The 121,896-nt window shown below is 37.2% G+C and overlaps 1 protein-coding gene, 2 long non-coding RNA genes and 1 other non-coding gene across 5 annotated transcripts; 2 read left to right on the top strand and 2 right to left on the bottom strand.

The window, feature by feature from the left end:
- Positions 1-4,855: 4,855 nt before the first annotated feature.
- TNIP3 (TNFAIP3 interacting protein 3) lies at positions 4,856-112,151 on the bottom strand. 2 transcript variants are annotated; one of them, XM_012473073.2, is made up of 14 exons: positions 112,055-112,151; positions 99,578-99,663; positions 65,094-65,214; positions 39,905-39,991; positions 35,773-35,853; positions 33,382-33,447; positions 31,839-31,970; positions 29,251-29,379; positions 24,871-24,987; positions 21,300-21,425; positions 16,945-16,995; positions 16,000-16,098; positions 12,799-12,859; positions 4,856-5,273 (listed from the first exon to the last, which is right to left on the bottom strand). In XM_012473073.2, exons 1-14 carry the CDS (start codon positions 112,055-112,057, stop codon positions 5,242-5,244), a joined length of 1,191 nt encoding a protein of 396 aa, XP_012328496.2. In that variant the 5' UTR covers positions 112,058-112,151; the 3' UTR covers positions 4,856-5,241. The 2 variants fall into 2 exon arrangements, with proteins under 2 accessions (XP_012328496.2, XP_064239980.1); XM_064383910.1 differs by lacking the exon at positions 21,300-21,425 and having other exon boundaries at positions 112,055-112,133.
- Positions 35,403-41,252, top strand: LOC105731370 (uncharacterized). Its single transcript, XR_001110700.2, has 4 exons — positions 35,403-36,737; positions 39,626-39,721; positions 40,221-40,287; positions 40,770-41,252. It is a non-coding gene; the product is annotated as an uncharacterized LOC105731370 (long non-coding RNA).
- Positions 66,142-85,716, top strand: LOC105731369 (uncharacterized). Its single transcript, XR_001110699.3, has 5 exons — positions 66,142-66,314; positions 72,582-72,713; positions 73,015-73,093; positions 76,760-76,841; positions 83,311-85,716. It is a non-coding gene; the product is annotated as an uncharacterized LOC105731369 (long non-coding RNA).
- Positions 75,357-75,463, bottom strand: LOC135277847 (U6 spliceosomal RNA). Its single transcript, XR_010345427.1, has one exon. It is a non-coding gene; the product is annotated as a U6 spliceosomal RNA (small nuclear RNA).
- Positions 112,152-121,896: the final 9,745 nt, after the last annotated feature.

Raw genomic sequence — 121,896 nt, 5'->3', positions numbered from 1 at the left:
GGGACACTTAATTCTCTCTTAGGAATCACGAGAGGTCTGGATTGAGAAATGGGAATCTGGAGATCTCAAATAAGTTACCACATCTCCTGAGATAATTTTGAGATTATACTGTCTACATCCATTCTAACATCCATCTTGCCTTTTTGAACCTTCGATTACCTGAAAGGAATATGAGGACAGTATGAACAAAGAAATAAAGGTTAAAGGAAAAGACATGTGGTTTCAGTCTAAAGAATTCAGGAGAGTTCAGGAAGTGAGAGGACATTAGGTCCTCCCTTCCAAGAACAGAGGAAAAGAAACTATATGGATTTAAACAGCATCAAAGGAGGATGAGGGTCCATTCTCATTCTTTACCTGCCACATCTTACCCAATATCAGAACCCCTAGAGATAAATGCAAAATATCTCAGCCTAGGCCAGACCCTGAGATCTCACACGTCGTCCCTCAGTCTCCCTTCCCAGGGCCAGGACGGAGCCATGAGGGTGCAAACGTGCAAGAGGTGATACGCCGAGCAGTGTAGCCAGCACTGACGTCTCCTAAATCCTCTCCAAATATGAACACGTCAGGATCAGGGTGCTGCACTAATGATTCTCACTCCCCCATTCTTGTTCTCAAGCTCGATTGTTCCTGTGAGATGCTGCACGTGCCAACTGAGTGTTGTCTTCCTTTAAATGCCCTGACGAACCAGATTTGCCAGGACGTATTAAGAGAGAGGTTTTCTTCTTTTGATTCATTTTTCTATTTTTCTTCTGCTTCAGCCTCACCCACACCCTGCCTGCAGAGGCAGCTGTGAGTGGAGTAGCTGCATTGTTGCCGGCTCCACATGTGGCTTTGGTGGATGGATGTGGGTCATTATCCTAAGGCCAAGAAGTTTCCCTACGGATGTGGAAATGGAGTCTGAATTTCATCTAAGCACACTCACTTGTACCAGCAAAGAGCAGACTCAGGAACAGCAGTTAATAAGATGTTGTCTTCCAGAAAATTAATTCTAAGGAATAAATTAAAAGTACATTAGGAAGCCCCAAGTGTTGGGTTTGGTTTACCAAAACATGTCATCAGCCTCATTCATTGTACTCTTCCTTCAGATACCGGTATGGAGTAAAGTGGAAGGGGGGCAGGCAGAAATATTTTAACTTCTGAGTACAGTACACAAAACAGTGAGATTCACAACCACCCATTCCCACATTAAAAGTTCCCTCACATTACTTAACAATTACTGGCAAAGTTAATTGGTTCTAGAACTCAACATTATTACTCTCTGGAGGAATCTTAGCATGGAGTTAGTCAGTATTCTTGGCAATATATTATACACATGAGGATTTTAGACAAAATGAGAAAATGTTAGCTTTGCTATGCAATTTTTTCCAGTGGAATCGATTTAGTCACAAATGGAGAACCCAGGAACCTGTAGCATTGTCTGCAAGACTGGGGAGGCAGAGGCAAAGTATGTGCCTGGTGTGTATATTTGGGGTGTGTAAGCATGTGTGATGAGTGTGGTTTGTATCTGTGGTGTGTATGAGTATGCGAAGTGTGTGTGTGTGTGTGTGTGTGTGCTGACAGAAGCTTCCTTTTCTATGGAATCGCAAAGATAGTGAGCATAATTGTTCTTGGAGCAAAAGACTGATGAAAGTAAAGAGGGAGATATGTAAGAAAGAAATTAGACAAAGGAAATTATTACTAAAATTATTGAAAAGTAGGGATCATAGCAAATATTTTCTTTTCTTTTGAGCTGTGTCATTGGGACTTCAGCAAATTGAAGCCAGAGAAAGAAGGATCAGAGTGTGGCCTCAATAGCAATGCAACGGATTTTATCTCTCTAGGATGTAATCTTGCTAGGATTCCTTAGGGAGATGGGAAGAAAAGTAGCAGAAATTTAAAAAAGAGCAAGGGGACCTTCAACTTAGGAGAATAATGTTTGGTAAACAACTCTGTCCTCCCCTCTCAAAGTGGATTCAACCAAGAACAGCACATAGAGACAGAAGCAGTATGAGATGTGGGCTGCCCAGACATTTTTAGAAATAAGTTGGTATTTAAATAATAATTGTTAAATTGATTACCAAATTGGTAATTCGTATATCTTTTAGATTTGATTTTGTTAGTGACTGAGCTGCATTAAAAGTGTTGATACATGAATGTTGATCATTTATGCCCATGCTTGCATTATTTAGTGCACTTTAAGTATACCTTTTTATTTTCCCACGTAGTAGCCTAAATGAGATAATACTTCTCTTAATTCAGGAGGCCACTTACAAATCTCATTCAATATATAGTATTTTTAATAAAAACATTTTCTTTTAAGAAGCGTGTTCCTGTAACGCTACTTGATGAAAACACAAAAGAATCACAAAAATAAGTAGAACTTGCCAAGGTAATCTAGAAAGCAGAATTGCAGCATGCCAAAAATTGGGCCCTCCCAGGTTCAAGACAATTTTGAATCTTGGCTCTACCATTTACTTGCCATAAAAACCGAGGGAAATTACTAAATCTCTCTGTGTCCTTGATTAATCATCTGTAACAAGGCGGTATTTATACCTCTCCTGCTGGGTGAGAAAGCTCAGTAAATAAACGAAGGGAGATCATCTACAAGTTAGTTCATGCTCCATAACACTAGCAATATAGTCCAAAATATTATTTTTGTTGGTAAGAAAAGTGGAGCCCAAAACAAAACAAAACCAGAAATAGTGAAGAGAAGTAGAGGCTGGCCTGACTCGCAGACCTAACCTGGCCCTGAAGGAAGGTTTTCATCTAACCATACCACAACCAAGACAAAGGAAACACATCTTTCTCTTTATGTGAGACCTTGAATCAAAGATCAAAATCTCATGATTACCAACAACCTAAAATTCGCTTAGTTTTACATTTCCTAAGAACGGATCCTGTGACTTCCTCTCCTTTCAAAGGGACATAGCTATCCCTCACACAATTTCCACAAGTTGTATATTATTAATAACAAAGTAAGAGTCACAGCTGAGGGTATAACTCTTATAATGAGTTGAGGCAGAAAAATCCCCAAACAAATGGTATGGGTGGAGGGACACGAGGAGGCTGGCTCACTCTCAGGCCAGGGTTGTGAAATCCATCTTCTGGGAATGGCAGTTGCCCTGAGCAAGGGGTCCTCTTTCCACATTTGTAGTCCCCCGCTGGAGTTCAAATTAAATTAGGTCTCACTTAAATTGGATTTTCTCCCATTACATTAGCATTTCCACGATCTTGCCAAGGTTTGGCAACTTGCTAATTAGTAAGAGGATGACTTTGGACTGGAGAGTTAAATTACGATTTCCTGCTGCTGAATAGGCCTGGGCCTGGCCTCTCAAGGAGTACTTTCTTGGATGTTCCTTCAGTTTTCATTCCGGTGGGCATACCTCAGTTGGCAAATTTAATCCACCACAAGGAATTGACATTACAATGACTTTTTCACTAATCCGAAGAAATGGAAATTTAGAAATATGCCAAAATGTTTCCATTCATGGGTATTACTTCAGTTAACAGCTGACTTGCTAACTGATGTTTTCCTAATTCACTTATACCGAAGTAATACCCAGGAATGATTTGTCTCTTTGAGAAATAGTAGCAAAAGCAAGCTTCATAAAATTAATGTAAGAGAAGGATAATTCTTTCTCAAGAATTATGTTCTAGGGTAGCAAAGAGCTGAACCTGAAAATACTTATTTTCCTAAGGTTCTTTCATCTTCCCATTATATGGAGCTTCAAGTGTATCCAGAAACTGGAATAATAATAGTTTGAGCCGGAATAAAGTAGCATAATTTTTGGAAGCTGAAACTGGATCATTTCAGCAGGATGTTTGGATTGTTTTCTTCAACTGCATTTTCAGCTTTGCAGTTGCTTTAGGTTCACTTCTAGAAGCATAGACATCCATGGATCTCACATTTCTGAGATGATATGTAATATACACATACATACTCACAAAGAGGATCTCAAGTTAGTCCTAGCAGAATTCTTAGCACAGTTCTTATTGAATGGATAAACTTAATACTTCTAAATCTGCTTAATCTTGAGAGTTCTGTCACATCACTATAAGATTTAATTGCAATAAAATTTTAATACATTCGATTTTCATTTTAATTGGCTTGAGAAGTCAGAATTATGTTTTTCATTAATAATTACTCAAATCCATAGGAAGGAAAAACAGATTTAACTGTAAATCCCTATGTCTGAAATACTTCTGTAAATATATATAGCAACAGCCTAACCATATAGTCATCACAATCCCATCAGGACTTTGTCTTCCATTTTTAGGGGTGGGAGATACTGTGGAATAGGGGGTTGGGGGGACCAAGTCTTTCTCACTTCATTTCCCAGGCTGGAGTGCAGTGACGATCTCACTGCAACCTCCACCTCCCAGGGTTCAAGTGATCCTCCCGCCTCAAGCCTCCTGAGTAGCTGAGATTATAGGCGTGTGCCTTGATCCTGGCTAATTTTATAGTAGAGACGGGGTTTCACCATGCTAACCAAGCGAACTCCTGGCCTCAAGCAATCTGCCCACCTTAGGCTCCCAAAGTGCTGGGATTACAGGCATGAGCCACCACACCCAGCCCAAGACTTTATTTTTCATAATCAATTCCTGTGAAGCAGGCTCATAATTTTTCATCTTAAAGAAATGATCTGTTTAAGGAATAGCTTCCAATGTACCGTTTTATTCAGATTGAACCACTTATTTAACTTAAAGAGGTATATATACTTCTTCAATTCTATGTTTCGGTTCACTGAGCTCAACAATATCTAGTCAAATGGCTAAAGAACTAAGCTGCTGTAGAAAAAGAATGGGAGCAATGTTAAAAATTTACAACTGCAGAAATTTTTACCCCAGGAAACACACACACACACACACACACACACACACACACACACACTTTAATCAACATACAATATCCCTACACCAAACATTGAGTTGCTTAAATCATAGAATCATCTTTGTGGGTCCAAGAGCAATATGCTGAAGAGAGTTTCAGAGAGTCATGCATCATCCATCTGCCAAGTCTCATTTCAAGGAAACTGGAAGTTGTATTTGGTTGTATAATAACTGGCTCCTCAGAGTTGATCAGGATCTCAGCTGTCAGAAGCCTTTTCCTGTATGCATGCCAAAGGGAAACATGACTAGGCACAAATAACGCGATAGATGATGTGACCTTGGGGCAGAAACAAGCCACAGTACAAACAAAGAAGAGGGTCCTCAGCCACGGCTCCCCTCTTGCCTGTTGTCCCTCTCTGTTAGTGTGTGCTTCTACTGATTGACTTTCTTTTTTGAGGAGAAACCTGTAAAAAACAGTAGGAAAATATTTTAGATTAAAAATTAACATTTCATTTCTCTTCTTCTGGCTTAAAGCTAACATAACATTCCAGGATGGCAAAAAAAAAAAAAAAAAAAAAAAAAGAGTTATGTTATATTCATGAGCTCCCCACAAGTTTACACTGAGAAATCAGGAAGCGGGAAATGGAGGGTTATTATTTTAAGCTTTGACATATGCTTATCATTTTGTAAAATCAGTAGTGGTCTCATTCTAATTATGCCTGAAGAGGAATGCTCTATACTAATTCTCATTCTTGCTGGCATTTTGGTGGCTTGGGCATATGAAAGTAAGTCATATATATGACTTAGATTAGGTTCAGTACTTACCCCAGAGAAAGATAACTTGCCACATATGATCTTTTAAGATATGGTACTGGGTACATTATTGCTAAAGCTATAGAAAATACATAGAATGATTTGTTGGTGTATAATGAAGACCAGTATGAAAAATCTGGAGTATTTTAATAGGATCAGGATAGAATGCCACAAATGAATACTATATGAAAGACAAAGTCGAAGTTTACTCATCGCAACAGGAAAAATTAATCATAGAAATGCCAAGAAACAAAGCGTTATCCTTATTCGTGATAACTTAAAAATATGCTGAATGTTTTATACTTGTTGACCTGCATTTGGTATACCAAAGACATGCTAAACTAACATTTTGGTAACAAAAAAGCAAATAGGAAGATAATAAGTTACTTTTCCAGGCTGAAAAATTATGTTGCTGAAGACTGTGGTCATTATGTTAAAAAGATATCTAATTGTTGAGATCATAAATTTGAACCCTGAAGCATAAATTCATTGATCTAAACAATCTGAAGTTAACATTTAATCCATTAATGATACTTCTCCCTAGGTATCTTAAATATTTTAAAATTAACTCCTTTGCAATTTGTACAGTGCTCTTGTGAAACAGGTATAGAATAAAGGATCAATAGCCTCATACTTTAGATAGAGAGAGGCTGTGGCCCATTGGATAATCCACAGCAGAATGGAAATCTGAACAAAAACAAAGATAGGTCTTTAATTTCTTCAAGGGAAGGCAGTATTCCCCTATATGTACAGTGAAGGTGGGAGGAAACTTCTGTCCTAAGACTTGGCTCCACAGCTACAATGACAAGGGAAGAGAAACTTCACAAGGGAATCTTGGGTCCCTACAGTCCTAGAGTTGGCTTTGCCTTATTGGCTGGTGAAGAACTCCACTCACAAACTGTGCACTTGATTATTTATTAATGTTACTTTCTCTGCCTTTGTGTTCACAAGAGTTCAGGTTAAACAGCGTGATGCTGAACTGATCTGAATACAGCCCAGAGACGTTGGTGGCAGAGGCCCAGTCTTTATTCCACATCAAGGATTAGCTGAATCTGAAGCTCATGTGGTCTTAAGGGCTAAATGGGCTAAATGGTCATAATGAGCTAAAGGATGAGCTGGCTCTGCTCTCTGCTTGCCCAGTCACCTCTAAGAATGTGCACAGTTAGGCATGGCCAGTAAGACAACTCAGGAAGAAAATGTTCTTTCCAGTTGAGATGCAATATATGTGTATTGTTTCCCTTCTAATAGATTTTTATCTTCCATTTAAGACTGTAATTTTATTTACCTGGTGGAATTGTGGCTATTCCAGACTTATTATGTGCATGTTTTTGGTCTAGGATCTGTCTGTCTGTCTATCTATCTATCTATCTATCTATCTGTTTAGTATTTGCTTATAAAATCCAAATTTGAATGGAAACATATTTACTACCAGTATTTTCATTTATATATAGACTTTTATATTTTATTTAATATTTCCTTACAAGCTAACCATTATATGTTAATAGTATTATAATATGGGTAACAAAACATTTCTGTTGCAATTAAAAATAATTAGAAACAGGCATAAAATTATCAATTGCTAAATGTTGATTAATCATCTGTATTGACCACTCAGAAAATAGTTAAGAAAGAAATGAATTTTAAAAAGAAAAACATTCTTAATACTTTATCCATCTTTATTTTAAATTATTCTAAGCACTATCTCTAAATTTCTTCTGTTTATTACACTTCTTAAGTATCATTTACTATTTACAGGGGTTTCTTTGTTTTTTCACAGTGACAGGAAAAAATAAAGTTCAATTTTCAAAAAAATTCAACTAATCCAGCCATTTTGCTAACATAATAATTATCTGTAATGCCGAGATATAAAGGCAGTTATAAAAAGACATAAACTGAGAAATAAAGATACAGTTTTGGCTTTCAGAACAGCACCATCAGAATGTGTTTTAATAAAGTACATGCAAGCTGTAATACAGTTATATTTTACTTAATATATAGCTAAGAAAAGTTCATATTTCTTAGTGATTACAATTTGGGCTTTAGAGTCAGACTGCCTAGGCTTGCCTATGTCCTTGTCAATAACTAGTTGTATGGACTTGGATGAGTTACATTAATTCTCTGTGCCTCAGTTTTCACATTTATGAAACAAGGACATTAGTACTGTTTCATAAGGGTGCCATTAAGTTGTGATAAGGTAATAGCTATAAAGCACCTAAAATAATTTCTGGCATATGCCTGGTGTTATGAGTTGAATTGTGTCTCCCTCAAAAGATGTATTTCTGCCCTAAATCCTGGAACCTGTGAATGTAAGCTTTTTTTGGGTCTGATTACATCTTAACCCTGTAATCAGGTTAAGAAGGGGTCATACTGGATTAAGGTGGGCCTTAATCAACTATGACTGGTGTATGTGAAAGAAGAGGAAAATTTGGACACAGAAGGAAGATGGCCATGTGAAGACTGAGGCAGAGATGGCAGTGATGCTGCCACTAGTCAAGGAATTCCTGGAGCTACCGGAAGCTAAAAGAGGCAAGGAAGTCTCCTCCCCTAGAGGATTTGGAGGGAGCTTGACCTGCCAACACCTTGATTTTTGGATATCTAACCTCCAGAGCTGTGAAAAAAAAAAAGGTTTTTCTATTTTAAGCCACCCAGTTTGTGGTATTTTGTTATGGCAATCCTAGGAGACACATCCTGTAAGTATTCATTTAATTGGTTGTTATTAGACATTAGTAAAAGCTAATTGTAGTATTTAGGCTTTGATCTTCTATATTGTAAAGAAATAATTTCACATGCCTACATTTCATGCCTCTCTAGATACATTAAGAATCCAGCTCTGGCTCATTAGACAAAGCCTAACTCTACACTTTGTGAAAAATTTGGAAGGTACAGAAGTGACTAGCACACAAGGCAATCAGAAACCATAGCTTTTTGACATTTCAGAAAGGAAGAAGCAAACAACATGCTTTTCAAGATTATACTAACTCTGTTATGCCATAATTGTTCTAGAAACATGGAAGTCATTTTGCATCTCATTCTGATAACAGATGAAACAAGATGAAAATGTTCTTTGTAAAACCACATTTTTAAACAAAAATTGTAACCCATTAATAACTGTGGACTTCAGTGTATTTTAAACACCATTATTTAATGCTATGCAGAGAGAAAGCGAGTCTCACATGTCTTGAAATCATTCAAAACCCTTCAATTAAAATCTTTAGTTTTGGAAAGAAGGGTTGATTTTCAATGTGTCTTCAAAGCATTCTAAAATAACCACAGACAGTAACTAAGAGCAAAGCTGGAAATGAGTTGACTGGAAGGCTGTGTGACATGGAACTCAGCACTTATCACCCTCAGTCCCTAGTCAGGAAACCCTTCATTGGGGTCCCTACATTACAGAGGACTCTGCTCTGGCCCTCGTCCAGCCATACCCTTCCTCACAGTGTGAGCAACCCTTCTTTCAGAACAAGGTCCTGGCACCCAAATGCACACCCCCAAAGTTGCTGCCCAAGTGATTCTGGGCCTGCTTCCAAGACTCGTGTGGTCCTCTTTCCAGCCTGAAGGCTGGCAAAAGAGTGCTGTTTGTAGAGTGGTGAGGGGTGTATGGACAAGGTTGGGATGTGCCAGCTGGGCAGTCTTCAAGTCTGCACTCAAGAGTCCTTATGGTGGGAAGGTGGGGAGAGAAAGTGGAGGGTCCCAGGCCGGCCAGGGCTTAGGTCTCTCTGTGCCACCACGTCCTGTCACAGACTGGTTTTGAATCTGAGCATTGTAAATTGTATTTTGGTTTTCCATGCATGTTTATCAAGGTAGGAGGATAGGTTGTACTTTAACAGTTGATTCATAAGATTTACACATATAGAATGTAGCTCTCCACTTATTCTTGCTCTAGGCCCCAGAAATGTTAGAGGAGGATTTGGTAGTATCATTTAAATTTAATCACTCATTGTCTGCCATATCTTTTAAAATGTATGAAGTTACTTCTTTCTTTCTTTCTTTTTTTTTTTTTTTTGAGATAGAGTCTTGCTTTGTCACCCAGGCTTGAGCACCGTGGCGTGATTTCGGCTTATTACAACCTCAGTCTCCTGGGCTAATGCTATCCTCCTACCTCAGCCTCCCAAGTAGCTGAGACTATAGGCACATGCCACTATGCCTGGCTAATTTTTGTATTTTTTGTAGAGACGGTTTTACCATGTTGCCCAGGCTGGTCTTGAATTCCTGGGCTCAAGAAATCTGCCTGCCTTGGCCTCCCAAAGATCTGGGATTATAGGCATGCGCCACCATGCCTGGCCTTAAACCAGTGATTTCTTAATCATCAATACCACAAAATTATTTTATCAGAATTCTGAGCAATTCAGTTACACCAACAGATTAAAAGGACCTTTTTAATTAAATAAATCCCAAACCAGCAAAAACCACTAGTTAAATTAAATAATGACATATACATCATTTGTGACAAAAGTGATTTCAGAGTTCTTGCCAACTCTTATGACATGGCTTGAGCTATGAAATGCATCATCTGTGGAGGCTCGTAAAGGAGCCATAGGAATCCCAAACAGGTAGATTTTTGAGTAAGAAATTTTTTGATGGTGCTTTAACCATGATCAGCCCTCTTCCCTGCTGCAGGCCAGCCATAGTTAGCACAGAGCTGTGTTGGTATGGAGCAAAATAGGTTTCAAATGATAACATACCCCTGGCAAGGTTCCACCAGGGCTGTCCATGCACAGATTAGTTCATAACATATTTATTATACACTTAATCTTATATAGTACTGTGCCTGGTACTTGTGATACTCTAAATGTCAAATGAGTAGCATGCTGTGAGTTCATATGAAGATGAGATTATTGAGGGTTAAATGCTAGTCATATTATTATCTATATTAGAGCCCCATTCTCATTTTTATATCTATAATTTTAGAAAATTTTAATAAGGTGAAAGGGGCACAGTAAGGGGAGCACTGTACTATGTAATTGAAGACACAGGTTTTAGAATCCTATATGTTTAATCATCTAATCCCATGCTAAATTTTATTAACTGTGTGATTTAGACATGTTACTTAAATTCTCTAAGCCTCAGTTTCCTAGTGTGTAAAATAGTGCAAAAACAAAACCTATGTTATAGCATTGTGAAGATTAAAATCAACAACGCTTTAAAAACAGGCTGGGTGTGATGGCTCACAACTGAAATTTCAGCACTTTGGGAGCCCAAGGCGGGAGGATCACTTGAAGCCAGGAGTTTGAGACCAGCCTGGGCAACAGGCTGGGGACGGAGCAAGACTCCATCTGAACAAAAATACAAAAATAAAAATAAAAATTAGCTGGGTGTGGTGGTTCATGCCTGTAGCCCTAGCTACTCATGGGGCTGAGGTGTGATGATTTCTTGAGTCTAGGAGTTCAAGGGTAAAGTAAGCTTTAACCACACCACTGCACTACTCCAGCCTGAGTGAAAGAGTGAGACTATCTCAGAAAACAAAACAAAACGTAGGTTACTACATCATAGAGATTCTTTTGTTGTAGTTTTACATCTGTAGACACAATTACACGTATGTTTATACATCACAAAGCTCACTACATTTTTCCTAGGTAGACAAAAATGAGTAAGACTCACATACTGACTAAAAAATTTCATTATTGCACATTCTATTTAGTTTCTAAATGTCATCACAATTTATTTCTATTTTATGTAATCATTAGCTTCTGTAATATTGGTCCAGGAAGAATCCAATAATGATATACAAATGACCTTATGGTATTATTAAATTCCGTACTAAGTAATTGTATTTTCTAGTGATTAAACTCCAATTGAGAAAGAAAATATCTTTAATAGTCATTTCGAAGCAATATAAAATGGAAAATTATAATTGGGTAGTAATTCTGCTATTATACAATAATAGTTTTTAAAATTGCAGGTATTATGCAATACTCATTCTGGTTAACGGTATGCCTTTCTAATAAAATAACTCCATCATGGTTGGAACTCAAGAACCTCATTAAAACCACTGATTATATTTGTAGTAGACAGCAAAGAAAAAATAGTCCTATAGTGTTTTGATAAATACCTGGACATTTTATTATGGAGTTCTCACATTTCATAGTTATTTTCTATGATGCTGCTATAATCTATGGCCTTGGGCCCTCCTAGTGCTGCTGTGTACAACTGTCCAGATTGTGTCGTAGAACGTCAGCAGGCTGCATTCACATAGCCTACCGTGATGAGCCCATTAACTTGTAAAGTTCACAACCTGCAAAACTACATGTGATATCCCTGCCTCCATTTACGGTCCATAACAGACTCCTTGTATTAAACACCAGATTTCTATGATCTCAGTTCTGACTTCAAATGAGATCAAATTTCAAGAATGGCCTGAAATTAGACTATAGCTCATCTTCAGAATTTTTAAATAGATTCAAAGCTCTGAACATTAACCAGTTGGAGTCCCAGGTGTGTGTTATATGAGACTTTAAACATGTAGCAGACATGTCTAACTTTTGATTATGTATATGTGATGAGACTAGGAGTGGGATTTTGATTATAGCTCAGCTTATACAGCCCGCTTCTGAGTGGCCTCCCGAGACCATAGAAACAGACTCTAGAAAGAAAAAAGAAAATGTTAAACCAATGAAAAATCAGATTAAAAAAATACTCTTAGTTGTGAGTACTTCATCAGTGACTTTAGTTTTTCCCAGCATACTTTGAGGTGGGCGTGTGGGCAACCCTGGCCTAAACTAAGAGGTCTGCCTTGTAGTCTGACATTTACTCATAAGGGAACACAGTTCTGAGCCTTTGGTTTCCTCTGTCTGTCTGCCAGTGACATTTAAAACATCTGTCTAGCAAACTCAACCTGGAATAGTGGGTGTGCTTTGTAGTACAATTGCAGAGCTTTGTTGTTGTTATAATACCGCTCTGCTTACAGTTTTCATTTCTAACCCCAGATGGAATTCTGACTCTGAGACCGAAAAAGGAACAGAAGCCAGAATTGAGGTTCATGTATTTCTGCATTTGCACATTTTCTTTGTCTTAAGGAGTTCAATTTAACCCCAGGTGCATCAAATTAAAATTATGTATATAACACAACTTTATAGTAAGTCCTCCCAAGTACGAATGAATGTATATTGAGTAAACATCCCAGAAAGATCCCATTAAGATGTAAACATGAAAGAATGCTCAATACAGCTGTGGTCTTACCATTTGCCTTGTGTTGTACATCTGGCGGAAGCTGGTCAAGAGCATACCACTGATAGTCTGGCTGTGTGGAACAATAAAACATTATTATAGCAATATGGACTTCAAACCAAACATAGTGGCACGTCAAAAATACAATTAGGTTGTATGGTTTTTATTAAGCAGGCAACACAAAAGTAATTTCTATCCAAGCCTATTGCAAACCTCGCTCATCCTGCTTACCCCCCACTCACTGCCATCATCTCTCCCTACCCCCTCTTAAATCCACTCTGTTTGGCCAGAATTTCTACCACTTCGAGGTTGTGACATGTTTTCTTTCTTTCTTTCTTTCTTTCTCTTTCTTTCTTTCTTTCTTTTTTTTTTTGAAACAGATGTGTTTTGAATATCTGCAGAAGTATAAACACTTGTAAAACTTACTACAGCCCATCAATAAAATAAAGCAACTTACCATCAACAAATACTCTTTTTGAGACCCTCACACTAGAAGCAATGAGAAGGCCAGGGAAAAAAAAGTTTAATACAAATTTTCTAATGGTTTAAGGAAGAAATCTAAGCTCTTAAATGGGGATGTGGCATTGATAGAAGTTCAGGATGCTGAAGAAGGGCAAATCTTTCCCTTTTTGCTATTCCGAAGAACCAATTCAGCAGAACCTATGCTCTAAAGAGCTCATACAGTTTAGTCTACAGAGATGAGATTTTTCTCTTGGGATTTTCTCCTAGGTTTACACCAGTTAAGAACAGCTAGATGTTGAATGTCGAACAAATGGCATTGAATAAATAATAAACCCATACACCTAAATTATCAAGATAGCTCCAAGGCCAGCACCTCTGTACTTAACCCCCAGGAATACAGCAATCTCAGCTTTACCTGCTAACAAAGCATGTCTGTCTTTCTGCTCTGAATGCTCACCTCTGCCTCCTACTTCTCCACAAGACACAGAGAATATAGATTTTTTTTTGTTCTGTAATTCAGTTATCTCCTAAAAATAACTTGAGGAAAATTTTTCTAACATGAGCCGACAGGGACCATTTACAAGTCACTAGAAGTAGCCCAGAAAGTTCACTTACTCAACAAGACACTGAGAAATGCTGGTTTTAGTACAGTTTGACCCCAGTGTACCCCCACTCTACACACCTAGGCTTTTGGCTCCTCTGGCCCATGAAAAAACTAGAAGAGGAAATGAGATCACCTCTGTTTTTTATCTTCTTGTTTATTTTTATATGTCTCAAATAACACGTAGGATAAGTGACATGAGCCCCAGTTTTATATTCCAGGAGGGTTGCCAAAAGAAGGTAAATATCCCGTAATGTTACTAACACTATTGCCTGTGACTTAATTCAGCCTTCAATATAGGCAAGAAGCATGAAATGTTATTTTTATTTTCTTTTATTTGAGAAATAGTATTGCTCTGTTGCCCAGGCTGCAGTGCAGTGGTGTGATCTCGGCTCATTGCAACCTCTGCCTCCCAGGTTCAAGCTATTCTCCTACCTCCCGAGTAGCTGGGATTATAAGCGCACACTATCACTCCTAGCTAATTTTTGTATTTTTAGTAGAGATGGGGTTTCACCATGTTGGTCAGGCTAGTCTCGAACTCCTGACCTTGTGATTCACCTGCCTTGGACTCCCAAAGTGCTAGTATTACAGGCGTGAGCCACTGCATCCAGTGAAATGTTATTTTTAAATTAATTTTGAGGATTTGGTTGTAAATTCTACTGTTATACTGAGATTTTTTTCATCTGAATTCTGCTGGAAAATGTAGGTCATTCTACATGGCTTAGAGTCCTTTTTCAAATATAGGCCTTTACTTGGTGACAATGTATGTGATCTGGACTGCCTTACCTTTTTTAATTGACAGGGAATGTTTGAGGAGCTGTAGTAGGTGAATTCCTTCTTTCCATAAACAGAGATTTGACTGAAACAATCATTTGTACTCCTAGGTAAATTTGAATGACTGATTGGTTTTATAGTTAACCTCTCATAAGAATATGTCTCCAACCCCCCAACCTGTAGAAGCCAACTCCTATATGATGATTCACTCCTAGAGTAAATTTCTCTTTATGTTTCTCACAATCTGAGTTGACTTCCACATTCTTGAAAAAAAAATTTTTGAATGTTATTGACAAAAACTTAAAAGTAAGCAAACAGGTAAAGAAAAAAAAATGGGGGAGGGAGAGCAGACAAAACTAGCAACCAGCAATAACACAAAAAGACCCCAATTCTCAGCAGCGTGCTATGTCATACCAGGGTCAAATAAGAGATGCTCATTAAATCCTCACATCCTTCTGCCACCCAAAGAGTCATTATCTCCTCCCTTGGGAAAAGGGCTTTGAGTCACACTCAGACAAAAGTATGAGAGCTTTCAGGAAGCCAAGAGAATTGTGCTCTCTGTAAGCATTCTGCTAGGAAAATCCCAGTTAAAGATCTTAGATTCTTTGCACCACAAGAAACACAATTAATCAAACCTAAAGGGTGGGAGGATTTGTCTGAATAAATAAAAAATGCAGAAAAATGCATGTTTTTCTTTTTCATACATAAAAGTTCTATCTATGTTGGCAAAATAGGGGGTAGAGGAGGGTGGGTGGAATACACTATTGAGAAGGAAAGGAAGGCTGCTTTGGGTCTGACTTATTCAGGTTGACGGTCCAAATCAATTCCCCTCACAAATAATTGCTTAGCTGTGCATTTCATTTTGTCTGGGAAGACACAGTCATGGAGAACAATTTAAGTGGGTCACTTTTTCTTGGATCCTTTAAGAAAATCCTTTCAATTAGAAAATGCCAAAAACTATTTTGCACATATATAGCAATATCCATGGTAGTTCAATATAAATTTACAACTGAAAAAAAGCATCTCATTCTTTTTTGATTTGCCATACCCGCTTTCCTTTATACGTAAAATGTCCTTGGGGTAGAATGAGGTATGCCAATTGAAAATGACCTATCTAAAATGTTATATGTTGTTCAAGGAATTATACCCTAGTTTGATACCTTTCAGTTAATTTATTCATATCTATGTGTCCTGTGGATTCAGTGTCCCAAAGATAATTCTAGTGTACTTTGACCACTCCAACTTTGTAAGTTAGAGGCTGAGAGAAAACAGAGGCTCTTGCTGTAGATAATATAATGTGCTTAAATTCCAGAGATGCACATAGTTTCTACCAAAACAATACACTGAGCACTTATTCCAAACGCACTTTTACTTACTGGGTGCTCCTGTTGCTTCTGCACAGTCCCAGGGCCGGTTGGTACCCATGAATCTTGCAGGTGGAAAACCAAGCCGCAGTTACAGGTTGAGAAATACATCTGAGGAGAACAAAGCTGTAAGTTAACTGCCAGTGGGAGAGACTGGGGAGTCGCACTGAAATTGCTTTATACAAAAAGCTTGGTTTCAATCTTAAGGGTCGCCCTAATCTGGCATAATTATAACTAAAAGGAGTAAACATGTAAACAGGTTGAAAGGCCTTGGTGGTGCCTAAGCACTGTCTAGACTCAGGACTGATACAGATGAGGCTCACAGGTCAAGGTCAAGTTTTAACCAAGGTGAAATTATAATCATTTCTTCATTTTGAAGAAATTAGACACACTTGAAAAGTATATAGAGTTAACTTTATGTTTTTAAGTTATCTTTACTGAGGGTCCTCAATGAAGAAAATCTATCCATTGAGTCATAAAACAGATTTTCTTAAATTGTAGCCAGAGAAAACTAAAGTCCAGAAAGAAAATTAGGAATTAAGACAAATAATATTCATTTTTTAAAGCTACTAGAGAACCCATGGGATAGAATGCTTCAGTGCTCAAGAAGACATGTTATTTTTTCAAAAGAGGCAGTATTTGATTTAGTTTTCTACTGTTAATTATGTGAGGCATTGCATGAAATAACAACAAAACATATTTCCCAGGTGGGTCTAAGGAGCACAAAGTCTTGTGCTACTGGTAACATGTTCTGTAAAGCATACGGTTCTCATGAGTGTTAGGTTGAAAGGCTTTGGTGGTGCCTAAGCATGTCTATCCATTGATGGTTTAGTCAGTAATGAAAAGCATGGGTTGTTGCAGGCCACCTATAGCAGAGCTTGAATATGTCTTGAATTGGGACAAAGAGAAATGCTGTACATGGGAGTCAATGTATGGGTGAAAATTGGCTCAACATACCTGTTTCAATTGCTTTTCTAGTTTTTCTTTCTCCATCTGACAAGCTTTTATCTAAAGACAAAATGAAGGCATTTGTTAATCAAGACAAACTCAAATCATTAGTTCCAAAGCCACTCTTGCCCTATTCAAGTGTGAGGCATTGACAGCAGCAATATCAACGAAAACAGTCACAGCTTAGTTTTTCCAGATATGCACTGATTCTATCTTAAAATTCTGAATGGAAGTTTGGAAAATTTGATAGTTTTAAATTGTTATTACAGTGTTCTGAGTCCATTACAATTCTGTTTTAGATAGATCTATTTAGATACAGATATAGGAACAATTTTCATTGCTTACTGGATGACACTGGAATTGTGAACCTGACATTCAAAGGCTGCCACAATAAATTTTAGAAGATATATGCACTTAATCCATGTCAGGAACTGATCTAAATCCTTTATATACAATAACTCACTGAATCCTCCCAATCCCTCTGTGTGATACTTAACATTATCTCAATTTTATAGGTGAGAACACTTAGACATAAGATGCTGAGTAACTTGTTCAAAGTCACACTGCTATATTCTATGGCTTCTCACTACTTAAGCCCCAGCCTCATACCTACCCTGGGTTCCCTTAACATAAGACACACTTAGAGAAAGCTGGTTTTTCTTTGACTATTTAGTCACATCATTGTCATTCCTATACCCCATGTCCTACATTCCCATAAGGCATGGTCAAATATTCCCTCCTGAATGATACCTTTCTGAATCCCACTCATCAGACTTATTCTGTCCTCTCATATAGTGTTGTACATTTACTGTGTGAGTTTTTAGACCAATGTGCACTATTTACAGGCAATTCTTGCTACTTGTGGTAGTCATATTCCATAAGGTTGCCGCAGACACTGAATTAGTGAATATTGAACCACCGCTATTAGGAGAAATGTAGGGTTAAGCTACTGTTAGCCTCTTGTCACATTTGTGTCAACGGAGCAATACATACCTTGTTTCACCTGTGTTTCCAATTAAAGACAACTTATTTAATATGTATTATTGATTTATTAACACTGAACTCATGGTCAAGGGTACTATAACACGCCTTAATGAGGCTTCTCTAACACATATTTTCGCTGTAAAGCACATCACAGCCTTCTCGTGCTTAGGAATACCAGAGAGCATGTCATCATTTACATGCAGGCCATTCTAAACCATGAAATCACTAACGAAAAGCACATAAATGCAGCAAACATGGCACTAAATAGACCACAAAAAGGACACTACGAATGTGTGTATATGAGGTAACAACTTTGCTGCTCTGCTTATATGTAAGGATGTACCACAAAGCACCAAGAGTATTGATTTGGGGTTGACAAATGGATTTTAGTGAGTAGGGAAATTCACATATGCAGAATTTGCAAGTGATGAGGATAGACAGTACATGTATCTATTACTATATTGTGAGTTCTTTAATAGCAAGAACAGTTTTCATTTTCTCGCAGCATATAGCAGAATGCCTTGCAAAAAGAAAGCATCAAAATTAGATTACGAAGAACTGAAAGGAGCATGCTAATTATGCAACTAAATGAAACTAATAAACATGCCCCCTCTTCTAATAGACTAAAATAATTTATAAAATACCTCTGAGCCATGACTTGACTTGAGCTAAATGTTTTTTAAAGGGTTTTCTGTTTTTTCTTTTCTTTTCTTTTGAGACAGAATCCTGCTTTGTCACCCAGGCTGGAGTGCAGTAGCCCGATCTTGACTCACTGCGACCTCCGCCTGCCAGGTTCAAGTGATTCTCTTGCCTCAGCCTCCTGAGTAGCTGAGATTACAGGTGCATGCCACCGTGCCAGGCTAATTTTTGTATTTTTAGTAGAGACAAGGTTTCACCATGTTGGCCAGGCTGGTCTTGACTCTTGACCTCAGGCGATCCGCCTGCCTCGGCCTCCCAAAATGATGGGATTACAAACGTGAGCCACCATGCCCGGACTGCTTTTTTCTTTTTTTCACTTAACATTGAGAAAACTTTGTGAAGTCATAAGGTAAATTTCATTGTCTAATTTTACAGGCAGGTATACTGAAAGAGGTTAGGTAACTTATTTTTTAGAGAGAGGTTTTAGAGTAGTAAGAAACATTATAGAGATCATCTGGTTCGACTTCGTCATTTTACAGACGAAGAAAGGGAAGCATAGAAAAGTTAAATAACTTGTTCAAGTTTACCACCAATGGAGTATTAGAGCAGACAGCAACACCAAGTCTTTTTCCCCTGAATTCCTCCTATTTCTAAGTACCCTAAGGATCTTTCACTTTACCACATTGCTTATTTTACCATTGTCACTGGCTTAACACATCCTCAGTGACAGAATGAATACATTCTGGTAAGAAAGCAACTCATGACAGAATGATTTGACCTAAAAATTTCTCTGAAAGTCCACTTGAACAACAAACAATATATTCAACTAAGGTAATGTCAGTTCTTTTTTAAATATCATAGCATTTAATCTGCTGTTAGTACATTTAATATAGATCATCAAACCATCTACTACATCTCTGTGTGAATTCAATCGTTCTCCCACTGAATAAATGAGACTTTAGAAAAAGTGATTGGGCTTTCATTATTTTAAAGAAAAAATTTCATAATTTTAAGCTATCACTTTAGATATCATTAAGATTATCCTTTAGGTTCTAGGCACAATTATACCATACTGTATTTAAAAAATACATTTATTTTGTTGATACCAATCAACTTTATAGGTGACACAAGAAAGAGCTTGTAGATCGTAGTATATAACATTAAATAGAAAGATATATGTTCCTAATCAGACTAAAGTTTCTGCAAGGGCAAGGACATTGCTAATCTATTACCAATCTTAATATAGTAGAATAAATAAAATTATTTAATTATATATAATTTATCATATATAAAATAATTTTTATTTTTTAAAAATTGTTTAAAAATTAAAATTATTTTACTTGATGTTTTGCTGGCAGCAAGTAAAACAATTTGTACAGTGACTGACAACTTAAAAGAAATTAGGGTAGCTGGGCATATAACAAATAAAATGAAATGAACATTTTTTTTTTAACCAAGATTAATTGGACCATTGTCTTACCTATTGTACTAATTTTTTGTTATGTTGCCTGAATTACTTTCATAAAATTATTTGATTTGTTTGCTACTATTTTATTTTTTCTTACAGAGAAAATGGTTCTACAAAATAATTTTTTTCTTGTAAAATTAGGAATTTCAAGTTAATCTTAAAAAATCAGAGATAAAATAAAATTTAATTGACAATCCACCTTTGTTTTTGGAAGAAAATGATGAATAACTGCTGAAAATTTTTTTCTATGACTAAGTATCTTGAAGCTAAGAGCTGCCACAGCATTCCCATAACAATTTCCTATTTATTTAAAAGCATTGCCCAGGTGCAGTAGCTCACGCCTGTACTCTTAGCATTTTGGGAGGCGGAGGTGGGTGGATCACGAGGTTAGGAGTTCGAGACCAGCCTGGTCTATAAGGTGAAATCATGTTTCTACTAAAAAGTGGCACGTGCCTGTAGTCCCAGCTGCTCAGGAGGCTAAGGCAGGAGAATCGATTGAACCCAGGAGGCAGAGGTTGCAATGAACTGGGATCGCACCACTGCACTCCAGCCTAGGAGACAGAGTGAAACTCTCTCTCTCTCAAAAAAAAAAAAAAAAAAAAAAGTAATGCAGTATTTTATAAGATAAATAAATGTTGCAGTTTGTTTTTTTAAGGCAAAATTATGTGAGCTACATTTTCCTTCATTAACATCATTATTTACCCGTTGTGGCAACTTCCTGAGTCTACTTTAATATATTCAATTACATTTAGTATGCTTACATTTAATATATTCTATTTTAATAAACTGGTGACCATTATCTGGCTTCCTTGAAAGTACTCCAGTTACATTACATCTGGGAACCACTCAAAAAAATCCTCTGTCTCACATGTAAGTGACATTTAGAAATATGTATGTTTTTGGCAGACAGGAACATTCCAACATAGCCCTTCAAAGAAAATGACAAGAATTTTAAAAACTACTTCACTTTATTTGAGTACTAGGTAGTTCAAATCCCATTCTAACAAGATAAATATTATGAGAAAAAGATCAAAAGGACTGTATTTTATAAAAGACTTTGGAATCCAATTTCTTGGGTAATTCCTTAATATACTTAAGTCAAAAGAAATTTCCAGTCATTTTCATCTCTTTACAAGATTGTTTAAAAATGACTTCATCCCAGGTGCCGACCTTTCAAAAAAATTCAATGTCGATTAACAGAAGTCAAAAAGTCTTGAATTTTTTAAACGAAAAAAATACATGCTGGCAAAGATTATTTTGTTTTGACTTGTACCTGGGAATTCAGCCTGTTCAGCTGGGATTGGGAAGTTTCATTAATTTGCTGGAGCTCCTCTTTCTCTTGATTAAGTCTCTCTCGATCTGATCGTTCCTTTTTGAAGTCTTCTTCGTATATTTGCACCTAAGAAATATTAACTTGCTGTTACTGTTAGCTTCCTTTTCTCTTAAGCCATCTAAATGACTTCAGAAAAGGTGCTTTCTGGACCTTTCCAAAAATTTGAGGCATTCCTACCCTCTATTCACGAATATATCTTTCACGATGGGTTGGAGAAATGTATGTGACTGTAATTCTATCTTTCACTTTGTTTATAGTGGCAGTTCTCAACTCCTTCCTCCTTGAGCCTGTATCAGGAATTCAGCAGTAAAGTAACAACATGTGTGTTTTGAAAGACTCTCATCACTCATTATTCCGCTGCCTACTCCATTATTGTAAAGAACTCTTCCAACTACTGTTCAGTGTCACTGTTTTTCAGCAAGTCATCCATCCCCAACACAAAAGCTTTGATATATGAATACTACTTGCACATCTAAAAGACAATTTACTGACAATAGCTGTTAGGTGATGCCACTACATACTGACATACCCGAGCTTCCAGACATACATTCTACATTGAATGCAAAATAGAGATGAAACTCTTATGTATGTGGAAAAGCAAAGCATGATTGTTAAAAGGTATTCACAAATTTTACCTTTATAAGTTATTTTGAGTGTATATCATAAATAATAGTAATATTTGAGTGGAATGCCTCTTTAGAGGCACTCCAAATATCCCAGAAAAGTGACCAAACTAAAAACAAAACAAGTTTAATTATTGCTTTTTTTTTTTTTTGCGAGGGAGTTTCGCTCTTGTTACCCAGGCTGGAGTGCAATGGCGCGATCTCGGCTCACCGCAACCTCTGCCTCCTGGGTTCAAGCAATTCTCCTGCCTCAGCCTCCTGAGTAGCTGGGATTACAGGCACGCGCCACCATGCCCAGCTAATTTTTTTTTTTTGTATTTTTAGTAGAGACGGGGTTTCACCATGTTGACCAGGATGGTCTCGATCTCTTGACCTCGTGATCCACCCGCCTCGGCCTCCCAAAGTGCTGGGATTACATGCGTGAGCCACCACGCCCGGCCATTGCTATTGTTTTTAACTGACAGTGTTGGCTGATGGCTAGGAGACTGGCATATAAGGCTATGAAAACAAATAAAACTTAGAGAATGAAGCAAAAACATTCCTCTAAGACCAATTTAAATTAATACTTATATTGGAACCTAGTAGTTAGATTTTTATCTATTAAAACTAATACACATTACACTTTCATCACTATCAGAGCAACAAATTTTAACTAGAGGTTTATCAATTTTATTGTTCTAAGTCAACAGCAATAGAACAAAATGTGCAAGGGAAGAAATTAAGCATTTTGTATAGATGTTACACATATGCACATATACATATTACATTTTTATGGCTTTATTCACCAGAAGCATTGAAAGGAAACTACATCCAGCCACACTGATATTTTGATGATCTTTTTGGTTGAGAACTGACATTCAGTTCCAGAGACAGTTAAACTAATGCTCTGTAAACAATTACCCGAGGTATTTTACATGGGAGGAACCCATCTGATTAGAATTAAACACTGGCAACATCATCACTTTAGTCAAGTAGGGGCCAAGATTCTAACTCAATTTCTTTGTGCATTTAAACCCTTTTAGTGTTTCACGTGGCACTTGGTGATGAATGATTGTGGGTGCCTGATTAGAAATGTGCACAGTTAAAATATTGATGGAGAAAGTCAGCAGTAGAGACACTACAAAACTATGGAGAAGGATTTTGGTCTTCCCACAGGGATTATGGAAAAGGAATGCCTGTCACTGTAACAAATATGAACCAAACCATTACTATAAACTCTGTGTGTAAAAGTGACTCTTGCATGTGGTGTACCTTATATGCGAGTTCCAAAGATGTCTAGTGTTTGAACATAAGCAGTACTTTGTCTTTTGAAGAAATCCTGGCTAGCACCCACAGTACTTTAGGGGCTGAGAATTTGACAGGGTTCTAATACTGTGCATATTACCCTCACTCCCTTCATGGGTTTATTTTTCAGCTATGTATTTTACCCTGAATGTAATGAAGCAGGTTATTCAAGTAAAATTGACAGAAGAGGAAGTCCAACTTCACGATCAAATGCTATAAAATTTTTAGATCTATTCACAGCCTACTTCATATGAAGTATTAACAATAAATAACAATAACACAATTGCTCAATTTTTCCATGTTGTAATTAGTACTTGCTCAGAGCAAAAGCAGTCAGCAAATCATACCCAGGGACATCAGAAAAATAATGCTTTCCAGCTCTTTGTTCTATGACACCCTCTCTCCCAATTCTAATATGTTACTGACAATGTGTGCCTCAGGGATTGAGTTTCCTTTATGTATCCTATATTTATCATTATTGCCATGAACCATTCCAGATTTTTCTCTACATTAGTTTTTTTAACCTCTAACATAAAAAGAGACATGATATGCCTGGTTGGTCCTTCAGCTAAGTGAATTCCAGCAGATTGATTAAATTACAAGTAGTTTAAGCAGTGCTGTATCTCCGCAGCCCTATGCTGCCGATAGATGCATGAAGAAGTTGTAGAGAGGGCATCCTTACTCTCGCTGTCCACATGGCAATAGTAAGTGAGGTTAGGTGAGTGGAGAGGAAAATGCTGTTGTGCATCAGTGAATTGCTAAGTGGTGCCATCTATACACAGGACTAGCTGAGCAGACCTTGCTCTTTGTGATTATAATCAGTTCAAAGTATTCTCTTTAAAACTGCTCTTATTGGCCATGTGAGGTGGTTCATGGCCCGTAATCCAAGCACTTTGGGAGGCCAAGGTGGATGGGTCACAAGGTCAAGAGACCATCCTGGCCATCCTGACCAGGATAGTGAAACCCTGTCTCTATTAAAAATACAAAAGTTAGCTGGACATGGTGGTACGCACCTGTAGTCCCAGCTACTGGGAAGGCTGAGGCAGGAGAATCGCTTGAACCCAGGAGATGCATGGAGATTGCAGTGAGCTGAGATCGCAACACTGCACTCCAGCCTGGTGAAAGAGCAAGACTCCATCTCAAAAAAATAAATAAATAAACAAGAACAGAAACAAAAAAAAAACTGCTCTTATTGTACAAAGGCCTAGAGGCTTTTCATCACTCAGTTGCCACCATTTTCTGAAAAGGTCCAGAGTTGGTATTAATAGTGTTCTTAAAATAAATCATGTCTACATGAAACTATCTAGCCCCAGTGCTAATAGAACCTCACCCAAAGGTTAATTGGTATGCCTCTCTTTTAACTGTGTGAACGTGGGTAAGCCGTTTAATTCATCTGAAAATCAGTTCTCTATGTTCTAAAAAGTGGGACGGAACTAGCTGATCTATATTCTTTCTATCAAGCTTGAAAATTAGAAAATTCTACTTAAAATAAGTGCAGAAACCTTTGACATATTTCTAGCAGGAAGACATCTAAAAATGCCCAAAGAAGCATAAACAATGGGCAGTATGCTTTCCACAGGACCATGACACTTCCAGCTGCTCACCTGCTGCTTCAGAACTTCCATTTCTGTTATCATCTCCTCATGGCAGAATTCCACCTGACACTTCCTCAAACAGTCCTCGGAAAATGAACATTTGATATTCAAGGCATCCTGAAGAGCCTACGTTGTAAGATAAGTACACTGTTGATATAAGATTTACCACATGAAATGAATTCTTTTGTAATTGTTACAGTCATCTCAAATGCACCCACAAAGAAGCATTTCATGTTTAATGCTGTTTGCATAACCGAGTTAACTTTCTTTTTTCTGATTTTCTCATATATATATTTTTTTCTGGAATCTCTGTCTTTTCTCCATGATGATGCTTATGTTATTCAATCCTCATTATTATTTAGGCTTTTGTGTTGGACTCTCCTTCACCTAACCAACTATGAAAACAAAATGCATATCTGTAGACTTTCTCCAGATTATCTGCTTCAGTCAAATATATACCCTATCAATGATCCGCAGGCATTAGGGAGCATCAGAGGTAGCAAACATGCCCATCCCTTGGTACTGACCCCCAGAGATTATGAATCAGTAGGATGGAGGGTATGGTTTGAGAATTTGCATTTCTCAGAAGCTGGTGCTGCTGGTCCCATGTGATGTTTTGAGTTACATTTTGCTATACAACTATGGCATGACCCCAACAGGAGAGAGGGACATCCACAGAAATGAGAGTCCATGCAGATTCACTATCTGTTAGCTCTGTTGTGCTGCTCTTCTGCCCTGGCCTAGCCACAGTCCTATTTATTTTCTATTAAAACATTCGTTAACTTACTACTGAGTGAAGAGAGTGCCCTGCTTTCCTGACATCCAGTATAAGTTCATGGTTTTAGCATGGCATGAGGAGAGAAAAGAGAGAAGTAATACCTATATTCACCAGAAAGATTATCATCCTCTGTCATTGCCTCATGATGGTCATATCATGACATTATGTTTGGTAACATATGAAAGACATTGCCTCAATTTTGAAGACCTTTCGTTCATGATGAGTTCAATAAAAATGACTTCCAAATATTGTGACAGAACACTTCTCACCCTGGTGTGGCCTCAGCGACCACAATATGACTACTTGCTCATTATCAAATGAGTCCTCTGTACAAACAGAAAAGGTTCATTTTCAGAGATCTAAGAAGAATTTACTTCTGTATTTTTTTAGTAGCTTCAACAGTGTCCATTTGATGATACTAGTGGTAACTTACTCCACTGCATTGCTAATATGGTCACAAAGGTAGATAAAGAAAAGCAAATGTGTGGTTTTGAGTAGGTGGACAGACTGGGAATTTCTTAATAGAATGTCTTCGAATTATACACATACTGTCTAGCCTGATAGAGATATCTTTTTTATCAGGAAGTTGTAAGAAGGAAGAATTTAAAGAAATAACAAAAGTAGTTTAATAATTTATGGTTTGTGAGAATTTGTGTTAAGCTCTAGGAAGTGTCAGAATAGTTCAATTTTTTTTTTCAATTTGTGAATAGCAGTAGAGGGAATCGAATCTAGGGTGGGGTGAGCCAAATGGATTATGGCAATTGAATATGCTGGTTCCTTATCCTACACCTAGGGATTGACTACTTTTGTAGATCTTGTTATTTGAATTTTCTAATCTACTTTTCACACCATTCAGGATCCTAGAAATTTTGGAAATGAGTCATAAATGAAAGATGAGTCTAATAGACGTTTATTCCATTTTGGGGTTTCCTGTAAAACACGTATAACCTATAACCTATAAAACACCTATAACCTATTCCTGTAACCTATTCTAGAATACTTACAATTAGTACAGATATACTAAACAGATCTACCAAGATGTCAGACAAATCAATTTTGCCCACGGGTGGCATGGGCTGAATAGCCTTAGGTAATTGTTTTCACTTTGGTTAAACATCTGGCTTCCCTTCAGGAGCCTGATAAAAACAAAACCCCTGGGTATTTTCTTCAAAGCAAATAAATTGAATTGAGTACACATAATTGTGTGAACTTCTGAAAACAGTGTGTTAATTACTAAGCTGACATATTATAAATTTTTGCTGAGTAAATGGGACAGCAGGCATTCAACTTGTAGATAGAGGGTAGGCCCTGGATTCCATGCTGGGATGGATGGTGTGCACAATCAGCCACCAACATCAACATTTTGAGTAACTTCTGTTTATCACAATGGTAAGAAGGAAAAGAAAAATATTCATTGTAAAATAGAAGAAGAATAATATCTTACATTTTATTAGGTGCCAATACCCATGTTAAATAAGACAGAAATCTACTTTCATAACTCATCACTTTATATCTAGACTTTTAAGGGACAGCTTAAGGTATATATATGGAATGAAATCTTTTCTGGCTTTAAGCATCCTTTTGTTTTTTTTCTCACTACCCACAAGTAATGTATTATGTCTGTTAAAGCATGAATCCTGGGTCCAGAATTGGCTACCAAACATATTATATACTAGCTAATTAAATTCATTGATTCATCCATTCACTCATTCAGTAAATATTTAAGAACTTACTCTGAGCAAGGTCCTATTCTAGGTACTCAAGGTACAGCAGTGAACAAAACAGAAAAAACTCAGAACCACAGTATGACATTGCCTGAGTCCCTCCCTCTCTAAAAGTACATGTTAAAATGATATTTTACAAATGTAGTGTTATAAAAATGGATACATAATATATGAAAATGTGTTTCAACCCAAAATTTATTTTTTCTTCTAAGTTTAAGATATGGGCCCCAAAAAGTCCTATAGGCTTGGACACTGTGCCTCTCATGCCTAATGGGGGAGTTGGCACAAAAATCCCACCCTCATGGAGCTTACAACCAAGATTAGTAGCTAGAAAACAAATAAGGTCATAAAAGTTAGACATTAAATATATATTCGATAATAATAAATTCCAAGGAAAAATTAAAGCAGGAAACATCAGTTGTATAGTATATAATTTTAATTAGGATAGCCAGAAAAGTTGTCTTTGAGAGGTGACATTTGTATAAAGATCTGATTTTACTCAAATGATTTTTTCATTGAGATTTTATAATTATAAAATTATAAAATTTTAAAATATAAATTTTATAAAGAATTATTAAATTGTGTGATCTCCAGAATTATGAAAAAATTATATTTTTCTAACTTTAAATAATTTTCTGTGAACTATAAATACGGATACACAAACATGAAGAGTGAACATGGATATGAGCAAAAATACAGAGTTTTGGCTCTTCTAACATCTACAAGGTTTATATCTTTGTATCTACATTTAGGGAAATGAACTAGATAATGTAAGAAAACTTATAATATGGCATCAAAAATGAGAGGGATTTCAAATATAATCTCAGTTATTCATAGTTCCTCTAATGCATTTGTGCAATATTTTCTGGCAGAGAAAAAAAGGGAAACGATAGATTTTGCCCCGCATTTGTATGTCTGAGCATGATTTTTCTCTTCAGAGGATAAAGCATATTGTTTGTGAAGTTTATCTTCACCTTCCCATTTTCTCCTGGAGAATAATTTGTCCTACAAACAAATCTACTACAGAATCACATTTGCAAAGCATCCTATCAAATATGCAGGCACATACTTAATACGTTGAGACTCTTTAAATGACATCTCTGAACACTAGTTAACTCCAACCATGAGCATGTGGTCCAAAATACAAGAGTTGAGCACCTGTTTCAAGTCCAATCACCTACTCTTGTTTCAGAAGACAATTTCTGTTGCTTTTAGTTGACAGATGCATATCTCAACTCAACCATGTTCCACATATCGGTTGGCTCTTGGAAAAGTCAACAGTATAGGATTATTTTTCCTGAACTAGTTAGTGACCCCTTCCTCCAGAATATGAAGCAACTAGTCCATAAAACCACACACACACACACACACACACACACACACACACTCCCCCCTTTCCTCTCCTGACCTGAAAGGTAGGTTTTAGGCTTGCACTTGAGAAAGCTACCATCTCAGCCTTGGATTCAGCATTTAGCATGCTTCCTTAGAGTGTGCTTCACACCCAATTCCACAGTGATCATTTTAAAGAGCAGTTTGTTTCCTGAGGAAGCTTTTGCGGTTGACCAAGAGATACGTTATTGTTCACAAACACCCACTTGCTTTATGTGGTTCTTCAACCTAAGAAAATTTCTTGCTGTCTCTAATTCCTCCTCATTTCTCTTTATCATGATGAATCTTTGTAGGGACATAAATTTCCTAAAGCCTCCTTAGCCAAGTATGGCTGAAAGGGGCAGCTAGGAGTGATTTATAAAATCATGGATAATTTCTTGTGCAAGCCTCGAAGGCTGGGACCCACAATGCAGCCTAGACTTTTGTTGTGACTCTCAGTAAGAATGTTTTATACAGGGACTTCTCATTTTCATCTCCCTTGTTTGACCTGCCTGATACCTTATTGAGGCGTTTTATTTCACATTCGTAATGTTCCTTCTCCTTGTTCGCAAGAGCATTATTTTCCTTTAAAAGCTTATTCGCTTTCTTCAATTCATGTAATTCTTCATTTAGGCGTTCCTTTTCCTTCTGAAGTAAAGACCAAGAAAAGAAAATCAAAATCAGTACAAGTCAAATGAGATGATATTGTATGAATCCTGACATATCGACCATGGCAGGCAGATTGAGGAGTCACCCTTCTGAAATACAATAAAAAGAGAACTTGCAATATTTTAACTTAATGTTCCATTTGAGCAATATTTTTTGGATGGAGGCTAGGATTAGGATTGAAGGAATCTTGCTTTTATCAGAATCTACTGAAGTATCTTAGGTTTTGTGACCCTAGGACAAAAAAAAATATCAAAATTCCTAATTCTTACTTTAAATGGTCAAATAAATGGGTCTGCAGGATAAGCAAGTCCCTATGTACTGTTAGTAGGTGATAGATAAATGATCAAGAAAAATAGCTGAAAATCTTAAAAAGAAAAAACTGTCATTGTAGGTAAACAATACTAAATATCTCAAAGCTCAGTCCTGTATCATTCCATATTAGAAAGAGGAAAAAGAGAATAATTTTTAGGCAAATAACACCCTTCACTACAGATCATTATTTAGAGCACTATATTGTTGTGATTATCATTTTTAAAAGGTAGAAATCAACTAGTCCAACTGCCATCACTCCTGCATGTTTTAGATTATCATCCAGAAGTGCAGAGTTTTAAACAACTGAAGGTTAGCTGCTTAATTACCAACAGACTCTAGATTCAGACAGTATATCCTCTCTCTTAATTTTGTGTAATAAATAGTAAACTTTTTTGGGAAGTAAATTGGGTTCTTAATGATATTGAGACTTTAACTCGGTAAAATAAATATTGCAGAAAATAGGTAACTCAAGATGCAAAAATAGCTAATATATGTATTAAAGTGTGTTATTTGAGTAAGTAATATTTCCCAATACAATTATTAAGTTTAAGAAATCCACTTTAGGTAATTTACTTTATTTAAAAGGGAAAATATTTCTACTTGCTTTTATTTAAATAGAAAGAACCTATATACTTAGAAAATAAACCAATTACTTTCTAATTTAGCATAATTTAGGAGAAAATTATCCCCAATGAGAAAACGGTCTCAACTGCATGAGAGAAAAATTGCTCAGATTCCTGACTAGGGTGTAACTGGAAAAGGAAATGACAGCTACATGGCAGAAAGGGAGTGTTGCTAAACTCTGTTTTCCTGACTCACTATGACAAAGACATTCTAGCAAGGTAGGAAAACCTGGACCAGCATTGCCTGTGGTGATTTTAGACGTTACCTTAAAATCTGTCCATGTGTTAAAATATTGTGAATGCCTCATGATATCAGTGATAAGACTTCCCCTTAGAGTCTAACACTTTTTGTTTTTTCTTACTATACCTAAAATAACAAGAGGCCATTAGAGTTTAAGGTTTCCTCCCATATTCCACAATATCCATAAAGTCCAACATTGGAAAGTAAAACCAGGAAGAAAAAGAGTGTTCTTTAGGAAAAACTGTCATCTCAATTGTCACCATCCAGTTCTCAGCAAGGGACTGATGGAGCTTTAGAATCTGGAGGCTGGGTTCAAGTTTCTTTCTACCAACGTTGGCAAATCAATTTGTTTACATCTCAGCTTTCTCATCTTTAATACCACAAAAATACTATTTTGCTCACAGGTGGGCTGAGAATGTTAAATGAGATAATGAGGATGAAGGCTTTTAAAAATGTCATAAATTGGCCGGGCCTGGTGGCTCACGCCTGTAATCCCAGCACTTTGGGAGGCCGAGGCGGGTGGATCATGAGGTCAAGAGATCGAGACCATCCTGGTCAACATGGTAAAACCCCGTCTCTACTAAAAATACAAAAAATTAGCTGGGCATGGTGGCACGTGCCTGTAATCCCAGCTACTCAGGAGGCTGAGGCAGGAGAATTGCCTGAACCCAGGAGGCGGAGGTTACAGTGAGCTGAGATCGCGCCATTGCACTCCAGCCTGGGTAACAAGAGCGAAACTCCATCTCAAAAAAAAAAAAAAAATGTCATAAATTTATGGCCACAGAAGTAAAACCTCATATGTAAATCTCTCTGTAAGCTGGAAAGCTACCGCACAAATACAAGGTATTGCCGTATTATTATTATGAACACTACTAATGAAAATAATAAATAACGAATAAAAGCAAAAGAAAAAAATAATTTTCTCTTAGGCTGAAACGCTCTAGAGATTTTAGCAAATCTGTGGATCAGTTTCCTCCTTCCTAGAAGGGCCTGGCGAGTGACTGCCTGCCTATTTATGCAACCCAGGAGGAAGCCAGCAGAGAATCTCCTTCCTTCTTATTCTAGAGAAGTGTCCCTGGTTCATGGCTCTTGGGGACTTGCATAACCCGTACACCCTTGCACATCGGTCATTGCTCAGTGGTGAATTTTTTAAATAAAACTGTAGGTTTTCTACAGGAAATCAACCCCCCTCCTCGCCCCCCAAAACTCGTCCCCAGCTTTTACTCAGATCCCCCGGGCGCGAGGACCCGGGCTCCGCCCACCTCCTCCCGCTGCAGCAGGTCCCGGGTCAGGTCGCGCTCTCTGTCGTCTTCTCTCTGCCTCTGATGCCGCTCCTTCTCCCGCGTGCTGCGGAATCTTTCTGCGGCGTCCAGTTTCGTCTTCAGCTCTGCTACCTGAGGAGGTCGTTCACAGAGAGCTGCAGACACTTTCTCTGAAGTTCACACGTCCCTGGATTTATTCCCAGGCTATGCACTTTGAACGGAAACGCACCTCTCCAGGACGTCCCCTAAGGAGAGGTTCTAGTTCCCACCGTCCCTAACGCAGATAAGGATATTCGCATTTAAAAGGGAGCTTGGCCTTGCATCAAAACAGCCTCCAGCTCTTCCTTCTTTTCTTCAAACCACCCCTACTTCAGGGGGAATTAAAGACTTAGACCACACCCAGAGGGTTCTCTAGGTTTGTTATCCTAGTCTCAACTCTCCAGGTGAGCCTGTCCTGGTAGGGAAAAGGTAGTGAGGGGCAGCAGGTTAGGTAGAATATGCCTACACCAGAGAAAAACAGACATGGCCTTTAATTTATCAGTAATTTGCAGCACTTGACCTTCGACTAGGTGTCAAATCACTCTGATGACAGAGTGACAGGTCCTCAGAGTGACCACAGTCCAGAGGGAGAATCTTAGAGATGGGTACTTCTTCCCAGATGGGGATTATAGCCATCATTAACACCATGTCTTCATACACCTGCAAGCCTTCCGGAAAACAGTGTAAGCATTCTCTCTGGGATCATCTTCTTTAACATTTAGAGACCCGATTGCCCCAGCAGGAATATTGCAAGGCTGCCTGACCATCGCCTGCTGCAAGGGGAACATTATCTTGCACCTTCTAAATTCAATGCTTCTGGGTAACAAAATGAGGAGGAAAGGAGCAATGCTGCTATATTATAATACTTATGGTCAAGTTTCTTAACACTGAATTATTTAGAAGAATTTACTTTCTCTTTTTGTCTCTTTTTGATGATAGAATAATTTTAAATTCTAAATTGTCTTTTATGTATTAAAGGAGGGTTTCTTCCAAAAGCTCCTTTCTCACCAAAGCTTCTTGAGAGCAAATGTGCTTTGGATTGAAGAGAGGATTGCCCTAGTTTCTTTCATACTTTCACTGTTACCACCCTTTGCTTCTTTATTTGGGAAAAATATCTCACACTATCTAATTAAAGAATTAGGGCTAACTTGGCAAAAACAGCATGGACTTTAAACCATTTCTCACCTCACGTATAACCTTGTGTTTTTATAGCTTCTAGTAACAAAGGTAAGGCTGCGATACTCTCTCAGCTGGGATAAATGTGCTGAGAACTCACTGGGGGCTATTTTTGCACCTTTCTTTAGCTATGTTCAAGACAACTCACTGACACCGTTCATTATTCTTCAGTGGCACGAGGCCAATACTACACTCAGCACCCTCCCCGTCATTTCCAACAGTCGACTATCCACAAAGCTGTTTGTAGCTGACATCAATGAAACTCTTCACACACTTGGCCCCACTAAGATAATGGATTTAAAGAAAATACCAAATAGAGAGGACTTACCTTTCTTTCATATAACTCTTTCATACTTCTAAATTGCTGATCCCATTGCTGGTTAACTTCCAGGAGCTGAAATTATTAAAATTTGATGAATCAACAAAGGATTTCTGCCTATTTGGAAAAATGGCCAAAAAGAAATTAGTTTCTGAGCTTATTAAAATTTTAGAAGCCAAGGATGAAGACAACGTTTTTTTCTCACAAAGGTCTGATTGAGCCGGGATGATTAAATTGAACACACTCTCACCTTTTCATAACTGGTTTGTATATGAAAAGCTATTAGCCGGGTGTAGTAGCTCACACCTATAATCCCAGCACTTTGGGAGGCCAAGGCAGGCAGATCACTTGAGGTCAGGAGTTTGAGACCAGCCTGCCCAACATGGTGAAACCCCATCTCTACTAAAAATACAAAAATTAGTTGGGCATGGTGGCAGTTGCCTATAGTTCTAGCTACTCAAGAGGCTAAGCCTGGAGAATTGCTTGAACATGAGAGGCAGAAGTTGCAGTGAGCCAATATCACGACACTGCACCCCAGCCTGAGTGACAGAGCAAGACTCAGTCTCAAAAAAAAAAAAAGAAAAGAAAAAAGAAAAACTAGTAAGTCTTAGGTATATCTTGACAAGTCAGCTGAACAGTTTATCAGTAACTTTTAACTTTTCTTAGTTATTTGAATTTACATTTTGTCTAATCCAACCACAATCTGATAAACATTTGTAAGTATTGATGATTTTCTGTAAGATTTATTAATGCATGAAGATTCTTTTCCCAAATTTTTTAGTATTTTTCTATGTGTTTACACTGATTATAATGAAATATTTTTTCCAGCTCTTTTAAAGCAGAATTTATGTTCACAAAGCCTAGACTCCAATAACTGATAATGATTTTATTGCAATAATGTGCTTTAAAAGATTAACATGATTTATAATAAATACTCAACAAATAGTATCACAATTTTGAAAATTTAGATTTTCAAGAAATTATAATTTTGCCATAAGACTAATTTAAATATCTTAAAACTATCTGCTAATTAGAAGTAGAAGAAATGCTACGATCTGTGGTTAGCTTTTTGTTGGGGAATTTTGTAATTTTCCACATTAAGAGAAATTCCAACACTTACCGATATGGAACAGACACTGAGAAGATAGTCACAATGACTAAAATAAATAGCGAGACTTTCTCCTAATTAAAAAGCAAACTGCTGAATCTAGACTGGCAGTTACTAGGTAACTTTTATGCTGGAAATACATGTCATTATTTAGTATGAGACTGTATAATATTATTATATCAAGGGAGTTGCTCTGTTGGCATTTTAGGGATTCCCGTTTGTATATGACAATAACATTACTCTACCATAGTTCAGTAATTTTCCAGAAGGTCACAATATTCTTCACAGTATCAAAGAAGGTAGAAGGCACCATAGAAGAGAACATGAAAAATGTAATATACAGAATGAATTAGAAAAGGAATTACAGGCTGGGTGTGGTGGCTAACTCCTGTAATCCCAGCACTTTGGGAGGCTGACGTGGGCAGATCGCTTGAGGACAGGAGTACGAGACCAGCCTGGCCAAAATGGCAAAACCTTGTCTTTACTAAAAATACAAAAATTAGTTGGGCATGGTTGTGCATGCTTGTAATCCCAGCTACCTGGAAGGCTGAGGCACAAGAATCACTTGAACCCCAGAGGCAGATGCTGCAGTGAGCTGAGATCGTGCCACTGCACTCCAGCCTGGGTGACAGAGCAACACTGTCTCAAAAAAAAAAATTACAAAATTGACAATATATGCAGTGCTAAAATTGTTATACTTTTCACTACTTCCTTGGTCAAAAAGAGTAAAGAGATTCTAGCATTCATTAGGCTCAGGAAAATGAAACTCAAAATAATACCCATTAATTCCCAGGAACATTGTAGAAACTTTATTTATGATAATGTTCTTAACTCCCATGTGTTTGGACACCCAATTCATGAAGTCATAGCACCTAAATCATCTATACTTGAAGACTTTTCAAGTAACTCAAGAAAGCTTGAGTTTCAAGGTGTGTCAAGTTGCAAGGCATAAAGGATAAAGGTGGTAAAGTCACTTGATCTGTGTGGAGGACACATCTAACACACCTTGAACAAAGCACCTTGAACATCTAAGTTTTGAGAAAATTAGGATTATATTACCAGACTTATGACTTTGTCATTTTCACTCATCATTGCACAGACACTGACACACCAAGTATGAGACATACAGGTGAATAAGGAAAAAGCATTTGTTCTCAAAATAGTGCAGTCCAGTATCTCAAAGATAAATACTGTGACCTGATAACAAAAAATAAAAGGCAGAAGATAACACATTATTTTATCCTCAGCATTAATCCATGGCATTTATGGTTTTAGGGAATATTTCTAGTTACCTCTTTTCTCTGTTTTTCCAAACACTTTATCTTTTGTTCAAGAGAATTTGTCAAGTTCTTTCTTGTTGATGATTCAGCACACTTAAAAGAAAAACAAAAAAACAAAAACAAAAAGAAAAGAAAATTGAAACAAAACCACTTACAAGATAAAGAGAAGTACTGTTCCTCACAAACCCCATGTATTTGGCCAACTCTCTGTTGTGATTTATAAAAATACCTGATTCTAGCAGTAATAATCCTCACACCCTATGTCCTTCAAAGTGGTTGGTTGATGAATCAGCTTCATATTATGTTTTAGAATCCTTTATGTAAACTAGTTACCAAAATAATTCTTTAAATATATCTATATACTATAATGGGTAAGTCAGAGATTAAAATTTTATGAATTTGGATTTTAATAATTTCTTAAAAAAATGACAATTCAGAAATCAGGTAAGTTCCATGGATACATTTTAGATATTTTTATGGTAAACATTTCAAAAAAGTCATTTTGGTAGCTGTGCCCATGAACATGTATGTGAGTAATATTCTGAAAAGTAGACCCAGCAAAAGTCAGAGGAATGACAGAATCGTCAAGAATAAAGACAAACACATACAGCTAAAATGCAGCTAGTTGATTCTAAAACTAAACTGAGTTAACTACTTCAATGACCGTGACATGAGGATGTTACAGAGATGGGCATAGATTATCTGGTACCGTGTCATTTTAGCCAGCTCCTTGAATAGAGTCACTAGATTTCAAGTTTAGATTAGTAACAAATTACTGGCATCGTGAAAAGTTTACCACTTTTCTTTTCATTTTTTTTTTTTTCCCAGGAGTGAGAGTATTCATTTAAAGATAGCACAAAAGCTATGGAAGCTGTCTGTCGTCTGCCTAAATCAACTAAGGACAACATTTGCTTTAATGAAGGACTGGCTCCTCTATAACAATTCAATAGTCTTATTACTATCTCATCTCAGAGTATGTAAGTAATACAATGAATTGGGTGATGAGGGTAGTTACTAAATCTATAATCAGTTTCAGGCTTAATAGTTATTGTGGACCACTTAATTGTTTAAAGCTATTCATAAACAATTAAGAAATATTTTCAAAACATGTTGGTCTTTGCCAGAAATATGTACAGGAAATCTTTCTTTTGCAATCTTCATGGGATTCCAAAGAACTTTCTTCATTAGAAATTATTTATAAAACGATATTTTCTATATTTTCTCTGTTTACTTATGTTTCAACATTTTATAGTTTGATGGTATTTTATGTAAGCACAGATGTTGTTCTTTGTTTTCTTAGCTTCTTCTTATTTAGACCTATGTTATTGTAGGGCTAAGTGCCCCACAGGGTTGTGGGGTGTCCCTTATGCTGCGCTGAGGCGCAGGATCCCAGAAATAAAGAGACAGGACACAGAAGTACAAGGAAAACACAGCAGGGCTCAGGGGGGCCACATCACCTATAAGCAGAGACAGGCGAGGCCCTGAATGTCCAGAAGTGTGTTTATTTATTGGGTATAGGTTAGGGGGCAGGGTAGTGAGTGAAGTTGTCTTTAAGAATAGTGATAGGTTTGTGAGCAATAAAACAAGGGGTCCACCGCCTTTAGGTCACCTAGGCTAGGAGGTTCACAGTGCGCAGCAAGGGGTCCAGCCCCATTAGGTCACTGAGGCATGGAGGTGGGCCATGCGCAGTGAAGAGGGTGCAGTGTGCAATACCTCTATCTATGGGCATGCTACTCCTAAGAAGATGTATAGGAGGATGCTTAAGTCACACAGCAGTGACAGAGCTGTCAGGGTCTACCACCACCTCCTGGCAGCTTCCAGTGAGTTCTATAGGAGGATGCTTTTGAGCTAGCACAGTAACAAGAGCTGATAAAGTTCACAGTCACCAAGGTGCGATTATCCAGAGGGGTAGCCCTTGGATGCTCGAGGGATTGCCGATCTGAGGGCAGCCTTCTACAAGAACTGGAGCAAGGTCCTACAACTCCTTTATCAGGAGGAGTGGCTCTTGCCCCAAGCCTGCCATACAGCGGGTATCTTTACGATACTGAACGCTGCTGCCTGGGCCATGGATTCTTGTCCTGGTGTAACTGTTTTTCCCTTAAATCATGCTCTGCACTGTGTCTGCCCCAGACATTCCTCTGACTATAAGCTGCTTATTCCTTAATTCATGCTCTGTACTGTGTCTACTCTAGGCATTCCTCCGATTATAAACTAAGATATATATATATATATATATATATATAAATATATGGAAATAACTGAGTGGTAAGATATTTTTTAGGCACTCATTCTATGAACTAATATATGATTATATATAGAGGATTATATAAAGGAAATAACTGAGCAGTAACACTATAAGTTGAGATATCCTTCAGGCACTAATTGTGCCAGGATTTTGTTTAGCTCTCCTTCCTCGGTACCTATTCGGGGGGTTACCCACATGTTATAATTAAGACTACATTTAAAAAGAGACAGTCTTCTGTGGGTCAATAAACTCTGAATGATTATATTTGCTCTTGACCTCAAGAAGCTGGTCTGGCTGAGCATCAAGAGTGACATGGAAACCCAAGTGTCAAGTATGTTGGGGCCTGTAACTGGACCTTCTTTTTTTGGGGAAGACTTCCAAGAAACTGGACTCATTCTGGATTAGAACAGATTATTAAGTGCCTTCGATCTGGAAAATGCTGTGACCCAACCCTGCTTAGTGCATCTTGAGGTCATCAGCAAAGTAGGGGCACAGTAAGACTGGATTTTAGAACAGTGGGGTTCTTACCACAAGAGCACATCAAAGTCACCGGTAAGCTTGCTAAACAAAGCACCCTGAACAATGGATTAGAATTTCTAGAAGAGCAACCAGGGCACATCTATTTCTAATACGTTTCCTAGGTAATCCTGATTCATATTAAAGTTCAATACATTCCCATTTTAGGGAATAAATTATGGGTCCTCAAAAGTGGCTCCTCTCTGTTTGTGATGTAGACAAGTCTGTGACTGGCAAGCATTTGTATGTCCCTGCCTTCTGGGAACCCAGATGTGGAACAATGAGACAGTGTGCTTTTTGTTTGCCCCATAAATAATTTTCTCTGGAAGAAAATTACAATACATTTCATCCTCGATTTTTCTTTTATAAATAAAAATTACTGAAAAGCTAGATACCAAATCTGCAAGAGAATCTATTTGCAACTGCAGGAGTACTAGTTTTTGAAATTCATAAGTAATATTCAGTCATAAGTAGGGGAGGATAAGAGGGAGGAAAGATAGAAAGCATAGTGAATAGAAACGGCATGTAAGTCACAAATGTATCACCAGAGCTTTCTCTGGACATTAATCAACATTTTGCCATAGTTCGTATGTCTCAGGTTTCTATAGAATAAAGCAAAATTAATCAAATACAAAGGTTTGGGGGACCTTTTCATCTGTATTTGCTTTGGTTTGCAGTTTCTAATGAAGGCATCTGATTTGCAGTAACTACAAGGACTTTCAGCCATTGTTTCTAGTAAGGGCTGCTTACAAGAACAGTTCTTCCCTATACATAATTTTCTATGATTATTCCTTTTAAAGTAGAATCTGTGTTCAGAGCATCTAGGCACTTCTTTCTCTATGATAACATCCTTACCAATGTATTCAAAGTCTGACACTACTAGAAAACCTAAATGAACAGAAGGTTCCACTTAGTTTCCCATTATATCTTGGTTTTCTCTAAAATAAAACTTAGAAAATATTTGAATTCATTCATTCAATTAATAGTAGTCTCTGTTGCTGAACAAAATCTATGGTACCAGTTGTAAATAAAATGTTACTACAGATACTCTATTGTTACAATATGTTCTATTTCTAACCACACCAATATAGTATTCTTTCTTAGATTTTATATGGAACCAAATACTTCTAAATCAAGAACAAAATAAGGAACACACAGAATTGGAAGGCTGAAAGGAATTTAAGTCCAGTGGGGTTAAAGGTGATGTACCAGTTACTTAGATATTTTTTTCTATGTTAAATCATATTGGTTAAAAATATACAGCAAATTTTAGCTAAAGAAAGCAAACTTGCCATTTCTGTTTTTACTAATAAGTGCACAATTAGCCACTAGAAATGCTGTCGATGCTAGATGTGATCAACTCATCTAGAAGTATGCTCTTACCTCTTCATGCTTTGTAGAACTTTCTGCAGCAATCATTCTAGATGTGTTCTGTACAAAATGTGCCATGGAAGCTCTTTTTCCTGGAGTCTTGGAAAGCAGAAAGAAAAATGGGGAAAAAAAGTATCTTACGATGTATTTTAGGGTGAGAGCAAATATACAAAATTCAAAAACCACACATCACCATTAACTCATAATAGAAAATAATAGCAATAGATTTGCATTAAAAATGAACAGAAGTGACTGTGGATAGGAATTACACATAATAAAGTGATAAGCACAGCAACTGTGATTTTAACTTTTCTTCTCTTCCAAATAGGGATTTCCCAGGATGTCTCAAATAGACAGGCTGTGACTAAGACCTTGGGCAGATTAGCCTTACTATGGTATGTAAATCATCATTCTTCCTTTACTGGCAGTTTCTCCCACTGGAGGAGGAAGTTCTCCACCACAGAAAGCCTGGGCAATCCGTCTTTCCTCAGTAGCCTAACTGCTATAAATTCATTGTATTTCCCAGAGCAATTAGGTAACTGTTGACTTTTTGATAGCTCGGTTTCCCTAAAAGCAAGATTTTCTGGCAATGCCTTCTAAATGTGAGTGTAGCTTGGTAGAACTTAATGAGTCATATATAATTCTGTAAGTGCCACTAATGCTTATGGCAATCAAAGGGAAAATAATTCATTATAAAGAAAAATGGGCATTGTTTGCAAATCTAATCTTCTATATTGGCAGAAAGGTTAAACTTGCCTTTCAAGTTTAAGACTCTTTTTTTCTATAGATCAAGTCTAGATTGTCTCCATGACTCATTTGAAATGAAATCTTTTGGAGAAACGGTTTAGTTTTAATTAGTTGACTGCTGTCATTTTAGGGGCCTTGAAGTAATGGAACACTACTGGGTAGTACAGATAAAAGCGTGGAAATGGTAGATACTTGGAGCTACATAAATGGACCCGGATGGAACAGAAAACCTCATTTTGGACTTGGAGCAAAAAAAGAGGCGAGGGATACAAAAAAGGAAAGAATGTGTAACTAAAAAAAGAAAAAAATTTACAGTCAATCATTTAACTTCATTAGACCTGCCTATGAGATACACACACACACACACACACACACACACACACACACACACACACACACGGGATAAAGCCTAAAATTCCAACTCTTTAAAAGGGAATGATTGAGTGTTCAACATTTGGCCCTCCAGTTTCTCCTGAATATCTCCCCCTACTCTTCAGCTCTCCCCTGTGCCCCAGCCATTCTGACCAACCTCCCTTTCCTGAAGTCAGTGATATGGTTCTATGCCCCTGATCCCTGTGCATGCTGTTCTTACCCGCTCAGATGTCTCCTCTCTGGGCCCTCCATCCAACCTTGTGACCAGGAAAATCTACAGTTAATGCTTCTCTTTCCTTCTGACCTTCTCTTGGCCTTCTCTAATCAGCTAAGAAGAGCACTTCACCATGCATTACAATTACATATTTCCATGTTCCTTGGTTCGTCTCTGTGTCCACAGCACCCAGACACTGAGCTGTCAGACACACAGCAGGCGCTCAACACATTTTGCTACATGAATAAATGGGTGAATATCTATATAATGATATACCAAATTGATGAACTTTTTGCTAGTGTGTGTGTGTGCCTGTGTGTGTGTTTACCTTCTTCTGGTTTCTTGTTTTGCAAAACAAGGACTATACTTGAGTCTATACTTGATTTTGCCTTAAAGCAAAATCCAAAAATACAAATGGGAATCAAATTGTTCATTCAGAGTACTGAAAGTAAAAGTTATAACTCACATAAGATCTGACTTTAGGGTATAGAAGCAGCAATTTCCTGAACTGACACTTTATCAACACTAAAATCTGCTCATCAGAAAATAAAAGAAAAAACTTTATCATAAAAATATTTTTCTTCTGAAACATACCAGGCACATACACACATTGTAGTTTTATATAGTTTAAGGCTCCCTTCAGGCTTAACTTTGTATTTGGTGGTAATAACCTAGTGGATATGGTAACATTGACCTAGAAAAGTGGGTCAGAAGAACATTTCCTCGGCAGGAAATACCATCCTCAGCATTGTGCCTTTTGAGTCTCCTCTGTAAAGTATCCCTGATGCACATACGTTGTTAGGTGTGATGGCTTCTATTAAATGGAAATTCTATCCCTTTGCATCTTTCATTACAATTCCTTTGCCTCTTCTGCTATGCAGATAAACAGCAAACAGATTTTCTATTAGCTCAAGAGAGCCATGTGGTTATTTATGAATAAATAATAACTCTTCTGAAGAACCACAAGTTTGGTTTCAGAAAAATGAGACTTCCAATAGCCCATCCCTAAGAATGAAATGGGTCTTTTCTGTTACATATGCTCTCTTCACTTCACCTCCATCCCTCTGACATTATGCCATATATTTTAAGAGTCTGGTTTTTAGTTAAGCTTTGTTTCATGACAAGTCTCACTAGCTGAAATTACTTTCAGAGAAACAGAGGTGTCGCTCTATGTTTCCAAGGCTATTGTGAAGAGTCTTTATTTCTGTAGTCACTAAAATATTATATAGAGGAAAGAAAATTAAAATTAACAGAGAGAAATATGATAAAAAAAAAATGAGGACTACCAGTCACTGGTCTGTAACCATCACTCTGGTGGACAATAATTATCTCAAAATTAGTCCAAGATGACAGGATCACATTTCTATAAATTCTTGGAGGCATGCTTTGGCAGGTAAAAGAAATGTGTTTTTTTCCTTTTATATCCTTTTAGAATGGGAGTTGAAAAACCTTATTTGCTTCCTGAGTCTATTTGCATGAATTTTTACGTGTATGTGCTATGTAGATGGGAAAGCTCTAAAATTAGATCATCTAGATTCACATCTTGGCTCTACCGCTTACTGCTTGTGACTTTGGTTATCTAAACATCTAAGGTGCTTAAGATCTCTAAGGCTCAATTTCCACATCTATACAGTGGGATGGTAATAGTGTCCTTCTCCTACGGTTGCTATCTGAGCTTAGATGGTAATAATAATTTGGCTCTAAAGATAGGGCCATCAATCAAATTATTTAGGGAACAAATAATATGACAAAAGGAAAGGACAACCCACAATTCATGCATCACTCACTATGTACTTGATATTGTGTGGGCTCCAAAGGAAAACAGAAGCAAAAGTCCCTGCTTATGGTGAAATGTACACTTGCATACACACGTGTGTGTGTCAATCTATGTATTTGAAAAACTAAACAGTAAATGAAAACCAGGAAATAAATGGTAGAGACAATAAGACCTGTAAGAATTCAGAGGAGAGAGTGCTCATTCTCAGCTTTGACAGATAAGGAAAGAGTCAGAGTTTCTATTGGGCCTTGAAGGGTAGATAGGATTTTGATAGAGAATGAAAGCTGAGATATAAATGCTATAAGAAACAGAACAGAACTAGGCAAACCTAAGTATGAAGGATTCTGACAAGTCCAATTTAGCTATAGTGGGGTCCATGTGGTATTGCTAAAGGTGATGTGGATAAAATCATAAAATATTTTAATTTCAGATAAAGAAATGTTGACCTTATAGGCCATAGGGAGTCACTAAAGACCTTTGGGCAAAGGAATTACATGATCAAAGTGTTTTTTAAAGTGCTTTTAGTACACCATGTATTAAATAGGAGAAATTGGAATCTGCAATGCAGTTAATATAAATTAGCGAATGTAATATTCAAAATGTTTATTTTAACAGCTTGTGACAATCAAAATATTTAGCAATCAGTGCACCAGGGGCACTAGGAATGGACCATACCCCTACCCGGACTCCAGACTCCTATATTGATTGCCTACTGTCACCTCTGCTTATATGCATAATAATTACCTCCTTCTTCACCTGTCTTGTTTGATCACAAAAACTTAGCTTATGATTTTCCCTGCAAAACTTGTCTTCCCTGTTACAGTTAAAACTGACACAAGAACACAAAACCAAACACCACATATTCTCACTCATAGGAGGGTGTTGAACAAGGAGAACACATGGACACAGGGAGGGGAGCACTATACACGGGGGTCTGTTGCGGGGGAGTGGGGGGGACAGCGGAGGGGGGGAGTTGGGGAGGGATAGCATGGGAAGAAATGCCAGATATGGGTGAGGGGGAGGGAGGCAGCAAATCACACTGCCATGAATGCACCTATGCAACAACTTTGCATGTTTTTCACATGTACCCCAAAACCTAAAATGCAATAAAATAAAAAAAAATTAAAAAATTAAAAAAAATAAAAAATAAAAAAATAACACCTTTTATTCTCCAGATCGAAAACCTTGTAGTTGTCTTTGACTCCTATTTCTCTTACATCCTGTATCCAATCTATCTGAACATTTTGTAGCCTTTTAAAAAATATATACAGACAGGGGAGCAGCATATTACCACGAGAGTCTAGAGACTTCTCAGTTTAGTGAGCAAGTGGCAAGGTGAAATAAACTTACCTTTTTTTTTTTTTTTTTCCCAAGACAGAGTCTCTCTCTCTCACTGCCCAGGCTGGAGTGCAGTGGTGGGATCTTGGCTCACTGCAGCCTCCGCCTCCTGGATTCAAGCAATTCTCCTGCCTCAGCCTCCCAAGTAGCTGGGATTACAGGCATATGCCACCATACAAGGCTAATTCTTTTGTATTTTTAGTAGAGACGGGGTTTCACCATATTGGCCAGGCTGGTCTTGAACTCCTGACTTTGTGATTCACTCACCTCGGCCTCCCAAAGTGCTGAGATTACAGGCGTGAGCCACTGCTGTTACACATTTTTGTAGTCCAGGTTGGAGTACAGTGGAACAATGATAGCTCACTGTAACCTCTAACTCCTGGGCTCAAGCAATCCAGCTGCCTCAACCTCTTGAGTAGCTACAGATATGTACCACCACACCTGGCTATTTTTATCTTTTAATTTTTTGTAGAGCTGGGGTTCTCACCATATTGCCAAGGCTGGTTTTGAACTCCTGACCTCAAATGATCCTCCCACCTCAGCTTCTAAAAAAAATGCCTTCTAATAACTTTTTCAAAGTGAGGACTTTCATATTTGCCTCCTGATTTTATTCATAGGAACATTTTTAAGAGCATGTCCAGCAGTGACTGATCTCTGGCTGTGTGTCAAACCTGGTTCTATCACTTGCTAGTTATGTAAACTTGGGCAAGATGATTGGCATTTTTGCATCGACACCAACTCACTATCATCTCTTAGCTGGATTATTGCACTAACCTAAGGGTTTTCCTGCTTCTGTTTTTGCTCCTATTCCCCCCTCCCCATTATTAATGCAGTGGCCATTGTGAGGGTTTTAAAATATCATTTCATGTCACTCCTCTGCTCAGAACCTTTCAGTGGCTCCCCATCTCACTCAGAGTGAAAGCAGAACTCTTTCTAGTGGCTAGCAAGGTCCTACACAATCTAGCCCAGGCCTCTCTGACCTCATTCTTGGTATCCTCCTGTTACTCTATTCTGCACCATGTCCTGGTAACATTGTTGCCCCTTAAACTTGTTCTCTCTTGCCTTGAACTATCTTTTCCCTAGATGTCCACATGGTACATCCCCTCACCTTTGACAGGTAATGGTGTAAGTGACATCTGTTTATCGAGTCTTTACTTGGCCTCCCAATTTAAAATTGCTCTCCACTCCAGCACTTTCCATTCACCTTTCCTGCTTTATTTTTCCACAACTCTATATTTTTTTCTTCTTTTTGTTGATTGTCTCCCGACACTATAGATTGTAAGCTCCATAATAGCAACTTTTGTATGTTGTGTTCACTCTGTATTTCTCAAGCCTGACGTAGTGGTATTTTAGTGCCTGCGCATGTTCATGTGGGACTCAGACACACGCAAATTGCCTTCCTTACAAAACAAATTTATAGTGTTCCCAAATCAGATATCTTCTCAAGAGATTATAAGATCTAAAGATCAGAAACTTCAACTTTTTGGCTTCCAACTAGTACATCACCTCTCTTTGATCCCCCAAACCTGGTTTTGAACTAACAGAGTCAGAGGACAGGGCTGTCACCAATTCCATAGCCTCCTGGGGGATATATGCTTGTGTCCCTCCTGGCTGGAACTCTGAAACAGTGCTCCTATGTAATAGGAGTGTTGTTGTTTGCAGTCTGTTTTGATTATACACTTTTAGGTTTTAGCACACATCAGATACATTAAAAGCAAACCGGCTTTTGTTGATGAGTCTGTAGTCTCTATAAAACTGCAGATTTCGTGAAATCCATGTTTAAAGATTTCTCAGTGTCCCACAAAGCAGTAAATAATTTGACCCACCTTGACCAACAGCTCCTCTGTGAAGACTCCTCTGGTCCTCCAGAGTGGAGTTAGCTACTTCCTTCTTTATGATCTCATGGTGCTTTGTGAAGCATCAACTCTAGCACTTACTGTAAAGCAGTTGTTAATTTTATGTACCTTTCTCCTCTGAGATACTATAAGTTTCTTGAAGATGAGGTCAGTATTTATTATTTTAGCCTTGGGAACTATCACAGTACCTTCAAGGTACAGAGTAGTAGTACAATACATTTTTATTGAACGAGTCCATTTATGTATGAATCTACAGTACAAAATCATAGCACAGCCCTGGTTTTCAGAACACAGTCCAGAACACAGAATGACCACAGGGATACACAAATGTATAGGCTTTGCCTCTAAACCAGAAATGATCAGGTAGGACTGTTAACACATGTTTAAAGAGCTGGCTTGTTTCTGTGTATTTTCTTTTTATTCATTTTATAGGCAAATATTTTACCTTATCCTATTTTGGTTATCTAATCAACATTCTTTAGCCATCATACAAATGCCTCTTAAAATTGTTTACTTGATTTTGATTAATATTTAATAAATAAATAATACAAATAATGAGATATGCTATGGGAAAAATTTTTAAAGGTGGAAATGTGATATTTAATAATATTTTCTACATTTTCATGGTGCTTTATAACATCTTGTAAGTTAGCGTTAACTTATGATCCCCCAAAACACACACTGCTCTTTTGTTGTATGTAGCTAATTCTTTCTTTGCTCGGTAAGAGATATCTTTTTTCTTTTGAGAAGGAATCTGGCTCTGTTGCACAGGCTGGAGGGCAGTGGTGTGATCTAGCTCACTGCAACCTTCGCCTCGCAGGTTCAAGAAATTCTCCTGCCTCAGCCTCCCAAGTAGCTGGGATTACAGATGCCTGCCACCACGTCCTGCTAACTTTTGTACTTTTAATAGAAATGGGGTTTCGCCATGTTGGCCAGGCTGGTCTCCAACTCCTGACCTCAGGTGATCCACCCATCTCGGCCTCCCAAAGTGCTGGGATTATAGGCGTGAGCCACTGTGCCTTGCCAGTAAGGGATATCTTTTGTCAGATTAAGTTTGCCATAGAATGAAAAGAGGAAAATTGCCCCTGTTTGGCATTTGCATTTCAAAATAGCCTCTCCAACTACAGAAACCATCTTGAAAATCAAACCTTTTAATTTCAAGAGCTAATGATTTCAAAACCATTTTTAAATATTTTATGCTAATTTATTTTGTGCAATTTATTTTGAAATGCCTCAAAAAAAAAACATGAGTTGATGGATTAAAAGAGGGATGAATAGATGGATGAATACATAGTGAACAAGTACAGTAAAATGTTCATGTTCATGGCAGAATTTTGATGGTGGGTATATGTGTGTGTATACCATACAATTCTTTCAACTTCACTACGTGTTTGAAATGTTCATGATAAAATGTTAGGGGAAAAGTCTGAATCAAGGCATAAAAACTTATAAGAATACCTGATTTAAAAAAAATGAGTAGATGAAGAGTCAAGGTAACCTGTCTTTACCACTTTCACCATCTGCCCCAGTAGAGTAGAAGTTTCATGCCTGGGGAAAATGAAAATGAATTAGGGAAAGAGAGTACTGCCTTGGCCTTCCAAAATGCTGGGATTACAGGTGTGAGCCATGGCACCTGGCCCCGATTCCCCTACTTCTAAATACTCATCTATCATCTTCAAATTGCTTACACTGAACATCAAAGAGCAGAGTCAGCTGCAGCCTTACTCCCTGGGTTAAGTCCAGGGAAGATACGAGTCTTGAAGAGAATTTCTCCACACCACCATGGTACACAGCTATGACATGGCCTTTTGACTTGTCTAAGTAGCGAGGTCCTGAGAAAACTCAACCCTAGAGTGGTGTGGAAGCAGAGCCAGAAATTCCCTATATTCCTGGGAAAGATGAAAGATTGGCTAACTGAGGGTTTGGGGGTGCCTCAGAGTCAAATTGAGGAACATGTACTGTAACCATATGACCCTAAGGACAAGAGATGTGCTGAGTGACCTGGAAGCTTTAGTGATTGCCAGTGAGGATACAGGCCAATGAAAAACCCCGTAAGGGATAGACTACATCAGTGCCAATGGCAGTGTCAGATGGGGGATCACTGTAACCCGGATGCCTCTACCCCAAAGTTGCCAGAAAAATATGGAATGTCCAGTCAAATTTGAATTTCAGACAGACGACAATTTTTTGTATGCTTGTTCCATACAGTATTCTGTTATTTATATAAAATTTAAACTTAGGTGGCATCCTATATTTCTATATGCTACATCTGGTAACCCTATTTCACCCAGATTATTCCACAAAATCTGTTCCACAAACCCCTAGGTACCATTATGTGAAAGGACAAGGAAGAATTCTTGCATACCACTGCACAGAAAATATAAATTGCCTGAGAAAACACTGAAGTGACTGAAATTTTCTTCTGTCAACTAGTTAAATTGTTTTCCAAAGGACAAGCTAGAGGTCCTAGAATGGAACTAAATTTAGTTTAGAAAACAAAGAAAATTACTATGTTGTTCTAAAGAGTTATGTGGTTTAAAATACTTTATTTGCTTCAATCTGAACTTTGTAACAGCTCTGTAAGAAGAGGCATCTTTGATGTTAATGAGGACAGAGTTGAGTTTAGAGATGGCAAATGACTTGCTCACAAGTATGATGTGAAAAGTGGGTGGCTGAACCCATATCAGAGCTCGTTTAGTCTTCCTAGTTTACTTCCCCCAAAGAACCTTTTATCTATGTGGGTAGACATAAATAACACTCCTAAAAATTATTGCAGAGGACATCATTTACCAATGATGGAGAAGCAATACAGGAGCCTAAGCCATTAGGAATATGATTCAGGAAAGTTTTATGGGAATTAAGCGTTTTGAGGGGCTAGATATGAGGTGGTTTGACCTTTGACATTGTATCCAAACAAAATCTTACCAAATTCCCACCACTGCTTGCCTAGAGATTAATTTCTATTTCCAAAATAGAAATTAATGGTCAGAAAAGAGAAATTCAGCCTTTAAAAACTGTAGTGGTCAGAAAATTCTTTTCTGAAGGAAATTGGCCCCTGATCATTTTATAGTAATGCAGATCACTTTGTTTTTCTCTTGTACTTTTCTCATGTGTTGATCTCACCTTCATTTATGTATGCACTCTTTTTTTTTTTTTTTTTTTTTTATTGCATTTTAGGTTTGGGGGTACATGTGAAGAACATGCAAGGTTGTTGCACAGGTGCACACCTGGCAGTATGATTTGCTGCCTCCCTCCCCTTCACCTATATCTGGCATTTCTCCCCATGCTATCCCTCCCCAAGTCCCCACCCCCCCACTATCCCCCCTCCCCCCAACAGACCCCCGTGTATATGCACTCTTTTTTTTAAGTTCCTTTTTTGAGATGGAGTCTGGCTCTGTTGCCCAGGCTGGAGTGCAATGTTGCGACCTCAGCTCACTACAACCTCTGCCTCTTGAATTCAAGCAATTCTTCTATCTCAACTTCCTGATCAGATGGGATTACAGGTGCATGCCACCATGCCTGGCTAATTTTTTTGAATTTTTAGTAGAGATAAAGTTTCACCATGTTGGCCAAGCTGGTCTTGAACTCCTGACCTTAAGTGATCCACCCACCTGGGCCTCCCAAAGTGCTGGGACTACAGACATGAGCCATTGTGCCAAGCCAGTGTATGTACTCTTATATTAAATACTTATTGATTATGGTCTGCGGACCAAGTATTGTGCCAAATACTAGATTAGGAAGATGAGCAAAATGCACATCTCAGATGTATTTTCTATTTTCTGAATAGAAAATCTGAACATTAGAGGGGACCAATCCATTTATAATGGAATCTTTTCTGCATCATTCCTGCCAAGGGATTGTCCAGATTAGCTTGGATACTTCAGGTGAAAGAGAACTACCTTCTTCCTGAGGGAATGCATTTCAACACTCTGTCTATAGATTTAGACACCATGTTTAAATATCAAAAGTTATAATTATAAAAATTAAGAGACTAGGCACTATGGGTAACAGCTATAATTCCATCACTTTGGGAGGCTGAGGTGGGGAAATCACTTGAGCCCAGGAGGTTGAAGCTATAGTGAGTCATGATTGCACCACCAAACTCCAGTCTGGGTGATAGAGTGAGATGCTGTCTCTAAAATAATAATAATAATAAACAAAATTTTTAAAAATTAAGAAAGAACATGTGCATATAAAAATGATGTAGGTGTATGGAAAGGCTATGGTGAGGACTCAACACATGGGTTATACAAAGAACACATATCAGGAATGTTTTGTCTGAAAATGAGCCTGACTTAAAAAAAAAAAAATCTCCCAACATGCTAGCCTGAAAAGTTGCAAACATTTGCTAACTCATTTTAAATTACAAACATTTATTTTAAAAAGTAATCAGAATAGCTATCTTCCTCACTGGAAAAAAAAAATTGATCTCATTTTTTTGCTACTTATTCTAAAGTCCTGTAAGAAAACATATTTACATGCTTTGTGAGTTATGCCTCTCTCTCAATAAGGTAAATAAGATAAAAATAATTTTTGCTGTAGATTGCTGGCAAGATAGATGAATAGGAACAGCTCTGGTCTGCAGCTCCCAGCAAGATCAACACAGAAGGTGGATGATTTCTGCATTTCCAACTGAGGTACCCAGTTCATCTCATTAGGACTGGTTGGACAGTGTAGCCATGTGTGTAGCTGGGTGTAGCCCATGAAGGGAGAGCCAAAGCAGAGTGGGGCATTGTCTCACCTGGGAAGCACAAGGGGTTGGGAAGCTCCCTCTCCCAGCCAAGGGAAGCCGTGAGGGACTAAGCCATGAGGGGCTGTGCCATAAGTGACCTTGCCGTGAGGAACTGTGCTATCCAGCACAGATAATGTGCTTTTCCCACGGTCTTCATAACCAGCAGACCAGGAAATTCTCTCTGGTGCCTATACCACCAAGGCCCTGGCTTTCAAGCACAAAATTCGGTGGCCATTTGGGCAGAAACTGAGCTAGCTGCAGGAGTTTGTTTGTTTTTTTCATACCCCAGTGGTTCCTGGAACACTGGTGAGACAGAACTGTTCACACCCCTGGAAAGGGGGCTGAAGCCAGGGAAACAAGTGGTCTGGCTCAGCTGGTCCTATCCCCACAAAGCCCAGCAAGCTAAGATCCACTGGCTTGAAATTCTTGCTGCCAGCACAGCAGTCTGAGGTCAACCTGGGATGCTGGAGCTTCTGTGGGGAGGGGCATCTGCCATTGCTGAGGCTTGAGTAAACGGTTTTACCCTCACAGTGTAAACAAAGCCACCATGATGATCAAACTGGGTGGAATCCACCGCAGCTCAGCAAGGCTGCTGTGGCCAGACTGCCTCTCTAGATTCCTCCTCTCTGGGCACGGCATCTCTGAAAAAAAAAGGCAGCAGCTCCAGTCAGCGGCTTATAGATAAAATCCCAATCTATAAGGGACAGAGCACCTGAAGGAACAGTGGCTGTGGGCGCAGCTTCAGCAGACTTAAACATCCCTGCCTGATGGCTCTGAAAAGAGCAACACTGTGTTCAAGCTCTGCTAAGGGTCAGACTGCCTCCTCAAGTGGGTCCCTGATCCCTGTGTCTGTCTCCTGATTGGGAGATACCTCCCAGAAGGGGCTGACAGACACCTCACACAGGACAGCTGTGGCTGGCACCTGGCAGATGCCCCTCTGGGATGAAGCATCCAGAGGAAGGAACAGGCAGCCATCTTTGCTGTTCTGCAGCCTCTGCTGGTGATACCCAAGCAAACAGAGTCTGGAGTGAACATCCAGCAAACTCCAGCAGACCTGGAGCAGAGGGTCCTGCTTGTTAGAAGGAAAGCTAACAAACAGAAAGGAATATCATCAACATCACCAAAAAGGATGTCCACTCCGAGACCCCATCTGAAGGCCACCAACATCAAAAACCAAAGGTAGATAAAGCCATGAAGATGAGAAGAAGTCAGTGCAAAAAGGCTGAAAATTCCAAAAACCAGGCTGTCTTTTCTCCTCCAAAGGATCACCACTTCTCACTAGCAAGGAAACAAAACTGGACAGAGAGAATAAGTTTGATGAATTGACAGCAGTGGGCTGCAGAAAGAAGGTGGGTAATAAAAAACTCCTCCAAGTTAAAGGAGTATGTTCTAACCCAATGCAAAAAAACCTAAGAGCCTTGAAGAAAGGTTAGATGAATTGCTAACTAGAATAATGAGTTTAGAGAAGAACATAAATGGCCTGATGGAGCTAAAAAACACAGCATGAGAACTTCATTATTTCATGAAGCATACCCAAGTTTCATAGCCAAATTGGTCAAGCAGAAGAAAGGATATCCGTGAATGAAGATCAACATAATGAATTAAAGCATGAAGACAGGATTAGAAAAAAAAGAATGAAAAAAAATGAAGAACGCCTCCAAGAAATGTGGGACTATGTGAAAAGACCAAACCTACATTCCATTGGTGTACCTGAAAGCGACAAGGAGAATGGAATAGAGTTGGAAAACACACTTCAGGATATAATCCAGGAGAACTTCCCCAACCTAGCAAGATAGGCCAACATTCAAATTCAGAAAATACAAAGAACACCACAAAGATACACCTTGAGAAGAACAACCCCAAGACACACATAATCATCAGATTCACCAAGGTTGAAATGAAGGAAAAAATGTTAAGGGCAGCCAGAGAAAAAGGTCGGGTTACTCACAAAGGGAAACCCATCAGACTCACAGTGGATCTCTCTGCAGAAACCATACAAACCAGAAGAGAGTAGGGGGCAATATTTAAGATTCTTAAAGAAAATAATTTTCAACCCAGAATTTCATATCCAGCAAAACTAAGCTTTATAAGTGAAGGAGAAATAAAATCCTTTACAGAAAAGCAAATGCTGAGAGATTTTGTCACCACCAGGCCAGCCTTACAAGAGCTCCTGAAGGAAGCACTAAACATGGAAAGGAAAACCGGTACCAGCCACTGCAAAAACATACAATATTAAAGACTATCGACACTATAAAGAAACTGCATTAACTAATGTGCAAAATAATGAGCTAGCACCATAATGACAGGATCGAATTCACACATAATAATATTAACCTTAACGTAAGCAGACTAAATACCCCAGTTAAAAGACACAGACTGGCAAATTGGATTAAGAGCCAAGACCGATTGGTGTGCTGTAGATCCATGCAAAGACACACATAGGTTCAAAATAAAGCGATGGAAGAATACTTACCAAACAAATGCAAAGCAAAAAAAAAAAAAAAAAAAAAAAGGCAGGGGTTGCAATCCTAGTCTCTGATAAAACAGACTTTAAACCAATAAGATCAAAAGAGACAAATAAGGGCATTACATAATGGTAAAGTGATCAATGCAACAAGAAGAGCAAGAGCAAACTATCCTAAATATATATTCACCCAATACAGGAGCACCCAGATTCATAAAGTAAGTTCTTAGAGAACTACAAAGAGACTTAGATTGCCACAAAATAATGGTGGGAGACTTTAACACCCCACTGTCAATATTAGACAGATCAATGAGACAGAAAATTAAAAAGTATGTTTAGGACTTGAACTCAACTCTGGACCAAGCGGGCCTAAGAGCCATCTACAGAACTTTCCACCACAAATCAACCGAATATACATTCTTCTCAGCACCACATCACACTTATTCTAAAATTGACCACATAATCGGAAGTAAAACACTCCTCAGCAAATGCAAAAGGATGGAAATCGTAACAAACAGTCTCTCATACCACAGTGCAATCAAATTAGAACTCAGGATTAAAAAACTCACTAAAAACTGTACAACTACTTTGGGAGGCTGAGGTGGGTGGATCACGAGGTCAAGAGATCAAGACCATCCTGGTGAACATGGTGAAACCTCGTCTTTACTAAAAATACAAAAAAATAGCTGGGCATGGTGGCACGCACCTGTAATCCCAGCTACTCAGGAGGCTGAGGCAGGAGAATTGTTTGAACCCAGGAGGTGGAGGTTGCGGTGAGCCGAGATTGCACCATTGCACTCCAGCCTGGGCAACAAGAGCGAAACTCCGTCTCAAAACAAACAAACAAACAAAAACAAAAACTGTACAACTACATAGAAACTGAACAACCTACTTCTGAATGACTCTGGATAAATAATGAAATGGAGGCAGAAATAAAGAAGTTCTTTGAAACCAATGAGAACAAAGACACAATGTACCATAATCTCTGGGACACACTTAAAGCAGCGTCTACAAGGAAATTCATAGCACTAAATGCCCACAAGAAAAAGCAAGAAAGATCTAAGATCAACACCCTAACAGCACAATTAAAAGAACTAGAGAAGCAAGAGTAAACAAATTCAAAGCTAGCATAAGACAAGAAATAATTAAGAGCAGAGTGGAACTGAAGGAGATAGAGACACAAAAAACCCATCAAAAAATCAATGAATCCAGGAGCTGTTTTTTTTTTTTTTGAAAAGATCAACAAAATAGACCTCTAGCCAGACTGATAAAGAAGAAAAGAGAGAGGAATCACATATATGAAATAAAAAAATGATAAAGGGGATATCACCACTGATTCCACAGAAATACAAACTACTATCAGAGAATACTATAAACACCTCTATGCAAATAGACTAGAAAAACTAAAAGAAGTGGATAAATTCCTGGACACATACACCCTCCCAAGTAAAAACCAGGAAGAAGTTGAATCTATGAATAGACCAATAACAAGTTCTGAAATTGAGGCAGTAATTAATAGTCTACCCACCAAAAAAGTCCAACACCAGATGGATTCACAGCCAAATTCTACCAGAGGTACAAAGAGGAGCTGGTACTTTCCTCCTGAATTTATTCCAAAAAATAGAAAAAGAGGGAATCCTCCCTAACTCATTTTATGAGGCCAGCATCATCCTAATACCAAAACCTGGCAGAGCCACAACTACAAAAGAACATTTCAGGCCAATATCCCTGATGAACATTGATGCAAAAATCATCAATAAAATACTGGCAAACTGAATCCAGCAACACATCAAAGAGCTTATCCACCACAATCAAGTCAGCTTCATCCCTGGGATGCAAGGGTAGTTCAACATATGCAAACCAATAAACGTAATCCATTACATAAACAGAACCAATTACAAAAACCACATGATTATCTCAATAGATGTAGGTAAGGCTTTTGACAAAATTCAACACCTCTTCATGCTAAAAACTCTCAATTAAACTAGACATGGATGGAATGTATCTCAAAATTATAAAAGCTATTTATGACAAACCCACAGCCAATATCCTACTGAATGAGCAAAACCTGGAAGCAGTCCCCTTGAAAACTGGCACAAGACAAGGATGCCCTCTCTCACCACTCCTATTCAACATAGTATTGGAAATTCTGGCCAGGGCAATCAGGCAAGAGAAAGAAATAAAGAGTATTTAAATAGGAAAAGAGGAAGTCAAATTGTCTCTGTTTGCAGATGACATGATTGTATATTTACAAAACCCCATTGTTTCAGATCAAAATCTCCTTAAGCTGATAAGCAACTTCAGCAAAGTCTCGGGATACAAAATCAATGTGCAAAACCCACAAACATTTCTATACACCAATAATAGACAAACAGAGAGCCAAACCTTGAGTGAATACCCATTAACAATTGCTACAAAGAGAATTAAATACCTAGGAAGACCACTTATAAGGGACATGAAGGCCCTCTTCAAGGAAAATTACAAACCACTGCTCAAGGAAATAAGAAGACACATAAATATGGAAAAACATTCCATGCTCATGGATAGGAAGAATCAATTGTGAAAATGGCCATATTGCCCAAAGTAATTTATAGATTCAATTTATAGATAGCACATATGCTATCCCCATCAAGCTACCATTTACTTTCTTCACAGAATTAGAAAAACTACTTTAAATTTCATATGGAACCAAAACATAGCCTGCATAGCCAAGACAATCCTAAGAAAAAAAAAAACAAAGCTGGAGTCATCACGCTACCTGACTTCAAACTATGCTACATGACTACAGTAACCAAAACAGCATGGTACTAGTACCAAATCAGATATATAGATGAATGGACAGAACAGAGGCCTCAGAAATAACACCACACATCTACAACCATCTGATCTTTGACAAACCTGACAAAAACAAGCAATGGGGAAAGGATTCCCTATTTAATAAATGGTGTTGGGAAAACTGGCTAGTCATATCCAGAAAACTAAAACTGGACTTCCTCCTGACACCTTATACAAAAAATTAACTCAAGATAAAGTCTTAAATGTAAGATTTGAATGTAAGACCTAAAATCATAAAAACCCTAGAAGAAAACCTAGGTGATACCATTCAGGACATAGGCATGGGCAAAGACTTCATGACTAAAACACCAAAAGCAATGGCAACAAAAGCCAAAACAGAAAAATAGAATCTAATTAAACTAAAGAGCTTCTGTACAGCAAAAGAGACTATCATCAGAGTGAACAGGCAACCAACAGAATGGGAGAAAATTTTTGCAGTCTATCCATCCGACAAAGGGCTAATATCCAGAATCTACAAAGAACTTAAACAAATCTACAAGATAAAAACAAACAACCCATCGAAAAGTGGGCAAAGGATATGAACAGACACTTTTCAAAAGAAGACATTTATGCAGCCAACAAACATATGAAAGAAAGCTCATTATCACTGGTCATTAGAGAAATGCAAATCAAAACCACTATGAGATACTATCTGACATCAGTTATTATAGTGATCATAAAAAAGTAAGGAAAAAACAGATGCTGGATAGGATGTGGAGAAATGGGAACGCTTTTACACTGTTGGTAGGAGTGTAAATTAGTTAAACCATTGTGGAAGACAGTGTGGCGATTCCTCAAGATTCTAGAGCTAGAAATGCCATTTGACTCAGTAATCGCATTACTGAGTAGATACCCAAAGAGTTATAAATCATTCTACTATAAAGACACATGCACGTGTATGTTTATTGAGGCACTATTTACAACAGCAAAGACTTGGAACCAACCCAAACACCCATCAATGATAGGCTGGATAAAGAAAATGTGGCACATATACACCATGGAATACTATGCAGCCATAAAAAGGATGAATTCATGTCCTTTGCAGGGACGTGGATGAACTGGAAACCATCACTCTCAGCAAACTAACACAAGAACAGAAAACTGAACACCACATGTTCTCACTCATAAGTGCGAGTTGAACAATAAGAACACATGGACACAGAGAGGGGAACATCAAACACTAGGGTCTGTCAGCGGGTGGGGGTGCTAGGTGAGGGACAGCATTAGTAGAAATACTTAATGTAGATGACAGGTTGATGGATGCAGCAAACCACCATGGAACATATATACCTATGTAACAAACCTGCATGTTCTGGACATGTACCTCAGAATTTAAAGTATAACAAAAGAGTTTTTGTTACATTTCATCTAGAAGGTGGACATTGGAATGATATGAACATTCTTCAGCAAGAGCTTACAGTGTCCATTTTGCTAGTACTGTTCCCATGTCCATTCAAAAATATTTTCAATCAAACTAGAAATAAGAAGGCTTATTTGAGAAAGAAGACTTACTGATACATTAGATTCCAAAACCCAGCTTGGGTTGAGATGTCCCTAGGAGACCTCCATATCCTGTCACAAAGCTAAACAGATCAATAACGCAATGAACACATTTGCTAAACAACTCTTATAAACAGGTTATTCATGGTATCTTTCAAGCCCAATATTTTGCTTCCTTAACATTGTCATGAGTTGACACATTTCTTAATGCACAGGCTAATGCTGTTCTTCTTCTTACATTAAAAGGAATACCTATCCAAAACTTCTTCAAATTTACTTGCTGAAGTCATGCAAGTCTGGAAAAAGACAAGGGTGGCGTGATAATTCCAAAAGTAAGCATAATACCTTTGGCTTTAAGTGTCCATTCAGTAGAAACCTTGAGACCTCAAGTTCCTTTTCTTCTCTTTGCAGGGTTCTAGGAAGGCTTATATTCTTTTAATCAATATTTATAATTTCCACACAGATGCCACTTTTCCCTTCAAGTCTCTGTGGCTTCCTCCACCAAGCCCCCCAGTGTTGTTGTCTGCTCCCCTGCCCACCCCGGTGACCCAAACTGGAGCTGCCAAGATTGTTGTGTTCACTGAGGCAAAGAGAATCCTCCTCTACCTACTTCCTATATCTTACAGAAGACAATCTGCATCTTTCAATTTTCTGTAACTCCCTCTTTTGTGGAATTCTCTCAGTGACAGAACAGATGATGTCTGAGTAAGTAGAAAGCATCCTACTCAAAGTGTGTCTTATTTACCAACCAGAATGGAGCCTCAGTTTATAATTCCCATTGCACCACTTCTTCTGTCCTGCCCAACAGGTGGGTGGCTTTCAAAAGTTAGGGAAAGCTTTTCTCTCCCTTAATTTTTATGAGTTTTAATTATTTTGTCTTAGGGTACAATTTTAGTTTACAGACCAGTGTCTCTGTTTTCCTGGGTTGCCTGGTAGTGTGCTTTATTAGAAAATAGAGTTCAAGCTGGTCATATGCACAAGATCTCCTTATCTGGATGTATACCTGATATTCATGTACAGTGGAATCCTTTAAAAATCCCTGTAATGAATGGAAGGAGAAATATGTCATAAATTAACTATGGAATCAAATTAACTGTATGTAGATATGTTGGGAAATATAATCTGGCCTATTTATCCACTAATCTGCTTAATTTGAAGGGTTTATAATATTTTCAGAATCAGAAGACTAAACATTAATATCCAAACTTTACAGATAATAGAAAGATACATGGCTCATTTAAATGACTTCACTCACATTGCCAGTAATGAGCTTCAAATGCCGTAAGGTGCAGCAGCTGAACTGGCAGGCTCCTCACTGTCTGAGAACTTGCAGGCAGGGCTTTCCAGCCAGCTATCCAAAGGTTTCCCAATGAAAGCTAAACAGATTTTCACACAACAATGCAACAATTTTTTTCTAGCAGAAAAAATAGAACAAAACATTCCACAGCTACGACCTTTGAAATTAGATAATGAGATTCAAAGGGAAAGTCAGTAATTGTATGAGAAAACGATTAAAGAAAATTTTGAGGCTCAAGTTCATCCTACTAGCATTGTGATGACGATCATGATGATGGTGATGACAGTGTTGTGTTGGTTTAGCACTTTACATACACAGAGTGCACTTTTACTTACTTTGTATAATTATCACAACCCATTGTACAGATGAGAAAACAAGATTTTGATAAAAAATAACAGCTTTCAAAAAAGGGAAATAAAAAAAGGAAAACTAGATTTTTTTTCTCAACAGTGTGGTTACAGAAAACATGTGTCAATTTATGGTAGTTTGCAAGAAGTTTCTCCCTCATAATCTTTTGAAGTGTCATAAGTACATATCAATCTCATAACCACCCAAAGCAATTTCTGGAGGATTTTTACCTTGGGAAGAGTGTCCAGGTCTAGAATTTGTCCCCACCCACTGAGAGTTCCTCCCTTAACTTGTATCAAAAGTCATTAAAAGCCCATTTGTAGTTCTGCCTCTAAGTTAAAGTCAGAAGCAATAAAATCCAAAGACAGGATGGAACTTTTAGATAAATTCAATTCTGGCAAGTCTGCTTAAAAGTTGGCACTTTCCCTTTCACTCCCAGGTTTCATCTTTGTTTCCAAGCATTATTGGAACTGTATTTGTTTATCCAAGAAATATATTTCAAGCACCCAATAGGGTGCTTTCTTTTGTATTTGAAGATATACAACTGCAGGTTCATACGTTCTTTTCACAATTTTCACATAGTACTTGTACTGTAACTTGGTTTTATATAACTTTCATTTAACATTCATTTTGGAATCTTAATGTCATTCTCACTTAGGCAATTATTTTTCCTTTGCCTGCAAGACTTTAAATGACCTTCGATCACTAACTTTCTACTTCTTCAACTCCCCCGGAATATAAAAGCATACTTTCATGCTCATGGACTTCCTCATGTTCATCAATAGCAACTTTCTGTTTCCTCAAAGCATGAGTCAGTCTGTTCATTTCTCTTATAGTAATTCTTCTTCCTTACGTATTCTTGGCAATAGTAGTTGATCAGAAAGGGAACTTGACATACGTCTCAGGCTTCTTCATTAAATTATATCTTTCATTCAGTCACACCCTTCACATCCCACAAAGCCATAAAGAAACTAATTTCCTGATCCTGGAAAGGGAATCTACCTTATCGTTCTTAGGCTAACTTCATTCAGTGTGAAAACGAGAGAAGCCTTCTACAGTCCCTACGATTGGCTCACTCTTGTCTTAACTAAATAGAAATTTTCTTATATTTTTTCCTTCCTATCAATATCACAGCAAAAATGTGAAGGTCTTTTTTTTGTTCTGAGTATAAGATTTCTTTCTGCAGAGTGTTATTGTGTAAATAGCAGCTCAGCAGAGATTCCACCTGGAAACTAAGCCACGTTTATTAAAAGTATCAAATAATTGAAATACCTGCAGAGGACAACTGAGGAGGTTATGCCAGTTCTATTGAGATGAAGATGGGAGACTCCTGGGGGCTGTTCTGGGAGAATTTACCCTGGTTAAGAATCAAGTCACCTGATTCTTGGATCAAGTGGCTTGATCCAAGTGTGATGCTTCAAACTCAAAGAGGAGTTAGTCTGATGACAGTATTGTTCCTGACACCAGCCAGAGCTCTGGCCTAGTTTTCAAATAACTCTGATGTGAGGGAGGGAAAATCAAATCTAGGAAGTACAGGGCAATTGTTTTCATTAGACAGATTTGAGTTTAGGTCCAGAATCTAAATCCCATTAGCTGTATGATCATGAGAAAATTGTTTAGCCTCATTGAACTCCAGTTTCCCATCTGTGGAGGGGTAAAGATGAAATGGGCTAATGAATGGAAGTACTGTGCAAAATGCTGGCCAAGAGTAGGCACTCAATAGACAGCAGCTAAAATTCAAACAATGACAAACTGAAAGGACTGTGACCCTCTGGCAAACACTGGACGTGCAAGCTAAAGTTGGAAAAGAAGTGTCTCCACCTTGGTTGCAAGAGCAATAGTGTTTGGTTGCATTTGAGTTCTTGAAGACATATTCCACATTGAGCACACTTGACACAGTGAGTGGTAACCAACGGTGCTCCCGAGAGTGGTACAGCAAACTTCGAGAAGCAAGGACAGTTTGAGCATCTGAAAACTTTTGGCAGTCAAGAACTTCATGACACCAAGAAGGGCAAGACCAAATGGTAGCTTCCATACAAGAACTGAGAGATTAAGCTTATGAGTATACATTTGATGTTCCCCTGCAGACTCTGAGAACTATTTGTAGAGGAATTATAAGGTAAATTGATTGTATATTCAGTGTTAGCAGGTCTCATGAAACCAAACAAGTTGTTTACTACTGGTGATTTCTAGAAAATTCTATGTTGTGATAGTTTAGACCTTCATGGAGCACTATACCCTATCCTCAAAAAATCCGTGAGTCTCTCATAATCCATATGAGAGAAAACACATAGATATGTAAGTGATTACAAAAGCAAAATGATAAAGTCTATAAATGACATACAAAGAAAATAAAGATGTAGGACAAAGCGGGGAGGGGACTGAGTAACACTATGTGGGACTAGAGAGGATGAAAAGGTTTCAGAACAAGAAAGTTTGAATTGACATAAAAAGGCAGTTCATCAAATGGGCAAGGAAGCAAGGATTTCCAGAAAGAGTAAGCAGCATGTGAAATGATAACACAGGAAGCTTCATGGTTTGTCAAAGGCTTACGGGTAACTAGAACACAGGGTGCACTTTGGAAAGTAGCAGAATATATAGAAGACACTAAAACACTCTAAGAAAAATATGCACAAACTTGGCTTTCTATCCTGATACAAGTTGGCGAATTTAGACAACGTTTTAAAATTCCTGTGAGTTTTAATTTTCTCATTTGGAAAATGTGGATAAAGACAGTAGGCATCAAACAAAATAAAGCATTGACCCCAATACGTGTTTACCCCAACAAGTATTATATCCTTCTTCTAATGTTTGGTTCTAAATGTGACAGAAGCTATATCTTGAAGGACTGTATAGATGATGCAAAGGCCTTTGAATTCAATGATGTATGTAAAGAGATCTACTTTTAAGCTTTAAGCACTTTTAGGTTTTAAGTACATTAGTAAGATCTATGTTGATAGAATGAAGAAAAAGGAAAAAAGTCCAGAGATGTAATAAAAGCAGATTAGACAAGATCCTTAGGGAAGGTCCAGAGTGAAGGGAAGATGGCACTACTCTGTGAATGGTGCCACCTGAGTCGTGCAGCATGGTGGCCCTGAGGGATTCCCTCAAATCTGGATGACTGGGCACCTAGTGAGTCATTTACCAGTATACAAAGTGTATGTGGTGGTGGCTGGGAGAGATGACAAGCAGATACAGCAGGAAATATATTGAATTCACTCAGGAAATACTGAGAGGAAAGAGAGTACATGTAGAAAAACACTCCATGTTTAGTAAGTACATGTGTCTGGAGTCATCGTCATATATTTTGTAGTTTATTGAGCTTAGGACAGATTCCTGAGAAACACTAATATAGCACAAGCAGGTGATATAAGGGAAGCCAGTGAAGGTGAGTAAGAAGGAGAAACCAGAGGAAAAAAGCGGGGAGGGGTGGGGAGGATGTCCAGGGATTCATATTACAGATGTCAATGGAGTAAGACATTTTAAGAAAATTGAATGACTAAATAGCATCAGATGCAAATGAGAAGACAAGAGAAAAGTAAAATGCAAAATGACTGCTGGATTTATCCAGATGGAGGTTATTAACGGTGTGATAGGAGTGGGAAAGTTTTGGATGCTGTGATCAATGAGCTTGGCTATGATGTGTAAGAGTGAGTTCAAACATTACCCATAAAAGAAGATGGGGTCTCATATATGCTTGAAGTGAAAGAGAATTGTACATATTTTAAGTTGGTGAGAGGTGATGGAGATATTGAAGATATAGGAACCCCCACACTATTAAATGATTGGTCTTATCATACAGTGGTGGTTTTCAAACTCAACTCGGTCCTCACTGCTACTGTGCAATTTATTTTAGTTTCGCTTATCTCTTCTGTCTCCCTGCCTTCCAACAGTCATTTCATATCTTCCTCAATTTCCTTAAGCCATGGGTCTTACCCCCTACTCTCTCAGTCTCTGTAAATGTCTTTATGTCATACTTCATGAAGAGAATAGAAAATATCAGCTAAGAATCTGCTGACCTTTGCCTGGAAGTGTGAAGTGTAGGAGAATGGGCACATCTCCTCAATGAGGTCATAGGAGAATCAGTATCTTAGAGAGACACACAAGTTTCAGTGAAGTCCCAGAAGGAGGCAGAACCTGTATCTAAAAGGATGGTAATAAGGATGTAGAATAGGTTTTTGTCATGTAAGGAAGGACGAAGAAGATAAATGAACAGAATTTCAAGGAAGGTCAGTCATGATCAAATGGGTCTTAGAGGATGGTAATGAGAGGATATGAGGATGAGGGTATGAGAGGAAATTAAAATTAGGACCATGAAATTTCTTTCTGGGGTTAGACAAGAACGTGGCTAGGAAAAGCACACATTTCCATGAAGGAATAAATTTCTAGTTGGGAGTCAGAGGTGTATATGCGAGGGCTTGGAGTTGGAATGAGAACAGAAGAAAATGGAAGAAAGAGGCCTTCTTTGACCTCTTAACCATTAGTACACATTCATCTGTAACTCTGAAATAAAGACAACCTGTTCAGGAAGAAGTTAAGTTTTTAAACAGGAAAAAGTGCCTAAATACAGAAAGCACACAACACTATTCATGACATGAATGAAAGAAAGAGGTGCAGGAGTATGCACGGCATATTAAGTGAAAAAAGGTAAGTTAACAAGACAGATGTATGTATACATGTGTGTGGGTAAAACACAGAGATATTCCACATGCTGAGAGATGCTCTCTATAGGTGGTGAGCCTACTGGTGGTTTCAAAGCCAGATCCATGTTTAGTGAGTCCTGAGGCCTATACAATTCTGGGATTTCCTTTAAAAGAAAAAAGAAACAAATTTATGGATGCAAATTAGTTATAAAAGTAAATATTTGTTTAAGGGAGCCCAAGCTCCATTATCTATACAGTGAATCTGTCTCTGGATGATTTTTATTGTTTTCTGTGTTTATCCATATACATTTTCTACACTGAGAATGAACTTCTTTAGAAAGAAGAACTAATGTTATTTTTAAGCAGAAGTATAAATTACTTTTTAAAATGCCAACCATGCTCTCAAACGCACTCATAATATATATATGTGTATATATATATATTTTAATAAGAATTGTGAAAGATAGTTTTTAATTGAGAGGACTACAGAGTTTAAGAGTGCATGTTGTCATAGGATGCACGTCTAGAAAGTCATCTGTAAAATTCCTAGCTTGAGCTCACCCTTGATTTGCTTATATAAAGCACCACAGACAAATATCCTGAAACAAGTGGAAGTTCAAAGTCAAACAACTCCTTTGATCAGTGAAACCTTGTTTTTTCTTACAAAAATACAAAATAAAACAAAAACAGCTACAAAAAATCATCGACATGGTTTATACTGATTTTGGTAACCCAATTTAAATGAGTTTACTCAAAACGGATTATTTCTTCCCAGAAAAGAGTTGCCCCTGCAATAAACATTCTTTCAAGTAGCATGAGCTCCTCACCTTCTTGTAGTCACAGCTGCCTGGGCACTTTAAACTGGAAAGTGCCAGCAAATTCTTCTGCTGAAGAATTTCTTTAGTAACAGGAAGTGACTGTGTGAGAGAAGTTTTACACTGCTTCACTTTATCCTCTCAGCTGACAAGGAAGTACATGACTGACTGTAAATGACTTGGGGACTGTCCCTGCAAATTCTTCTTGGTGAATAAGCTGTTGAAGGGTAATTGAGATCAGGAGAAAAAAGGTGCTTTCTTACCTTTGGAGAACATGGATTTCTGTGAGTTGTCATGGCCTCTGGGGTGACCCCTTTTGGATGAGGAGAAGCATTTCTCTCAATCAGGTCCTGGATTTTTTTGTCCAGCTCTATGCTTTCACATCTGCCCAGAAAGACATGGGAAAGTCACATGATACAAAGGTAATTAAAAATTATTCAGGCGTAGAGTGAGTTTATGGATGACATGGAGGTGTTATTTGTGTATGATACTTCTCTATGATCTCCCAAACTCCAATCTCATTATGTTTTCATTAGTCCATGCTGTGAGAGCATTCTGAAAGAGCATTAGAGTTTAATTTTCACTTACAAAGGAAGATAGGGAAAAGTTTACGAATTTTCACAGTCTGAGAACAATGGCAAGAATTGAATTGAACACTCACAGTGAGCCAGATTCTTTCATGCATTTTCTTGTTCAATGTGTACAGCAACCTATTAAAGTAGTTACTGTCCCCTGCATTTGACAGGCAAGCAAACTTGTGTTTAGGAAGTTAACTAACTTACTGACTTAAGTGAAGTCAAACTGTGAAACATTGGCAGGGCCAAGATCAAACTCAGATCTGTAGAATTCTATAGCCTGTCTCAACCATTTTTGTTGTTTGTCTTCAATTAACCTGAAAACAAATCCCTAAGAAGCTACTTGCCACCAAATGGAAATAATATATTACAGCTGAAGAGTTTCTGGAAGCCCCCTTAAGGAGAATCTAGTCCAACTGCTTCCCAGAGGGAGTTGCTCACAGTCACATGACCATTAGCTGATAACACCAAGATTTAAACCAGAGCTTCCTACAGAAATCAAATTTTTATTTTTCCTTTATACCAAGGGTCCCCAACCCCCATTACCAGTCTGGGGCCTGTTAGGAACTGGGCCACACAGCAGGAGGTGAGAGGCAGGCAAGCGAGCAAAGTTTCATTTGTATTTACAGCCACTCCCCATTGCTCACATCACCGCCTGAGCTCTGTCTCCTGTCAAATTAGCAGTGGCTTTAGTTTCTCACAGAAGCACAAATCCTGTTGTGAACTGTACACGCGAGGGGTCTAGGTTGTATGAACCTTATCGTGAACTGTGCAAGTGAGGGATCTAGGCTGCGTGCTCCTTACGAGAATCTAATGCCTGATGACCTGTCACTGTCTCCCGTCACCCCCAGATGGGACCCTCTAGTTGCAGGAAAACAAGCTCAGGGCTCCTGCTGATTCTACATTATGGTGAGTTGTATAATTATTTCACTATATATTACAATGTAATAACACCAATATGGTGCACAATAAATGTAATGCTCTTGAAGCCATCCTACTCCCGCCCCAGTCCATAGAAAAACTATCTTTCATGAAACCAGTGCCTGGTGCCAAAAAGACTGGGGACTACTGCTTTATACCATGTTGGTATGATGGAGAAATTTTCTCATTAAAAACACAACTCACAAGAAAAAATGCATTAATTGTGTGATTTTTTTCTTACACTGTATAAATATATATATATATATACACATATGGCCTGCCTCATCATATCTCACCACCTGAAAATAACCCCTTGGAGGAGTTCTTGCAAGAGTAAGTCTCAAAGTTGTCTCCAAAGAAAATAAATAAGTAGATGAATGGCCTAATCAAATGCCTTGTATGGCAGAGGTTGCTAGGGTTGTCTTCTCAATCCACCACCTTTGTTGAGAGTGGCTTGCAGGAGGAGGTTCTGACAGCCATGTTTCTATTGATATGACTTGAACTTGCCTTTTGATTATAACTGTTTGGACCAAGAGTAAACATCTGATCCCAGTTTGGCCGGTGGGATTCTATTCTGTGTGTGGAGAGAGCTTAGAATGAAGCATATGGGTCAAAGAATGCAGAGCTGAGAGACGGAGAGAGCCCTGACAATTTTCTAGTTCAGAATCAGCCCCTTCTAAGGCCTGACTACCTTGCAACCTCTGTGAACCACTTCATGTCATTATAATGAATTCTCTCTCATTATTTTTTAAAGCTAGCTTTGCTTGGTTTCTGTTATCTATAATCAAAAATCCCTATATATGTACCTTGACTTTCATATTTTTATTTTATATTTTTTGTTTTATCTTATATTTTTTTGAGACAGAGTTTCGCTCTTATTGCCCAGACTGAAGTGCAATGGTGCAATCTCAGCTCACTGCAACCTCTGCCCATGCCCCACCCCAACGATGCCCGGCTAATTTTTTGTAGTTTTAGTAGAGATGGGTTTTGCCATGTTGGCCAGGCTGGTCTCGAACTCCAGACCTCAGGTGATCCTCCCACCTCGGCCTCCCAAAGTGCTGGGATTACAGGCGTGAGCCACCAAGCCCAGCTGACTTTCATATTTATATTATTTCTTTCAGGCCGTGAAATGTCTGTACATCATGCGCCGTTTATGATCCAATTGTAAAATATGGGCCACTGGGTCTATGGCAAATCCTTCCTGGTGCGTAACATTGAGTTTGGATCTATCTTCAAGGCTTCCCTCAAACCTGTGAGGAGGAAAGTCACACAATTTGTTTAGTAACTGCCTTAAATCCTTCAGATTAATTAGATCCCCAAGTAGCAACAGAATTGGACTAGTCTAAATGTTAAGCTCCTGAAGCAGCTTTTGAATCTATTCTGAATCAGACTTGCCTGCCAAGATGTCACAGGACTTTCTGGTACTGCATCCCTTTGTGACAAACAAGTTACTCAGCCACTTTAGTCCCAGACAGGTCATTTGGAGATAAAATCCGTTATGATCTCCAAGTCATCAGATGATCTCGTTTTCTTTCTTTGTAATCTCATCTTCTACTGTCTTCCTTTCTGCTATTTTTCTTCCAGATACATTTGCCTCATCAAATTTTATGGAACATGCCAAGCAGTTCCCACTCCAGGCCTTGGCATTTGCTCTTCCTCTGCAAAACTTAGTCACCCACTTCATTCAGTGCTGGCTCAAATGTCATTTCTTCATGAAAGCCTCTGCTGACTAGCCCATCTGAACTAGCTTTCTCAGCCCCATCACTATTCTCCCTTAATTCTGTTTTATTTTCTCATTTGAATTTTTTTTCTTTTTTTGATTTCTTATTTCTTTACTGTTTTCCTCCCTTGCCCCATATCTGTCCCAGGAAAGAAGAAAGGCCTTCGTCTGTGTTTATTCACTGCTCTGTCTCAGCACTTAGTAGGACATCAATAAGGATTTGTTATTGAATAAATATGACTCCAGGATGAGGTTTATCTCAAAATACCTAGTTATTAACTAAAATCTAACCAATAAATTAGGTGTTTATCTAAAATATATGTAAATAACCTCAAACGCATGGGACTGATAAAGTTGAAACACAAATCAGTAAGCAAGGAAACACTAGCAGCAGCTTCAGAATGGACACTCAAGCTCGACTGGTATTGCCTTCACGGCTGCCTTGTTCTTTTTTACTTGTATTATGTGTGTTCTTCAATATGAAACAACAGTTGAGAATCCACTTTTGCAAGGCACTGACTTTTCACAGAAAAAAATCACATGCAGTGATGACTTTCAAATTGTTTCATTTTCAGTGGTGAGCACTTTGGAAGCCAGCAGTTACTGTTCCCTTTTCGTTTGGACAGAGTAGTGAAGGTTCGGCCTCAGAGCTGGGGCCCCGTGTCCTCTCACATGAGCCTGGTTCAGCACACGCCCGTCAAGACCACAATTAAAGAGGGATGGGCCCTCATGAGGATATTGGGTTTCTGAGCTTGGCGTACAGTGAGACTCAGCATAGTGACTACAACTTCACTGACTTTGGCCACTACAGGAAGAGGAGAAGTGGCAGCAAAGAAAAAGAGAATCATATGGTGGTGACCAGACATGGGGGACTTTGATCACACCTATGGAGAGAGTGGGTGCCAGTGCTGACCACTGTGGGAGGGGTAGGTTTTGAGCACTCAGGAATCCAGCTAGGAACTGAAAGGACACAGGAGGAGTGGAGCTCCAGGGATTATAGCACAGTAAGGACTTGCACTCACGGTCTTTTCTCATTGCCAATATTACAGACGTTGCAACTATTACAAATATGCCTCAGAACTTACATAGGAAGCCTCTGAAAGAAGCATTGTGATGCAGTAGAATAAACACACTTTTAGAGTTGAACGTAACAGTGGGACCTAGTATATGTCTTTTAGCTTCTGTGAACCTTATTGGCCTGCTTTGTAAACAGGGGAAAACAATGTAAGACTGTGAGCCTGTCAGTAGGATTAGTGATGTCATATGTACAATGCTCAGCACAGTGCCAGGCACGCCATAGATGCTCAGTGATTGATACTGTTATTATTCTCAGAGTCTGGAATAGTTACCAAATGTTCTAACAAATGAGTTTGGAAAGTAGGAGTCATAAATTTAGTATACCACCATAAAGAAAAGAAAAGCACAAAAAATGTTCATTGGGTTCAAAATATACTCAAAAAGTTTGGTCACACTTTAAATAAAAGAGAATTATGTCACCTACTTGGGTTTTATAGCATTCTTAGGAAAACTTTTAGATTATTCTTTAATTAATGTAAGAATTTATACATGAAAATATTTTGTATTCTCTTTTGAATTAGTGAAATTCATTATGTTTCATAAATTTCAATTTGACCTAGATTTGTTTCACAGAAGAAAGTACTTATCAAATTTCATTTTTTTCCTGTAAAGCTCAACATTCTGAGAATTGAAAGGCAGAATTAATTAAAGTTGAAAAATCCTCCTTTTCTATTTAGATCACTTAATAATTGCGTCCAACGGTGTTGTGCTCTTAATATAACACTATGACCTGAGGTTTGCATTAGGGTAAAACAAACAAACCAACAAACAAAAAAACACCCTATCAATCTTTTAAACATCAATAGAACAGATCCTACATAATCCTTGCATTAGTTCTGTGGGTACTAGTTGTCCCCACCTTGGGATCTGTTCCCAGAATCTGCTCAACTGATTGAGAGTTATGACTCCAGCGGTCTCTGCTCTGGACCCTACCTCTTAATCACACATATTTTTCAGATGGGAAGCTTGAGCGTCAGTGAGGTTAAGCACCTTCTCCCAGGTCACTTGACTCATGGAGAGCAGGGTAAGAATTCATGCTGAAGCCAGTGACTTTTTACTCTACATCTGGGATCCTAGTGATCAAAGCAATTCTTAAAACAGCAGGGCCATGGGGGGCTGTGTTATTTCCAAAGAATTTGTTTTAGGTTTTCCATTTTGACAGGCATTTCTGCTGTAGGGCTAAAGAAAACAACTATAGGTTCCTCCAACTGAAATATAGCTGATTTGTAAAGTCAGATGTTCAAAGAGGCTTGGGAGATAAGATATAGGGATCGGGTCTACCTTTTATATTTTTGACCAGGGCCAATGAATGGAATTCAATAAAATTAAATACAAAATAATATGTGTGCTATGTGTTTATCATCTCTTCCTGAAGATAGGGTCTCTAGCAAGTTCTGGACCTCTCAAAAACTTAAAGGCCCTGATCCAACTTTAGCTACTTTCAAAAGTGACCACTTTTTTTGGTCTAAGAGTATACTTTTATTATGGTTTCTTTCTTTTTTTTTTTTCTTAACCATGCAGGAACTATAAAAATTCAGAAATGACTCTTTGAACCAAATACTATTACTAAAATCTTGGTTTAAGGGGGCATTTTTACTAAATTATAAATGAACAGAGAATTATGGAGGCAATATTATTAGGCTAAGAGTTTGAGGTGAGGGTGACAGAAATAAATGAAATTCAGTAAATACCTGTTGGGTCTTGGCTTCTTCATAACTTATTTTAAATTTACATGGAAAGAAATCTCCTTCCTTGCTATCCTTCCCTCCTGCTCTTCACTCACAAGAATAAATCAATATAGAAATTAAATAGAAATGATATTAATATGAATTAGATTTTATCAGTAGGATAGCAGGTTTCACCAATTTGACAATAAAACTTAAAAAAAAATTCCCCTAAGTTATATATTATTATGAGCTGTTTTTCCCAGACTAACATTGGGAAATAAAAATCTGCCCCATAATTTCCGTGAGCAACAAGAGAGGACACAGAAAGAGATCAATGATTTTTAGGTATATTTGGAACCCTCATATTTTTGTTACTTGTTCAAAGGTCTCCAGTACAAAAGTCTCCAAAAAATTATCTAAAGGGTGCAATATGTTTTTGAATATCATTTAATGAGCCCATCGAACATTTGTTCATTTAAATTTTACTAGTTGATTAGAGCCTAAAAACTGTTAACTTGTAGAATCCTGTCTAGTAGAGAAGATAATCTAAAAGGTTATGGTTTATTGCCTTGTATGGCAGTTCTGTATCTAATCATGTTATTCTAACATTTCTCTACTAAATTGCCTATAAATACCCAGCTCCTCAAATGCTCCTGGAATGAGCTCTCTTATATTTCAGGATACCTCTTTAATTAATGCATTGAATAAAACCTTGGACACGGGTTCATTTTATGTTTGCATGAGCATCATGTTTTCAACTTTTTGTAAATTATACATTAATACCCCTGGATATCAGTGCTTTAAGACCATGGAATTTCGAGTTGACACTAATGATGCCTGGTGAGCATGCAACCCCAAACCACCAGACTTGGTTTTCATGGTTACATGGTATGGTTGCCTCATTAGTATTGCTAAGTAATATAAATTCTAGAGGAAAATAATTACATTCAATAGAAAAAATAGATAACCAGTCTTAGAAATAACTTGAAAATTGTTTAGTTGGCCTCCTGCATTTAGATAACAAAGAAATGAGGCTCAGTGGGGCTAACTGATAGACAGTAAAGCCAGGACAAGAATTTAGGACGTTAGCATTCCTCCTTCCTCTACACACTCACCCACCTCAAATGCCACATTTCTTCCCAGTCCATGGCCGAGGTCACATTTTCTGCTTTGATTTATGTCATAAACCATTATTTTCAGGAAAGACCCTGGAGAACAAAGCTCATTTTCAAATATGAGAAAAGGAAGAATTGATAGTAGATTATTCTATAATGGAAATGCTTCCAGATATTCAAACATCAGGAATCCGGGTGACCCAGAATGAGAAGTGTTGTGTAAAAGATGCTAATCAAGCAGCAATTTTTAGGTTTTACTTTTTGTTATTATGATTAGTACTGTAAGTATGCTCCTGGTGGTTCTGGGAAGAAACAAGTAACCCATAAATTACCCTGTGTATGTGTGTTTTAGATGACTGAGTTCAGGTGTCTTAATTATTTTAGCAATTGGAAATACTAACAGTTGTGTCTTAAGAGCATAGTAGAAGAGAAAGGGTTTGCTCCGAGAATTTTGAAAGTCCTCGGACAAGAAGGAACGTTTCTAAAGTTTTACCCAAGGCTATGTGGTTTAAAAATGTAAATAGATGTCAAAGAATTGTATTTGCATGTTTGAAATGAAAGCCCAGAGAGTGGGGTGGGGGGATGTTTCTTATGAACCTGGGCTCCATTATTGCCCTCAATCTGCGTTCTTGGCTGGCTCCCTGTTTATTTCCTCTCTGTTTTTGTGATGTACCAGGTCACCGTACTGATGCCGCAAACCTGATCCAAACCTCTTGCGGCCATGCCCAGGAGGACCGTGCAGGCAGAGGAGCCAGTTTGGAGCAGAGATAGAGTGCGGTTGCAGGTGCTGGCGCAAGCTCCATGAGAGGTAAGGAGTGAACAGAGTTCTGTAGAAACCACATCCTCCTACAGGCATCCTGCTGACATAGGTTTGGCCTTCTTCTTGAGACTGCTCTGCATGAGTGACACAATCTCATTCACAAAACAGAGTGACAGGTTAAAACAGAATGTAGAGCTTTTGAAAACACAGTGTTCTAACAGAAGATATTCTGATATACGCATATCTTGGCCTTTTTGTCCGGCATGTTTACTTGCATTTTATATCCTTTGGATTATAAACCCCAAGAAGGCAGAGATGGGTTTAACCTGCTAATCATTTTATTTTTCAGAGCCTCACAGTGATTATTAAGTATCTGAAAAGAGAGTAAATTGACAAGAACAACTAGATCTGAAGTCAACAAATACAAGGTAATATTGAAAGAGGAGAAGCTCTCATTGAAAAGTCCTGTGCCAGCTGATCCCCTGTCTTCTTCAGATGCACTCTGTCTACATTATCCATATTATGTCTTTCCTTCTCAGCGTCAGTAAATCTACCTCTGGGAAAAAGGGCTGACAAAGGTTTAACAGCTGAGTGGTGTAACAGGGACACACCTGTCTGCTACAGACCATAGAATGTCCATGTCAGTGAGCAGGGCTCTGGAGGTATCCTGGAGTTCAGAAGTGTTGAGTTCAATACTTTTCTAACAAACTCTCAGAGTCTCTTAATAAAAGCTAAAAGAAAAATGATGCCACCTTAGCTTTCATGGGTGGTGTAAGCCTGGAAGACCAAGTTATGCTAAGATATGATCTTCTATCCGGGGACCCAGGACCCTAGTAGAGAAAAAGGACAAATCTAAGAAGAGGGTCAAACACTGTTAACTCTCACTACCATTTACTCCAAAGTTGAAGATTACACAAAATTTACTCTCTGACAGGGACACAGAAAGAACATAGCTTAGTAGCATTATGGGTCAACAGAGGGAAGCTTCCTTTTGTTGTTGTTATTTTAGTACGGCATGCTATCATTAAGGTAATTTTTTATTTATTTGAAACTCTATTTTCTTGAAGAAGCAGAGACTCTAAAGATTGAGAGACTAGAAAACATAGCTCCTAACCAACTTTATGAACAAGGCTGAACCCTTATATTTAGGTGACGAAAAACTTGGCACTTGCTCTAACATTTGTATCACCTGTTAATGCACCATTGTTCTACAGTAGAAATAAACTCAGATGGGTTTATTGATGAACACCTGGAAAAGAGCAAAGTTAAGCTGGCTATACATGCACAGAAAAATTATATATTTTATTGTTAATGTTCTTCGAAATAGGCATTTCAACAAGAACATTTAAATGATGTATTTTACAGTTGTGTCTATGTCGGAAAAATGAAGTAGAGTATATAAGTTATGTCTGATACACTCACCTCATGCAACCACATCCTGTGTCAACTAGAGTTGTCCTTTAACTTATCAAAATGTTTCTCTCAAATCTCTACCTGAATGTTAAGACAGTTCCAAGATGTGACATTCTCTAGGAAGATGAGAACACTAAGTTTTGATTCATGTCTAATAATTTTCCATAGTATCTCACTGTTATTTGTTAACTATGTATTTAAGTAAAGATTATCATCATATAACAAAACACTACTATCTTAAAATTATTCTCTTAACTCAAACCAATATTGTTAAGGCTGAGTTTCATTGGGACAAATATTTGAAAGGACTTTTTTCTTTAAGACACAGAAATTGATAAAAATAATTTTATTCAAAAAAAATAATAATAATAATAATTTTATTCAAATTCTTTGAAATTATAGTAAAGATGGTGAGAAAGACATGATGTTTATGACTATATCTGACATAATAAGTTATTTAGCATATACTTATGAGTGGTCTAAAAATTTTATAATAGAAATACATTAACTTTCTATGTAATCATTAAATAACATTTATTTGAAACAACAGTTTAAATGTGAATTTTTTCACATCTGCATTGGAATTTCCTTTGTCTTTTGAGTTTGTGTGCATATTATACAAAGAAAATGCCGAGCCAAGTGAAGACTAACCGCTAAAACAGTTTGCCAATCTCAATCTGTGCCTGACCTGTCTGTGGATGTTAAGGAATGTTAAGAAATAATGGAATAAATTATTGAAGACATTCTTTCTGTGTGAAATATTTGGAATATGTTGTAACAGCTTACTGAGGGTCACAAACTGTCATAAGACAGCATTAATGTCTGTTCTCATCTCTGATGGCACGTTCCCAATCCTTTTGTGTAGCTGATAAAGCACAAGCCAATTTTTGTCAGATCCTTTGCTTTAGTTTTGTTAGAGATGGTACAAAATATGCTGGAAGAAATCACGATCAGCTGTTATTCTGTGCAGGGTAATTCTGCGTATTCGACGAGAACTGCTTCTGAAACGCTTCTATGGAGCTTTAAAGGGTTCATCTGCTATTAGAAAGATTGCATTGATTTAATGATGCCTCTAGAGGGCACTCTGCACTCAGTTCAGGTCGAAAATAAGTTTCTGAGGTTGCTTGCACTTTTCCCCAAGGTTTTCATTTTGAATTCAGGAGAGTGAGTATGAGTGTAGACAATGTGTGGTGTACATGTGAGTGATAATTATAGCTCATTTCTTTTGTTTCATTTATGTTAAAACTTTAAAAAAATATTTCTTTTATTTTCTTTAAAAAAAATATGTAACACTTCACAAATTTGCATTACATCCTTGCACGTAGACGGTACTAATCTCCTCTGTATTTTTCCACTTTTAGTATATGTGCTGCTGAAGTGAGCACAATTATTTTGGTTTTTAAGTTGCAATCATTGTTGGACATTTACATAATAGACTTACATCCAATAGCTTTCCTCCTATATGCTCTGTAGAAGCTTTTCAGAAACAGTTTTCATTACCTATGTAGAATTACCCTATACATAATAACAATCAATTATGATTTGATTCAGAATGTTTTGTGCCATCTCTAACAAAACTAATGTAAGGAATCTGACAAAAAGTGTTTTCTGCTTTATCAGCTATACAAAAGTATTGGGACCTGCTATCAGAAGTGAGAAGAGACATTACATTGTCATATGTAAGCTGATTTTTATAAAGAATTTCAATAATTCATATTCATTGTCTTCCTTTGTGATCTTCATATGGATGTGAAATTGATGATCTTGGAATTTCTTTTTGTGCCAGAAATTAAGAAGAATTCAAAGAATTGATCAAATATGGTATACTTTTGACATCAAATTATATAATAAGAATACATTATAATTCATCAAATAAAGTAGGAATTATTAATCTATACTGATAAAAATGTTAAACATAAATGGCTTTTCTTTACGTTAGAATGCCTACTGATAAGTATAGAGAACATTATGCATTAGAAAATCGTTGCTTGACAACTATAGTAGTAATAATCTCAGTAAGAAGTATCAATAGATGCTAAGACTAGTGGCTGATGATTTGATAAGAAATAGGATCTTTACATAATTTCATACTCTCACCACCAAGTATGTAGTGAACAATAAGGGAAATATAAAAGAATAACATTACATTGGAGAATCTTGGCAGACACCACTTTAATCAAATGATCAAGGTTAAAATCACCTGTAATGAGAAAAATCCAAACTATGACCACATGATAAAATGGATTTAAATAAAACTTCACATCTGTGATATTCTTGCCAAAAAATATAAAGCCTGAATCTAATTACAAGGAAACATTAGCCAAAAGAAAACTGAGAGACATTCTACAGAATATTAAGTCTATAATGTTTTAGAGTATCAGGTCGTAAAAGTTAAATGAAGACTGAGAAACTGACCCAGATTGTAAGAGACTAAAAATTATGAAAACTAAATGTAATGTAAGATCCTGGATTGGAGCCTTTTTTATGCAAAGGATATTAATAGGATAATCGGCAAAACCTGGATGTGGTTTGAGGATTAGATGTAGTACTGTATCAATGTTCATTTCCTAATTTTAATGATTATCTTGTGATATTATTGGAGAATGTCCTTGTTTATAGAATATGCCTACTAAATCATCCAGTGGTAACTTTTTTAATTTTATTTTTTTTCTTGCTCACAGAACAAACTTTAAACTTCCAGTGGTAACTTATTTCCAAATGACTGAGGAAAAACTATTTTTGTGCACTTCTTTAAAATTTTTGGTAAGTTTGAAATTATTTTATAAGTGCAAAAAAGCAATTAAAATATTAAACCTAAAAAATGAGATCTAATTTGATACTTAAAATTATCTCTTGCTCAATGTAGGAATCATTTTATAAAAATCAAATTAGCATTTGATTATGTAGCAGGAACTAAGATGCAGACCAATAAATCTTTCTTGGGGTTTGTGAAATTAGTGCAAACCAAAGCAACTAAAATGATTTAGTTTTTGTTTTGTTTTTCTAAAAGGATGTGGAGAAAGAACATTTATGTGCATCAAATTACTGTGATGGTGTGTTCTAGCCCAAGGATTCTAGAAAATGAAATGAAGTACTCCCACTATAATATTTAAAGTTCACATAGTAAAAAACACAAACAAACAAACAAAATCCTAAACCTTGAATGTCTTCACCTTTGCTTTGTTTAATGGCTGGCATTTCACCTCCCTGTGGACTTCTCATAATAAGCAAATAGGCTCTGTTGGAATTCTCAGATTATAGAAGTCTGCCTTTGGAAATGTGAGTCAGTGCTGACATCCATGAACAATAGGAAAAAAAATGCACACACACACACACACACACACACACACACAGACTTCTTCTTGGCTGGGCTCAGTGACTCATGCTTGTAATCCTAGCACTTTGGGAAGCCAGGGTGGGTAGATCACCTGAGGTCAGAAGTTTGAGACCAGCCTGGCCAACATGGTGAACCCTGTCTCTACCAAAATTATAAAAATTAGCCAGGCGTGGTAGTGGGCACCTATAATCCCAGCTACTCGGGAGGCTGAGGCAGGAGAATCCCTTGAACCCGGGAAGTGGATGTTGCAGTGAGCCAAGATTACACCACTTCACTACAGCCTGGGTGAAAAAACAAAACTCTGTCTCAGGAAAAAAAAAAAAAAAGACTTCTTCTCAATTAAGCCAATAAATATTTTTTAAAAACCTCTTTGTGTAAGTCCCATACACCTTCAAAATCAACTGTCTGTGTGCTCATAATTTCAGATGAGATTATAGAAGAAAGAAATGTGTATATAAGAGAATATTAAAAATTATTTTTTAAGAAACAGTGGTGTGAGCCTTGACATCAGAGCAACACATGGATTAAAATGGAATTATATTACAGCATTACTTTTGGCTGGAAAAGTTATAAAACATAAAAAAATTACGGACTTTATTTATTTCTGAGTGTAGAGAGTGAACCATTTTTTTCCTAGGTGAAATGCCAAAACCACTTGGTTCTCTTTGTTTATTGTAGCATGTCAACAATCGAATTCAGATGGGAATTAACAAGGGTCATGACAATGTGAGAGACCAGGAAATTAAAACAGTTATCTAGAATAAAATTGTTTGTTGTTCGTCATTAACCTCTTCATATGATTGACATAAAAGCAAATCCAGTATTCATAGTAATGCAGCTATACAAAGGCTAGAAGACAAATTCCTAAGACTGGGTAAGTTAGATTAGTTGGCAGCAACGGCAAGTCTCACATAGAGCTGGCATTTCAGAGACAAACAGACCAGGGCTGATAGCACGGGTAGTAAGAACAGGGACCAGCAGGGGGTGAAGTGAACTGGTTTTGTGAGTGATGATAGGATGGGAACAGTACCATTCTGCTAAAGAAATGACATTTTCCCTCAGGTTGCTGATGCTTGTAGAAATACATACAAACAAACAGACCTCCTGCCCAGGCTAGTCACAGAGATGGCAGGATTCATGGAGCCAGGCACTGCATTAAATACCATATGCTTGATTTCATTCAGTCTGCAGAAGGTCCTCTGAAGATGGAAACTGTCTCCCTATTCTTAGAGTTGAGGGAACTGAGATTCACAGAGATTAAGTAATTTGTTCAAGGTGAGCTCTTAACCACTGCATTTACTCAGGAATAAATGATCCATTTTCTGTACACAGAAATAAACTGACAAGATCTGTAACATTTTCTTTTTACAGCTTTTGAGTCTAAAACTAATACTGTGATAAAAATCCATTTTAAACCTGTGTTTGTAAATTGCTAAAGGTAAAGAATTAGAACAGAACAACTAGTGATAATGGTAGAGGTAGGTCTTTTTAATAAGTTTTTTCCTGTAACAAGTATAGTTTTTTTTTAAGTAAGAAAATAAATGAATGCATACAATATTTGGTTCTAAAGAGCTAAAATTCCAGAATTGGTACAGGAAGCAATTGTGTGTGATTGACTACGTAATAGAAATCATAGCAATTAAATGTGAAATTCCAGTGAGATTTGGAAAACCAAAGAATCTGTCACATTTATTTTTTAATGGAATTACAAACTACCTGAGATATAAAGTATATACAGTTTTGAAGTTGAAAAAAATTAAAAATTGCTTAGTAATATACATTAATACCCAAGATAACAATAAATATTTAGTAAAGACTAAACAAATGCTGAATAAATAAATAAGTAGAAAAAAGAAGTACTTTAATCTTTTGTATAAAGATTTTTATAATTGTTACAATAACACAATTTCAATGTAGAAAATTTAGAATAAACTTATGATAGATTTGCTCATATTTTCTATTTATATATGTATTTTTAAAATTGAGATTACAGATACATAGTATTTTATATTTCTGATTAGTGTTTCATCAGGTCTTTAAAATATATAAGAAATAAAATTCTCCTTCTTTTTCTCAAAGCTCCAGGGGTAGAATAAGAATTCAGTTTAAAGCATTCAAGAACAAGCACAAATAGACTTGACTCAAAGTCTTAATGAACTTAAAAAAAATACAATGTGTTAAATACACCAAAAATGGGGGAAAAAATCAACTAGAAAGCAGTGGGCTATTTATTGGTGGTACATAAAAGTTGTATTCATAAATAGCAAGCAGATGGCTGCTAAGAGTTAAGAAACTTGGTGTTTAGCTTTACTGTTAAAGACTTTGGATGTTCTTACACCAATGTTCTCTTTAAGAACACCTAAGTCCGGCCAGCACTGTGGCTCATGCCTGTAATCCCAGTGTTTTGGGAGACCAAGGCCGGTGGATCACCTGAGGTCAGGAGTTCGAGACCAGCCTGGCCAACATGGTGAAACACCCTCTCTACTAAAAATACAAAACTTAGCTGGGCGTGGTGGTGGGAGCCTGTAATCCCAGCTACTTGGGAGGCTGAGGCAGGAGAATTGCTTGTACCTGGTGGGAGAAGGGGAAGCAGAGGTTGCAGTGAGCCGAGATCACTCCACTGCACTCCAGCCTGGGTGACAGAGCAAGACTGTGTCTCAAACAAAACAAAACAAAAACAACAAAAAACACCCAAGTTCAAGCTCAAATACACATTTGAAGTATTTAAATTTTTTTAAATAAAAATGAAGAATCAAAGAGAATAATGAGAAAGAGATTGTCTTTAACATGTAAATCTATTTCAAACCTAGCTGGAAAGCTAAACATAAACAAAAAACTGGGAATTACCCAAGAATTCTGAAGAAATTTGGGGACAAAGTTAGAAATCCTCCTCAAAATACATTAGCTACCGTGAAAGAGAAATGGAGATTGTTGGTATGATTCCTGTCAATAAGGAGAGCCATATAAGAAAGTTAAAGTCCTTATCAGTGAGCAGTGGAACGTCATGGTATAGATTCACTACTATACAAATGATTTATGCTATGGAAATAAAAGTTTCTGTAATGACAAATCTTGCTTGACTGATTAAATACACATGTGAAAGATTCACTAAGATTACAGGCAAAGACAATTTTTGTTCTGTCATGTTTTTAAAAATAGATCCTAGAAAAGAACTAAAGGATGTGGATAATAAGCATATTTCTGGGTGAGTATAAATATTTATTCTTTCTTAAGGACCTTGGCTAGGAGAAGTTTCATTCTTGTTTTTTTTTTTTTTAAATTACTTCTAAAAGAAAGTAAGCAATGACATTTTTAGGACTTTTCAAACCAAAATGCTAAAGCAAAAGGAATAAACTACAGAGAAAATACACAAATTTATAGGAATAGACTGAAAAGTAGCACATGACCTTTACTGTAAAGAATTGCATTTAGAGAACGAAATAACCCAAAACATGTGGATTTGATACATATGGCTGAAACTTTCTGTTGCAAAGAGATTTACGAGGTGTTTAGATTGTTTGCTTATGAAATCATTCTCACAGAGCTACAGTGCAAAATTTTTCAGTGACTAGATTTTATCATTCATTTGGCAAATAACCACTGAGCACCTATTATGGATGCATTTCTTGATGGTTAGCATATTATGTCAATGAACAAAACAGAAAAAAATCCCTGTTTTTGTGGAGCTCACATTTTAAGGTTTCTGTTAAAAACAACAAAAACTGTAGCATTATTTTGCCTCTAAACAAATTTAGTGAATTTACCTACAAGTTTCTTAATAAACATGGCTTGAAAGATCTAGAAGGCCAACTCAACTGATCAAGAAGATGGGTTGCCTTAAGGTAAAATGTTTAAAAGTTGGTTTATGTGTCTGGAAAATATAAGTTCAGAGAGAGTTTTAACAAAATCATGGAATATGTTATGAGAACAATCCCTTCTTTCAAAGTGATGATGGCCTGAGCTGTCATAAAATATACATATAGCTCTGAGATATCTAAAATTTTTAAATAAAAACGAAGAATTAGAGAGGATAATGAGAAAGAGACTGTCTTTAACATGTGAACCTTTTAAAGAGATCTTTGAAAGGGTATGGATCCTTTTTGACGGCCAGAGATACAAAATTGTGAACAATTAAGAGAAAGTTTAGTGAAATCCTAAAACCAACCAATCAAACAAAAGGACTTGAGAAAACACAGATGTGGCATGGCAAGTCCAGCTGAAAGCATTGAACAAGGAGAAAGAGGGGATAGATAATTCAAAACAAAAAATAAAGCAGAACAAAAAACAAAACCAGAAAATCTATGGAAACCTGGGACACACTTATGGAGATGGTGGTGATACAACTTTAGGGAACCAGGAAGGGATGGATGCTAGAGCTGGAAAACTGTTAGTAAAATACTGATATTATCTACCAGCACACTAAGCTTAAAGATATACCTATACAGCTAGCTGTTACTTAGCACTTTTCACTTCAAGGAAGTCAGGCATGAGGTCTAGAAGAAAAGAATCTTGTGACTTTTCTAGCCCAGTAATACCCCTTTCTAGCAGAGGTAGATGGGTAGGAAAAACAAGGACTTCAAAGGCCCTGGTTATGAGCAGGGATCAATGAATGGGAGGAGGAAGTGGCACCCGGGAACCATTGATTAAACATTTCAATCCATGACAAGCTGAAACATCTGAGATTAAGCTTATCACTGAACTGATCTTTATCTCCCGAATTCTTCTATTCTTAACTGAAATTAAAAATAGTGTGTGTGCCAAACTTCAACAGCCTGAGAAGAATGGCCTGAAGAAGAGAAAGCTGATCCTGCAAACACAAATCCACAATGCCCAGAGAAGCATCATTCTTTTGGTACCCTCAGATAAGAAAGGAAACCAAAGGAGCCTAATCTTTACAAGGTGGCATCAGAGTAGGTAACTTCTCAGGGTAGGTACCTGAGGACAGTTGTGTAGGTTGCTGTGTAAGAGCACCTGGCTTAGGAGCGAAGATTGGGACACAGCCCATTCTCTACCTGCCAAGCCAAGAGCCCTTGTGAGGGGCTGCATACACTCAGAAAAAAGCGTGCCTTTTTCTCAATTACACAAAGGCACTACACAAGCTAGCATTACCCTGGGAACTGTGTCCCCTCAAAAACCACTGTCAGAGGCAGAGCCCCTATCTGTCAATACTGAGATGGCATTTGGCATTTCTTTCTTTTGCATGTTGCCAACGCTGTGACTGCTTTCACTTGGTTCCTTTACTGCCCCCAGATGGGCACAGACATGCTAAAGGAACTTCCTCTTGCCATCGTTCTTACCCAAACAGGTTACACCAACCACACCTGAGAATGCTGAACAATGGGTTCACTGAGACAACTGCAGAAGAGTTTCAACAGCGATGCTACAAAATTTACAAATTCCCTTTTGCATAATCCACTAAGAAGAGGAATATTTACAGTCCAGGATTTCTCAAAAACTTTATAGTAGGGCCCTCAGTAGACTTTATTTAGATGCAACGTGTCAAAACTGTACCTAGTTAGGACTTGTCAGGCTGAGGGGGTTTTCCATATTTCTGAGCAACGTTTTTCATCTTTACACAGAGCTTTGACAGCTGGCAGCTGTGGGGTCCCTGGCAGTCTCTGGATTCATAGAGATCCCTGAGCACACATGCTCTGACCAGCAGGCTCCTGTGGTGCTTTTAGTAACCACCAATGAACTGCTGTATTTTCCTATGATAGAACAAGCTAGTTCAAAGAGAACTGTGGCTAACACTTACTGCCAAAGTTATTGGTTTAGTGATCCTGAAGTTACTGCCAGCAATCAGGCACTTTGGCTATCTTTTTCTCAACAGATTCTTTGTTGTTGTTTATTTTTGTTTCAATTTCCTCAGAGAGCTTTTTATTTCTTTTTATCCAGCAGATTTCTGGAACCCCTGCTCAGCTGGTCATTTCAAGTCCTCTTTTCAGGCTCTGTTAAGAGAACAAACAAAACTGTACTGGAAAATCACTTATCATGGGTAGAACTAAACCCGGAGAGAAGTGTCACACAGTGAAACTGGCTTTTGGATCTGCTTGGTGAGAGTGAAAGTAAAGGTCACTTTTTGGTAAGATTCTCTGAATACTAGTAAAAGTGGAACTGTGTGCTGGGGAAGAGAGTAGGAGTTGAAGGTCAAGGGGGAACTTTGGTGGCACAATAACCATGATTAATTTGTGAATGGACTCTAAGCTATGTCAATGGATGCTTCTGATGAGTCTGAATGAGTAGGGGGCAGGAAAGAAAGTTTTGAGGTGTGAGGAAAGTCCAGAAAACATGCTAATCAAATGTGCCATGAAAGGGGACAATTGGGTGGCCATATGATGCTTTATTTAGTGCTTGTAATAATCACAGGAGGACTCACTGCAGAAATCACAAGGATGTTCCATGCAAGATGGCGTGTGGTCGATGGCTGGCTTTTTACAGAAGCAGCAGGCTCCCGGGTGGATCATCTGGTTACTAGGCATTGTTTTGTATCTCATGTGCTTAAAATTAGTTTCAAAGCATTATGTTGTATGTCTCAAAATCAAACGAAATTCCCTAAATAAAAGACAATAGCTTTTCTAAGAAGAAGACATAAATATGGTTCTACAGCACGAGTGTCATAATTTTTGCCTTAGGCAAATTTAGAGCTAGAATGTTTGTAAGAGTTTTCTAACTAAGCCCATCTAGCTTCATGCAATACATGTCTGCATGTTGTTCTCCCAAGCCTGTGTCATGATGGGAAGAGCCTTGGACCTGAAATCAGAAGAGTTGTATTCTAGATTTAGAATACTAGCTATGATCTGGGCAATTACTTAGCTTATTCATTTGTATATTAACTAATACAAATATTCATTTATTCAACAGTTACATACCAAGAACCTGCTATGTATTAGTACATGAGGATCTCATTTTCCTCATATGTAAATTAAAGAAACTACCTAGATAAACTCCAACATTGAAATCATATAATTTATTTTAAATGTCACATTATTTTGAAGCATTGAGATAAAAATCTAGGTCATCTCACAAACAAATGGAAATACATCCCATGCTCATGGATGGGTAGAATCAATATTATGAAAATGAACATACTGTCAAAAGCAATCTACAAATTCAATGCAATTCCCATCAAAATACCACCATCATTTTTCACAGAACTAGAAAAAACAATCCTAAAATTCATATGGAACCAAAAAAAGAGCCCGCATAACCAAGGAAAGACTAAGCAAAAAAGAATGAATCTGGAGGCATCACATTGCCCAACTTCAAAATACACTATAAGGCCTTAGTGACCAAAGCAACATGGTACTAGTACAAAAATAGGCACATACACCAATGGAACAGAATAGAGAACCCAGAAATAAGTCCAAATACTTACAGCCAACTGACTTTGACAATGCAAACAAAAATATAAACTGAGGAAAGGACTCCCTATTCAACAAATGGTGCTGGCATAATTGGCAAGCCACATGTGGAAGAATGAAACTGGATCCTCATCTCTCACCTTACACAAAAATCAACTCACGATGAATCAAAGATTTAAATCTAAGACCTGAAACCATAAAAATTTTAGAAGATAACATTTAAAAAAAAACCTTCTAGACACTGGCTTAAGTAAAGACTTCATGACCAAGAACCCAAAAGCAAATGCAAAAGAAAAAAAAAAACAAGATAGATGGGATTTAAATAAACTGAAAAGCTTCTGCACAGCAAAAGAAAGAATCAACAGAGTAAACAGACAACCCACACTGTAGGAGAAAATCTTCACAATCAATGTATCAAACAAAGGACTAATATCCAGAATCTACAAGGATCTCAAACAAATCAGCAAGAAAAAATAAACAATCCCATCAAAAATTGGGCTTAGGAAATGAATAGACAATTCTCAAAACAAGACATGCAAATAACCAACAAACACGAAACAATGCTCAATATCAGTAATTATAAGGAAAATGCATATCAAAACCAAAATGCGATACCACCTTACTCCTGCAAGAATGGCCATAATCAAAAAATCAAAAATAATAGATGTTGGCATGGATGTGATGAAAAGGGAACACTGTTACACTGCTGGTGGGAATGTAAACTGCTACAACCACTATGGAAGATAGTGTGAATATTCTTAAAGAATTAAAAGTAGATCTACCATTTGATTCAGCAATCCTACTACTGGGTATCTACCCAGAGGAAAAGAAGTCATTCTATGAAAAAGATACTTGTACACGCATGTTTATAGCAGCACAATTCACAACTGCAAAAATAGGAACCAACCCAAATGCCTGTCAGTCAATGAGTGGATAAAGAAAATGTGAGATATATATAATAATAATAATAATAAAATTATATATATATATATATATAATGAAATACTATTCAGCCATAAAAAGAACAAAATATATTCTGAGTGAAGTAACTCAGGAATAAAAAACAAACGTCATATGTTCTCATTCATAAGTGGGAGCTAAGCTATTAGGACTCAAATGCATAAGAATAATACAATGGACTTTGGGGACTCAGAAGAAAGGGTGGGACAGGGGTGAGGAATAAAAGACTATACATTGGGTACAGTGTACACTGCCCAGGTGATGGGTGTACCAAAATCTCAGAATTCACCCTTGAAGAATTATTCATATAAGCAAACACCACCTGTTCCCTAAATAGCTGTTAAAATAAAACATTTTTAAAAATCTAGGTCATCTCATATAATACATAAACTTATTTATCAGGTTATTGGACCACGTATTTTCAAATAGTAACCTGTTTTATTTTTTAATGGATATTTACATTATAGAAATACACTCATTTTAACAAACAAATGATAGAGAACACAAAAAAGTTAATAATGTTCCTATGCTTCCTTCAGTTCCACTCTACTCTGATAATTAGTATTAACATCACTCTTCCATATTTTTCTCTGTGTTTATACAAATATAAGTAGAGTATATATACAATATGTATGTGTATATACAAATATATATACTAATACACAATACATTTTTCTTTTCTTTTTAAAATATATTTATATAGTTTATAAATTAAATATTTAATATTAAAACAAATATTGTATTATATATACCTCTCCTAATTTTTTTATTTTGCATTTATGCAAACATCTCTGACTATTCCATCAGTTCATACACATTGCTCTAATTACTTTAAATAGTCAAATAGTATTTGAAAATTTTGAATGGACCAAATTTTCTTAGTGAAAGGAAAATAAACTTAGGGCCCTGAAATCACTAACCTAAAGGGAAAAGTCAAGCTGGAAACTATTTAGGGCAAACCTGCCTCCCATTCTATTCAAAGTCACCCCTTTGTTCACGGAGATAACTGCATATCTGATTGCCTCATTTGTAGAGTCTAATCAGAAAGTCCAACGAATACAACCATTTGTCTCTTATCTACCTATTACCTGGAAACTCCCTCCCTGCTTCAAGTTGTCCTGACTTTTTCAGACTGAACCAATGTTTGTCCTACATATGTTGATTGATGTCTCATGCCTTCCTAAAATGTATAAAATCAAACTGTGCTCTGACCACCTTGGGCACATGTTGTTGGGACCTCCTGAGACTGTGTCACAGGCGTGCATCCTCAACCTTGGAAAAATAAACTTTCTAAATTAACTGAGACCTGTCTCAGATTTTCGAGGTTCACAACTTAATCATTTCTCTATTATGGAATAGCAAGCTTTTTTTACTTTTTCCTTATTCCCTGATTTTCAGGTAAGTTAAATATGATGATAATCAACTTGTTCCTGAAAAATAATCTATAAATTATTCATTATTCTCACAGGAATTTTATCATAAATTTATTGTTTTGACTTTTAAAATATAAATTTATTTAAATTTGTTAAGATGTTACATTTCTTATATCCTGGTTTTTTTTCTTTTTCTTTTTTCCTTTCTTTTTTGAGTTCTCCCTCTGTCACACAGGCTGAAGTGTGGTGGTGCAATTATGGCTCACTACAGCCTCAGCCTTCCAGACTCAAGAGATCCTTCCACCTCAGCCTCCTGAGTAGCTGCGACCACAGTAGCTGGGACTACAGGTGCATGTCACCATGCTCAGCTAATTTTTTTTTGTGTGTGTCTTTTTAGTAGAGATGGGGTTTCACCATGTTGTACAGGCTGGTCTCAAACTCCTGGACTCAAGGGATCCACCTGCTTCAGCCTCTTAAAGTGCCAGGATTGCAGGTGTGAGCTACTGAGCCCAGCCGTGTTTAATTTCTTGCACTAAGCTCCTTAGGGTACAGAGTTATCTAATTTTGAATTCACGGGAGTTGTACATAAATTGAAAGGTCAACTTTTCAATTTAAAATAGAAATAAGTTCAAATATTGACTCCAAAGGGCAAAGAGCTAAGGCAAAAAAAAAAAAAGTGATCAGGTAGAGGAAAATATTTTCATTGGAAAAGAATAGTCATGGAAGATCATATTATTCAAAATATAGTGTGTATGATCTGGGGTTCTTTGTTTTGTTTTGTTTGCTGTTTATTTATTACTGTTGTTAACTACTGGAAATTGAAGAATAAAGATGAAGGAACCCTGAATATTCAGAGAATTGTTCAGAAGTACAGAGGAAAAAGCCCCAAGATCAGTAAGAAACAATGATCAATGACATATTTTAACTCTAAACATAAAATAGACATTAAGTGTTGAAAGTTGTAAAGCAGAAACTTCTAAATTAAAAAGAGCAACTAACGATCCCAGGAAAATGAAGAAAAATTCCATTAAGTTTAAATCTATTAAAGTTTCGTAGAAACCAGGATATGTCAATGGATGATTTATAATAGTTAAATGTTAATGGTTTAGGCAATTAATGCTATGTAGATTCTATATATCTTTAAATCTTACTCTCTGTATTATTTCATAATTTCAGTGATGTTTAAATGCTTTATTTAACTACTTAAACAATGGTATTAGTGAATAAAAACAAGCCTGCAGATTTAGGGCATGGCAGCCACACAGAGGACAGCAATTTAGACAAGGAGGCCAAAAATTTGAAACTGCCTTTACAAAAATTTTAACTGAGAAAACTGACAGTGAAAGAGATCTGACCCAACTGACTCCATCTTGCTTCCAATCTCCAAGCTGACCTTGTTCACTCCGGGGTGTAGGCCAAGCTAACTTTGGGAAGAATTTAGTTTATAGTTTAACTTTGAAACAAAGATGATAACAACCTGATATGGTTTGGTTGTGTCCTCACCCAAATCTCATCTTGAATTGTACTCCCATAATTCCCACATGTTATAGGAGTGACCCAGTGGGAAATAATTTGAATGATGGGGGTGGCTTCCCCCATACTGTTCTTGTGGTAGTGAATAAGTCTCATGAAATCTGATGGTTTTATCAGGGGTTTCCACTTTTGCATCTTTCTCATTTTCCTGCCGCCACGAAGTAAGAAATACCTTTCACCTCCTGCCGTGGTTCTGAAGCCTCCCCAGCCATGTGGAACTGTAAGTCCAATTAAACTTCTTTTACTTCCCAGAGTCAGGTATGTCTTTAACGGCAGCATGAAAACAATCTAACATACAACCCTTCCTCAAAACAAACCCCCTCCTACCTGGGGACCAGACTGCCTCTGTAGAACTAATAAATTATCCACAAAATTAGAAATTATGGTTTAGGAATCATGCAGCCCAAGATGCCAAGATGCGAAACCTCCCCAGTTGTTCCTAGGGATAACATCACTACTGTAAAACCCAAGAGGAGATATTTTACAGATCCTGCATTTGATGTACCTGCTGGCACCACCCAGATCAATAAACTGATTCATCTGATCTTGTGCCTGAAATAAATCCTTTCTCTATTACAATTTCCCTGTCTTGATAAATTGGCTTTGTCTAGGCAACAGGCAAAAAAATATCCACTGGGCTGTTACAACTGGGTGTGATATAATAAGAAATATACTCTTTGTCTCTGGTTCCTGGCACAGAGCTCTTGATACCCTTGAAATTTCTTAAATGATACGAATGACTATCTTTTGTTATTTTAGCTATAAAGTCCTCTGGACCATACCTAAGTTTTTGCTAATGAAGTCTGTTAGGGTGGAGTCCAAGGAGAGCTTCAGGGTGGGGGCCACCCGAAAGAGCAAATTTGTGATTAGAAGGTAGGAACCTTCAGACCCATTCCTGGTCTCTAGGAAGGAGATGGGGCTGGAGATTGGGTTATAAATAGTCTTGTGAAAAACTTTTAGTTTATTGGGTTCTGTATGGATGTAAATACTCTTGAGCAAGGAGATTTGGAAAGCTTCCAGGTTGGTAACACATTGATGTGCTAGGAAGATAGCAGGTTTGTTAAGGGCAAGAACGTGTGTGAAAGTGCTCCTCCCCTCATCCCATGCCTTGCCCTTTGGATTTTTTTCATCTGGCTGTTCCTGAGTTGTACCCTTAATAACAAACTGTCAACATAAGTGTTTCCTGAGTTCCGTGAGTCCTTCTCATGAATTACCAAACCTGAAGAGGGGGTTGTGGTAACCTCTGAATTTGTAGCCTGTTCGTCAGAAGTATGAGTGGTCACTGGACTTGCAACTGGCCTCTGAAGTGGGGGCAGTTTTGTGGAACTGAGCCCTTAACCTGTGGGGTCTGTACTAATTTCTGATAGTGTAAACGCTGAATTGAATTATTGGACACGTAGCTGGCATGGAGAGTTGTGGGAAAAAAACCACATCTGTGGTCAGAAAAAAGATGTCACACTGGGTATAATGGATGCTTAGATGAACTGAAGCAAGGAGCATTAGCTCTAGAAGGAATTATGAGCCCAGAGGAAATAATTAGCCTCCAGATTAGCCTTGTAAACTCAGACCAATAAATTTATGGCAAATACCAGATATATTTGTACCTCTGAAGCTTCAGAAAGCAAATGCAGAAGATTCAAGATCCCCTATTTTTTATTCCAAATAGGAAGAGATAATATCAGTTATATTATTTTATTGGTTTTAATGATCATTTTAGTTATGCAATTTTTATTCACTCATTCAACAAATACTTATTGAAGTTTACTCCAGGCCAAGAACTATTCTAGGTACTTCTTATAGTATATTTTCTTACTCTAAAAAAACTAGTTGGTGGCACATTTTTTTTGGTAATGTATACCAAAATTTTTTGAATTTTACTTGAGTGCTTCTAAGAAAAGAGAAAATTATTAAAATTTGAAATATATTTAAGGTTTTAGATTAAACTTACCTAAGAAATGTGATTTGAACTCAGGGAATCTGACTCAAGAAACCACACTCTTAACCACAATGCTGATTTTAAATGGTGTCATTGAGATAGTGGATGCTCTTTGCTTCTAAATAAATAAAAACTTTTGCTATCAACTTTGCTTAGAAGGGTAGGTGTGAGTTACCCTGAGCCCATGGATGAAAAGGTATTTCACTGTCCTTTAATGAATTATAATTTATAATAAAGAAAGTAAAATTAACTATTACATAGAAATAAAATAAGTTTTTGTTTTCTGGAATATTTTTTAATAGTCTTAAATTGAACCAGGTTTGGTAATGATATCTTGAATAATAGAAGTATTGGTGGTTCCCTAAGGGAATATTTTCCAATATATTGCCTGGACTTCCAGATGCCTAATAGATATTAATAGCTGCTTAAGCCAAATCCCTCCACACAGCCTCTGAAATCAAATAGGTCAATAAGAAAAGCAAATAAAATCCTTAATAAGCATCTGTAGCATAAATAGGTGTCTTAGTCTTCTTGAGTTGCCATAAGGAAATACCATAGATTGGGTGTAAACAACAGGTGTTTATTTCTCACAGTTTTGATGGCTGGGAAGTTTGTGAGCAAGGTGCCAGCAAGTAGGTTTCACTCTAAGGCCTCTTTTCATGGCTTGCGGTGTGTTCACATGACCTCTTCTTTGGGCACGTGTGGAGAGAGACAGCAAGCTCTCTGGCATCTCTTTTTACAGGGGCACTAATCCTATTGTAACAGAACCCTACCCTTATGACCTCATTTAATGTTAATTACCTCCTAAGGCCCTATCTCCAAATGCAGTCACATTGGGGGTTAGGAGTTCAACATATGAATTTATGGGGACACAATTCAGTCCACAGCAAAGGAGATGAAGAATATTTCAAATGTCAATCCCAAGTCAATAAATTTGGCCAGGACTGGAAACTGTGCCAGAGCAAGGCCTGTTGAAGACTGGGTTGAAAAGATGAGCAAGCTGTGGGGGTCTAATGGTGATGAACAATAAAATCGCCTCAGAAAGAGTCCTCAGTATTCTGAAAATAGGTAAATAAATTAATAATTTATCTTGCCTTTCCTAGGCAACTTGTACATTCTTCAAATTTATCCGAGGGTGGGGTAGTAACTGTGAATATAGAGAAAATAGAATTGACCATCTATTCAATGTTACAGAAGCGGCTGTAATGGTTAAGGGGTTCATCATTATGTTCTCTCTATTTTAGTATTTGTTTGAAACATACTCATAATATTGAGTTGTTGTTGTTGTTGTTGTTTTTAAGAGAATATATTATATATTCTTTGAGGGGGAAGGGGAGAGAAAGTTTCATTTTAAGTAGGAAAATACTCGAGACATGTTTGAGAACTGGCTCCTGAGAACGCAAAGACCAAGTATAAAAACAAAGGCAGTTGTCAAGAACTGTGAAGAGTCTGAGACTACCCTACGTGCAAGCTAGTAATTTAGTCTATCATTGTTTCATGCAAACTGACAAAGGAGATAAGACTTTTATGTCAAAGAAAAAGGACTTTATTGCTCAAAGCAAAAGCTTAGCCACTGTATCAGCATTTGTTGATAAACTGGACTAGTTCCCAAATTTCCACAGTTTCATGCAAATAGAGCCAGGTGGCACTTAGCTATATGGTGAGTTGGGTTACCAGAGAGGAATCCTGGTCTTAGGGAATCTGGATATTTTACATTGAACAATAAATGTGTCTGCCTTTGCAACAAAGGGTGACACTATCTTCCAAGGTTGTAAGCAATTGTGCTCTTTACTCACAGAAAGAAACATTACTTTTATCTTCCAAAGGTGTTTATTTTATAAATATTTTGGAAATATAGTCCAGAACAAAGGCAGCCAGTGCCTGGTAAGTAAACTGGTAAATAAATTTTTATACAGCTATATAACTGGATACTATACTTTCTGGAATTTGCCTCAAGGAAAAAAAAGAAAGTGAATGTTCCCAAACATTTGAATACAGTATGTTTGTTGCTGCGTTGTTCTTGATAGTAAAAGACTGAATTTAACTTAAATGTCTCAAACAGAGAATTGGTAAATAAATATTGATACAGTTATATAAGTGGATACTCTACAGATAAAAGTTTACTTGGGAAAATATTCATAATATGCCTACTAAAACATGTTTCAGAAACAAATCTTTCACTATAGTCTCATTTTTAAAGAAAAAAAATCAAGGGAGGGAGAGAAAGATCTAAACAATTCTATCAGTGGCTACCTTAGATGATGGGACTAAAGATTAGTCTTATTTTCTCTTTTAATGTATTTATTTAATGGAGGAAAGGAGCTTATGAAGGCAAAAGTGCCTTGAGTCCATAAAAGTCAGAATGCCTGGCTACCTTTGTCCAGTGATGTGGACCCCCAGAGTTTCACAGATGACTAGGCCCTTTCCAGGATGCCCCCCTACCAGGTGTTTGCCCAGCCCTCTGCTTCTGTAATGCAGAGCCAGTCAGATCTATAGGAGAGAAACTTGAAGCCAACCCCAATCCTACCTGCAACAAAAGATGATGGTTACAGAGATGGTAAAGAAGGATCAGAGTCCAGGCCTGCCCCCAGCCCTGAAATTGTGGTCTGACACATTCCTGTTCTTTCAGCTTACTTTCCCTGTATATTTGCCTGTGTGATCATAGCCTGGAGCTTTCTGTTTTTGTTTTCAGAGACAGTTTCACCATGTTACCCGGGTGGTGTTGAACTCCTAGTTTTATTTTCTTCCTCGTCTGTATTTTGCAAACACTAAAGCCATCTGTATAAATATAGTACCTCTTAGAGGTACTACACACAGAAAGGACTGACTTATAATCCATCCTTTAATTTTATAATAAGAAAATAAAAACAATTTTCAATAAAAGAATGAGAAAGAGAAAGGCAAAGAGGATTAGAAGATGGCAGAGTGGTAAGTTAATTTAAAATGATCAGAGAAGTGCTCTGTTTAGAATAGGAATAGAGCTTTCTTACAGGCTAAATTAGCTTCCACTTATTTATTTTTTCAATGTTTTCAGAACACGTGCCATGTGTCACTCACTGTGATTGGCCCTTTTCCTATAAGAGCAGCAACAGATTTAACCAATCTGTTGTTTTAACCGTATCTGTTGATTTAACCAATCAACAGATATGGTTAAAATTGGAAATAAGCAAAAACACGTAATCAAGTTTACTTCTCTATGTTTTTTGTAACCTACTCTAAATTTAGATTTAAAATGTGAAAAGACTCTCCAAATTGTATAAAACATTATGTACATAAATGTACGGTCTGATTATGAATAATAGTGCCCCTAGCAGTGTGATCATCAAGCATTAATAATAATGACAGTATGGAATGTGAAATTCACCTAAGTTGTGTTGCTAATATTTATATTTAACTCTCTGTTTGTATATCAGGACACAACCCACTGTTGTGTTCTAAAACAAATAAAGTATGATGTAGCATGGCAAAAAATGAAAACAAAAAAGATAAATCATCAAATGGTTTGGATCCTTTTTTTTTTTTTGAGATGGAGTCTTGCTCTGTTACCCAGGCTGGAGTGCAGTGGTGTGATCTCAGCTCACTGCAACCTCTGCCTCCCAGGTTCAAGCAATTCTCTTGCCTTAGACTCTCAAGTAGCTGGGATTACAGGCACCCACCACCATGCCCAGCTAATTTTTTAAAAAAAATTTGTATATTTAGTAGAGACAGGTTTTCACTATGTTGGCTAGGCTGATTTTGAACACCTGACCTCATGATCCACCTGTCTTGGCCTCCCAAAGTGCTGGGATTACAGGCATGAGCCACCATGCCTGGCCCCACTTTGGATCTTAAAGTAAATATTTTTTTGCATTTTACTGTGCTGGTATTTTCTGTAATAATTGAAAACCCTGATCTGGTAATATAAAGAGAACGACGGAACTTATTTATATGGTTAGAACAATGAAAATAACTGGGCTTGGAAAGTAGAAATGCCCCTGGCATAGAAATATTTCCTAGATGTGAAACAAAAAAATGATTCTCTAGTTCAGTTGGCTTAGAAAGAAGGGTGATGTGTGATTTAAATAATTACGATCCGATTTAACAGAGCAGAATATTTAGAATATGAAGTGACAGCTAGAGTCTTATGTTAATATAAATACTAGCAAATGATATAAATTACTAAAAAGAGGACTAAAAAGGTATTTGAAACAAATCCTCAATATAACCTGCTTACACTGTAAACTCCTGTTTGAACAGAGAAATAAGTAGTATCCCAAGTGGAAGCCTACAACAGATAAAAAGCCCAACTCACGGAGGATATTACATTTAAAATTTCAATTTATTTGAAGGAATAAAAACAAAAAGACTCAAACCAAAGCCTAATTGAATTTTCCAAACTCTAGTCCCTTCATTTCCCCCATTATTTCTTCACATATTGCATTTACACAAATTCCTGTCAGAGTAACAGAGAGAGTTGTGAATTTGGTATTTCCAAATTGCCCTGAAAACTAGAATTTTGCTAATGCAATACCTTCTATTATATTAACTGGCTTTGAACTGCTTCAAATTTGAGCCACAGGAACAGAATGTACTGCCGTGGAGGGTCTGCATATTGAATTATCAACTCGGAGGATATGGCTTCAGCATAAACTCTGAAGCCTTCTGCAAAAAGAGAGCAACTCCGTGGAGTTGCCACATACAGCAAGGACAGACTTATAATTTATTCAGCTGGCTATAGGTTATCTATGACCTGCCTGGGGCCTAGTATAGGCCTCCAAGCAAGCTCTGTGCTACCACAGCTTTTATTGAAGATATTTCCACTGAGGTAAAAGCTGGGTGATTTCCAGTCTCTCAACACAATTTCACGATGGAAGACAGCACCAGTACTTTGCATAAAAATGCTAAGTCGATTCTTGGGAAAATTCTAATTGGGTATTCTTTCCAACAGTATCTCCCAAACACTTTCTAGTCTACAGTAATAAGCTTTACAAGTGATTTCTGCATTGAATCCAAGAGTTTATGCAAGCATAAAGTATTAAAGACAGAACAAAAATACACTCTAAATATCTTCTTGGACCTTCTGTATAAGGTAGGCCTCAGAAAATGGAAATCTGTGTTTATCCCATGGGCATTGTTTGCATGGAAGAGGCTTTTCTGAAATGTGCTTTATAGAGCCTGGCTCAAAGCACAAGTTGTCCCAAAGCTCCTTGTCTCAAATCTCTGTGAATTTATCCATCCAATAAAACTTAATTTCATCTAATATATTACACATAAGTAAATAAAGTTGAGAGACTACTTTCTTAATGTGGAAAGAGAAGAAACTTAGTCTATTGTCCAGAGACCCAATGTGACTTTGATGTTTATTAGTTTGAAGACATGCAATTTCTGAAAAACTAACAAGTTTGAATGGCAAATAAATAAATTAGTAAAATTTATGAAAAAAATTATGATTGGTCTATGACATTTTGCGTGTCATTAAAAATGCTTATTCATCAATGCTGCTGCTTGTTTAGTGAAAAGAAAAATACTTTCATTCAGCTTTTCAAACTATAAGGTTCTCTTCTACCTAACAAAACAACATTAATGGGCAGAAGATACATTTTCAGGGATGTCTGTCTTTATGAAAAAGTGTGAGATAGCCTGAATTTATAAAAGCTGTATAAATGGTTCTTTCTTCCGCCATTCCAGAATAGTTTAATTTAAAGTCAGGTAAGAAGGGGCTTAAAAATAAAGAGGCCAAAAGAATTGTAAAAATGCTAATGATATCATAAAAGAGATCATTTTAGTTTTCGCTTACCACATACATAGTACAAGTAAAACATCTGCCTGTCACCCCGTAAACATTCCTACACTTCTCTTCCTTCTATGAGGAAAAAAAAAATAGACCTTTAAGGGACTTTTAATAGCCAGCAGCTGTTTGGCTGCTCAATACTGCATCTGGAAGAGAGGATGCTATTCACATGGAGAAAAAAAGACAAAAGTACTGTTTAATTTTCTTAATGTACACCAATATTTTACACAAAGACATTTGAATGATTTGAATATGAGGAAAGACACAGAGCTCCTTAAGTACATCTGAAAGCCACTATATCATTACCAGAAGGCATGAATAACTGATGGCATTCGATCCTGTTTGATATTAGGTTGAATGACTGCTGTTGTGAATCAGTTTGATGCCACGTAAAAGGGTCACTTCATGAGAACATAAATTCATCTCATTCTTCTGAGATGAACTCTACTTCAGGCTAAAATGAATCATAGTAGTTTTTCTGGCTAGGTTATAATTATAATTTTCTGAATGCATAATCTGTTTTTAAAAAACATTCTTCTTACAACAAATGTTAGGACAGGAAAGCATCTGCTTTAGAAAAATTAAAATGAGGAACTGGCCTTATAACAGTACTTCAAAAAAAGGATGACCCCAGGATCATACAGGTTGAGTGGGACTGCTTTTTTAATAACAATAGCTTCAGGACTGTGTTAAAGGGAAATAGAAAAACTATATAACGGCATGTTTACTTTGACAATCCCCCACAATGACATCAAAGTTGTTTCTTCTTCTCTTTTATTTTCCTTTGAAAGGAAGCCTGGTGTGGCAACCATAATATCAATATACAATACTTAGAGAGATGGCAAGGACCTTTATAGGACCTAAAACACTTCAATGATAAAGGAGTCAGTTCAGGAGTGATAGAGGGAAAGATGACTCAGGAACTCACTATTCTCTTCCTGCCCTGTTTGCTGTCACCTCTATTCTTTATTCTTCCTTGCCACCTCCCTCAAACATATGGACCATGGCCCCTGCCTCACTGCCTCATCCCTCATCCTTCTCTCTGTACTTCCAGGTATATATACCCTAGTTGGCAACTTGAAAACCATCTTCTGAACATTTTAGGTTACTATCAAAGAACCTAGCCCTCTCTATTTCTTTCAGAAATGCAAATTTTTAACCACTGTAGAAAAAATATGTTAACTACTAAATTCTACATAATTTTCATCATTGGTAAACAGAACTAAGCAGTAATATGCATTGCTGGCTGTGGAGAGGAGGCAAGAGAAAGGGACTCAGGAGCTTACACAAAAAGTCCTTAGAATTCTCCATGTGGAAGGAAATGGCTTGTGCATGTGGAGGAATGGCAGGGTGAGGATAATCCCTACCTCTTAGAAACAATAGGTTTCTCCCTTCCTTCCCTTTTTCCTTCTTTCCTTTCTTTTTTCTTTCATTCTTTCTTTTTTAAACTGTGAAATTTTGCCAAGTGTATGCTTCTGCTACCAAAGGAGGACAGATATCATCATTCCTAGAAGTTGTTCAACATCATATATTTTTTGTTTCTGTAATGCCTATAGTATCTTAGAGGTTATGAATATAATAACTTCATCCTCAAATGACTTGTGATGTAAACCTCAATTTTACTAATATTTTATTAAAATTTATATAAAATAGATCAGTGCTTACTGCAGACCCACAGTCTTCATGGGGAGTATTCTGCTGTATGCTGAGCCTTTCTGTTGAGGTAGATAAAATCATGTTGATGAGGCAAGACTTACACACCCAGCACAGTTACAGAATAATAAAGTACAGCACACAAGAAAATGCTAAATTGTATAAAATTAAAGGCTAAAATGTTTGTTAAAGATTCTGAATGTAACTGATTGAGGTGAATGGGAGAAATCAATGTTTCTATATTTATTTGAGCTTCAGGTCTTTTCCCTTGCCAATTAATTTTAAAAACTATTCCTAGGGTAGCCTATTGGAAATCCTTGGTTTAAAATTCTTAATGGTACTCCTTATCCAGTCATGATTTTCATATTGAAAGTATAGATGGGCCTCTTTTAATGAACAGATTCTCATATTCTCATAGAGAATCTAAGAATATGACTCCAGAAGCACAGGATCTGAGAACCCTAGTTTAAGAAACATTGACTTAAGAACTTTATTTTTATTATTTCTTTAAATGATCTTTCACCTCAAAGGTATCACAAAATAGAAGTTTTGACCTTGTAAACAGAAACATTGGCCTATAGAACAAATTCTCAGCTATTTAGTCTCTCACTCAAGAGAGACTATCAACTGAGTTTCCTTCTTCTTACTACATACCACGTGCGGAAGCCAAAACAGTTAGTTGATCTTGACACAAATGCACGACTTTTCTACCACCACGTCTTTGCACACATTCTGCCTTCAGCTTGGAATAGTCTTCCCTTCTCTTTTTCTATCTTTCTCCCCAGCTTCTCTTTGCAAGAAATTAGGTCAAACAACTTCTTCATGTATCTCTATCCCAATCTCTGGAAATCTCACCTTCCTCTGATTTCCAAGAACAGTTCATTTGTGCCTCTTTTATGAGGCAGAACATGCCACCATGTATTATGTATAGGCATGTGTAGGACTTTTCAACCTCAAGCAGCTTGAGGATAGGGTCTGAATCTGATTTTTCTTTTGCAAGGAGCAAGCACAATATCTTGCACATAAAAGGTGCCAAATTAAACAACCACCACCACAAAGAAATAACTCTATGAACCAAAAAATAGAATGAGGCTTGAGAAGAACATTGAAAGATTGATAGAATGTGGAAAGTGCCTAAGTTAGGGATTTTTTCATAAGGAACTTAGTAAACTTCACACCCTCCTTCAGGTAAGCTAAGGATTAAGCAAATCAGGAGAAAAGATACAGCTACTCCTCCACCTTACTGGTGAAATACAGTTGTTTCCGAGGAGAAAATTTGTGCAATTACAGAGAAACCATCCACCAAAGCTTGTCAAAGGAAATGTACAAATACTTTAAAAAGCAAATAATCTTCATAACCTACCATGACTTTTGCCCCTGAGATATCAATAAAAGAAAATATGTTCAGGTAGATAAGCCATACTATTACCCATCATCTTTTCCTTTTCTGCTCTATATAGTTCCATGCAGACAGCTTCTCTTCTACTCTTAATACACTATCATTGTCGCAAAGCAGAAGTGCTCTAATTAGAATTTACTGTTAGAAGCATATAATCTCCAAATAAACTGTTATTACCTTTCAGAATCTTCAGACTGATTGGTGAACATTATCAGTTTATCATCACGTTTCTCATTTTTGTTTATGAACCATCCACATGGAATCTAAAAAAAAAAAAATATGAAGGGCATGAGGCTCAATCGCATCTCAAGGGAAGTTAACTATGTCAGTCACCGAAGAAGAAAACCACTTGTTAAATGCATTTTTCATCAAAAGCTATGTTTTTATTCTCATGTCTTGTTTTCAGTCCTGCCAGACGTGAGAAGACAGACCACAAGCCTGCCTTCTGCCTAGTTTCAATGAAAGTTAAAACACAGGTGTAAACACAGGCTCAGTGAGTTAAGGAAGAGTCTCATGACAGGGAGAAACTGTCCAGGAGCAAGTAAAAGAAAGCTTGACATTCCAACACACACAGCATGAATGGTGAAAGTTGTCAGACTGACATGTTTATAGTTCAATTAACCCCAGTCTAGGAATGAGTTCTCCAGGAGTGCCTACTGACCCCAGGTGCCAGCAGCTTTCTTCTAGGAAGACCACTCATGTCAGCTTTTTCTCCAATAGAAGTGATTGATTATTTTTATAATTTTCAGGGTAACAAGGGAAGTGGTAATGGGACAATAAAAAAAAAGGAGAAAAAAATTAATTGTACTTAAGACAGAATTTGTTTCTCATTTTTTAAATTTATTATTAAGTTGCACTTAAGTTTAGCAACTTAATCACCAAACTGTGGACAAATATACAGACTACATAGTACCTCATGGGACTTACAGTAGAATTTTGAGATTGAAGAATTTGAGGATTTGTGTATGCTTTAAAAGCCAATTCCTATAGGAATTAACACATTTTAAATGCATCTGGAAACCACCAATTGCTGTAAACCCATTAGAAATTTTAGGAGCCAGGCCTATGGGAAACATGAAGCCAGTTTGTCTGAGTCTCATGTGTTTCTGTTTAATTGTAACAACAACCAAAAAAAAAAAAAAAAACACTGTTTGTTAAAATGCTCCAGTAAAGATTCATTTCAGCTATTGGCAAGTTGGCTGTACATAGTGTGGGAGAGTAAGTTTTGTTTTGTTTTCAGTTTGTGACAGCTGTTTAAAAGTCATCTGTTACCACCATGGTAGCCAGTTACTAGATGAAAGCAAATGCGTTTCTGGTCTGTTGAAAGAATTGGACCACCAACTAGTACAGCTATCATTTAAATATGCAAAATTGCAAAACTGCCCATCTTGTTTATGTGGCATACTGGAGACATTACACAATTCTGCAAATACGTTGAAGAGAAAACCAAGTGATGTACTATCTCATAGAGGGACTGCAGTAAGTGCCCATTTCTGAAACATGAAGTTTTAAACATTTATTTAATAAACAAATTAGTAGTAAGCTTTTAAAAATGTCTTATATTGTTTCACTATTTCAAAAATTACCTTTAAAATGCTAATTTCCCGGCATATCCAAAATTATACATGGAGTCCTGAAGTATCAGGGAATCATAGAGTCTGAGACTGTGGAGAGCATGCTAAAAATTATAATGCCATCATTTTACAATAGAGGAAACAGAAGTCCAGAGAAAACAAATGACTGGGCTACTAATGACTGATCTAGGATTAGACACCAAACCATTTGACTCCTAGTCATGATTTTCTATTGTTGTTCCACAATTGAAAATTATAAAGAAGAAATTTTAAGTTTGAAATAAAATTAGCACTAATATTTTTTAATACTAATGTATTTTAAAACTAAACTACAAAATTTTTACATTACAGATACACACTCATAAAACTATATTTCTTAGGTGACGGCATTGTATTATTTGAACTCTGGTAGTAAACACCCCAACAATGGCATGTACAAAGGGAAATATCCAGACTTAAAATTTTATAGTTTAAGATTTGTAAATAATATCTGAGGCACTGGAAACAGACAAGGTGGATATTGTCTCAAAGACATTATTTTACTGAACATTGTATTTCCTTCCTAAATTGCCTTTTTCTAGGCTAGAATTTCACATTTGTTATTATTCTATCCAGGAAGCAAAAATATCAACCAGTGATAATCAGAAAAGTCAACATCCCAGGCATAATTGTAACTTCAAATAGTTTATTTATCTATTCTCTCCCTCCCTCTGCCTCTCCATCCCTCCCTCCTCCCTTCTCTCCTCCCCTCCCTTCCCCTCCCCTCCCCTCCCCTCCTCTTACCCTTCCTTTCTTGTTTTCTTGTTTTCCTTGGGGAAAAGTCTTCTCATTACCACAGATAGAGGTGTTTTTCTCACCAAATAGTGACAAAGGAGACAATTTTTAAAAAGACAGCCAGCAATTAAAAGGCTTCTGTTTCAAGTAGAAGCAAATAAATACAATCAAGCCAGCCTGAGCGCACAGAGCCTTTTCAATACCAGTGCCTCATTTGTTTTAAATCTTAGAGAAAATCAACAACTTCAAAAGCCTCATAGGACTTAGCAAAACATTTGTGTACCTCTCTGAACTTTGTCTCCACAAATTATGAGTCAGGGTGACATTAAACCGTAAGATAAGGAATTCTGCTGAAGTTCTTTCTCCTATAATTTTTTACTGAGCAAAACCACAAAATCAATCTAGTGAGGTGATTATGCACTTCCTAAGTTTTGATTGGCTCGTGTGGAGTCATGCGAACAAGCAGTGGCAAAACACCTGCTACAATAAACTAGGCAACACTGTGTCTAAACTCCCAATTCTAGTAGCACACTTCAGGTACCTTTGCTTGTGCTTTATTAATTGCTCATGTAATGTAATTCAAAACACTTCTACCTTATTAAACATTTTAAATATTTGAAACAGATTCTAATTTGGACATAGAACACAGTAGACTTCCATAAAAGCAAATTTTATCTGAATACTAAGCAGGGAAAGAAAAAGGAACGATAGGGCACCTGACTCCTTTTAACCTTTGCCCATTCAAGATGGATTTCTCAGATACTTCATCCCAAAGTACTTAAAATAAAACCAGTCAGGTTTCTACTGCTTTATTATGATTGCATAGTGTCTGCCTATAATACTCCTATTTTTGTTAGCTTTGAGATAAAAAGCAACAGATCTTCCCTTTCTCTCATGTCAGTGGCTTTTAACCTCTACTCTGCAAAGTCATCCAAGAAGCTGTTATTTTGCCCATATTTATTCATGTTTGTTATCCATGGGACAAGAAACCTTTGTGTGTAATCATTATTAAGAAGAAGCATGACCATAGCACATCCACTCTACTACAACCAAGCTGCTGTGAATTAAATACTGAGATCCCTCTTCTGAAATAACTTCTAGAAACCATGACACATTCTTTTGAAAATCTTTGGAAAAGGCTAAATTATCAGGTTGAAGTTTGGTAAGATAAAGAAAATCAATCTCGGTAATCTCAGTTAGCTTTAAAAATAGTAGAGCTGGCTTCCTTCCCTCATTTATAAATGGCCTTTGAAAATTCCTTTTCTTTGCATCTACAAAAACAGAGCAGCACAGTGATGAAGAGCAGGCTCTGAAGTGAGACTGCCCAGTCCAATTCCTGCTCCTCTGGTGACTCTTTAACTGGGAGATGACAATCGTCCTGTGCTTCTGTTTCTCTTTATATGAGATGGAGATAAGAATAGTGTCTGCCTCACTGGGCTCTTACGAGGGTTAAATATGTTGATATGTGTAAAATTCACACAGTAGTGCCTGGTATGTGGTTAGTACACTATATATTAATGGGTGTCATTTAAGAGAGTCATAGAAACGAAGAGGTAAATAACTCTGGTCAATTCACCATCTTGACTCTTGGGCATATTGCAAAAGCTTGGTATATGGGAGATAGTATAAATTATTGTTTCTAAAGCCTCTTTTAACTAAATAATTTTAGTTTTAGACTCTGAGATTTCAAATAAAGATATAATTGCTTGCCATCAAAGAATTCATCATCCTGTTGAGAAAATAGGATGACAAGCCTTGGAGACAAAATACACAGGTGCTTTGTGGCCCTAGGACCCAGCATGACACTTAGCTCATGGTGTGGACCTAATACTTTAAGAATAAAGGAAACGAATAATACCTAACTGTATCAGACAAAAGATAAAATGAAAAATAAGTGGCATTGACAATGAACAGTTTGGGATAATAGGACTTACTATGGCCAACAGTGGTTGCTCAGATATTTTTAGTGTATTATATGCAATGTTTTGCTTTTGGCTTCTTTTTAATATCAAGGATATTTAAAATCAAATTTAAAGTATCACTTAAAATTGTATTATCATTTTGTTTCCATGGAAAAGATGATTTTCTTACTTCTTCCTTTCCTTCCTTCTTTCCCTTCTTTTCTTTCATGCTTTCCTCCCTTCTTTTCCTCCTTCTCTTCCTTCCCTCTTTCTTACTCTCTTTCTTTTCCTTCCTTCCTTTCTTTCTCTCTTTCTCTCTCTCCCTTCCTTCCTTGCTCCTTTCCTTCCTTTCTTTCTCTTTTCCTTCCTTCCTTCCTTCCTTCTTCTCCTTCTTCTTCTCTCTCTCTCTGTCTCTCTTTCTTTTGAGACAATGTCTCACTATATTGCCCAAGTTAGAGTTCAGTGGCTGTTCACAGGCACCATTATATTGCATTGTGTTTCTGAACTCCTGGGCTCAAGCAATGCTCCTCCCTCAGGCTCCTGAGTAGCTGGGACTACAGGTATGTACTACGTTCCCTAGCTCCAGCCACATATGATTTCTGAGAATGAAAATATTTACAATTAAAAACCACAGAAGTATGAGTACTCAACTGGTTCACAGCATCCTCTGAAGCTAAGAGAAAACTCATGTCTTTGTTTCCATCATTTGATTAATTCTCCTTCCTCCTCCTCCTTTTCCTCTTTTTAAAGCAATTCTTATATTGCTAAAGAAGCAGCTGTTGCTTTCTGTTTAACTTAGCCAAAAGATGTCCCCTATTCTTGGATGCATTTCAGTACATCAGTGAAAATCATAAGCTGTTTGATTGTTTAAGCAGAAGTTTACAGAATCCATACTTCCAAAATAACCCAACTTTCAAGGATAAACTTACTTTTGGAAGTAAACCAAGTTTTATGACCTTTTTGATATTTCTGCTGACAGCTTTTAATATACTTGGGTATCTAAAGTCAGATTCAAGGGCAGGGTGTTGGTTTACTAGTCATAGTCAAAGTTTTCTCAAATAGGATTTACAGACCTTGAGAATGTTACGTTAAAAATTACCAAAGCATTCTTGTACTATTGTATACATTTATGCTAGTCAAGTCTATGTTATACATTGAGAGGTGTCCAAATGTAATTTACATACGATCAAAGGCATGAAAACTTTACTTAAGGTAGAAGGTACTAGAAGATGACAAGGGATATTTATTTATATAAAATATATTTCTTTCTGGGTCACACAATTTACAACTCATAATACCTACCTGGAAACTGTTCATTTCACTGTCTTTACTAAATTAAAAATTGTTAACCAGGTTCAATACATTTATAATGAATGTCCTCTTTGGGTACTAAACCATCATGAAAATTACTATCCTTGTATCCATAAATAATAAATAATAAAGATTCTGTAAGGTAATACACTGAAAATCATACATATATGCACATTCACATTCTTACAGATATAAAAGCACTTATATTGATTTTTTAGAAATGACATTAGACCATTTAAGAATACATGAAAATCTTTCTTATTGATAACATGGGAGACCTACAGGTAGGTAGTCAGTTAATCAAAATATTGGTTCAAACTGGGACTCATGAAGACTAATACATTAACACCATATTAATTTAATGTCACTGAAAATATATAGGTGAACATCATTTGCTAAGCTCTCTTTTCTAAGAAATGACCTATTAATGGTTGTCCACATGTGCTCCCTGATCCACAATAAATCTTTGGTGAATTCTAGTTTTAGTTTCTTTACAAGGAAGCAAAAATTTTAAGACACAAAGCAATCTGAAAACAGAATGCTTTTAGGTTTCTATGATAATTAACCACCTTTTTTTTTTTTGTTTTTGCCCTTACCAATATCCAATTCATATTTAATAACTTAACCTTTACTGGGTGTTTCCAAGATGCTAAAACTAGATTGTATTGAAACAATGTTTTTTTAACCTTTTTGTACTCATGTATATTAACGGCTTATATAAATTTTATTTAAATATGTAATGGCAAAAAAGTAAAATTGTCATAAGTAGCATGGGGGAATAAACAAAGATGATCCTAGGTAAACATACCCCTTAACTTTTAGAGGCAGAAATAAGTGAATGTCTTTAGCTGTGAGCATTTAGCATGTCTTGAGTGCCAGTCTGTGCATTTTACTGGACGAATGGACAGCAGGATTCGTTCCTGCTGTGAGTTTACTGGGTGGGGGATGAAAAAGAGCAATAGGTTCTGTCAAGAGTGGGAAAATGCCTGTAGAGTCAGGAAGCTGACATAAATTGGTGACCAGTGGTGAGAAGGGCTGTGTTGAATAAGTGAAGAAACATCCTGCCCAAAGGTATTAAAATTCCATTTAAAAAATCAATGTGAACAAATGAAACACAATCCTCTTTAAAAATTTGTGGTTTATGGTTAGCAATTCTCATGGCTTTTTGTAATTTCCAAACATGAGATACTGGTTACCAATATGTGAATGATAATGAACAGCCTTTTTGAGATCCTTGCTACTATTGGTAAGAAAGAAATGTAAAGAACTATAACATTTTTAGTATAAATTCTTGGTTATGTTTTTCTAATAATATCTTTAATATTCAGCCTAAATCAGCCTTAATATATAAAACAGCCAGCCTGTATGTTCAAGAAGCTTTATCCTTAAAGCTCCTTATCAGTCATTTTATCTCCGTAAATATTAAAAAAGAAAAAGGAATTCACTTAGCCTAGAAACAGGAACAGTAAAGCAGGTCAGGTGACTATAAAACTAACCTAAATTTACAAGCACAAAGCTAAAACAGCCTTAAAATATTTCAGATAATTTCAAGGCAAAATGAGGCAAATGCTCAATGTTTTTAAGAATATGATGATGCTATTCAAAAAAAAGCATATGTTACACATTTTTATTCATTTATTTCCTCTAGCAAATAAGATTCCTACACCTAACAGGTATTTAAGGACCTTTGATTACAGTGTGGAAGAAATTGGAGGAGAGGAAAATTACACACCACTCTCATTTACAGTAATGGCTCAAGGGAAATTGAGAACAAGAAAGAGATTTTTGGCTACACATCGTTCGGCTAAACCAAAAGAAAGAACTACCCAAAAGAGTTGTAACTTTTTTTTTCCATTTCATATTTCTGAGAAAGGTGTCAAATCAGGGGACTTTCATCAGCTATTTCATTCTAAGAAGTCTTTTTATTTTATAGCAATAAAGTTTTTTGCCACCGCAGATTCTCTATAGCTCGATCACATCAGAGCACCTGCATTGCTTCTACATGCAAAACTGACATTTGAGACTGAAAGTAGAAAAGCTCCAGAATCAGGAGTCAGGAGACTAAGATTCTGTCACCAGGGCTTTCACTGCATTTGCTTGTCCCTGAATGTTTATCACTGGCTCTGAAATGGGAACAGATTGTACATTATAGTAGCGAAGAGTGCTCCTGATACTTAAGTGTTATGAAAATTGGTCATCCAAGGATTTTTACAATATTGCTATATTGCTCTTGATGTATCTTAGAAGCTTAGTGAAATATTAGTGAGATTTTTACCCTGTGAAGAGGATCTAGTGTTCCACAGAATGTTCCTTCATTCAGCAGAAAAACGAACATATCCTTGTCCTGGCCTGAGTCTATTCAACTCTATTTGGGAATATTCCCCTATTGCAGATTTCTACTGATAAATGTCATCGAAGCTCCCCAAATTACAAATTTGCTTTTTCAGACATGTATTGGAAGGATGATTGGGTTTGGGTCAGAAGATGTGGCATCCAATCTGTCTGTCACATTTAACAGGCTATGTGTCTTTGGGCATATTATTTAAACACTCTGAGCCCCAATGTCCTCACCTGCAAAGAAAGGATAATACTTCCCTTCTTCAAAGAAAAGTCCATGCGATTAAACAAGACACTGCATTTTCAAGCAACTGCCACTTCGCTTTCACTATAAGATGACTTTTCTAGTGTTGCATGGCAAATAGTAAGCTCCAAACACATGTAGGGGAGTTTAAATTTTGTTTAGTCTTCAAACCTCACTGGAGAGCCTGCGGAGAAAGTGATTTTTATGGGACGTGAATGTTACTATATATGTTATTGTTTATGAAAGTTGGTTGTTCTGCTGAAAATCATGAAAATGTGGAGGATGTGTTTTTTATGAGAATACGCTTCAGGTGAAACTAGGAATGGATTGCTTGCACATCTATTACAGGTGTACCAGCCTCGGCCCATCCTTAGCCTCCTGCTAACAGTACCAGTTCCTCCGGGCAGATGCCCACCCACTTGAAAGGGAAGTAAAGGATAGCCTGAGCCAATTTAACAGAAATCTTGGCACACCAGGATTTTCTTCTGAAGTAATAAATTTTGTTTTATAACTATACATTAATTTTGAATGCAGCTTAGCAAGTAACGGCCAAACTTAAACTTAGTCTTGCACAGAAACTCTCATTATTTCCGTGGTAAAGTAGCTGAAAAATGGTTATAAATAATAACATTCAATAATATTCATGTCCTATAAAAAATCACTTTTGTTACTTGCTTTCCAGTGGATTTTGAATATCAAACAAGATTTGAATTCTACCACGTTTATTTAGTGCTTACAAGGCTGCACAGAAACTAGAAGACGAGGTAAATGCCTTGTTATCACACTTGCATTTCATCATTGCCTTATTAGATTCAGAGCATGAAGCGCAGAAGCCAAAGCTGTGTCCGTGAGCATTTTTCTTAGCTTCCCTATCCATCCAGCACAGTAGGGTATCTGCGTAATTGTAGTACCAGTTTTTCTACTCCTGTCAACAGAACAGATCATTAGCAACTAAAAGGAAAGAATATAATAAATTCTGATTTCCATCAAATTTTCAGCAATAGAAGCCATATCAGAGATGATTCTTTCAAAAAAATGTATTATTATTACTATGAAAATCAATCAGTTGTGCTAAATCTAACCACCCGAGGCTACATTTGTGATTATCCCCAGATCAACAAACATCAGTATAAAGAACTATGCTGTCTCAATTCCTCAGATGAAAATAAATGGAAGACTGTTCAATTAAAATAATGAATAATAATGACTGATCTCGGCTCTGTGATTTTAATTAGTACTCTCTGTTGATAATGAAAAGTTGAGATGCCAGCACTTTGGGAGGCCAAGGCAGGCAGATGACCTGAGGTCAGGAGCTTGAGACCAGCTTGGCAAACATAGTGAAATCCCATCTCTACTAAAAATACAGAAATCAGCCAGGCATGGTGGCAGGTGCCTGTAATCCCAGCTACTTGGGAGGCTGAGACAGGAGAATCGCTTGAACCCAGGAGGCAAAGATTGCAGTGACCCAGGAGGCAGAGATTGCAGTGACCTGAGATCCTGCCACAGCACTTCAGCCTGGGAGATAGAGCAAGACTCTCTCAAAAAAAGAAAAAAAAAGAAGTTGAGATGAGACTTGATCCCTGAGAACTGGAGTTCAGACACAGAATCCATACTTCGGCTTTTGCCTGTAAAGTTCAAGATCTTTTCAGACTAATTATATCTTAATGTTAATGTTCATGGATATTTTAAAAATATTTTTTCTTGCTTTTAAACAAGTGGAAGAACACTTTCTAATTAGAAATTCATCTTATTGTTTTCACCCGTATTTAGGCAGGTTTTAACTTGTCTACAAACACTTTAAAGTTGATAATCTTTCTACTCTTTTTTTCTATTAAATGATTTTAGATATTTCTTTTCATTATAAATAAAATTTGATTTTTATAGCTTAAAGTGAAGCTGAACAATTTTCTCTTATTTTAATGTCTATAATTGTTTTGTCTTTTGTAATTTAAAAAGTGTGAACCATCTTCCCAGAAGATTTTTGAACACTTTTCTAAGTAAAGAGTTTGGGGAAAATGACAATATATTCTCTAATATTGAAAAAAAGAACATGACAACATACTGAACGGCATACTGAATACATTGTGTCAGCATACACTGTGTCTGAGAGTCATCTGACTGTAATCTATATATTTATTCACATAAAAGGAAACATTTCACCATATTTGAAATTTAGCATGTAATTCAAAACTGAGAAAGGGATCATTTACCTTCAAATGTATTTTATTAGCTATACTGCTTAATACTGCATTACATACTATGTCGTTTCTTCTTGCAGAATTTAAACATGTCATATCAGCAAAGGCAGAGAATGATTAATTTTTATTACTTATCATGATGATCTATTAACTATATGCTAACCACTCCACTGTGACTGTCATCCAAGGTTTTTCATATACTTAGATTAATCAAGGGATTCATTTGTTTGGCTTGTGCTTGGCAACCACTAGAATAATTTCCCCTGATGTGGTGTCTTTGTTTCAAAACAATGGAGATATTTAATCTCGGCCATGTTTTCAAATATAATTGATTTTTTATTCATGCTCTGTGCAATTTCATAAGACATTTTTTATTCTCACTTTTTCTTTAAGACTTGTGGACGTACATGTGAAAAGTAAGGTTTTTCTTGTTCTACGGTCTTTATCCTTCATGAAACAAATATTTGAAAGGTCCAAACTGTCACAACTCCAAACAGATGGGAGTACAACTGTGACTAATAGGTGTTCCTCTGAGAATTCATCATTATCTGATCTTAATAAGAAAGTAGTGTTTAGAAAAAGAGCTAAAGAGTAAAATGTTAGAGCAATTTTTAAAAGTTAACAGTTAAAGTGAGGTCTAAGGTTTTATCCTCAGCAGGAAGTATTCAGTTGGTCAAAACCTTAGTAAGCACCTTTGCCTTCCCCTCCTCCCACCTTCTCTACCTCTGCCCACCCCCTCCCTCACCTGGACGAGAAGGTCCCCAGGACTTTTGAGGACTCAGGGACTTTGATTGATGAGGTATATGGGAACTTTGCCTGTCTCTTCTACACTGAGCCACAGGTCTCTTTGGCAGCTATGTGCTTTAGGTTCCTTTAACAGGAGGAATTGTGTTTAACAGTTAATTTTCCACGTTTAAAAAGTATTATTTCTTCCTCATTTATGCCTCGTTAAAATTGGGAAATTGTACAATGGCCGCAAATTTCAATGAGAGAATTGTACTGGAAGCCAGTGATAATTAAATATATACTTGGAGAGACAGTAGGAACAAGCTGAAGGGGAAGACAGAAAGAGAGCAATAAAAACAGGCACAGAGAGAGATCAAGAAAAAAGAGAGGGACGGAAACGGGCAGAGAGAGACAGAGAAAGAGAGTGACAGGAAAAGAGACAGAGGCAGGGCACACATAGAGAAGACAGAGCAACAGAGGCCCACAGAGAGACGGAGTGAAAGGAAAGAAGAAAATGAAAAGCCATCCTTTTTCTCTTTTAGACTTTAAACATTTATTAAAACTCTGATATAAAAAATAGACTACAAAAGTTGAGAAGACCATATCTGAAAATAGTTTGTTGATGTTAATCCATTCCACAAATATTTACTGCTTGCTCGTTGGGTTAAGGCCTGATTCAGGCCTTCCACTGTGGGAACAGGTCTGTGTATGCAGTGCCACTTGAAAGGACACTCTGGGAGTCTGCCACAGGGCATTGACCGAGATTCCTAATAAGAATGAAGTTCTCAGCATTGCACAGCAGGGAGTTTGTGGTTAAGCCAGAAAGCAAATGTTACCAGATTCACGAAATATCGGCACTGTACCCGTAGGCATCTAGTCTACCTTTGTCCACTGCTGGCTTTTAAAATTAACCTCTCTTGCAGGACAATGTAACTGCTCACACTTAAATTATTCCTAGGTAAGTTTATTTTCTAATCTCCTTTGGAAAATTTGACTATTTAAATAAAACAGTCCAGTAACTTTATATTCAGAAATATATTCTTTTAGAATGTTTTATGTTCCCCATTGACGTGATTCTATAGCACCATGAAGAACACAGTGAAAAATGTCCCCTGCAGAGGAACACAGTAAATGGATGCTTGCTCTGCTCATTGCTTAATCAAGATTGTTCAACTCTGTAATATCCCAAGAGGGAAAGCATAATTATTCATATAAGTTCTTACATTTAGTTATTATTTATAGGATTTTTAGAAGTAATAAAGCAAATAGGATAACATTCACATCATTAAATATGTCATTTCCAAAGTTTATTTTATCTGATGTGCACAAAGGGGCCAACTGATAAAAGCTCTAAAATAAAAAATTTACAGGAAAAGCATGCATTATTACATTTACAACAAGTTCTATCTAACTTCTCGCCTGGAACACAGAAAACCGTATCTTAATTGTTAATATTACTGAGCTTATGATCAATTAGATATGTCTTTTTAATATGAGAACTTTATGCATTTAAAAAAGGAATTAAGTTACAGCCAACTCTGGTAAGTAAGCGAAATGAAAGTAAAGGCGTAAGACATTATGTTACTCACCATGTTCTATCCTGAAAGTCCCTCTCAGATGTAGGTAAGCGTACTACAAGGTCTAATATGAAGACCTGTCTTTAAGACTTTGAATCAAACAGTAACTAAGTGGTTTAAGTAGAAACATGTATTTTGAAAGGTTAATCCACCCATACACAGGGAAACCCCTTTTTTAAGAAAGTCATTCTGCTGCCAAGAGACTATTAATATTCACCTCTCAGATACAAATACAACCTACAGATAAAAGATTCACAACCTATGTGAAAATACCGCAGAGGATTCCCTCTTAGTCTCTATGTTGTAATGGAAACACAAGAAAACAATATACCTCTTCAGGCAATCGGGGGTACTACAGGAAATCTACCTGCCCACTAAATGGAAAAGTCATATCAGCTTAATAGGGCCACAACACATAAACATAAATTTAGAATTAGTATAACTTACTGTAAGGACCACATAGGTCACACACTCATTTCTAGGAATGTTCCTGTGTTTCATCTTCCTATTTCTTTCCCTGAGAGAGCTAGCACCCAGGTTAACATTTAAACAGTCACCCTTTAAAGTAATTTAGAAATAAGTTCATTACCTTTTAAAAATAGGACTTGCTAAGTGTTTTCTTACTTAGAGGGGAAATTATGTTTAGAGTCTCTGTGTTGCTTCACTGGCACTATACCACTAGGAATGATGTGTATTTTTCTTATCATACCAGAAAACAGTCTGCATAATCATTAGTAGTGGCAAACTTCTCCAAAGTGATAAAGAAACTTGTACCAGTTTGGGAATAAAATGTTTGTTGAGGAAGTGCCTAATAGTGATTATTATTGATTAGTTATACCATTTTCTTATATTGAAGCATTCATTTTTCAGATAGGCATGGTAAGATTAAGAAAACGACAGAGTATACTGGCAATATGCTGGAGGATACAGTTTCAAAGTTTGATTGTTTAGCTCTCATCACAACAGGGATTGTGACTCCAGAAAAACAGACGGACAATGATGATACCCTTCTAGACTTCCACTTCTACAAACATGCTTTGGAAAGTCAGTGAATCACAAAGGGAGCCTCAACATTATCTTTTTTATTACAAAACGCTGTAAATATCAATCCTGGTTGGTAAAGCCATAAGTGTTTCCTATATTTTTCTTTACCATATTTTCTTTTTCTCTACAGTATTTTATGTTTCTGTATTTTCAAATATTTTTAAAAATAGCCTATTATACAATGTAGTTTGCATATACATTCAACTGAAAAAGAAAATTAAAACAGAGCTTAGGAAGTAAACAGTCCATCCTTAACCTGAGTTATTAAATTAAATACATTTGACACGAAAATTCCCTTGTTTCAAGGTCCCCTAAAGTATTGGAATATGTCTTTTAAAAAGCCTTTTGAATGAACACAAAATGACATTTACCCTGTTAGTTTCTTTCCATGTAAGAAAATTAATTACTTAATGTTTCACAAGAACATGCTGTTTCAGTGCAATATCAAAAGAGCAAGGAGAAATTCACCAGCCAACAGCCAGGGGGTTAAAAGTTAATCCATCCTTACAGACTGGAATCTTCAGATCTAACTAATGTCTTCCTTTCCTGAAAGTACTTTTAAAATTACAGAATGCTATGCAAATGCACGACGTGATTGCTATTATTAGAACTGAAATTTTCCCAAAGTGTGTTGAAAGCCCATCTTGTCTTAAGCCATGCGTCTTTTCATTTGGCCATCACATAATTAAAGTGTGGCAAGAGAGCATAGAACCGTATTTCAGAGAGTGCTGATCCAAAAACTATGGGATAACCCAGCTACTTGGGAGGCTGAGGTAGGATGATCAATTGAGCCCAGGAGTTCAAGTCCAGCCTGGGCAACACAGTGAGACTCTGTCTCTAAAAATACAAACAAAAACCTTCCAAACTATGGGACGGATGGTGAAGATGGTGATGCTAGTCAAATGAAAATGTAGAAAGACACCATATTTATTTACCTCATGGAACTGTTAGTGGGGGAGTAGGAGAGTCTATAAAACAGAAAGATAGACGTTGTTATCACTGCTTCTCACCATTCTAACTGTAGAGGGGAAACTGTACTCTGTTGAATGCCATCATGAAATCAATACATTATTTGAACACGAAACACTGTATTGCTTCTTGTATACATCTAAGCCACCTGACATCAACTGTGAGCAGAAACTGGCAACATGCCAACTAAATGATTTTTACTGTTCACAATACAGTGTTTGTTTAGTGATTTACCTTCAGGGAAAAATGAGGAAATGAGTTAGGAAAAAAATTAATAAAACTTGAAGACTGGTGTCTAAAGTGATTGATCCAAAATTAATTTCACATGTCTGAGGGTACAAGTTTCTGAAGGAAAGGGGAGTGGAAAGGAGAAAATGAGATGGGTGAAGTAATACAAGGCCATTTAGAGTTTGTGGGGGGAAAAGCAGTCATATTCAATGTCTCTTCTTTTATTCAGCAGGAGTATTAAAGAGCCTAAGATAAGAAAATTTCCAAGCTTTAGGCTTGAGAAAGGGCAAGCCCAACTTGTCTCTGAGGATGAGCTGAATGCATCACTCAAGAGTAAACTCCCATGGACCTCACCGCGTGCTTCGTGTGTAGGCTGTCCACAGGTGTCCTCGGGAAGACAGGCAAAGTGCTTCCACATGCTTGCTTTCTGGCAAGATTCCAGGCACTCTCCTCCCTCCCTCTCCACCACAGACTCAGGCTCCTTTTCCTCTCAGGCTCCCATCATCCAAGTTCCAAATCATGGGTAAGAAATGGAGATTGAGTGGAGACAATAAATGTGGTTGTCACAGTTGAGGGGATTATTTTTGAAGTCTTCACCACCATAGGGTTTTTCTACAAAGTGTGGTAAAGCCAGCCTGGCAATGTTTGTCGCTTTTAAACACAGTTTCCTCAGGAAGTGTTCAATCTAGATTTTGTCTGTTAGGTGAGAGCTTTCTGTGGGTTAGGGACATGTAATGACCCTCTGGAGTCTTTCAAGATGGAGGCCATAGACTCTTGCCAAACTTTGGTCTTTATTGTTTTGATGAGAGAGGCAAACTAGAGAGTATATTCCCATGGCAACTTCAGAACATCACCTGTAATATAACTTAAAGGACAGAGGTGGTTGTGCTAGGAGCCTCAGCTGGACTGGATATTCAACTAGAAGGGTAATATTATGGGCTTGTGTTCTACTCTCTCCTAGCTCAGTTCATTAGGAACAAACCTTAGTGTTAGTCTGGGCTTTCCGCTCTTCATAAAAAAGAATGGCATTTTTTTCTCACAGATTCAGACTCCTATCAAACTAGAAGTATCGCTAGCTGATTTCAATATTTGATGACTCTTATTTTAGAGAAATGAATACTTCAGTGCCTTTTTGCTACATTCTTTTCCATGACTGTACATATGCTTTTGTTCTTTACTCTGATATGGATAGCAAAGATATAACAACACATGATTTAAATCATTAAAGTATCACAGTTCTGCTTTTTCCTAAGAACTGTGGTCAACTTTTGTTCTGTAAAATGCTGCCAGAGAAGGATATATCACACAAATTATTGGGACAGAGGATGGGCATAAATCTCCTTTCTAAAGAGGATAAAAAAAAAAAGAAGATGAAACATGGATGTGGATAAATCAGAAATGCAGCTGTTTGGGACCGAAGTCCAGTTATGACTGTAAGCCAGGCCCAAAAGACATGGTGATCTTTAAAAGGCAACCCCAGGTGTTGACAGAGAAGTCCCCAGAAAACTCTTTGACACTCGGGCCCTTTGACTTTTACCCTCACCATAACACTATATCCTTTTCTGTTTTTAATACACATAAATATATTTTCTCATCCAACTTCAGGAACCGTACCTGTTTTCAACATTAAATTTGACTTTGATCATTCTGATCTTACCACCCAAAGAGCATTAACTTAGAAATCAGGTGTTTTGGACCAAATCTGAATGACCAATATTGAGTAATTTACATAGTCTCCATCCGTGTGAAAATGGAGATTGGGTATTAGAAGCCCTATACATTGGTTTAAATTAAACTTAATTTGAAGGGACATTTTTTTTTTTACAGCAGTTTATTGTTTTCAATTGAGAACCTAAAATGGAAAAAATAACTTCTGATGTTAAGCTGCGGTTTCCACGTTCTATGACCTTCATTTACAGTCGGTTGTTTTCATATGATCTTCAGATCTTCACTCCAACTCTGCTGTGCCGTGGGGTTTATGCACTTGGGAATTGACAGGAACTCTGGAAATATAAAAGCAGCTACTCAACTGGTTATGGATATTTTAAGGTAAAGTCATTCACTAAGCTGAAGTTTGAGAGGAGTCCTCATTGTTTTATTCCAAAAGACCCGAAAGATTACATAACAAATGTAAAATTTTACCTCTAGCACTTTGAAACACAAAAAATTTTAAAGCTCGTATCAAAAGTCATTGTATACACCAAGGAGAGAAATCTGTTTATAGAAGTTTAATTTAAACCAATGCATTATTCTCCAAGGGCATTTGTTCTAACATACTTATTACATATCAGATTCATTTAACTCCTGGAGCCTTCAATTCCATTATCCAAAAATGAGACTGATATACATAGTGCCTAAAAACCCCTTCCTGGTCAAAGAGTCTAATTTGTTATCACCCCAAATAGCAAACAATAAATTTCCATTTTGATTGGTTTTATGGCGTAAAATCAATAGTCTTCTTAAGGTCCTTTGTGTTGTTGTGAAAAAATATCCCAAAAATATGACACTCACATTGTTCTATAGTGTGTATATTCTGAGTTGATTCTATTTACAGAATTAAAATATAAATGATTTCAGATATTAAACCAAAGTTCCAAAGACCTAAGAGTGACTCCCAGTACAATCTAAAATATAACTGAATGCTTAATTTCCTGAAAAGGAGTAATTGGGCCTTTAGAAAAGCTGTCTTATTGTGTACTTCATTGTGCGTAAAGACATTGGCATTAAGAGGAAATATTTCCCTCCTAAGAAAATTTTCTCCATTTTACAAAGATGCTAGGATTCTAGAAAGTCAAGGATAGCCAAAGACCCAAAATAAAAATTATTAAAAAAAAATTTTAAATTACAAATGTCAAACGTAAGAATCATGCAAAATTTAAGCAGTATAAAGCTATATACATGAAGAAAAGGGAGAAGTAACTCATATTATTAGGCTGTGATTTCCAAAGATGACATTTTCAGAAAATTTGGTGCATATTCTTCTAATATTTATCTTCTCTATACACATAATAACTGATATTATACAAGGCATAATATTTTGTTACGGGATGAAGCCAACAAGTATTCTTATTGGTAATAATATGTCTAATAGGGAAAAACCAAGAATACATCACATGATCTTCTATATCTACTATAATGAAGAGAGAGAAGAAAAAAATGTCATAAATTCAACAGGCTCTCATACTCTCCTGCTTTTAAAATTGTGAATATTAAAAAGAGTGTGTAATATAAGCAATAAGCATATATGGACAGATTTTATTGCTGAAATCAGTATTTTACAATTATAGTATAATTTAATAACATTATCATTGTTGTGGTGTATAATTAACTGTAATGGAAGCAATTCACATGTGATTTTGATGGCAATGATGAAAAATAATGATTAGCAATTATTTCTGGTCATCTATTATACACTGGATGCTTTAAAACATTATCTCCTTTCTACTTAAAGTGGAGTCTTTGGATCAACAGTACTGGTATTCTAGGAAAATTGCTAGCAATATAGAATCTAAGGCCCAACACACACTGGTTTGTGAGTCTCGGAAGCTCGTATTTTTCCCACAATCTCATACAGTGATTATTATGACTTTTATACAAACAAACCAAGAATTTCTAAAGTCAGTTGGAGTGAAAATTCAATCCAAAGCTAAACTTAAAAGATTTAATTGTTTCCAATTTCTCTCTGCCCATTCAGTTTCTGCATTCACTTCAATTCTTTCTGCCTTTTACTTCTTTTGAATATATCCAGACCCCACCAAAGTAGTATGATGTCTCAGTCACCGTAAAACAAAGCTCAGTCCTCTTCAGGACTAATAGAACCTGACTTTCCATAGATTGGGTCATTTACCTGAAAGGACCCTCCAAAGAATGTAGTAATTTTCTCTCTCAACTGTACTTCTCACAATAAATGGTTATGAAGCATTTCTGATGAAACTGTAGTGAAACCTATGTCATCATCCCCAAGGAGAAAGTCAACATTCGTTTTGCACTCCACAGTCCTTCTATTCACAGTCCAGCAGGGATCCTAATCTGTTTTTCCTGGTCAGTGTCATTGCACTCAGGACCCTCTGCCAGATTCATCAGGGAAGTGTCTGGAGGATTCCTTCTTTCATTCCTAGGACTGAGCAAAGGAGTGCACTCTGGGGCTGGGGCCATAGGTAATATGAAAGAGAGTATTTGTTTCTCTGGAAAACATCATCTCACAGTTACAAGCCAAGCTACCTCTAGATGTCCCTTTTAAATGCAGTCAAAAGAAATACAGGGCTATCTTCAAACCTCAATGTCGAAAGCATTTAAGAGGTAATCTTTCTTTTTTCTTTTACATTTTAAATTGATTCATACAATATAGAAATAGTGCATATGCATTTGCAGCTTGATGAGTTTTCAAAAACTAAATATACCTGTGTAACCAGCACCCACATCAAGAAGCAGAATGTTATCAAGGAGATAGTGTTTTCATTACCTATCCATGGCAGGGTTTGTGAGTTCCAGGGGTAAGTGGCCCTTCCATTTGTGACTCATCTCATCCTGATGATGACAAGTTAGTGAATGGGGTCTACAAGTTGAGAACCAGCCTAATCGGGGTTGCGGGGTTGGAGAGTAAAGTTACAGGGGAGGTGTTCGCCAATTGGAATTGGAGAACTTGCTTGTTTCTACCCCCACGTTCTTGTTTGTTGGGTCTGACTTCAGAAGCTATGGCAAACTTACATTCTTTCCAACTCTCAATGTCCACATTTTCTCGAATTGAATCTCCTTCATTGTCCTGCTCCTGAAGGGCCACTGGAAACATCTTTTCCTACTTCATCCTAGTATGGGAATATCAAGATTTTTCAGCTGTCCTTGGCTATAAGTGTCTTCCTCTTGGACTTGGGCTATTTCTCTTTCTTCAAGCATATTTTTGTCACTCTCCCAATTGATCTATGTGATCGTTTTCCAAATGGTACAGGAAATATGCGAATCTCAGTCACTGTCTACTCTAGACCACTTGTTCTTGGGCAGTGAGGCCGTTCTATATGATTTGTACATGTCTGAGACCACGAGCTACCCCAGATTTGGGGTCTGGAATCTCATATTTGGCTGTTGGTTTTCTCACATTCTGAGGCTTCCGTGCTATCTGTGTCGTGAGTATTCTAACAAAACTCAAAGTAGTTCCTTAGGATCTTAGAGAAGTGCTTTCAATGAATTTCTCCAGTTTATGTTAAAAATACTTTATGTACATGGTTCAAAAGCCTGCTTGATTAAAAGTCATATAGTAATAGCAACCTCTATATGGAATCTGGGTTATATCAGTGAAGCAGAGCAGTAAGTCTGTGATAATCAAAACAAAAATAGGGCTGGACATGGTGGGCCTGTAATCCCAGCACTTTGAGAGGCTGAAGTGGGTGGATCACCTGAGGTCAGGAGTTCGAGACCAGCCTGGCCAACATGGTAAAGCTCTGTCTCTACTAAAAATACAAAAATTAGCTGGACGTGGTGGCGGCTGCCTGTAATCCCAGCTACTCAGGAGGCTGAGGCAGGAGAATCACTTGAACCTGGGAGGTGGATGTTGCAGTGACCCGAGATTATGGCACTGCACTCCAGCCTGGGTGACAGAGCGAGACTCTGTCTCAATAATAATAATAATAATAATGGTAATAATATCAACCTAAACTCTTGTTGTTTCCTAAGAAATTTAGTACTTTATGGATGTTGCATAAAAAATAATGACAGATTTACAACTTCATAAGACAGATACTGAGTTTTCCTTAAATTACTGAAGCAACCCAATATTGTGTAAGTTTGGTTCTCTACCTGAAATAGCCAGTTTTGAACCATGCATTCTGCCCAAAATTGTAATTCAGATTTCAGTGAAATTTCATTAATATTTCATTGGTAACTAGCAGAGTTCTAAAAAAAAAAAAAAAAAAAAAAAAAAGACAGAGAGCGAGAGAGTAAATGGGAATAGGTCTCTTGAGGCATAGGCTCAGAAATGGTACAACTCTGCTTCCTGCATATTTTATTGGCCAAAGGCAAATTAAAAGCGCATTCCAGATTCAGGGCCTGGAGAAATAGATTCTACCTCTTAATGAAAGAAGCAATGTGACTTTTTAGTTTCTTCTATCAAGAGGAGAGACATATTCTTAGGTGCCTCCCCTACCCCCATCACTCTCCTCCTAGTTAAAGCCAGCCAAACCCCAAAGCATAATTGCCTGGCCTCACCAGCCTCTGTAAGAATTGAAAGCCAAATAATTGGTTATTATATTATATCACTAAGTTTTAGAGTGATTTGCTACACACCAAAAACTAATAGACTGCCCTATCAGGTACTAAAGTATGTACAACTGTTAAACATTAAAACTTAATTCTAGTTTTACTTTTGTCTTTTGGAAAACTTTGAAGGATATCCATTTCACAGCCCACAGACCCACTTCTAAGAAAAATAAACAAATAATGCAAATGACCCCCTATTTTCTTTTGCTCTGACATCTCTCAAGTAAGTCTGAACCCTTCTTTCCTCATTCTGAAACCACTCCTCAAACTTCTGCCTAGCACCCTGCCCGCCCAGGCTCCTCAATTCCCATCTCTGACAAAGCCATGCTACACTGCCTTTCTGAGAGAGTGACTCTGGAGACCTGTGCCTGCTTGTTTTTGGGTAGCCTGAAGACTCACAGCTGCGTGTCCTCTGGTCCTTTGCTCACAGCTGTGGTCAGTAATCCTTGGAAAGCTGGGCTCTGTTCTCACTTTGATTGCTTTTCTTATGGGAAAAACTACTAAAGCTCTTTCAGAAAAAGATCTCCTAAGCAAAGGCTTCTAGAGTTGATAAGTAAAAATAAAAGAGCCTCAGAGTCTGTGAATCATTCACACCTTCACGTAAAGTTCTGCATACACTTTTTGAATAAATTGCCAAAGTCATTCCCAATGGATGTACCCAAACTAAGAGTTCAAATGGGGAAAAAAACAAAGTGAGGTGAGGCTTAGTGCAAACACAGTTTAGAATTAGAAGATAACTTCCTATAAATATACATAACTTCCTCAAATTAGCAAGTAGTTTCAAAACGAGCAGAAATTGGAAAGCAACTGTTGTTGTAGCAGTCACTAAAGCCTTCATGGGAAATGTCTCAGCCCAAGTTGAGCTTCAGCTGCCAGCACTGTTAGAGTGCCGTATGGGTAAACTGTGGGCATCAGGGTGCTCTGTGGGAGGCCAGGATGTCTGAGTTCCAATGAGTACAGAACCCAGTCAAAACATTGAACCAGGATATTAAGTTACCAGGAAAACTCAAAATCCAGAGCCAAGGGGCAAACAGGCCAGAGTAGTGAGACAGGAGGCCATGCTAGGTCAGGCTCAGTGATCACAAGGTGTAATCAGCCATTACTATCAGGAGTCAGAACAACTATTGTATCCCAGGACCCTTCGAAATGAGACTAAAATTTCTTACTCATTCCTGTCCTTCCTATAAGGGGTCTGTATCGTCCTACAAATGGAAAGTTGAGCTAGACAAGCTTTCCTGCTTCACGCTTGAGAAAATGCTGGGATGGGGAGTGAGGTGAGACTTAGGATCAATGCCTATGAGCAGCAAAGGGTGGAAAAGATCAAAGGGTTGTGAGAGTATCCAATCCCCAGGGCCTTTCTTTGG

The sequence above is a fragment of the Aotus nancymaae genome, unplaced genomic scaffold, assembly GCF_030222135.1.
Source record: "Aotus nancymaae isolate 86718 unplaced genomic scaffold, 86718_ANA_hifiasm-v0.15.2.pri h1tg000033l, whole genome shotgun sequence".
NCBI lineage: Eukaryota > Metazoa > Chordata > Mammalia > Primates > Aotidae > Aotus > Aotus nancymaae.
Note: the sequence above shows the minus strand (reverse complement) of the source record. Positions and strands in the feature narration are given on the sequence as shown.

Excerpts from the sequence above, each read along its gene's own strand:
- TNIP3 (XM_012473073.2), bottom strand. Across the intron at positions 29,380-31,838 it reads ACCTGCTGCAGCGGGAGGAG|AAGGAAAAGGAACGCCTAAA; the intron begins GTGGGCGGAGCC and ends TCTTTACTTCAG. Across the intron at positions 21,426-24,870 it reads TGGAAGTTCTGAAGCAGCAG|GTGCAAATATACGAAGAAGA; the intron begins GTGAGCAGCTGG and ends AATATTTCTTAG.